Source organism: Cibotium barometz, chromosome 27, assembly GCF_041138505.1.
Source record: "Cibotium barometz isolate CiBa-2024 chromosome 27, ASM4113850v1, whole genome shotgun sequence".
In the NCBI taxonomy this organism is placed as follows: domain Eukaryota; kingdom Viridiplantae; phylum Streptophyta; class Polypodiopsida; order Cyatheales; family Cibotiaceae; genus Cibotium; species Cibotium barometz.
Genome location: NC_141072.1, coordinates 37,744,580 through 37,888,758, shown reverse-complemented (window position 1 = coordinate 37,888,758; position 144,179 = coordinate 37,744,580). Strand labels below are relative to the sequence as shown.

General features: G+C 44.2%; 3 protein-coding genes and 1 pseudogene across 5 annotated transcripts; 3 read left to right on the top strand and 1 right to left on the bottom strand.

Annotated features, from left to right (window-relative positions):
- Positions 1-26,337: 26,337 nt before the first annotated feature.
- On the top strand, positions 26,338-134,625 carry LOC147623360 (uncharacterized). Of its 2 annotated transcripts, XM_086821509.1 has the most exons (16): positions 26,338-26,621; positions 26,988-27,272; positions 27,354-27,451; positions 50,065-50,227; positions 50,324-50,434; positions 50,536-51,531; positions 51,624-51,776; positions 52,363-52,462; positions 52,614-52,708; positions 52,794-52,976; positions 110,410-110,466; positions 110,590-110,661; positions 111,582-111,680; positions 111,789-111,920; positions 133,857-134,030; positions 134,135-134,625. In XM_086821509.1, exons 1-16 carry the CDS (start codon positions 26,478-26,480, stop codon positions 134,315-134,317), a joined length of 3,045 nt encoding a protein of 1,014 aa, XP_086677635.1. In that variant the 5' UTR covers positions 26,338-26,477; the 3' UTR covers positions 134,318-134,625. The 2 variants fall into 2 exon arrangements, with proteins under 2 accessions (XP_086677635.1, XP_086677636.1); XM_086821510.1 differs by lacking the exons at positions 26,338-26,621; positions 26,988-27,272 and having other exon boundaries at positions 27,357-27,451; positions 50,076-50,227.
- LOC147623362 (uncharacterized) lies at positions 87,916-89,228 on the top strand (annotated as a pseudogene).
- Positions 104,256-106,145, top strand: LOC147623361 (uncharacterized). Its single transcript, XM_086820972.1, has one exon. The coding sequence runs from the start codon at positions 104,406-104,408 to the stop codon at positions 106,143-106,145; it is 1,740 nt and encodes a 579-aa protein (XP_086677098.1). The 5' UTR covers positions 104,256-104,405.
- Positions 134,626-135,697: 1,072 nt separating the features above from the next.
- On the bottom strand, positions 135,698-137,652 carry LOC147623359 (microtubule-associated protein RP/EB family member 1A-like). Of its 2 annotated transcripts, none has more exons than XM_086821505.1 (7): positions 137,462-137,652; positions 137,302-137,370; positions 137,129-137,215; positions 136,917-137,023; positions 136,692-136,816; positions 136,387-136,589; positions 135,698-136,193 (listed from the first exon to the last, which is right to left on the bottom strand). In XM_086821505.1, the coding sequence occupies exons 1-7, from the start codon at positions 137,576-137,578 to the stop codon at positions 135,810-135,812; spliced, it is 1,092 nt and encodes a 363-aa protein (XP_086677631.1). In that variant the 5' UTR covers positions 137,579-137,652; the 3' UTR covers positions 135,698-135,809. The 2 variants fall into 2 exon arrangements, with proteins under 2 accessions (XP_086677631.1, XP_086677632.1); XM_086821506.1 differs by having other exon boundaries at positions 136,692-136,792.
- Positions 137,653-144,179: the final 6,527 nt, after the last annotated feature.

The following is a 144,179-nucleotide window of genomic DNA, read 5'->3' as shown; positions in this document are numbered from 1 at the left end:
CATCACCTAGAATTTTCCTTTAAATTAAAAACCTCTCCAAATGATGCTACCATCTTCACAAATCAATGATCTTCAATCTTTACTGAAGATATCTATATTATCCTCACAAGTTGACATAATTATTTCAATCCTCACCAACAAGTGGCTACTTTAACACATAGTAGTTCAATAAGAGTCTATATAACTCACTTCTTGTACTTCATGTATATCTGGTTCATAAGAGTACTTAAATATACATAAAAACATAAAAAGCACATGGGAAGAAGCATGCAAGAAAAGGTCCTACTCAACAACATTTGACAAGAATCCTGCCACAAAAAGGGACATCATCGAAGGCCATTTCTTAAAATGATGAATGTCGCTTCAATGAATCAAATGAGGAACTGAGAATCACCATCTTGTTCATATAATTATGTATGTTCCTCTAGATCCTTCCCTCTCTTCTCTCCCATTATTAACATCTCTTAGCGTCCCCACTAACACAAATCACATGTAACCTTGCTTAGGATTGCCAAAAACAAAGTGAGCAAAAAACCCCCAAAAAAAACAACATGCTCACACAAATATAAAAATGCAATCATTTGCAAAAAAAACCCACCCCCCAACCCATTAGGAATTCCCAATATACAACTATCCTTTTCCTTTACTAACTGACCTTTCTCATTCCTTTCGGAGGAATAACGACCATTGAACACCATTCAACATCAAAGCCATCGACAAAACTTGTCCATTCTCCCTACACAAAGGTCTTCAAAAACGCGATCACGAGGACGCGATTGCCATCAGGAAGGGGGGAATGTTAACCCATTCCTAGGGTTAGCAAGAGCTACTGCCATTATCTTACATCAAGGAGTCAAGGTAGATACACCAAAAGGTCATACATTCAAGATATGAAGCAATTGTGTCCAAATCTACAATTTGGACGGGTGTCCGTAATGGTGTGACGGAGTATTTATGGCAATTCTCGCTTCAAGAGCATGTGGTAGCATGTAGGATGAAGTCCCAAAGTGATGGACTTCATCCATTTTACCATTGCTTCTCCTAACTATTCCCCTTCACCCTTGAAGGGACCAAGTTGGGATCGATGCAGGGCTTTACGAACGTCCGGATCACTTAACTTTGTCATCAGATTTATGACTATTTAATTTTTGAGATTTATTTCTTAAACAAATAAATATTCCATCATAATTCTTGAAAACAAGATTCACTCTGATAATTTTATTAACCAATATTCACAACCATGAAAACAATTTGGAATCTTTTGCAAAACATCATTTATCACATCAAAAGTTTTTGATATATACATAGAGCATCTCGGCTCCAAAAGTCACCGCCTCAATCGCATACGCATAAAAAGGCGATACTGTGATGGAGACATGCTATGATATACACGATTCATTACTGATAATGGTGCTGTAATTCTTCTCGTAGGAATAAAGCGGCTAAGAAGTCTAAAAATATGGCAAGAAATCCTAAAATTTCGGGGTGAATGATTATAGAGTTGTACATAATGAACAACTCCTAGCCTTATCAAGATCATGGCTAGCGAGATATTTTGTCTGAGTCTCTGTCGTTGATTGCTATTGATGCGAATACTTCGCCCTCTAGAGAACCACATATGCTCATGTCGCTCTATTGGATCAGAACCCTCCAGGATCCTCCTTAGGTGTCCTGGCACTTCACTCAGGGACTGCTTCGTCAGCCCTTGCCCATCGTATCGAAAGCGCATTATTTTTCAACCATACCAAGGCTAGTCAAGACACCTGGGCAGGCTTTGTCGCGTGAGCCATCCTTTGAACACTCCCCGCCAGCTATTGTAACCGAGCTTCCCTTAGAAAAACATATACTAAATGTTCCTTCCAGCATTATGGCGCGTAAGACAGTCCTTTAAGAAAACAAGGTTTCTCTACAAGTTTTCAGTTTGATTTTCTTTTGAATATAAGGAGTATTTCTTGAATCAGTATCCCCAAAACTTCCTGATCGGAATTCTAAATTTCATACCAGAATCCCTCGAATTCTATAACCTTGATCCACAAATCAATTCGAAGGGTCTCAAACTTAGTTTCAAATTTGGCGGGAGTTTTGAGTGTATTTTTGTAAACTGGTCACACCTTCTTTCCTCGAAGCTGACAAAAGAGTTTGGTCTTGGTCATAGTCTGATTCAAGGTTCGAGTCGGATAAGATTTTTCCTAAAATCTATCTAACTGGAAAAGGTTTGATAATTCAGTTACTATTTTACCGAATTTCTTTCTTTAAATATACACTTAATTGATTTCTAAATTAGTTACGAATTTCAATGAGGAATAAATTAATCATTTATCTGAATATTTTGATCTCGATAGATTTCCTGAATTTTCTATTTACAAACCGAGTGAATATAAAACGATAGAAATTTCTCTCTTAGAGTATTTAATTATTCATTTATCAATTACTCATAGAATTTAAACATATAATTTAAGAGAATTCTAATTTTGATATAAAAATTCTTTATGCATAAAAATCAACTTCAATGGGAATAACACTTTTATAAAAAAAAATCATTTTATGCATCTACTTATGCATAAAATCAATTTTAATAGAAAACACTTTTTTAAAAAAAGAGAATTTCTTTATGCATCTTTCTATGCATAAAAATCAAATTTATTGAGAATAACACTTTTATAATAAAAAAAATTCCATTATGCATCTTTCTATGCATAGAAATTAAATTTAATAAGAATAACACTTTTATAATAAAAAAAATTTATATTATACATCTTTCTATGCATAGAAATTAAATTTAATAAGAGTAACACTTTTATAATAAAAAAATTCCTTTATGCATCTTCCTATGCATAAAAATCAATTTTAATAAGAATAACACTTTTGTAATTAAAAAAAATCCTTTATGCATCTTTCTATGCATAAAAATCAAATTTAATGAGAATAACACTTTTATAATAAAAAAATTTCATTATGCATCTTTCTATGCATAGAAATTAAATTTAATAAGAGACACTTTTATAATAAAAAAATTTCCATTATGCATCTTTCTATGCATAAAAGTCAAATTTAATGAGAATAACACTTTTATAATAAAAACAATTTTCATTATGCATCTTTCTATGCATAGAAATTAAATTTAATAAGAATAACACTTTTATAATAAAAAAATTTCCATTATGCACCTTTCTATGCATAAAAATCAATTTTAATGAGGATAACACTATTATAATTAAAAAAAATCTATTATGCATCTTTCTATGGATAGAAATCAAATTTAATAAGAATAACACTTTTATAAGAAAAAAAATTTCTTTATGCATCTTTCTATGCATAGAAATCAAATTCAATAAGAATAACACTTTTATAATAATAAAAAATTTCTTTATGCATCTTTTTATGCATAGTAATCAAATTAAATAATTAATATCAGTGATATCTATGCATATTCATAGGTGAATATGTACATAGAGTAATTAGAATATTTCTTTTAGATGCAAAAATGGTGGGAATTACTCTTTTAGAATAACATAAAAACAAACTTTCTTTTTCACAAAATTCTAGAAAATTTTGCCATAATCTCCTTTGTATGGTTGACCATTTCTCATTTTTATCTTTCTTTATTTAACTTAATTAACCCAATTTAGAATTATAGAACTCTAATCTACATAATTTTCTAAATTCAAGAGAGTAAACAATAAGAAGAGTTTAATTAATCATTTAGGTAATCTTTCTAGGATTAAGAAAGGTTGGAATGTACAGAAGAGAAGGGGGTGGCCTTTTCATCAAAGGCATAGCGTTTGAATTTAATTCAATCACTTACAAAACATAAAAATTAAGAAAACCATAGATTTTTCATTAAAATTTGTAAACAAAGTAAGAAAATTAGCTTACATGGAGCTTGTAAGCTCTCCTTTGGCTTGAGGGATTGAGGGTTCTACTATTGTTTAAAGCAATAGTGGCCACCAATTCACTTTGGAGAGAATTAGGCCAGAAACGATTGAAATATTAAAAAAATTCAATATAGATGGCTCAGGACAGGAGTAGAGTAGCAGTGCATAAACACCATTAAGCTTTTACAAAGGGGGAGGCTTCTATTTATAGGAAAAAGTGAGCCTCAAACCAAGCAAACTGATTCTAGAATTTTCTAGATCAGTTTGGTCAATTTTTGACCATTTTTGGATCAGTTTAGCTTACTTTTTGGATCTAGTTTTGAAACAGGAGAGAGGAGAGATGAAAATATCTCATTTTATTGATTAAGAATTGGGGGTAATGATGAGAAAAAGGCGCCTACTTCATGAGGGGAGATCCTCACTTTGAGGTGTCAAAATTCAGTTTTTTAATTCTTTTCTTTGGTCCTTAGTCCACTCTTAATCTTATGTGAGCAATTATTCATTTTTTTTAGGAGGGTTCTTTTTATTCTTCAATTTATCTCCTCCCTACATTGGATTAATCTTATTGGTCCATAGGAACCTTAATTGGACCATAATCCAAAATTTTTAAAAAATCTTGACCCTGAGGCTAAGGTCTTTTGTGCACATTATAATTTATTTCTAATGCACCTTAGGAATTTCTTTTTAAACTTCTATTTCGCGGGAATTTATTTTAATAAGAAGGGATATTTTTCCATCCAAAGATATCTAAAAGCTGAATTATATCTCTCTAGAATATTTTCTCTCTCTAGGCCAAAACAGGTAGAAACAAGATCTTTTATTGTTATGAAAAGGGGATTGATTACAGGGGAAGAAACTGGACATCTTGAGGGGGTGGGGAGGAATCTTACATTCTCTCCCACTTGAAAAACGCGAGATGTCCTCATCTCAGGGACAAGATCCTAAAGTGAAGGTTAAGAAAGGCTTTATATAGCCTTAAGTAGGGTTCTAGAGCATGGTATGAGAAGATAAATGCATGCTTGGCTGCAAATGGTTTTTGTAGACAATGATGGTGGAAAGCCAAAGAAAAAGGACAAATGCAACTATTGTAGGAAACCTAGTCACTCCATTAATGAGTGCAGGAAGTGGCTGGAGAAGGAGAAAAAGAAAGACTCATGTATGGCTGTAATACTATTGTAGGAAACCTAGCTACTCCATTAATGAGTGCAGGAAGTGGCTGGAGAAGGAGAAAAAGAAAGACTCATGTATGGCTGTAATAGCTGATGCGTCAGCATCTAATGCAAAAAATGATAAATCTACAAACTATGCACATGATAATTAGGCTTTCATTGTGCAATGTAGTTTTGACCCTTCGCATAAGGATGTATGTATGGTTGTTGTACATGTATGGTATTTTGACAGTGGTGTTACTAAGCACATTACTTCTAATAATCACAATTTGTTCTCATCACTTGAATGTGCTCCACAAGGAAACACTGTTACATGTGCAAAGAACTTCTCATATCATGCAAAAGGAGTTAGTAAAATTTTTCTCACTATTGCAAATGGTGGAACAGTCATGATCTCAAATGTATTATATGTACCAGGGATCAAGAAAAACTTGTTATCTATCTCTGTCATTACTAAGGTTTGCTTAGTGGTGTATGGCTGTTGTACATGTATGGTATTTTGACAGTGGTGTTAGTAAGCATATTACTTCTAATAATCACAATTTGTTCTCATCACTTGAATGTGCTCCACAAGGAAACACTGTTACATGTGCAAAGAACTTCTCATATCATGCAAAAGGAGTTAGTAAAATTTTTCTCACTATTGCAAATGGTGGAACAATCATGATCTCAAATGTATTATATGTACCAGGGATCAAGAAAAACTTGTTATCTATCTCTGTCATTACTAAGGTTTGCTTAGTGGTTCAATTTACAGATGGCAAATGTATTATTCATGATCGTACGCGATGGAAATACAATTGTTGTTTATGGTACTTTGTCTTAGACAAAAGCATGTTGTATGTATAGTTTTTGCCACATAAGGTAATGCTAAGTTGTGGCATGCATGCTTTGACATTGATAACCAGCCTAGTTCATAGCTCCTTCACTTATGTCACTGACAGGGTTGGTAAGATTATGTGAGATATGCCGCCACCAGTGGTTTAGAGAAGTTGTGTGGTGATAGCCACTTTGGTGTAGTTATAATGCTCATGTAGTTGGATTCACACTATAGAGTAACCTTTATATGTTATATTAGGAGAGTAGTTTTCTTGATATTATTTACTCTTATCTCTTTATATTATGATTGTAAAGGAAGAGAAGTAAATAGAAGATAATTCAACCATCCATCTCTCTTATGTACTTGTCTACTCGTGTGTGTGTGTGTGTGTGTGTGTGTGTGTGTGTCTGTGTGTGTGTTTGGTTACAAGGAGCTCAAGCTCGTCCTCTCCTCCACATTCTTCTCAAAAGTCATCTAAGCCATGCACACTCCATAATCATTGTAAAAGTTGTCATATACTCAACATCACAACTTGAAGTGGCCACTATCTTGCTAAGCCATGATATACATGAGTCACCAAGATCAAAGCAAAATCCACTAATGGACACATGTGTCATAACATTCACGCTAATCGGAATTACTAAAAGCATGTGGCTGAATATCACCCCCCTTAGCATAGAACATGCCAAGGGATTGTAAGTATCAAAATACTCAGTTTTGACAGCCTACCAATGCCTACTTACGAGACTTTGCATAAATCTACTCAACTGGGAGACCCCAAACTGAATGTGTGGCCTCATATTACATAAATAGATGAGGCACCTGATAAAGTGATGCATCAAATGGTTCACCTACATCTTGGAGGATTGAATATAGCAACTATCCCTATACTGGTGTGTGTAGCACAACGAGATTATAGTCTTTAAGACCAAATCATGTAAGCAATCTTTGTATGTACGTTGACTGTAACATCACAATACCATCATCATGCTGCATAAAATGTATGCCCAAATAATCATGCAATGAGTCCAAATCTGCCATCTCAAATGAGACTTAATTCAGCCTTGAAGACTAAAATTTTCTCCTGATTAGGGCCTATAAGAGTAGCATGTTATCAACGTATAAAACGACGACCAAAGAATAATCTTTACTCTTCTTTACATAGAGGGAACTCTCATTTGGACTGTTGCAAAAACTATTTGCAACCAAGTATGCATTTATCTTCTCATATAGGAGCCTACTTAAGGCCATATAAAGCCTTTCTTACCTGCATACTTTAGACTCATGTCCCTTCTCAACAAAACCACGAGGCTAAAATACATAAACCTCATCACGTAAATCATCATTCAAGATTGCACATTCAAGAAGGTGTCTTGATATCCAATTGATGCTTGATTGTAGTTATAAGAGATGTGGACATAAAGGTCTCATCAATATATGCCCTTCTCTTTAGCATAATCCTTTGTTGTAACAAGCCTTGCCTTGTAGCGGTCATGCTACCATCAGCTCTACACTTAAGCTTATATATCATAAGGCCAATCTCCTAAATACCAAATGTAATTTTTGAGGCTCGTCTTGCATGGCTTGCATCCTTTTTACCATAAGGCAAATCTACCAAATACTAATGTAATTTTTGAGAATTTAGTTGTACTCATCCTATGGCTTGCATGTTGTTGGATGGTGGTTTCGAAGTGAACATCATCTCAAAATAGATAGCTAGGTAGCTAGAAATAATGAAAAAGGTAGTGGGATGCGGGTTCCCTCTGACATTTGTAGAACTAAGGATGAAGTCCATATTTTTCTCTTATCCAATGTTATTGGGAAGGCCTAATTGCTGCATGGCAAAATCAAGAAGAATTGGGAGAAGGATACAATCTCCATCACACGAGGAAAGAAGAAGACTAAGCTGTCAGTTTAAAGAGACACACCAGTCAAGTAGAGTGTTTGATCTCCATTGCATGTGGAAGGATTAAACTTAATGGATACAATAGATGAAGATGATGATGATGAAGAAAAACAGATCCTCAGGAAGAATGTAAACCTTATATCATTGTTTATGGTGGATATAGGGAAGATAGAATCTTAGTACATTGTTCCCACATTATACATGCAAAATGAATGGACCCATAGAGGATAGTCATTCACAAGAAGTCAACATTGTAGTATCCTCAGTGCAATGGCACAATCCACGGATCAGGTGCTATTGAAAATCCTCAAAAAGATTGTCATAAGAGTCAAACTAATTGGAATTAGTTGGCTGCATCTCGCACTTTAGACGAGTGCTAAAGGATAAATTGCATAATCCACGAATCAAGTTCTATTGAAAATCCTCAAAAAGATTATCAATAAGAATTGAATTGATTGGGGGATCAATGGTGGCTACATCTCACACTTTAGGTGAGTGTGCTAAAGGATGGTGGCCATCAATCTTGAAGGATGCATGCGATTTTGCTAAGCAATGTGATGTGTGTCAACACAAGGGTAGCTAAATGCCAAAAATCGAATGCCACACATATTGGTTCCACTATTAGAAGCATTAACAAAGTGCGGCTTAGACTTCATTGGTTAGATAGATCCTACAGTGTAATGAATTGGCCAAGTATTGGCGGCGGCAACAGATCTACACTTAATGGGTGGAAAAGTCTTTAGGGAAAATTTAACAAGTTAATAGCCAAGTTTTTATATGAGGATACAACGATAAGGTTTGATTGTCCAATAGAGCTAATCATGAACATGGAGGACAATAATGTGTATATCCAAATAGATTGGGATCAGCTGCATCTCGCACGTTAGGCATTTAGAGAACACCATATAGTCAGCACAGGGTAGATATTATTCAACTTGGCTTATCGTTTAGAAGTAGTAATGCCCATGGAATTCCTTGTGCTAGGTATTAAAGGTGCAGGAGAGGATATCACCAAATCAATCCTCCATGCAACACATATTGGAGCAATCGTTGGCACTAGAGGAAAAAAGGCAAAGAGTGCTATATTGGTAGAAGTTGTGTAGAGAAGAAGAAAAGCATGGGTGGATAAAAACTCCAATTACAAATATCTTCTAGGAAGGAGGTTAAGTGCTTTTGTTTAGCTCTGAGTAGGGTTTGCATCCTGGTAAACTAAAGCTTTGATGGGATAATTTCATACAAAATAATGGCTATCCAAGGGCAGGGCAGGGCTCGCTCCCAAAACCTATCACGGATTTCATTTGAAGCCTTATTTTGGCAAAGACAAATTATCAGCAAAAATGAATTAGAAAAATCCATCAAATCCGCCAAGTAACAAGGTGTCTACCCAAAGGAAAATAAAAATGACATTTATGATGCAGTCATGGATAAAATCAATAAAGGGACAAAACAAGAGTTTTGCATGCCAAAAATAGAAAGGGCTCAAAATAGTGATCAGCGAATAAAGATTAATAGTGATCAGTGCATGAAGATTAATAGTGATGAATGCATGAAGATTAATAGTGATCAGTGCATGAAGATTTTAATAGTGATCAATGTATGAAGATTTTAATAGTGAGTATGAAGATTTTAATAGTGATCAGTGCATGAAGATTAATAGTGATCAGTGCATGAAGATTTTAATAGTGATCAATGTATGAAGATTTTAATAGTGAGTATGAAGATTTTAATAGTGATCAGTGCATGAAGATTAATAGTGATCAGTGCGCATGAAGATTAATTGTGATGTGGAAATGATCTTTTTATTCTTGGCATGCATGTTTTGGCATGCACATTTATTACAGACACATCTTGGTGTTTATGTAATCTTGTCAGCATACCTTGTGCACCTCGACTCCATCGAGTGCGGCACATGCAACTATTTTGATCCACTTGCTAGCATAACCCGCCACTCTTGTTACCAATGGTGGATGAACATGCCTTATTGCAAGCTACTCTTGTTACCAATGGATGAACATGCCTTACTGCAAGCTACCACATCCATCATAAAAGGAAACACCATCATCCTAATAAGACAACCAAGAAAAAAGAAAGGGGTAAGTGCCTATGTTGTGCCATTCTTCTCTACACTTGCTCAAACTTGCTAAAAGAATTGCTTTTGCTCTCTTATATCCCAGCACACAATCACTTGCATAATCAACCATGCTTGCTACCAATATTGTAGAGTTTGAGCCCTTTGCTACTCTACTTACCCCCCTCATGATGAATGTCTTGAATAAATTGCTAAAGGACTTCACAAACCTCTACTAGGATGATTTGTAGAGAACAATCTGTATGTAGAAGAGCAAGTGTAAAGTTTGGCTAAAAAGAGAACTAGATAGAGACGTCAAAGAGGAACCAGTGGTGGGCAAATCTTTGAACTTACCAGCAGAGGGCATCACCATGGCATAAACCTCTCATGAAAAAATAGACCAAGATAGCTGTCGAAAGTTGGTAGATAATATTATATCTCAAAATGTGCAAAGATGAGACAAGAAAATAACAGTTTAAGTTCTATGTAGACATGGTATGTCTACTTGCAAAGAACATAACATTGCCAAATTGATATATGCACTTTTAAGAGTTATAAAAAGGGGAACAAAGTCAACTAGACTGTAATTCACAAGCAAACGTGCAAGCCCAAGCACGTAATCTTGCTCACATCGAAGGACGCTCCAAAATGGCACGGCACTTGAAGGTAATAGAAAAACTAGGTGCCCCATAAAATTCCATTAGAAGAGGATGTCGGCATTAGCTCAAACCGATAGTAGTATCAATCAGAACCACTCATAAAGAAAGAAACCCAAAAAGAAGGTTGGCGATGTACCATTGGTGGCACAAGGCACCCTAGTAAACCCCAACAACTATAGTAACATGGAAGCCCACAATCTATATGTGTTGGAATTAAAATGAATTTTGATTGGTTAAAGCATGTGGTACCACATAAACCCAAAAGGATAAAATCTTAGCAAGAGAAGAAACAACAAGAAACAAAACTCATCATCCTCAACAAAGGGCACGCAAAGCAGGTGTGACCCACCACTCCCGACAAAACACTAAAGGAAAAAGGAGGAGCAGAAGAAACAACCTGAGTGTAGCATGTAGAAGAGGAGTAAATGCAGAAGCTCAAAAACCAAGCACGAAGGATCCATCATTAAACAAATACTAGGAGTGTTGAACCCACAATCAATGGACTATTTTCTAGATGCTCAAAGATTGGAAACAACCAGATAACAAGGAACTTAGGACACAACAGTGATGTCGCATTTGGCATCATTAATAATGATGTTAGTGCCTACTTGGAAATGCAAAGAAATTGGAAGAATCCACGAAGCTATATAAAAAAAGAAGTATTACCAGCCATAACCACAGAGCCTACTAGAAAAAAAGGAAGCAGGGTGCATAGCTAAATGCAATGGTTGAGTTGCACAACTAGAATGTGGAATGAGCAGCCGAATGTATGACATAAGGATGGTCACATATGCAAACGCACAATGAATTTGCGGAATAGGCCAACACCATCATCTAGAATGTGGAACATGTTGCTCACAGGTTGCAGAACAAGATATGCAAGTTTACGCTCATCAGGGCAGGCAGCAGGCTTCAGGAGAGCTTTCTCTACCACTGACCATGTATTCACTTTGAGATGTATGATTGATCAGGCCAAAGTGAGGAAGAGAAAGCTCTATTGTTGCTTTGTGGATTTTCGCAAGGCATTTAACACAGTACCACGAGAGAGGCTCTTTCAGTGCCTACAGTCACTTGGCATACCAGAGCAGATATGACATGGGGCATCTATGCATTATATGAGTAGGTTTTTGGGCGAGTCAGATGCCCAAGAGGTATGTCCGAGACTATTGCTAGCACCATTGGTGTGAAGCAAGGATGCCCACTTCCCCCCATGCTATTTGGGTTATACATTGATGAGGTGGCTGACTTCATTACACGGGGAGGCGGAGATGGAGTTGATCTAGCAGATACCTCAATACATATTATGCTTTATGCTGATGATATTGTATTAGTATCTAAGTCTCCAGGAGGTCTACAACAGCATCTACATGCACTCGATGATTTCTGCACACAGAGGGGTCTTACTGTGAACCTTGGGAAAACCAAGGTTATGGTCTTTCATACATCGAGACAGGGTAGGAGTCAGCTGACATTCACTCTCGCAGGACGCCAACTGAGGTGGTGACATCATACGTGTACCTAGGGGCTACCTTCTCTGTAGCAGCCATGTGCACCATGGGTTTAACAGCCAGAGCTAGATTGACACGGAGATATGCAGCATTGGCTATGCTAGAGAGACAGTGCCACCAGGCGCATTTTTAGGAGCCCCGGACGAAGGGGTGGCTATTTGACACATTAGTCACACCGGCACTGATGTATGGAGCAGCGGTATGGGCGCTAGGCCTTGCTACCCATTGGTGGACAATAGATAGAGAGACCACAAGCCCTCATGATGGCATGCATGATACGCAGCAAATCGTGTACCTCATGACATTATCTGAGCAGCAGAGTTTGCTACGCCTCCTATGATGGTAGAGGCCATGTTCCAAACTATATGCATGCTAGATAGATTCAGAGAGATGCCACAGGACAGATTGTCATACAGAGCTTTTGAGGCATCTAGACAGCTGGATGAGGCAGGAGACAGAGGATCATGGTATGCACAGGTCACACATTGGTTCTCACAGCATGGCCTAGACATGGATCATCTACCACCATTCCAGTATGACAGGGATGCACCACATATCTGTCTCTCTCATAGTGAGAGAAACAGAGTATTGAGACAGGACCTATGGCAGCTCTATACACGAGAGACATGGATATCGCCTACACAGCCTCTTCCACCGAAGATGCTATACTATAGAGATCACTTCATGAGTATCACTGATGATGGATTTATAGAGAGGCCTAGATACATGGAGGGCTTTTTACCACACGGCTCTCGAGTAGCTATTGGTCAGCTTAGAGTCTCGTCACATCGATTGGAGATCGAGACTGGCAGAGCACCCCGAGAGGAGAGGGTATGCAGATTGTGCAGAGAGGAGGTGGAGAGTGAGGAGCATTATGTATGCAGATGTAGAGCATATACAGCCATCAGAGAGAGATATCCCATTTTATTCAGAGAGCCACATTCCCTACGCCAGATGTTTGAGGCAGCAGACTAGCGCGCATACTGGGGAGATTCATTCTAGACATACAACATCACAAAGAGACATCATTACAGGCTTAGACAGCTCCAGAGGGGGGACGATAGACACAGATAACTACAATTTTTTCAGAGACCCACCCCACTCCCAGCCCCTACACAGCAGGGAATTACTCTCCAGAGAGCATAGACACTCAGAGCCCGCAAGAGACAGAGGACACCTGGCTTTCGGACACCATGCCTATACCAGAGAGAGATGACAGAGATCAGAGCTCAGTTTCATAGAGAGGGTGCGGAGCGACTAGCTTGCTTCAGAGAGATGACAGAGATCAGAGCTCAATTTCATAGAGAGAGGGTGCGGAGTGACTGGCTTGCTTCAGAGCAAACCCAGGCATGTTCTTCAGGGAACTGTGGACACCCCCTTCATTGATGTATACCATTTTATACCCCTAGTATGGTACAGGAGCTAGGTTGCATATCATGATTATATACTCCATGCATATAGCTTTCCATTCTCCTAGTAGTAGAGCTCCATCCCCTCCCCCACTCATTGTACTTATTGCACACCCAGATTCAGCTTTTTAGTTCAGTACTTTTTCATTTTGTTGGGATGACAGAGGATACCCCACACAGGTACACTGATTTGTCTCATAGGCCGAGTTCGGTCTTTTGGGAAGATGTTAATAAAATCTTTCTCTCTCTCTCTCTCTCTCTCTCTCTCTCTCTCTCTCTCTCTCTCTCTCTCTCTTGTGCTTGGCTACTTTGGCACCTTATGCTACTTTGGCATTATAGCTAATTTGGCTATGAATTTCAACTTGAGTGTATCATATGGCCTCAGAGGCTAATTACATCACACTTTTTATAGAGACAGGAGGGGTGAAAAATACAATGGTTTCTTTCTCTAGAAAAGTACGTCTTTTGCTGGGGAAACTTTGACCTAGATGTAGTTTGCCTGCTTTTTTTTTGTGATAGCGATCTTCTTCTAGGTGACCAATTTTTCCACAGTAGTCACAAACAAGCTTTGGTTTATCTTTATTTGTGACATTCATTCTTGGTATGACCAAGTTTTTCATAGTGATAGCATCTTGGAAGTTGAGATGTTGATTGTCCTTTGAAATGATTCAAATGGTTTTTTATCCTTGAATTTTGACCTCATGTTCAAGTAGAGATGATTCTATATCTTGAATTTTAGTGTTGGGCACATTTTTTAGTGTATTAGCAAGTGATTCATAAGGTTCTTTGTCAACACTTTTCAACAATACAATAATAGATTCATCTTCCTCAATGACTTGTCTTTAATGCACTAAGTTGTTGCTTGATACCTTTGAACTTGTTGATATGTTGTGCCATGGTCTCGATGTCCTTCTTGTCGAGCTTGTAAAACTACATGAGAAGATTGATCTTTGAACTCTTTGAGTCGATGCCAAAAATCTTATTGAGCTCCTGCCATGCCAACTTGGCAACCTTGATGCCAGCAATGTGACTAATCATCACCAAGATTTTGAGCACTAAGGCCCAATACTTTGTTGTTTTTGAAGTGGCTCAACTTCTGCTTGTGCATATTCAATTAGGTGCCAAATCCCCTTACACATGAGCAAGTACATGGTCTTGCTTTGCCCATGCGTAAAACCCATCACCATTAAATCTTGAAACAACTTCTACATGCTCCACGATGAGAAGATATTACTAATGAGCTTTTGTTTTGCTTCATTATTAGTAGTGTCTGATCTCACACAAGAGTTGTAGCCAAAAACCTTTGATTTTTTTACAATGATTTGATGCAAATTGAGAAAATCTAGAAGGTCTTTGCACATGGTAATGACTCATGGGCCAGTGTTTAGTCCCGGTACAAATGAGGAGATGGAAATTATGCTTTGATGTATGTGAACGGCTTTTTATGAAAGCACATTATGAAGAGTTTTACTCAAGATAAGAAATTTCAAAAAAAAAAACTCTTCTAGTTGTAACGTGGTGTTGAAATTAGGGTTAGGGTTGCAACAATGCACATACACAAGATAGAGAAGCTTGAGAGCACACAAACTCACTAGATTAGAATAAACAAATGTATGCCATATACAAAAGATAAGTCCACACCCCAAAATGAGTAGATAAGAGGGTGTACATACGCACGGGGAAAAAAACTCCTAGTGAGGGAAAAAGTGCCCCAACGGTCCTAAGTGTGTTCACACACATCACTACCATATAATGCTACAAATCCCCCCTCGAGTGATGATGTGAACATGTACAGGGTATGGCCGATCAATCTTGATAAGGCAGTAAGCCCAAAGCTTTACGAAAAGCTTTGAACTTTTCACGAGGAAGAGCCTTCATGAATAAATCTACCATGTTGTCATGTGTAGGCACATAGACCAAGCTGATCTCTGCTGCTACATGAGTCTTTCCCTGACATAGTGGTAATGCACCTCAATGTGCTTAGTGCGAGTATGAAACACTGGGTTCCTCGAAACTGCTAATGCGCTCGGCTATCAGTGAAAATTGTAGTGCTAGATGACTATCCAATACCCAAATCAGCCATAGGATGTTTGAGCCACACACACTCAACTGTAGTTGTAAAAGTTGCCCTTTGTACTCAGCTTCAGAGCTGGAAGTGGCCATTGTAGGTTGCTTCTTGGTGAGCCATGATATAGAGGAGTCACCAAGGCGAAAGTAAAACCCACTAGTGGAAACTCGTATGTCATAACATCCAGCCCAATCTGAATCACTGAAAGCATGTAGCTATGACTCACCCCCCTTTGGATAAAATAATCCAAAATACTAAGTGCCCTGTAAATAGCAAAAAACCCGCTTAACGGCCTGCCAATGCTTCGTACTTGGGCTATGCATAAATCTTCTCAACTGTGAGACCGCATACTGTATATCTAGCCTCGTGTTGCACACATAAAGAAGGGATCCAATAGCTTGCTAATATAAACTAACATCAAAAGAGTCTCTTACATCTTGAAGACTAAGTTGAGTACCTGTCTGCATAGGTGTAGCTCCACAGGTTTACAATCTTCAAGATTAAACCTCTTCAATAGCCTCTGTATATATTTAAACTCCAGCATAACAATGCCATCATTGCGCTGCATAAACTGAATCTCCAAATAGTAATGCAAGGGCCCCAAATCTGACATCTCAAACAATGACTGCAAATTTGATCTATATCAAGTTTCATAAGCAGCATGTCATCAACGTATAGAACGATGACAAAAAATGTGTCCTTACGCCTCTTCACATAGAGATTATTCTCTGTTGGACTATTGCAAAAATCATTTGCAACCAAGTATGCATGAATCTTTTCTTACCATGCTTTAGGAGCCTACTTAAGGCCATAAAGAGCCTTTTTCAACCTGCATACTTTCCATTTGCTTTGTGTTTTAACTTGTAAACCCACTTAGTACCAATGGCCTTCTTGCCATGAGGTAGATCTGTTAAATACTGGGTGTCATTCTTGAGTATACAGTTATACTCATCCTGCATAGCATGCATCCAATGATCATCATCCTATGCTTCCTTAAAGGAAATAGGTTCCTCCTCATTACATAAAGTAGAAATAAGAACATGATCCACATGAGAATAATCTGCATGATGAGAACCTGCACGAGTTCTGCTAGGTAAAGGAGCTGGCAACATGCTATCCCTTAATGTCTGCACAAGCCATTTTGGCATATGCTTAGATTCTTCTATGGTTGCTCTCTCCTCATCTACTACATCCTCAATAATTGCCTCATCAAAAGGCTGATTTGCAGGCTAATTTTGCACTTGTAAAAATTGAATTTCAGCACTTGGTTGAGCATTCAATTGCTCTACATATGGCTGCCCTCCATTAAACAAAGGTAGGAGCGAATCAAACATGTCCTATGAGCATACATTATGTTGTTTTTTTGCATGAAAGCATGGGTTGAATTGAGTTTTTGACAAAAACGTCTCTACTTACCAAAATCCGCTTTGAGGCCGGAAGGTAGAGTCTATATCCCTTGCTTTCTAAACTGTATCCCACAAATATGCGTTTAACTGCCTTATCATCAAGCTTACTACATTGTTGCTCAAGCACAAGAGCATAAGCAAGACAACCAAAAACACGCAAATGAGCCATAGAAGGCTTCCTGCCATGCCAAGCTTCATAAGGATTTTTAGACTACAAGGCCTTAGTAGGGCATTTGTTTAACACATAGTTTGCGCACATAGTTGCCTCTAACCAGAAACCATGAGGTAAATCTTGGGCTTTCACCATACATCATGCCATCTCCATGAGAGACCTGCTCTTCCTCTTAGCCACACCATTTTGCTGAGGTGTGTATGGTAATGTACATTGATGCCTTATGCCTTTTTCAGCCATATATGCATGAAATTCCTTGGACATATACTCCCCCCCTCGATTTGAATGAAGGGTGCCAACTTTACATCCACATGCATTTTCAGCCATGGATACAAAGTGCCTAAAGCACATAAAAACCTATGACTTGTGCTTTAATGGATACACCCATCTATATCTAAAGTAATCATCAATAAAGTGACGAAGTAGAGATATCCACCAATAGATGGTGTCCTCATAGGACCACATACATCACTATGTATAAGCTGTAATTTCTTAATAGCTCTCATGAATCCATCCTTTGAAAATGATGCCTGATGCATTTTATCAAGAATACACCCCTCACATACATGTCTAGTAGGGGTTTTAAGAGTTGGCAACTCAGACACCATATCATGCCTTTGAAGGCATACCAAACTGCCATAATTCAGATGGCCAAATCGTGCATGCCATAATTCTACATCACTCATAGCACGAGTCGTAGAGACTGAGCAAGCATCATGCTGCAACTTCTCAAATACATCCATCTTATATAGGCCATGAAACAAGGTACCTGAGGCAATGATAGAATAACCATCATTTCTATCCTGAACTGTACATCTGTTATCTACAAATTTCACCATCAAGCCTGACAAGGCTAAGGTTGAAACTGACAGCAAGTTCTTCTTAATGCATGGCATATATAAAACTTTAGAAAGATTAAATGTGTCCCCATTTGCAATAGTGAGCACAACTCTACCAGCTCATTTGATAGGAAATGAGGAACCATTTGCACATGTGACGGTTTCTGCACTTGGGATAGATTCTAGATATGAGAACAAATTTTTTTGTGAAGTAATGTGCTTACTAGCACCACTGTCAAAGTATCAAACATCCGATTCTGCCGCTGACATGCATACATCATGAGAACATAAGGGTCATAAACTGCAATGTACAGTCCATGCCCAATCATCTTGAGCAAAACTTGCAGATTCCTTCTTCTCTGCACTTGGTGCAGATGTATCAACCCCACATCCATGCTCGATTCTTTCTTTTTCTCCTTCTCTAGCTTTTTCTTGCACTCATTTATGTAGTGCCTTGGTTTCCTGCAAATAATGACACTTGCCCTTCTTTTTAGGCTTATCACCTTCTTTCTCTGCATCCTTACCTGAGGATTCTGATTTTGGGTTATAGCCACCATGCGAAGAAGCTTTACCTTTGCCTTTCTGACTCGCACAACAAAAGCTTGGTCACCAACTCGCATAATAGATTTGTTTTGCCTAGATTGCTCTTCTTGCAAGAGTACTAAAACCAGCTCATCAAATGTAAGGGCATTTGGATTTCCCTTCATCCATGAGTCTAAGGGTAGAGGCAAAACTCTGATAAGAATTCGGCAACGCATTGAGAATTGTGGTCACCAATGTACTATATCAGGATATATCTCATCCACACTAGCGAGCTGCTCCTTAAAATCTTTGATCTTGGTCAAGAAGTTGTCCATTGAGTCTCCCTCATTCATGTGCTCAGACTCCAATTGTTTATACAGGTATGCAACACATGCTTCATTGTGCACCTGGTATGATGCAACAAGTGCATCCCATGCCTATTTTGAAGTCTTACATGATCGAATATGAGGAATAATGCTTCGCTTCACAAAAAGTGCAAGCAATGCATGTGCCTGTGCATCTCTTCCATCCCATCTCGTTTGAGCAGCAGTGGGAGGTACTGGTGGTGCATGTGGAGGAGCCACATCTATATTAGATTCTACTTCAGATGTACCTACAGCACCTGGTTGCACTATGCAACACATGCTTCATTGTGCACCTGGTATGATGCAACAAGTGCATCCTATGCCTATTTTGAAGTCTTACATGATCGAATATGAGGAATAATGCTTCGCTTCACAAAAAGTGCAAGCAATGCATGTGCCTGTGCATCTCTTCCATCCCATCTCGTTTGAGTAGCAGTGGGAGGTACTGGTGGTGTATGTGGAGGAGCCACATCTATATTAGATTCTACTTCAGATGTACCTACAGCACCTGATTGCACTAGTAGTTGTAAAACAGGATGAGTTTCACTACCACTTACCACATGCCAAAAGCCTTTAGCAACCAGTACATGCCTCATCATATAGGACCACAATGGGTAGTTAGTCCCATCAAGTTTATCCTTAGTAGACAACATGTTGAATACATCATTGCCAGCCATGACTGTCTACCCAAATGCAAAATCTTTCAACACACTATAAGTACTCAGTATTCACTGAATGCAACCCCGGATGGCTGCCAACTAACTGAATCACCCTGTAAAGTGTATGAAAAAATAACACAGAGTAGAGAATAGAGTGTTACTGGAAAAGCATGATGGCCGATGTTGTTGAAGACACTGTAGATGTTGCTGCACACCAAATCTTTGCCACTGCACAACCTAAACACCCAAAATCAAGCAGAACCAATCCAAAATGATGCCTCTCCAGAACATGTGTAGAAACCTTGTGGTGCCCAAAACGTGCGCGAATTGCATCGCGGACCTCGAAATATTCTGTATACTTTGTATACAACACACTACAGTATATACCTTCTTCTCCTAAGAGGGTATCTCAATCGGAAACAAAACAACAGGGTCGTAAGAGGAGAGAGACAGACTACTAGATCAAGGGTCAAGGAAGCTAGCTCTGATACCAATTGTTGAAATTAGGGTTAGGGTTGCAAAACAATGCACACACACAAGATAGAGAAGCTTGAGAGCACACAAACTCACTAGATTAGAATAAACAAATGTGTGCCAGATACAAAAGGTAAGTACACACCCCAAAATGAGTAGATAAGAGGGTGTACATATGCACACAGGAAAAAACCTCCTAGCGAGGAAAAACATGCCTCGACGGTCCTAAGTGTGTTCACACACATCACTACCATATAATGCTACACGTGGGAGCCAACTTCCTTATATGTAATTGTGACATTTATGGTGTTTGTGGACTGCGTGTGGAATCTATCACTTCAGTTCGTGGCTTGCAACAAAGTAAATATGATTGTCGCCCATCTATTGAGGATGACTGTCACCTAGTTGTGGCCTAAGCATAGTATGCAACACACACTTTAGGCGATGTGTTGGTGCGCAACTGCTACCAACCCTGTGGTGAAGTTAAAGGTAGCGCAAGTTGCTCTGCAAAAATCAGCTATTGTGGGCAAGCGTAAGCTTTGTAGCTGACGTAGTTATAAGCAAGAGCCATTTTTTGTAGCTAAAGCAGATGTAGGCCCAAAAAAAAAAGGCAGAGTCAAGTGCAAGCTGAGGTCAAGTGCAAGTTGTAGTTGATGTGATTATAAGAAGAAAAAATAGAGAGGTTTTGCCACTGTGAAGGCAAGAGGAACAGAGAGGATGTTGCATATGTTTTTTTTTCCCTTCTTCTTCTTCTTCTTCTTCTTCTTCTTCTTAACAGTAAACTGGCGCTACTAGCGATCTTGTAACAAGTTTTTTTCTTTCTATTCTTCTCTTTCCTCCTTGCTGAAAAGGATTCATCAATTGCTGCAGTGGCTAGAGATCCAAAGTTCTCCTCAAATACCTAAACCTAGATTCACTAGTAATATTAGAAGCAACCTCTAACCATATTTATAATCAATTGCTAATGACCAATCCTAAAGCTAAACCTAAGCTAATGTAGCTATGAGAGAGCTTCAACCCAACTTTGATACCATGTTAAAGCTTGTGGATCCAAGCTCCCATGGAAATAGTGAGATGACAAGGACTTAATCCTATACTAATTAACATGTGATTAGTGCTAAACTAAACTAGGGTAGGTGAAACCTAAGAACAATCATGATGAATGAGCTAAACTAATTAAGCTTTAGAATCAAGCCCAATTAGGTTACAAGATTAAGACTTGTACTCATAAAGAGGCTCAAGAGCTAGCTTGATTCATTGCTTGAAATGGCCCCTTTTTATATGACAAGAGTACAACGAAGCTTTGATAGCTCATTTGGGATAACTTGACTAGGTGACGACACTCTAGCATCACTTATTTTAACAACTAGGTGCACATACAGTCCCAAGAGACGCACAACTCAAGAGAAAATCAGCAAGGAGAGGATTACGCAAAGCTTGTGGATCCAAAACCATAAAGCAAATCTAAACTCTGCATCAGTCACACATAAAGGCTTTTGAATGATTACAATGCACACAATGTAAGGTCGTCAGCAAATCCATAAAAGATAGAGAAATTTATAAACGTATATTTGCCTTGAGATGCAAAACAACAGTGTGAGATGTCAGACCAGACCTATCTTAAATTCAGACCAGACCAGTCACACGTAGAGGCTTTTGAATGATTACAATGCACACAATGTAAGGTCGTCAGCAAATCAAGAAAAGATTGAGAAATTTGTAAATGTATATTTGCCTTGAGATGCAAAACAATAGGCTGAGATGTCAGACCAGACCTATCTTAAATTCAGACCAGTCACAGACCAGTCACACGTAGAGGCTTTTGAATGATTACAATGCACACAATGTGAGCTCGTCAGCAAATCAAGAAAAGATTGAGAAATTTGTAAATGTATATTTGCCTTGAGATGCAAAACAATAGGCTGAGATGTCAGACCAGACCTATCTTAAATTCAGACCAGACCATCCAACAGAGCAATACAATCTAGTAAAACTTCTTGTGACTAGCTTTGAATGTAAATGAAAGGGGTACATGTGCTGTAGACCAAAATCTAGACACGCTGAGACAGACGGAGAAGAACCTGCCGTGAAATCAAGGATCCTTAGGCCGTTGCAAGGAAGAACTCACCAAAGAATATGTTGAGGAACAGAAGCGAAAGGCTAAACAAAATGTTTGGCATCCAAGATATGAAGAAGCACAGTCTGTGCCACTGCATTAGACTTTTTTTTGGGCCGAACAATGTGAAGCAGAACCATTGGGCATGCTAGGTGTCAAACCCTATCGAAATTGCTACTGCCAAACCTCATGAGGGTTGTCAAACCACCGCGAACACGATAGCTGACCCCAATGGCATAGTAGGGCTGGGACCCCAACAACACAATAAGGCCATGTGTCAACTAATTTCTTAGCCTCTTGATGGTAATAATCATAGCATTTTACATGAGCACCCGAGTAGATTATAACAAGGGAGAGACTTCTTGGGAGCAGAGGCATTGAGTTCAGTCACCCTTAAGCACTAGCGTTCTTGAGCAATTAGGCATTCTTATATACAATACATAGTAGTACCTACACCAATGTAGACTAGGAAATATTATAACTTTATCAACATAATATAGTTCGCTTACATCCACCTAGCTATGTGTTTAAGCCCTCTCGCACTCTATTCTCTCCTCCTCCCTTACTATGTGTGTGTGTGTGTGTGTGTGTGTGTGTGTGTGTGTGAGAGAGAGAGAGAGAGAGAGAGAGAGAGAGAGAGAGAGAGAGAGAGAGAGAGAGAGAGAGAGAGAGAGAGAGAGAGAGAGAGTCCATGTCTAATTGGCAATCCTATATATTCGCTTTAGATGTTGACGAATCTGTTTGGTCTGACATCAGTGTGCCGCCGAGACCGTCTTGCCGTGTTGGTATAATCAGCTAACACCAAACCTTGTCCTAATGAACCTTACCCATAAAAAAATAAACACCAACTTTGTCCTAATGAACCTTACTCATTAAACAATAATACAAAGCATGGTCTCTCTTAACTACATAAAGTCTATGGCCATTGTTCACATGTCCGTGATATTATAACCAATGGATCTATTTACCAATCTACCCTCAATCTGAAAGTTGCAGTGTTGAGTACTCACCCATTGCACTTCCTTTGATGAGGAATAATACTTGAGCCTAAAGAATTCAATGGATCTAAAGGACTATCTGTGGTGGCAAAGGAGGAGGTTTTCCATATAGCATGCTCTTGGCTCACACCAATGAGGGATATAGGTTGGTCCATTCTTGGCCCACACCAATGAGGGATATAGATTGGTCCGTTTGTCAGACCACGGCAAACACCTTAACGGATCCCAATGGCATAGTAGGGCTCGACCCCAACAACATACTAGGGCCATGTGTTAGCTAATTACTTAGCCTCTTGATGGTAATAATCAAAGCGCTGTACATGAGAATCCAAGTAGATTATAATAAGGGAGATATTTTTTGGGAGCAGAGACACTGAGTTCAGTCACCCTTAAGCACTAGCATTCTTGAGCAATTAGGCATTCTTGTATACAACACATAGTAGTACCTGCACCGATGTAGACTAGGAAATATTATAACTTTATCAACATATTATAGTTCACTTACATCCACCTAGCTACATGTTTAAACCCTCTCGCACTCTATTCTCCTCCTCCCTTTGGGCTCTAACTCAGTGTGTGTGTGTGTGTGTGTGTGCATGTCGGACTCCACATCTGACTGACGATCATATATGTCTGCTTTAGATGTTAACGAATCTGTCTAGTTCAACATCTGTGCCTAGATCGTCTTGCCATGTTGGTATAATCTACCAACACCAAACCTTGTCCTAATGAACTTTACCTGTAAAACAATAAACCTTACCCATAAACACCAACCTTGTCCCAATGATCCTTACCCATAAAACAATAATACAAAGCATGGTCTCCCTTAACTACATAAAGTCTATCACCATAGGTCACATGTCCGTGATGTTATAACCAATGGATCTATTTACCACTCTACCCTCAATTTGGAGTCGTAGTGTTGAGTACTCACCCATTGCACTTCCTTTGATAAGGAAGAATACTTGAGCCTGAAGAAGTCAAGGGGTCTAAAGGACTATCCGTCAAAGGAGGAGGTTTTGCACACAACATGCTCTTGGCTCACACCAGTGAGGGATATAGGTTGGTCCATGGGCAAAGGAGGAGTCTTGCACATAGCATGCTCTTGGCTCACACACCAATGAGGGATATAGGTTGGTCCGTGACACTTACAAACACTTGGCTATAAATTGAGTATCCTCTTGAAAATATCCTCATCCTTTACTATCGAGTGCAAGCAGATCGAGTCCTAATTGATGAGTCCACCTAGTGTACAACTTTAAAAATGAGCATGTCCAAAGTGAAAGAGCTCAAGGAGGCTTGATGTTTGGCAAATGGGTGGAGAAGATGATGGCAAGGATTCACCATAAAATTAAGGAGCTTGTGGGCAGTGAAGAAGCACCCAGGGATACAAAGCGATGCCATTGAAGGACCACTTGACTAGACTCCCTCACTCCATAAAAGCCTCCCCCATCCTTTGCTCCACTAAGTGGAGGCCATTAGCTAATATCTTTAGGGAGGTTTTCCATTCTTCATTTTTTCCCTTCCTTATGGATGATCACCACCTTATCAACCTCAAGTTGAGCTTAACTTTCCATGATCCCCCACCCCCGTTTCCATGCCACCTCGCCCTCGAGTTCCACATCTCACATTGGAGCTGCCAAATATAAGCATACCCTCAATGTTTGCCTTGTTGCTAGGATCCTCCTTATGAGCTTCATCACCATACAATCCTTTCCTCACAACCATTATTGTAAACACCATAATCTAATGTAACACATTGCCCCCTAAACATTGGCCATACAAATGAGAATAGCATGAGATGATAACAATCATAACTTGTGCACGCTAAAATAATGAAAAGAATGCAATTTTGCTGATAAGTTGTGATGGATGGTCGATTCTTTGTAGCTTGATTCTTTCAAGGTTTTTCCAAAGGTTAACACCTTAGAGCCTTCACCTAGGTCTTCACACCTAGCCACCATACCCAACACAAGAGGGGTTTCACTCGCATCACAGAGTTAGCTGATGTTAGTTAACTTGATCCTCTAGGGTCGAGACATCCACCTTTATGATACTTATGCATCCTAGTGTGGCATCATTGATCATATACATTTGGTTGCTTATTGAAAGGCCTTTTATGTTGTTCTTGTGTTTGTTGAACATCTACCTATGTCCATTGGGACAATTGTATCGATAATTGTCCATTGTATAGAAGACAAACTATGACCTTGGAATGAGGCTTTCTCCTTATAACTCCTAACTACCACTAAAAAGAAGTACGCTTCGAACTAGTGTTGTCACATGCACACCCCATAGGGGTTTTGCAAGAAACTCTAAAATAGGTGTTACGATGTAGAAGTGCATGAACACTGGTCTTGTTGAAGTCAGGCCTACTGCAGAAGAACCTGATGCTCTAATGCTAGTGTTACAAAGTGGAAATGCACAAACATTGGTCTTGTAGTGATCTGATATGCCTAAGAAAGGGCATGATGCTCTGATACCAATGCTACATGCACAATGCATGAATGCGAGACTTAATATCTTGCTCAGAACCCACCCAACTACAAGTTGTAAGACCGGTCAGTGGATTGGCGTTCCTACAGAGTCAGTCTTGATACCTCCCTATACATGTCTTTCCCATCAAGTAGAATGAGGCTAGTTGTTAAATATTTTTTGTGTTATTTACGCCACTCTAAAAGCTTTAGGCCTCACATTTGAAAGGGTTTCTTCATTGGAGATGATATCATACCAAAAGGACAACATAATGGCTTGGTTTGTGTGGGAAACATGCTCTACCATATTAAGCAAAGTTAAAATGAAATGTTCTAACATTTGGGTGCATAGATGAGGTCTGGGCTCAAATTCTAACTCTCTTCAAAGAGTCAGTTTTGAAAGTAAGGAGAAGAAACCTAACTCATTCCACTAGTACCATAAACTATTGAAAATTCCCAAAAGGCCAATTTTGTTGTTCCTCCTTATATCAATATAAAAAAATAACAACATTCTGTTGTGTCAAGTGTAGTTTACACGTGGACTATAAATGGAAAGAACCCTTACGTTGCCCTCTAAGAAAAATTTTAACGCTCTCTTAGTCTTGCCTTTTCCAAAAGTAGGCCAAGAGACAAGTTCGGAGTCACAATAACCTACTGAGAGAGAGAGAGAGAGCATTCTTGGAGACATTGCTAGCATCATTACGTTTTGTAAAGAATTTTAAGTCTATAGCTACATTTTGCTGTGTCAAGTGTAGCTTACACATGGATTAAGCAAACTTTTAACGCTCTCCTTAATCTTGCTTTTTACAAAGGCTGGCCAAAAGCCACAAGGGGGAAGGAGGAAACAACATCATTTAAGTTTTGTATAGAATTTGAAGTCTAGCTTTTAGGGGAAACTAAAAAGATCACACATGAAAGTTGATAAAATATTGAACATTTCCAAAGCCAACCCGCCTCTTCTCTGCTTCAAATGGCTAGTGCCGGTGCACTCGATGCAGCTGCAGCACCTTACGAGCAGGGGACTTCTCTGATAGATCTAGTCAGCCAAACCCGCTGCATTGGCGTTCCTTTCGCGGCTCCGAAACTTTTGCTGAGGACAACCGAAGCATCCTTGGTAAGCTTGTGAATTCTTAGGCAGACCGGCGATTTGATCATGTTCAACCTCGATTTGTTCGTGCTTCGCGCGCGCTTTAACCTAATTTCATTTTATCAAGCATAGATTAACGTTCGATTAGATGATCTCCAGCATGAAATCACCTCCGTTTTAGCCTGGATTAATCCTTGCAGGCATGTGATGGGATCATCTTCAGCATGCACTGACCGGTGTTTAATTATGGAGTAACCTGGTGTTGCCATCATTTTTATCATATATGAACTTAATTATACATGGGACAGAACATGGACTAGTTTGAGTGCACATTCAATTTGATCTTGCTTAACATGAGATAACTTGAGTAAAGGGTAGTTCTTGCGTTTGCAGGTGCGAGATGTCTTGCTAATGGTGCAGGGGCACCCTAGTAAATCCTTTCTTTGGGAAGAATCAAGCCAGCTCTTCCATTTTGAGAATGGTGTCCACCTTTCCCATTTGTCTCGATCAAGCCTCACTCGATTGCTGCATCGCTTTGTTAATGCCTCCTCAAGCTTGCAAAGGATTGATGCCTTTGTCAAAAGAGTTGCAAAGGCCTCGTGCAGTACTGGACCTTTACATCTACAGGCATCTCCCACTTTACAAGCTTTTGCAAGCACAGTTTCACTTCGACTCGAGGTAATACAGTTATATGTGGCAGCGTTGTCTCTCTTTTATTGTGCGGTTTCCACCAACTGCTAAAGAAGTTGAGCTCCACAGCATCTACGGAAGGCAGCACTGGAGAAGGAATTGTTGGCCGTTGGAGGTGGCGCTGGAACTTCTATTACTTTGTTAAGCCTTTTAACGAGTTTATCCTGGTAAGAGTGGATCAATAGTGAACCTGCCTACTGTTTTTATTCTGAAAATTGTGCTGGCCATGTCTGAGCCTTAAATGACTGAGGAATGGGTACTACTTTGACCAACATAAACTTGATTCATGGCATAACTGCATGATGTATCAGCTTAAGTTTGGGGCAAGGATGCTTTTGAATTTGACCTGCAGCATTTGCAAGTGCCTCAGATGTGTACCTCGTTGTGTTAATGACAACTCTCTGCACATACACTGATTCTTCTTTGAAATGCGTCTCAAGTATATGCACGACGTGCCCTGCATGCCATATGCACTGGTGTCACCATTCAACTATTCATAGGTTCTGTTTCCTTGGCCATCGAGCTTTCCCGAGAAGTTGAGTTTTGCAGACTCCCATCACAGAGGCCAGATATCCTCTCAGCCATCAAATCTATATTGGCTGAGGATGGTATCATCGTCAGCTGATTGTTGCGAGGCTCCCTTTCACAATGCCATGTGCTTATACCACAGGCATAGGCAGCAGCTGGTCTCATAGACCCTTTGCGGACACTTCGCGTCTTTCGTAGACCTAAATATTGCTCTCTCTCTCTCTCTCTCTCTCTCTCTCTCTCTCTCTCTCGCCGCCCCAGTTCGCCTCTGCCCTCGCCGCCCCAGTTCGCTGTTAATCTCTCTACTGTCGCCGCCCGCAACTGTTCGCCCTCGCCTCTGCCCTCGCCGCCCCTGTTTCGCTGTTCGCTACTGGTCGCCGCCCGCTTTTCGCTGCACTGTTCGCTGCTTGCTTCACTTCACTGTTCCCTGTTCGCTTCGCGCCTCTGTGCGTAGCCGCCCTCTCTGTTCGCCATTGGCGCCCACTACTGTTGGCGCTATGCTGGCCCGCCTGCATGTCCGGTAAGCCCTGCATCCCCCTTTCCCCTCCCACCCTTGCTCAGGCCCCCAAGGCAGCAACATAACTCTCTCTCTCTCTCTCTCTCCTCAATCTCGAGGAATGGACCCGAGTCTCCAAGAGAAACTCGAGGCCCTCGAGACGGCAATGAAGGCACTAATCAAGGAGAATAAGAAGACATCCGATTCCAACCTCAATGAGGTGGAGAACAAACTACACTGGCACATCATGGCGCTTGAAGCACGGGTCACGGACCTTGAACAAGAGAACACACCACTCAAGGAGGAGGTGAGTGCATTGAAAGTGGAACTGGTAGCCGTCGAGAACACCGAGAAGGAAGAAGGGGAGATCAATGAGAACACTCTCACGGCCATCAAAGAAGAGATATTCAAGGAGATCACAAAGGACATGGAGAGAAAACTCGAAGCCAAGCAGTCAGGATGGGTTGAGGTGGTGAAGAAGAACATCCGCAAAGAAGTTAGGGAGGAGACTCAAAGGGAAGAACATCAAATCATTCACACCACCATTGAGGAGGAGAAGATGAGGCATGCCCGCCGCCTCAACATTCGAGTCACAGGTATAGCCGAGACACCCAACTCCACTCTCGAGAAAGATGGACAGCTTCTATATGCATGAAGCTAGGCTACAGGGATGAGGGACCCTCTCCCCTTCACCAAAGCATGGAGAGCCGGGAAAGACTCAACACGCAAGCGAGCCCTCATCCTACAGTTTGCAGGAGAGACGGAGAGGGTCACCTTCATGAGAAATTGGGTCATATTACAAGGCTTAGAGGGAGCTCCTATTTTCTTGGATGATGATCTCACGAGGATGCAGCTAGAGCATAGGAGAGCTTGCATGCCACGAGTCTTACACGCGAGGAGAGAAGGCAAGAAGGCCTTCTATCGAGCGGTTTGGGGCCTATGGGACACAGACCAGGCCACTGACAGAGATACACATGGCAGTATGGAACTGTAATGGTTCACTATGGGTGCAGCCTGGAGGACTGGAGCATGTTATGGTGGGGAGAGACATCATACTTTTGACAGACACATCAGAGCCTAGAGAGAGGGCTACCTTGATTAGAGGGATTCCAATGGGAGTCAGCATATAGGAGGACCACACGCCAGGGTACCTCGAGAGGGTCGGGGGGAGTAGCAGTTCTATTCAGACGGGAGCTACAGTGGAGACTGAGAGTGGTAGCACAAGATCCAGAGGCCAGATACATGTGGATCAGCTTACAGCTCTCATAGGACAGGGTTATATACAGAGCCCTATGTTACTTTCCTCCATCAGGATTCTCCTATGTCATTACAGAGGACATGCCACAAGAGGAGGAGACAGGAGCCTTGCCATACACTTGTCTGTTAGAGGAGATTATGCATTATTCTACACTAGGGGAAGTATTTCTTACGGGTGACTTCAATGCCCACACACAGAGTAGACAGTGTGAGGTGTATGACTATGATGACATGGAGATCCTCCAGCATGTGGATCTAGAGGAGATAGGGGCTAGTCGGGCATCAGAGGACACTGGACTAGACAGAGGACACATTATGGGGACCACTTACTAGAGTTGGGAGCCAGGCATCGTCTCGTTATTTATAACGGGATGCTACATGGTTGGGATCAGGAGGGCTGACATGCTTTCCACATGGGGGTCATACACGGACCGGAGGCACGGTGGTAGACTACATTATGGGGTCTTTGGAGGCATCACAGCTTGTGACCTCATTCTCCATCTTACCTCGTCCTATTGGGACAGATCATACATACTTGGCATTTTCACTAGCTGGATCACTACTATCACCAGCCCCCCACATACCCACGCCACACTACCATCTACTTCACACATGACATGGCAGACATATACACTGGCAGAGTAGAGGATGGGCTCCTACTCATGGATCCCTTGGCACCTATGGATACCATTATAGCCCCCAGCTGGCATCACTCCTACACACGGCTGCATTACACAGAGCTTCCCACATCGTGTCCACTCAGGAGAGCCTGCGAGATCTGGGACTATGCCCCAGAACAGATGGTATGATGACGAGTGCAGAGCCCTATACTCACGGCTCCGCATACAGAGAGCCTTGGGAGCCATCATAGAGCAGGCGTTGAGAAGAGAGATGAGGAGACTTACTCACCGCAAAAGGCGGGCCTTCGCAGAGATACAGGAGCTAGAGATCTTCCATTTCTTCATGAGTTGAGATAGCCCTATCTCATGGCGGCACTTGAGAGAGCCCCGGACACCGACACCCATTGCAGACCCACAGACATGGCATACATATGCAGAGGGCCTATACCACGCCCCACAGCAGCCACCTATACCTCAGCCACAGGAGCCTCGACCTACTACAGCTAGCTTCTTTACCCACTCGATGGTAAAGAAAGCTATCCGCTGGCAGTTGCCTATAGCATGGACGGGCCGCCGACCATATGGGCCTATAGGGTGAGCATCTTATATATGCAGTAGATTCTTTGGCTCCTTTTCTTGCACACCTGTTTAACAAGGCACTAGCAGAGGGTTTGCCTGCGGAGTGGACGATGCACACCATTGTGCCGATCCACAAAATAGGGGATATGCTCGATTCGAGCAACCACAGGACGGTTATGGTTGGCCACGTGTTGGCCAAACTCTATGGTGCAGTGTTGGAGCAAGAGCTTAGCTTATATGTTGAGCGAGTAGGTTTACGCTCATCAGGGCAGGCAGGCTTCAAGAGAGCTTTCTCTACCAGACTACCACTGACCATGTATTCACTTTGAGAGGTATGATTGATCAGGCCAGAGTGAGGAAGAGAAAGCTCTATTGCTGCTTTGTGGCCGCAAGGCATTTGACACAGTACCACGAGAGAGGCTCTTTCAGTGCCTGCAGTCTCTTGGCATACCAGCAGATATGACATGGGGCATCTATGCATTGTATGAGCAGGTTTTTGGGCGAGTCAGATGCCCAGGAGGTATGTCCGAGACTATTGCTAGCACCATTGGTGTGAACCAAGGATGCCCACTTTTCCCCACGCTATTTGGGTTATACATTGATGAGGTGGCTGACTTCATTACACGGGGAGGCGGAGATGGAGTTGATCTAGCAAGTACCTTAGTACATACTATGCTTTATGCTGATGATATTGTATTAGTGTCTGAGTCTCCAAGAGGTCTACAGTAGCATCTACATGAACTCCATGATTTTTGCACACAGAGGGGTCTTACTGTGAACCTTGGAAAAACCAAGGTTATGGTCTTTCATACATCGAGACAGGGCAGGAGTCAGCTGACATTCACTCTCGCAGGATGCCAGGTGGAGGTGGTGACATCATATGTGTACCTAGGGGTTACCTTCTCTGCAGCAAAGCCAACACTTGCTATGGGGCTCTTGGAAGTGGGCCTGAAAGCACTCTCTCCAAGTGTGCAAGGGATGCATAACCCCTTGCCGATCAGGCCTTAGCTATAATGCAAAAGCGTCGTCCACCCTGAGGTACACATATGACCTACCAATCTCCACCTGGGCTCCTCTATAAAGGAAGGATAACCTCAAGAGAGAAAGAAAGAAAGCAAGAAAGAAAGATATATTAAGTGTCTACTAAAGACCCAATGGGCCTGCGAGACCCAAGTGATAGAATAATGTCCATGGCAGATCTCATCATGGAACGGAAAATAAAATAGAAACAAAACAAAACTATCTCACTGGAGTGATACAAAACAGTCCATGGAAATCTCATCATGGAATACCAGGAACATGAAATATGAGAGGAGCATGAACCCCCAATAGATGGTATATCACTCTCCAAAATCTCCAAGATATCCAACATGAGAAATGAAATGATATATTAACGTCCTCAAAAGGCCAAAATGACCTATGAGACCAAAAAGGTTACAACAATTGGTGGATCTGATACAATGTCTGTGTAAGAAAAGCTAAAGCAACTAAACAACTAACTGAAACTGAAACAACAACTATGAGGAAAAGTAACGTACTAGGAGCTCCTAATGGATAACATCTGGGAAGGAAAACTCCAGCAACAAAGGTAAGCATCATCTGAGAGAAAGAGAGAGAGAAAGAAAGAAAGAAAGAAAGATTTTATTAACGTCTTCCAAAAGACCGAACTCGGCCTATGAGACAAATCGGTGTACCTGTATGGGGTATCCTCTGTCATCCCAACAAAATGAAAAAGTATTGAACTAAAAAGTTGAATCTGGGTGTGCAATAAGTACAATGAGTGGTGGAGGGGATGGAGCTCTACTACTAGGAGAATGCAAAACTATATGCATGGAGTATACAATCATGATATGCAACCTAGCTAGCTCCATCCTGTACCATACTGGGGGTATAAAATGGTATACATCAATGAAGGGGGTGTCCACAGCTCCCTGAAGAACATGCCTGGGTGTGCTCTGAAGTGAGCCAGTCGCTCCGCACCCTCTCTGTGAAACTGAGCTCTGATCTCTGTCATCTCTCTCTGGTATAGGCGTGGTGTCCGAAAGCCAGGTGTCCTCTGTCTCCTGCAGGCTCTGAGTGTCTCTGCTCTCTGGAGAGTAATTCGTCTCTGCTCTCTGGAGAGTAATTCCCTGCCGTGTAGGGGCTGGGAGTGGGATGGATCTCTGAAAAAATGTAGTAATCTGTGTCTGTCGTCCCCTCCTCTCTGGAGCTGTCTGAGCCGTAATGATGTCTCTCTGTGGCGCTGTATGTCTAGAATGAATCTCCCCAGTATGCGCTGGTTTGCTGCCTCAAAGATCTGGCGTAGGGAATGTGGTTCTCTAAATAAAATGGGATATCTCTCTCTGATGGCTGTATATGCTCTTCTGCATACATAATGCTCCTCACTCTCCACCTCCTCTCTGCACAATCTGCATACCCTCTCCTCTCGGGGGATCCGTGCTGCTCTACCAGTCTCAATCTCCAATCGGTGTGATGAAACTCTAAGCTGACCAATAGCCACTCGGGAGCCGTGTGGTAAAAAGCCCTCCATGTATCTAGGCCCAAGGCAACCTTGTTACTCAACCTTCTGAGGTTCTTCAGCATTGCATCAGGTTTTATGAAGATTTGCTTGCCCCTCGAGAGGATGTCTCGCCGGCTGTCCTGGCTGCAAGGGAGTCATTGTTTGCTGAAGTCCGATATCAAGTTGACCCTGATGTGGCGGTTCAGCTTGATGCTCCTGTCACTCAAGGGGAAGTGGAAGCTGTTCTCTCCAAACTTCCCATGGGAAAGAGCCCTGGTTGGGATGGTTTGATAAATGAGTTTTTTCGAAAATATGCTGATGAGCTTGTAGAGCCTTTGACGCTTATTTGTCAAAGGGTTTGGGATGAGGGATATATGCCTGCCGATTGGAAGTTGGGCATACTTCGTTTGTTGCCCAAAGTCCCTTCGCTTACTTCTTTGGCTTAATGGCGTCCGATCTCACTTATGGGTATTATGTATAAAATCTTTACAAAGATTTTTGCCAATCGCTTGTAGAAGGTGCTTCCTACTCTTATTCATCCATATCAATATGGATTTGTGCATGGCAGGAATATTTTGCATAATATTCTTAATGTTCAAATTGAAGTGGATTATGCCAAGGCAAAGAAGCAAGAGATTGTGATGGTGCAGCTGGATCTTGAAAAAGCTTTTGATCATGTCAGCTGGTCTTTCCTTTCTCAGTTAATGACAGCCATGGGCTTTGGTTCCAAAATGGCTAATTTGGTGCATTTACTTGGCTTTGGCTCTATCACGCGGATTATGCTCAATGGAGGACTTTCGGATGGTATTTCTCTCACCCGTTCTCTCCGGCAAGGCTGTCCTCTTAGCCCTCTTTTCTTTGCCATTGCCACTCATCCTATGTTCTCTCGCCTAGATGCTATGGCATCGCATGGTGAAGTGGTTGGTTTGCATCTCCCTCATGGCAAGCAATTGGTTGCCCAAGCCCTTGCGGATGACACTTTTATGTTTCTCAGGGCCAAAAAAGCCAATATAGATCGAGCAATGGAAGCTTGGAATAATTTTGCATTGGCTTCTGGGCTGAAAATAAATTCAACAAAATCAGCCCTCATTGTATGCACGGAATTTGATCTTGAGGCATTAGGGTGGCAAGGCCGTGTGGTGCATACAGGAGACATTGTTTGTCATCTTGGGTATCCGGTGGGTGTGGATGTGGACCCCCAAGCGCTTCTTGCTTGGATTTTTGCTCGGATCTCGGATAAATTTGTGTATTGGAAAGCTCAAGGGTGGCATATGCACGTGAGGGTTAAGGTAGCTCAGGTTATTACGCTTAGCATGATTTCCTATTTTTTGCCTTTGCTACCTTGGACGCACAAATCTCTTCTCCGTTTGGTTGCTCCCATTCAGTTTATGCTGTGGAAGAGGCAAGGAAATATTATGGGTCAAACATGGATAGCTTGGAATCACATTACGACACCCAAAAGAATGGGTGGGGCTGCTTTACTGGATGTCCGCTTGCATATGGTGGCGCGTAGGTGGGCGCCTTTTCAGGATATGTGTTTGCAGCAGCAGCCTTGGGTATTCATGGCTCGTGACTTGATTGAGTTGGAGGGATTGTCACATGGACGGACACGTGTGCAGGCTTCATGGTGGGACATTGTGAATGCGGCTCATCCTGTTCGTATTCGCTCATCTCACATTTTATCGCATATTCTCCTTTCTTTGCATGAAGTTCTACTATTGGCTCGGTGGGATCCTGGTCATGAAAGACTACTTTTGAACTCTTTGCAATTCGAAACATCTGTGGAGTCGCGTGTCATTGTTTGGCCAGACAGAGATGCTTCACGCATACGACTCAACCGCATGGTCAGGTTAGGCTTGGTTAGAATCCGAGATGCTGTGATACCTGGTCGTGACAGGCCATATTCGTTTCGTTGTATTCGGCACTTTAGGGTTCCTCGGACATTTCAGCCACTATGGGTTGACATCATGCATGCAGTTGAGCCTTTTACTCCATTGCCTCGGCCATCTGCTGATCAGCCTTGGCTTGATTGGGCACTATGTAAATCTGGTGACTTGATATCACTTTCAGCTAACCAGGTCTATCATAAGCTCGTATCAGAGAAAGATTGGGTTTCAGCCAAGGCCAATAAGGTGTGGGGATTGCACAAGTCTAAATCATGGTGGCAGAAAACTCTTATGCGTGGTTGGCAGTCTAAACTCCCTTACCAAGGTAAGGTTTTCACTTGGAGGATGTTGGTGGGAGGGTTACCTACACGGGATCAGCTCAGCCGTCGTAAAATTACATTGGCCTCTTGCTTCTTCTGCACGACATGCACTGAAACAGTTATGCATCTGTTCATGAGTTGTCCAGTGGCCCGTCAGATTTGGTCTTTTGTCTCTCGCGTTTGGGAGGCAGTAGAGAGGTCTACTGTTTCGGCTCATCAGTGGATATTTGGGATTTGTCCTCAAGTCATTACTTCGGACAGTCACCTTGTGATATTCCATTTCCTTAGATGGACAGGACTTTGACATATTTGGACTACACGGAATGGGTTCATCTTTGATTCCTTGTCTGGAATACATGGACACATTCTACGTATCCGCGGTTTGCTGCTTTGGCAGTTTTCTTCTCTTCTCTCAGCTCAGATCATCAGTTCTTCACGTATTAGCCTCGACCCTGAAAAGGTATAGGCCATTCTTAGTTGGGATGTTCCCACTACAGCCCAAGAAATTCGCTCATTTGTGGGCCTTTGTCACCCCTACATCACACATATGGACAAGTTTTCTGACCTTGCAGCACCTCTTACTGACTTGCTCAAGGGCGTGAAGACTCGTTGTCAGAAAGTGTCCGTTCACGGGCAAGGCTCTAGAGGCATTCGAGGCCATGAAGAAAGTTGCCTCTGAGTCTCCAGTTTTGAAGTTGGCGTGATGGGATGATCCTTTCGAGGTGGTTATCGATGCCAGTAATCTTGCCATTGGAGCTATTTTACAGCAAGATGGTAGGCCAGTGGCTTATTATAGCCGCAAGTTGAATAACGCCGAGAAGAATTATTCGGTGTATGACAAAAAGCTCTTGGGGGTGATGACCGCTCTTAAACATTGGAAGCACTTCGAGGGACTTCACAGTTAAGACAGATCACTAGGCACTTAAATGGTTGCAACTTGCAAACCATGCCTAGTGCTCAATGGAGTGACACATAGGCCCGATGGAGTCAATTGTTCCAACAGTTTGGTGGAATGATTGAATACGTTCCGGGCAAGCATAACCCCGTTGCCGATGCTCTTAGTCGCAAGGGCACTATTCAGACATTGCAGGAGTCCACTGTGCTTGAAATTCAAGGCAAAAACTTAGACGGCATGAAGGTACAATATCCGGATTCGGCAGAGTTTGGGATTCAATATCAGTTGGCCCTCAGCTCCGACCTAGGCCATTAGAATATATAGGATGGTTGGTTGTTTTTCAAGAACCACCTTTGTGTACTCAAAGACAAGCGTGAAGTCCTTCTCGATGATGCCCATGATTCTCTGGTTGGGGGTCATAAGGGTATCAACAATACCTTGGAGAAGTTAGAGAGGTTATTCTATTGGCCTAAGATGCGCCGGGATGTCTACCATCATGTCCAATCATGCCAGATATGTCAAAAAGTGAAAGCACCTCATACCAAACAAGGAGGGTTGCTACAGCCTTTGCCTGTTCCTGAGGAACCCTTTCATGAGATCAATATGGACTTTGTAGGCCCTCTTCTTGCCTCAGCTGGATCTAGAAACACAGAGTGTATGACCATTGTTGATAGATTCAGTAAGTTTTGCATGCTCATTCCATGCAAGCAGACAGCCACAACTAAGGATATAGCTCGCTTGTTCATTCAGTTTTGGTACCCCATTGGTGGTTTGCCACGGACTATCACATCAGATAGGGATCCAAAATTTACATCCCACTTTTGGAGAGCATTGTTTGTCAATTTTGGGACTAAGTTGCAGTTGTCCAGTGCATTCTATCCTCAAACAGATGGCCAAACAGAAATTTACAATCAATTGGCCTTTGACGTTCTCAAATCATACTACCATGACCGGCAGTCGAAATGGGAACAATATCTTCCTTTGGTGCAGGCAATCCTAAATGATACTCACTCATTGAGTATTGGCTGGACGCCGTATGAGGCAGCATTTGGACGCCGGTTCTCATCTCTTTTGACGAGACATGTGTCACCATCTCTTGAGGCCAATAAGACCACCAAGACATTCTCGGAAATCATGGAGTCAGTTAAGGAGCGCCTTGCCAAGGCTCAGAAAGCTTATACCCGGCAAGCCAACAAATCTAGGCGAGATGTCCACTTTAAGGAAGGGGATTGGGTATATCTCTGCATCATGAAACAATGGCTAAAGCAAGTGGGCAAGTGTTGTCCTAAACTCTCATTCCGAAGTTTCGTCCCATTTCCAGTCATTCAGAAGTTAAGTGATGTCTCTTTAAAGTTAAAGTTGCCAGAAAGTTCGACTATGCACAATGTCTTTCATGTTTCTTGGTTGAAGCCATATGTAGGTCTAGCATTGTAGGATCTCTCAAAAGAGCAACAACTAGATATGATTGACGAAGCTGAAGTTATAGCACCAGAACAGATTCTCCTCCACAGATGGAAGATCCGGTTAAAGAATATGACAATTCTATATGAAGTTTAAGGATGAAACCGGCCTTCAGAAATCTGACGGGCGGTGAAACAAACACTCACACACAAAACACTTCATCACCCATGGGGATGGAAAAAGGAAAGAAACAGGGGGAGCTAGAGTGCTCCTGCAAATAGTACAAGGACATCGATTGGCCACAAAACGCAGTGGCGCCCCTTGCGGTATTTCTTTACTTGATCAAAATTTGAGTACAAAGTACAACTTGTAGAATCCTCTACCAATAGGATCCCTCGTAACTTTCACCCAGGACTTCCAAATAAGAACTCTCGTTATTACAGCAAAGCATTCCATAGAGAAGGCACACCTGAACAACACCTCCCTGCTTGAAAAGGTCTTCTCCATTGCTAACATGGATCCTTCAAACCCTTTCCCAAACAGCAGTAGGGCTGAACCAAACCATATGTCCTTCCCTATAGTCATAGCTTGCATGTAACCTCGAGGAAACTAGAACCTGTCCACATGAATCCAGAGACATGTTTTCCACATGAAACCAAAGACCTGTATCTGATAAACCAAAGACTTGTATCCCATAACCATAGGCCTGTTTCCTCGATACCAAAGTCCTGTTTCCTCTCGAAAACCAATGTCCTGTTTCCATGACAGATAAACCATCCAATCACAGTCTCCTCGTCCTTCCGTTGGGCATTCATATCATTTGTATTCAGCATTGTACAACATTTCTCCAAAGAATAATATAAGCAAATACTCTTGCTTGCACGGGGGGGGGGGGGGGGTTTCAGTGGGTATTGGGACCCAATAAGGTATCGTCTTCTACATTCTACAGTCTCTACTCTCTCCCTATTCTCTAAAGTCGATGCTACACATTCTCACCACATAAAGGTATAAAGAAGGCCCTGTTGCGCGTTATCATGATCAACCTCGATGCATGTAACACCATGAAAGGTGTTCAGGGGTGAAAGAAGACTCCCAGAGCTTCCGCATGTGACATTGGCAGGGTTTTCAGTGAAAAGATTGCTAGGAAGGGAAGGATGATAGGTTTGGGAGTCCATGAGGAGACGAAGGGAGATGACAGTCATCCAAGGTCAAATGTTGGAATCCCATCATCAAGTTTAGCAGAGGGGGATGTCATGTGCAAGACATGTGCATGCTCATTCCAGGAGCTAATCTCTGATAGGTAGCAGAAAAAGACAGAAGTCTAGGGCATGAACGAGGCTCTTTGTGTGTGCATGGGAACCTCGGAAAGGAATAGGGGACTGTCGGTTAGAGCTGCTGTTGTTGGCTGACACAGATTACAGGTCGGGTGGATTTATCTGTCGGTTAGGTTCCTTGCATAAGACAAGCCTATAAAAGGCTATGCCAAGATTGTTGATGGATCATTCAGCTCCTTGTGGGTCGAGTCAATTGACTAGGGCTTAGATAGGTGTTTTTTCACCTTTTCAAGGTAGCCTATGGCTAGGAAGAGTTGTTCTTTCTTTTTGTACTATATGAATATACTCAGCGGTGCTAAGATGGTGGCAATTGGCTCTAGGGTGGCGGTAGCTGGCTTTAGAGTGGCGGCGCACGGCGGTAGCTAGCTCGAAGACGGCGGTGGGATTTGTGCGTGAAACTCCATGGGCTATAGTAGCACCGGCTCTGATACCAAATGTTGACTAGTGCCTTAAGTACTAGTGGGGAGAAGAGAGAGAGAGATGATAATCAACAAGATAATTAGCACAAGATTAAAGGGATTGAGGAAGTACAAGATGTAGTGGAAAACATGAATTCATTATAGAAGTAGGTCCTTTTTTTAGGAGAGACCTCATTACATATTCTAAAGATATGCTAGATGTGATGCCACCACATATGCTAAATATGATTTCACTGTATGATGCCACCACATATGCCTTTTAAGAGGTTATTCCCACACAAGAGACTTATACATCCTAGCAGTTGTTCACATACATTGGAACCGCTTTATTTAAGGTCTACATTCAGTGCCAGTTTACTCAACCACCTAGCACTTGTTTATTCCCACAATAATCACTAGTATTTAACATCTCTCCATCTTCTGCTTGCGTTTTGCATCAGGTTGTTCCAGGAAAGGTGTTTAGGCCTGAAAGAAGACTCCCAGAGCTTCCGCATGTGACATTGGTATCCGAGCTTCAGGCTGGTTTTGAGATATTGTTGCTGCCCATGTCCCCCCGACCCTTGTTGCATCACGATGGATGAAACCATTGCCTCTGTCTTGATCTTTTGGTGGTGTGGTGACTAGGCAACATTGTATCAGTATTAGGTTTAGCAAGGCTAAATACTGATTCAGTCCCAGATGAAGGTGCACAGTCCAAGGAAAGTAACACATGATATGGAAGAAGTTCCCAGGAGGTTGGTTGGTGGTGTTGCACAAGACCCAAGGGGAATGACAGTCCTGTGAGTTGGATGCCACTTGGGGCATACCAGGAAAGGCTTTCAAGCAACGGTTCCAAGGGAGGCTGATCCTCCAAGGGGTGGAGTGAGAGTGCCAGACTCAATACTCAAGAAAAGAAGACCAAAGAAAGTGTTAAAGGATAGGGCAAGAAGGAAAGGGGACAAGGTGGAACAGATGCATAAATCTTCATCGGATTTGGGGTGGATTTGGAGATTGGGCAGGGTTTTTAGTGAAAAGGTTGCTAGGAAGGGAAGGATGACAAGCTGGGCAGTCCATGAGAGACAAAGGGATGATGACAGTCACCCAAGGTCAAAGGTTGGAATCCCGTCATCAAGTTTAGCAGAGGGGGATGTCATGTGCATGCACATGGACATGCTCATCCCTGGGCTAATCCCTAAAGGGCAATAGATAAAGACAAGATTCAGGACTTGATTATGGAACTACAACAGCTAGCATAGGCAGGGAAGGCATTGGGAATGGACGAGGAGGCTGTCGGCTAGTAATGTAAAGAGATGAACTGGTGTCGGTTGTAGCAAAGATGTGTTTGTGTCGAGGGAACTGGCCGACAGCAGCAGGTTGGCCAGCTCATAATTCCTTCAAAGGTCTGTAAATAGCTTTGTCTTGGCTCTTTGTTGTTCATTCACTCCTTTAGGGAGTAGGATTAGTAGAATAGGGCTCTTTCGAGTTAGATCACCTTTTATGGGGCAGCCTATGGCTTGCCATTAATTGACCTTTTTGTACTATATAGAATATACCTATGGGACTACACTCAAAGTTGCTACTTGGAATTGTAATGGATCTCTACGCCTTGATGTAGGGGCTTTTGAGGATAGTTTCACTGGGAGGGACATCATCTTCTACTGTGAGACGCATCAGGCTCCTGGACAGTCCATGCCACATGTTAGTGGATACCGATGGGAGACAGCTTGTAGACAGGAGACTCGTTCAGAGCATGGAGGACGGGGCTCAGGAGGAGTGGCAGTATTGTTTAGAGAGGAGCTACAGCCACTGATACATATAGTCCGGAGAGATGAGCAGGCTAGGTACATGTGGGTTAGACTGAGGGCAGAGACGGGCAGATATCTCTACATTGCTATATGCTATTTTGCTCCTAGTACATCAGTGTATGCATCACCTAGCGGGCAGTCTCCCTTTTCTATTTTGGATGATGACATTTGGGAGTTCTCCAGGGATGGTGACATCATTCTCCTAGGGGACTTCAATGCCAGGACCGCCCATAACCAGACAGTATTTTATGATACCTCAGAGGAGATGTTGAGGGAGCTTGATGTCAGGGATATGGGCCTATCTAGACTCTCACAGGATGAGGAACATACAGTGTATGGGCGGTATTTGATAGACATGGGGACTGCACATGGCTTGGCCATCCTAAATGGCTTGCAGAGATTCCCGACATCGGGCGGTTTCACTAGCTTTCCACATCGGCATGGTGCTAGTACAGTGGACTATGTTATGGCTCAGCCCAGTCTCATTCCCTCTTTTCAGGATTTTATGGTAGGCACTAGGCCGGTTGGAATAGCAGTGGATCATGCTATCTTGTCCTTCACTCTCACATTTCAGTTCAGCACCGCTCCATTGGGACAGGTCTCCACACACACTCGTTATACCTTTACGAGGGAGACTGACACCGTGTACACGGATGAGATATACATACACTTATGTGCCGAGGAGCCAAGACGGCCATTAGATGAGCTCACTCAGATATTGATAGAGACGCTTCATGTCGCAGCATCAGAGGCATATCCCCATAGTCAGCCTACACGGAGACGATCTGGGAACATGCCCCAGAACAGTTGGTATGATGAGGAGTGTAGAGAGATGAGGATCAGATTACAGAGAGAGGTGCTCATGGGTGTTACCACTCACAGACAGTCAACTGTCACGGATTACCTTCCGGCACCTAGTGCGACGGAAGAAGAGGGCTTATCTTGCTCAGTTAGAGAGGGATTTGTATCAGTTATTTATGAGTCAGGACTCAAGCGAGGCATGGAGACTATTCCATGAGCATTCACCATCACCAGCCATTACCTCCACAGAGATTTGGGGTGAGTATGCAGCATCCCTGTACACAGCACCAGGACAGCCGCCCCTGCCAGACCCATCGGAGCCATGCCCAGAGACATGTGATTTCTTTACTGCTGAGATGGTAAGGAAAGCTATTGACAGGATGAGGATTGGGAGAGCATATGATCATGATGGTTTGGTAGCAGAGCACTTTATTCATTCCAGAGATATGCTTGCAGAGCTTATTGAGGGTTTTCCTGAGACTTGGAATATGTCCACGATTGTGCCTATCTTCAAGTCAGGGGATCCCATGCTTCCTGGGAATTATCGTACCATCATGATTGGTCACACATTGGCTAGATTATATGCTTCTATTCTTGAGCAGGAGTTGAGTAGATGGGCAGAGAGAGAGGGCATACGTGCATCAGGGCAGGCAGGGTTCAGGAGAGGTTTCTCCACTCTTGATCATATCTTGACACTTAGAGCTATTATTGAGGAGGGCAGATTATATGGCAGGAGGATTTATTGTTGCTTTGTGGATTTCCGCAAAGCTTTTGACACAGTACCGAGAGCCAGATTGATGCGCAGATTACAGGAGATGGGAGTGCCCACAGAGCTGATTTGGGGAATCATGGCTTTATACATGACAGTTGTGGGGCAGGTACGTACTACTGAGGGTATATCTGAGATGGTTCACTCCACTATTGGGGTGAAACAGGGCTGCCCCCTTTCTCCCACTTTATTTGGGATGTATGTGGATGAGGTTTCGGACTATGTAGAGCAGGAGGGTGACAGAGGAGCACAGCTAGCAGGGACATGGATTCCGCTGTTATTGTATGCTGATGATATTGTGCTGATCTCAGATTCTCCAGAGGGGATGCAGCGTCATTTGGATGCATTGCACACGTTTGCACAGGACAGTGGATTGTCTGTTAACCTTGGTAAAACCAAGGTGATGGTGTTTAACACCATCACGTTTGCACAGGACAGTGGATTGTCTGTTAACCTTGGTAAAACCAAGGTGATGGTGTTTAACACCACAGCACAGTGGGTTAGGAGGTCAGTACCCACCTTTACATATGGTCAGGAGACAGTGGAGTACACAAATGCATATACTTACCTTGGTGTGGTTCTTAGTGGCCCACTATTTTCCTTGAGGAGAGCAGCGGAGACTAGATTGACCAGAGCTTATGCAGCATTGGGGAGACTAGAGAGGATGTGTTCGCAGGTTCAGTTTCAGGAACCTCGAACAAAGCTCTGGCTCTTTGACACTTTGGTCACTTCAGCCATGCTGTATGGAGTGGAGATATGGGGACCCTCAGTGGATCACCACAACCGAGCTGGTAGCACTGATGGATGGAGACGTATGGAGAGGCCCTTGGTTTCTATGATTTCCCGGATGATTAGGGCCAAGGCCTCCGTATCACATGATATTATCCGTGCAGAGATGGCTGCCCCCTCATTGGTAGTAGAGGCACTCACTCGATCAGTCTCCTTTATACATAGCACTTGGGCTCTCCCTAGAGACAGATATGCTCGCTTAGCCCTAGAGTCTTCACGACAGTTGGCATCACAGGGAGACGGATCATGTTGGTATGCACAGATGACAGCCTGGTTCCAGCTGCATGGCTTTAGTATGGACATGCTACCTCCATTTTAGTACTCCCTGGATGCACCCTCCCTCTCTCTCACACGGGAGAGATTACCAGACTTATCAGGCAGGACTTGATTCAGCTGGACACTAGGAGGACATGGATACAGCCGACACACGAGCTTGCTACGAAGATGGCTTTCTATAGAGATCATCTTCTCCAGCTCACGCAGGATGGGTTTGTGATTAGACCCAGCTACATGGATACTCATCTTTCTCATGGGGTACGGTGTGCTATTGGTCAGATGCGCACATCCTCACACCAGCTAGAGATTGAGACTGGCAGATTCAGAGGAGTACCAGCTGAGGCCAGGATTTGTCAGCTGTGCCAGATGGAGCCAGAGATAGAGTTACATTACATATGTCACTGTCCAGTATATTATGAGATACGAGGCCGTTTTCACTGCCTGTTTAGAGAGGGTTTCGGACCACTTTCTAGAGTCATGAGATACCAGGATCAGAGATGCCTCGGATTATACTTGCTGGAGCTTCGTAGACATAGAGAGGGTCTCTTGAGAGGGAGGGGATCAGAGAGGGAGAGACACCTACAGAGGCAGATTACAGACTTCTTTCGACCAGAGATTGAGCAGTCAGGCCAGCAGGCATTGCGGATAGCCCCAGAGTATAGCCGCACCAGATGTACACTGATTGATCGGGCTATAGAGCTGGGGCGGTCCAGGCGCCCCAAGATGAGAGGCCCATCTCGACATCGGCGGAGACTACAACAGAGGATCAGGACCATACTAGCACGGCATGGGAGACGTCCAGTCAGAGTACTCACCATGGAGGACATTGAGGATATCCGCCATTTACCGATGAGAGACATCTTTGGATAGTGATGTGTATGATGCTTACCTTTGTTGCTGGAGTGTTCCTCCCAGATGTTATCCATTAGGAGCTCCTAGTACCGTACTTTTCCTCATAGTTGTTTCAGTTTCAGTTAGTTGTTTAGTTGTTTTTAGCTTTTCTTACACAAACATTGTATCAGATCCACCAATTGTTGTAACCTTTTTGGTCTCATAGGTCATTTTGGCCTTCTGAAGACGTTAATATATCATTTCATTTCATTTCTCTCCTCTCCATCTTTTGTTTGCGTTTTGCATGTACATGTTCCAGGAAAGGTGTTTAGGGCTGAAAGAAGACTTCCAGAGCTTCCGCATGTGACAACTAAGCCATGGAAGAACCTAAGGAAATGAAAAAATGGAAAAAACACCAATGTGTGTATACATCACATATTTGTTGCTTGCAATTTTCACATGTTAACAATCTTCTTCTTTAGAGGATGTGCAAGAAATTGGGAGCAAGGTGGTTGCTTCCTTAACAGTTTCATGCATATAGTTGGTGATAACCACATGGCCATCAAAGACATAGAAACCACCTTGCTATGCCAACTTGTTTACCTTTGGCATCTGTAATAGTGCAACCATATTTTAAAAAATGCACATCCACGTCCTGATCACACAATGCAGAGATACTTAGCAAACTATGTTGCAAGCTGGGTACTAACCTCACATCTTTCACAGCCTTATTTCATCGGTTTGGTACCATGGCTCCTAGTTTTTGTCTACCTTACTATTTGCAACCTCGACAGTTCCATTCTTAGATCGGTTTATTGAAGAAAAATTAGTCTTTTCTACAAGTCATGTGCCTACTTGTAGGAGAATCAAGTAACCAATTATCTTTGAAATTCGATACCATACACGATTCATTTGTCGCATGTGAATGCTCTTGTGACCACTCTTCATCATCAAAGGCATGCATTTGTGTATCCATTATACATACAAAAACATCAAGAGAGAACAATAAAGCATGGGCTGCTTGTGGCTCAATTATATATCCTCACACACAGTGTCTGATTGCATAGAAATATGCATAGGAGTCTCATAGTGAGACATAACTTCAAACAAAATTTCAGATACATAGTCATTATCACATGTGGCATTTTTGCTAGTAGATACATCCTCTTTGCCTATATTTCCGTTTTTTGATTAACCCTTTACTTGTGGCACATTCACTCGCATAATGACCATATTTTTCACAATAGTGGCAATGTCTAGGCTTAGATCAACCTCTTCCTGCATTTTAAACACCTCTAGATTGATTGGATTATTACCTCAGCCTTGAGATGATTGACTTTCAAAACCACCTTGAGAATTATCGAGACTTTCCTCGGCTCTAGCATGACCTCTACCATGGCCTCTTGCTCTATCATGAGAGGAGAAGGCATCATTATGGGCATAACCATCTTTATGATGTATTGTAGTTTCTTCCTAGTAGAACATCCAATCATTTCTTTCAAAGTTGGTAACATGAATCTCAGTATCATATTAAAGCTTGTCTGAAACTCAGTATTGTATTAAAGCTTGTATGAAACTCCTTGTACTCCCTTGATAGAGAGTTGAGAATGATGGGTAAGATCTTTGTACTTCCACGACCTGTAGTAGGGCCTCTTCCTCTATCATGAGAGTAGAAGGCATCATATGGGCATAACCATCTCTACAATTGTTTCTAGTCTCTCCTTAGTAGAGCATCTTGACACATTTGCGCGGGACTTGGACAAGGACTACCATGAGTATATAACATGCACATTCCTAAAAGGTGAATTTGGGCATGTTCTTGGATTCATCTAGGTATATAATTCAGCCGTATTAGTGGACATGCAAATTTCACATTGTGAAGTTTTCGTCCGAGTTGCGGCCAATTGATATTGTGCTTATTCTTTCTATCTTTAGCGGTGCATTTGCCCTATCAACTACTTATTTGCTGTACTAATTCTTTCTATTTGCTACTTCCCTTAGTGCTAGGCTTCATTATGGCTGAGTCTGCCCTGCATATCTGGAGGTTTGATAGAAACTCAATACGAAGGGCTGTGTGAATATATGCTCTTATGTGTGTGTGTGTGTGTGTGTGTGGAGTGCGTGTGTGAGAGCATATCTTGATACAGAGTTCTACACCCACTATTGGGCACTGATGACATTAGTGGGGATGTCGTAGTATCTAGTCCATACTATGCATAATGGACTTGATAGTTATATAGTCTTGTGGGTTGACTACCATGAGTATATAACATGCACGTTCCTAAAAGGTGAATTTGGGCATGTTCCTGGATTCATCTAGGTATATATATATATATATAAGGACTTGACACTTGACTTTGCCGTCCAAGACACCCGACCATAGTTTTAATAAGTGTCTAGTAGGCTTGTACAACATTACATCTTATAAAGAGGGTTACTAGACTTGTGCCATGGGCACGACATGACTCCACCCTAGTGACCTAGATGGTGCTTGGTGACAGTGTATTTGGCTACGTAGAACGTCTAGGCGCGGACCTCAACGGTACATCCATGATTCGTGGTGTTCTCGGATGTGTGTCAATGATCCTTCCATAGTTCATCTATGGAAACCTTGTTATTTACGACTTCTCCTTCTTGTAAATGATAAGGCTTAATGAACTTCTCACAATGTCACTGGTGGTGAAGTGCCTTGTCGTTGCGATCCAAAAACTTCGTATTCAATTGGTAGGAGCAAGGAGCAGTGTGTACAAAGGACAAGAATGTAGTCAAAGCTAGCTGATGATTCGTGCTTACTAGGAATTCCTCGTTTGAAGATCAATAATGCAATGATCTATCCCCATTACGATGAAATTTCAAAAGATTATTGGGCCTATTGGCCCAGGTGGTAAACTCGTCGCATTCATTAGTGTAACATCTAAGGGCGTCACATACCTGTTATTGCCCCAAACTTCCATGGCCTAGACGGCCATACAGATTTTCCACAATAGTGGCAATGTCCAGGCTTGGATCAACCTCTTCCTTATAACCACCTCGAGATTGCTTGGAGTATTGCCTTGGCCTTGAGACAATTGACTTTCAAAACCACCTTGAGACCTGCCTCGGCATCTACCATGACGGCTACCATGGCCTTCTCCTCTAGCATGAGAGGAGCAGGCATCATCATGGGCATAACCATCTTTATGATGTATTGTAGTTTCTTTCTAGATCCTTTTTTCCAAAGTTAGTAACATGAATCTTTGTATCATGTTAAAGCTTGTCTGAAACTCTTTGTACTCCCTTGATAGAGAGTTGAGAATGGTAGGATAAGATCTTTGTACTTCCACGACCTCTAACAGGGCCTCTTCCTCTGTCATGAGAGTAGAAGGCATCATATGGGCATAACCATCTCTACAATAGTTTCTAGTCTCTCCTTAGTAGAGCATCGTGACACATTTGCCCGGGACTTGGACAAGAACTTGACACGTGACTTGACCATCCCAGACAACCGACCATAGTTCTAATAAGTGTCTAGTAGGCTTGCATAACATTACATAGACTTGTGCCACAAGCGCGGCATGACTCCACCCTATAACCTAGATGGCGCTTTCACCAAGTCCTTGGACTAGGGCTAACAAAACATGCTCGTGGCTTATCAAAAGGGTGTCCTAAATGTATTGAGTACGCAGAATGTCCACATGGCGCTCTCTATAATATAAATTAATGGCCTTTTTACCAGAGCTTGGTAAATTATGTACACCCAACTCAATCCACATGTTGAGAGCCTTGGAATAAAAGTCAACATCTGTAAGGTAGCGCAAAAAAATAAAATGTCCAGCCTTATTAATATAGAGTTGAATCCCTGTCACGTGCACACCTGCCATACTAGGGTAGCATCAACATCAAGAACAAGGTGCAAAGGTATGGAAAAAAAACACAAAAGCAGGTACAGTTTGTACAGGGCAGCAGTACGGCCATCAGCAGATGTAGAGAACTGTATGGAAAGATAAACCTGAGTGTAAAGGTTGGCAATAAAGAAAAACTGCCTATTCAGTCCGTACAGTACCTGGGGCTACTGCAGCAATGATGATGTCACCTTATGGACCTGTTGGCTGCACTGTTTATGGCTGCTGCTGCTGGGGCTAAATTGAGCTGTACTTGCAGCCACCCTTCCATAACGGCTGTACTACCTATGTACCGGTTGTACCTGCAGCTCTATCTATGGGTATTTGATGCTTTTGCAAATGCTGAATTCATAACAGTCTTAAGTAAAGTTCTCTTGGGTAATTATTCATGTGGACAATATTTTTGGAGAAGATCGATACCCATATAGGCCAGGATTCTATATGTGCATTTGGCTATCGGTGATTATGGTTTTATGATTAAATGATTGGCTTATCATGAAGACCCGTGAGTGGGGAAGGATCAGTACCCACACAGGAAAAGTAGTACTTATATGGACATATATATATGGAGCTATTGGGCATCGGATTATAGCCTGTTGTATTGACTTTTTTAAGTGGTTGTATCTGGATGATTTGGAGTATGCTCTCCAAAGCTTGTACAGATTTGAAATCTCCTTGGAAAGGTCGACCCATTCCTGCCCTAGTGTGGTGTCAAATGTGTAAAATTCATTTTCAGCACTGTGGATATTCATAATTTCAGTTACGTGGAATCATGTGGATTCATATTTTTTCATGGTCATGTTTAACTGTTTAAGATACGTTGATGGTTTACATAAAAAGTGTGTCAAAGGCCCTAGTCCCTCTGCTTAGAAAGTTCCTCACAGACAGAGACAAGATGTTCACGATATGTTGTCTTGATCTTTGAAAACATAATAATATTATCAAAGATGGTGTCAGTGAACTTTCTACTCTTCTTGAAAATCCGTTTCAGCATTCTGTTAAAAATGGCAAGGGCATTGCACTACCAAAAACACAAAGATACCAAAGGATGTACGAAACATGGTTTAATGTGATGGTACCCAGTGCCCACTCTTGAGGTCTATACTACTAAAGCATGCTACTCCCTCAAGTTTGGCCAAAGCATAATCTAATGTGCAATGTGAACATTGCACACATCGCATGTCCCTGCTTTTCTTGCATGGCCTTGATGGAGATGTCTTATCTGTTCTCTTAAAATCACTTGTGGGTACTTCTTTTCTTTGACCTTCGTGAATCATAGTTGTGGGAAACTCCCGAAACTCCGGGTTTTTGGGCTGTTTCAAGGGTCATGAATCAAGGGGTTTTCAAATGTAATTTCCGGTACTCATATGCAGAGGTGAGTTAAGTGTACATTTCAACTCACTCCAAGATTCAGGGTTTGTGCAGGTGCTGAGTTTCTGGAACAAATAGTAAACGAGGCGATTCCTCATAAACATATTCTTCATGAAAATAGAATATCAGCAGGAGAGTTGGGCGCTCACATCCTTTCATTCCTTCACAACAAAATGTCAGAGTTTTGTTTGCTTCAAGATGGAGAAGTAAGTTTATCAAAATGAATTTGTCAACTTGCAGGTGTTGAGTATTGTGGGTGTATTGCTTCACAAGAAGCTTTTCAAATAAGTGTCTCGTTACAGGAAGAGCCATACAGTACTCTACTCATGCTGTTCGCTGGCAGTCTACAACCCTTGACAGAATCACTGAATGCATGGTTACATGAAGGATTTCTTGATGACCCTTTCGGTGAGGTGCATGCTTCAACTCAAGCTGTCTTGATCCTGCTGGATCTTTTGTTTTGATTTTTTTTTTGACCAGTTGTGACTGTTGATGTGTATGATTGCCTGGTCAGCTGTTTTTCTATGCCAATAAATCTGTGGCAATCGAGGATGCAGCATTCTGGCAGCATGGTTTTTACTTGCGCCGTTTTAAGCCTCAAAACAATGTGGGTGACACTCCAGAAAGAAAGTCTGAAGATACTGAAATGTCTTTGATAGCCAGCCCAGATCTGCACAACAAAGATTCTCTAAATGCAGCATTAAACTCATCGCACTTACAAACTGTCAAGCTGGTAGACTTCACTGGTCACAAAGAGAAACTTGCATGTCCGAATTTTCTTCAGCATATTGCCAAAGCAATACTGTCAGCAGGCAAGTCACTTCAGCTTTTGCAGCATGTGCATCGTGAGACTGGAGGTGACAGTAGCAGCAGTGACCTGACATTGAGTGCCTCATCTTTTTTACCTCTAGTGACTGGGTTTCGTTCTTCTTATCATTCATCATCTAAACAGCGAAAGGGATTACAAGGGCAGGAAAGTAACATTTACCCCTGTGTAGAGGCTACAAACAATAGTAATTTCTTTGGCAGTTTATGGCATCAATGGAGTATGCAGGCTCGTCAAGACCGACATTCATTGCAGTCGTTGGTGGGTGAAGTACCTTGTGTACTGGCATCAAAAGACGAAGGCTGTGAGACAGGAATTGCCACATTTGCTGTTTGGAAGCAGTTTTTATCTCCCAAAAATGGTACAGACAGTATGTGTCCGAGTCAATCTTGTGTTCTTCCCCCTCTCAATGATGACGAAATTTACAAGGCTATTTTCACACACTCAAATTCTCCTAGCACTAGTGATCCTTCAAAGGATTCTGTTTCAAGTCTAGCAAGTTACACTCAGAACACCAGCATCGGCAATGGAATGCTGAATAACCAAGAACAGTCGAGTCCTGTAAGAGGCACTGATTATGGTAATGGTTCTGGTTGTGGAAATCTTCTGGTAAGGCATGCAATTATGGACTTTAGATCAATGGAGCGACTCTTCTCACTTCCCACGGTTCTACCATCTTCTAAAGTAACCATCTTCCATCATAGCTATAATTGTCCCCTTCTTGCTTGTCCCTGGTTTCAAAAATAGAACTAAATCTTTTGTTTCACTTTGTGTAGGAAGGGTGGAATTTATTCAGCTTGCGTCCAGCTCAGCAGCAGAATAGATTCGCTGCAATAATGTTCCAGTGTCTACAAAAGATAGAGCTCAAAGTGACACCTCTGCCTCAGATACTGGTTCAAGAATGCCTGATCAACTCCATTCAGAAACAGGTAAAGTTTGAGTCCCATCATTTTAGGCCGCATGGTGTAGTGGTGAGGGGGTTGGAGTCTTGAGCAGGAGGTTGGCCTTGAGTTCAATCCTCGCTCGCTGCAGCTGGGTGTGACATCGCAAGGGGACAGGGGGAGGGCCTCTTCATGGGTGCGTGGGTATGAGTGAATCTCTCAAAAAAGCTTTCTTTTGTGCCTGGGAGATAGAATATGGGCACTCTTTGAGATAACGATTACCTCCATGGTGCAAACATAGCTGGCTGAACTGATGCAAGAATGTAAGCTTGAAGAGAAGACAATGTACACATAATTTGCTGTTTACGTTACTCGTCAGACATTTCTCAAGGACTTTATTTTTCTGTATCTTAAAATCATTGCAAGCTTATTGTTAGTTTACACAGCTTTTAAGTTGCTAACATAACTGTTAACATTTCACAATACACCAATGCATTCAGATCACTTCTCTCTACACATTGCTCTAGTTTATATATGAGTACAAAGCAGAACTCATGAGCGGCAAAGATATCTCAAAATTCTGGAGAAGGTTTTAAGAGTTTTTCTTCTCATTTGCAGTTTTCATTGTCAACAGGTGGAGGCTGTTGGTAGACAGGTGCTTAACAGGCTTATGGGTGAATGGAGGCTGATGGAAGAACTCTCTATACTACGAGCGGTTTATTTGATTGGTTCTGGTATGCTTGTATTTTTCCTTTGGCAAGTTAGTGCATATATGGGATTTGAGTTCTAGCCTGCTCTTGATTATGAACCACTCAAGAGCATACCATTTTTTGTATGGAAAAGTAGACATGGCCCAAGTCATTTTGTTCTCTCTCTTTCATTAAGGTGATCTGCTACAGCAGTTTTCATCTGTGCTTTTCAACAAGCTGGACCGTGGAGAGCCTTGGGATGACTTTTATGAGCTGAACACCATGCTGCAGGTTAGAATCAGGTTTAGAAGCTATGTATATCTTTGTATGAAGGGTTTTAGTGCAGGTACCATAACTGCCGTAATGCCTTGTTCAGGAGTCAGTTCGCAGTTCAGCAGATGGTGTGCTTCTACCTGCACTAGATTCTTTAGTTGTTACAGTGCAGCAGCGGGCCAACTCTGGAACAGATCAAGGATCAGGGCCAGTGCCTCTTCATTTCCCGGGCCGCAACCTGACTTTCGGCATCGACACTTTGGATAGTTTATTTTTTGTCTACAAGGCAAGATTTTCGAGCCATCATCACAAAATTGTAAAGATTCTAGGGGCATAACCAGTCCTGAAATTGTTGCAGAGTTATTGATGTATTTTATTGAAGTCTTGTCTGATGATTTGCTTTGTTGGCCTGCCTTTGGAAGGCCATAGTAGTAAGATGAACTTTGGAGAGGCTAAAAATAAGTTTGAGCATGAGAAAATACACGAATTTCTAATATTAGGTGGAATTTAATACTAGTATTTTAAGGAGTAATTGAAAAACCCATTGACTTTTTTCAATTGCGAATGTTGAGTGCTACATGATAATAAAGACATTCAAAGAATTCAAATGAACAAGCAGGAACATAGTATTTGCCTGAGTTGATCTGAGCAGCGCCCCCCCCCCCCCCCCCAGCCTCGCCTCGTGTGCCTTTGTTCTGCCCTTGCCTCTTTGCCAACATCACCTTTGCCCTCACCCCTGCCATCACCTCTGCCCTTGCTGTGCCCCAGCCCCAGCCTCGTGTAGGACCTTCGTGCTGCCGTTGCCTCTTCGCTGACATCACCCTCACCCTTCTCCCCACCCTCCGCCCCCTCTTCGCTGTATCCTTTGCTCCCCTGCCTGACCCACCCTTTCTCCATCGCTAGGGGGTTCATCTCTCGCTGTCCTTCCTTTTCTTGTGCAGTAGTTTGTGGGTTGTATTTTCTTGGCATCGCTAAGCAGCATCTGGTCCTTTCCCCTCCGGAGGACTCCATGGTAGCCGCTCCGTTATCCCCGACTGATGCAGCCCTCTGGTTCTTACTATCTGATGCCAACTTTCGGCTCCTCGCCTCCTCAGTCATTGAGTTGAAGGCCCATACACTTATCTACAGGCTTGTAGGCAGCCATCCGGCTAGAGGGCAGCTTTGTGACCTCCTGTAGGCAGCCTTGGTAGCGACCAATGCTGGATAAACGATGTCCAGTTCTTGGGCAAAGGGTACATCAGGCCAGAGTTTGACACGCTGCCCTTGCCAAGAGTTTCCTTGTGCGGAGCGTGATTCTTGTTCGGGAGGCGCAGGTTTTCTTGGGGTGTTGGCACCATGCCTTCTGTCTTGAGTCGGACCCCTTGGCTGATTCTTGTTTGGGAGGCATAGGTTTTCTTGGGGTGTTGGCACCACGACTTCTCTCTTGAGTCGGATCCCTTGGCCGGGGTGACAGGTTTCCAGGTCACAGGTTGCTTCCTAGGGCTCCCCAATGTCACATGCACAATGTGTGGACATTCTTAATCCCCAGTTTTAGGCTGTGATTACGCACCTTTTGGGGCATTAAACAACCAGGATTAAAGGTAGGTATTTTACCCAGGGCTCTTAGAAGAGGTTGGAGGACATAACCTGGCAGTCTGGCATTTTACTGGTATTTTGTCCAAGGACCTGGCCGACAGTAGTTGTAGCATAGGGGTATTTTGGAGCCTATAAATAGGCAAGTACAATTCCCCTTGTATTCATCTGATCCCAAGCTTCATGGGACAAGTATTAGGCTTAGGTGTTTTTCTTTTGAAGACCATGTTGGCTAGGATCTATGTACATATTGATACATATATATAGAAAACACTGTTACAGCAACATCTCTCTCTCTCTTCTCTTTGTTTATCTTTGTGTTTTGCACGGTTCTTAATATATGCAGTTCTTCCTCATGTTACATTGGTATCAAAGCCTGGTAGAAGTCCTAGAGGTGCTGAATTGTTGCAGATTTGGAAACGCGCAGTACAAGGGTGGCTGTTTTTTTGGTCCAGACAGGAAAACACAACCAAGTGGTTCTTCAACATCAGGTATTCGGGTGGTGCCAAATGAGGGCAACCATGGAGTATAGAGCCCCCAAGTGGGTATAGCGGAACAAGTGACTGATTGACCGCCAAACGCAAGGACAAAGTGACCAAACGCTGGGCAGAACTGTGCATAAGCATCAGCTGACATCATTGAAAAAACCCAGCGAGCGGAAGCGAGGACCGTGTAGCTCCCCGAACCGCCTGTTTCGCCCCCACCCTTCCTCCGCCTCCCATCCTTCCTCCACTGTGTTCGCCCCTGCCTCTGCCCGCCCTCATTCCTCTGCCTCATCCCTCTGCACAGCGCATCCTTCCTCCACCGCTGTTCGCCCCTGCCTCTGCCTCCCCTCATTCCTCCTACCTCATCTCTCTGCGCAGCGCATCCCTGCCTGTGTGTCCAGTTCCCCTCCCCTTGCTTCCCGTTTTTATTTTTATTTTTATTTTGCTTTTCCCTTTTCCACCCTCCCTTCCTTTCCTCTGCCTCCTTGCCTGCCTCTTCCCCTTGGTTCGGATTGCTCCTCATCCGGGTTCAAGTCGGCCTTCTTCTTCGATTAGCATCATGGCTAATCATTCTCCCTCGGCCGGGCGAACCATTGTTTTTTCCGAAGCCAAGCTCGCGGTACTCTTCGCCGAAATAGAATCTTTGGATCTCACCCTTCCCGTCTCCAGGCTCGGGATTGGGCCCTGGTGGCTCTACCTTCCGACGTCGCTCCACACTTTCGAGATGTCAGGTTGCTTGGAAGAGGTTTCTTCCAAGTGGATTTTGATTATGAGGATGCAGCCTCAGAGGTTTCGAAGGGCAGCCCTTTGCCATTGGGCCCGAGGAAGGTTTTTTTTCTTCCCTACTCTAGCTATTTTGACCCTGTTGAGGAAGACCGGAACCGTTTTCCGATTACTCTCAGATTCCCTGGTCTTCCGCGTGCATATTGGCCTATGCTAGAGGCCATCAGGTCCGCCTTTGCGTTGGTTCTTCAAGTGCCCTCCTGTCACTATTTGGGCATTCTCTGCGCTTCAGGCCTATGGACGAGTTCTGTAGGATGGACTGGCATCTTATGGTTGGGGACTTATGTCTACACCGAGAGCCAGTAGGCTGGATATATGGGTTGGGATTGTGTATCTGCGCCCAAATCCAGAGTGTGGTACCACGGACTACAAGCTAAATGAATAGGGAGACTGTTCAATGCATCCTTGCATAACATGTTTGCAAGTTAAAAATCCTGTCTTTGCATGAACTATTTGATTGCATGCAAGATTTGTTTGTGTAGTTCACATGTAGGGGACGCCCTCTTGTGAACCGTGCGAGTGAAACTGTATTCTGACCTCGTTTGTGGGCTGTAGACAGGTGGTAAGTACACCACTTTACTCTTTTATGAGTTAAAGCAATGTATTCTTTGTTTTGCAGGTCCACACTTTAATAAGTGTGTCCGCCCAAGTTATAAGTGAGATTGGGCGTTCACACTTCATTAAAGCTCGGGCGGACAAACTATAAGTAAGAATAGACTAGAATTCCCTTCCGGTCGGCTAGGCGAGTGTCCAGGCACCCTTCCCACTAAATTTGTGTGGAAAAGGGATGGTTATGGACTGGGTGGCAGTATGAGGACCTGCCACCATGCTATTACTCATTTTGAAAATTACCTCTCTCTACACTCTCTCTCTAGAAATAGGCGCCCCCCTTCAAGAGAGCCTATTTTTTGTTATTCTCTCTAACTTTTTGCTTGGTGAGAGTGCTGATTTTCATTCCCTCTTGCTCCCAGCTCCAATGGAAAGCTTGAAGATTCTTCCTTTCACAGTTAAGCCTCCAGTTGCTCACCTTTTCACTCTATCTCTCTCTTCTAAATGAATATGGAGTCTCCTAACCATTCTACCGCCCCCAAATTCTGCTGAAACCCTAATTTTCAGAAACCCTAATTCTGCAGAAACCCTAATTTCAGAAACCCTAATTTTGGAGGAAACCATACCAAGCTGTGCCCCTTACTCATAGGCATCTAAAGAGCCCAAAATGCCCAATTTTGGACTCATATAACCTGCTTAAAACCCTAAAAATCAGAAACCCTAATTTCAGCCGGAAGTGGAAAACGGTCACATTCAAGCTGTAGTTCGTCCGCACGGAGGTGGAGCTCGACATTGATCGTCCAATACTTGGTAAGAGCATTTTGCAAGCAATTTTCAATTTGAGATTCGAATGCTTTGTCAATATGGTCTCCTATGTCTCGGTCCTGGCACACACATGTGTATGTGTATGGATGCCAGTGGAGCATAGCTGTGTTTGACAAGCTTCAAGGAATCAAGGAACGAAGCTACTCTCAAGTGAAGCTATGGATTCCATCGTCTACGACAAATTTGTTTGCAATGCTGTTTTCATGATCATGGATGCACTTGAACAGTTTGGCATGTGAATGCCCGTGAGGCTTGTAACAGTTTTCCTTGATAATAAAATCTATTACAAGGGGGGTCGGCCCTTTCCGGCCCTAGTGCAGTGTGCAAAAATAAAATTCAGCTTCTTACTCTATTGTGTTGCGCCATTTAAAATTGTTTAATTATGTTAATAGCTTAAGTGTTTGCCAAGATTGTGCTCAACCCCGACCGGGGGAATCTCATTGGTATCAGAGCCTAGGATCTTCCTTCTTTCTGTGTGGAAGACGGTCCTAATCTAGCTTACACTAGCTGTTAGCATTCTTAAGCATTATGGCGAGCCAAACAGGTACTTCACGGGATGTAAATCCAAGGAAGAGTACATATGTGAAGCCAAGAGGAGACAATGTGCATGATGATACTCAAATGCATGAACAATACACTGCTGAAAATGTTTTTCTTGGGTCACATGATGGTATTGCACATGCCGGACAGCCATCTTATGTTAGAAGGGAAGGAAATGCAACTCATGTATATATGGGACAGCCATCCCGAGGTAAGGAGAAGGCTATACAGAGTGATGCACATGATGCTATGCAGGCTGAAATTGCAGACCTCAAAAGGCAATTATGTATGATGCAAAAACAACTCAAGGATATGCATGAAGACTCACAGTCAAGGCATGTATCTCGTGTGTCAAAGCATTCTCCTTTTGTGAATGATGCATTGGAAAATGTTGCCATGGAATTGGGGGTTCAACCAAGAGATATGGCTGTCTCTTACCTCATGGGACAAGGTGATGTAGTTACTCGAAAGGAAGGAGGGCTTAGGTTTAAAAAGCCTCCTCTTATGAATCAACATGCAGCTGAAACATCAAAGCTTAAATCTATTGTGCGACAGGAAAGAGAAGAGGCGTCTGCTACCTCTCATCATGCCTCTACCGCACATGTTTCTCCTCCCCACAGGTCATCTATTAAAGCTCATGAAAGTCTTCTCAAGGAACCGACTCATAAATCAGCCCCTCCTCATGATGGAATTGAGCGATATGTTCCTACTAATGAAGCAAATAAGCAACCAATCGAGAGAGATGAAGAGGAAACGCATCAACATAAGAAGAAGAAGACTAAAGAGTTTACTGCAGGTGACAAAACAGTTAAGTTTGAGTATTTTCATGGAGAATATGATTCTACCAAAGCTCTATCTTTTATCTCCCAATTTGAAATTGCTTTTCATGAGGGAGAATTTTCAGAATCATCAAAACTCAGACATGTGGGCATGTACATGAAAGGCACTGCTGCTCATTGGTGGTTGGCCGAGAAGCTTTCCGGCAACACCATTTCTACATGGGCTGAATTCAAACAAAAGTTTTATGATCAATTTTTGCCTCCAAATTTTACTCAGGATATATGCAGGAAGTGGGACAGGTTGGAGCAAAAAGAAGGGCAATCCATTACCTCTTACGTCTCCAAATTTTGGGAGGTATTAATGGAAGTGTTACCCTTCATGACCGTTACTGAAGAAGAAAAGAAGAGGAAATTTGAGTCAGGATTGCAACCCATCTTCCAAAGAGGACTACAAATCTATCCAAACCAAACTCTTCGTCAACTCATAAACTCGGTCTTGGCTTCCGAAGAGCTTAATGTCAAATGGGTGCAATCTAGAATTGACCAAAGCTTGGGCAAGGGTAAGGAGAAAGCTGGTTTTAATGTGCAAAAGGGTGGACAGCCCTTTAGAAGAGATTTCAAAGCCATGCACAAAGCTGAAAATTCAGATTTGAAGGATGTAAAGCCCCCTCAAAGAGCTGAAAATGCAAAAGAAAAGAAACCGTGGCAGAAAAAGGGTGTTTATGGCTTGACTCCTCAACAAAGGGTACAATACATTCGTGAAGGCAAATGCTTTAGATGTGGTAGTAAAGATCACATCTCTCCACAATGCCCTAACAAGAATAAGAAGCCAGAAGAGCCTAAAGTGCATGTCAACATGGTATATGATGTACAGGGCAACACGGGACATGCAAACATGCATAGAATGGTATGCAAAGCATGGGGACAACTAAAAGACCAGCCAGCTTTATTCATGTTTGATGACTGCTCCACTGACAACTTCATCTCCACTGATATGGCTGCTGCCTTGGGGATTGAAGTAGGTGACATGGGACCCGAAATTCATGCATGTTCAGCTTTTCTGGAAAAAGATGTGAAGGTTACACCCCTTATTGGAAAGCTGCGAATGCATATCCAAGGATACCTCGACCACGAGAACTTTCTCGTTGCCCCTCTTAGTGGATGTGATGTATTACTGGGAAAACCTTGGCATGCACGCCTTGAGCCTACCAAGAATTACAAGACCAACAAAATCACTTTTATGTATAAAGGTAGAGAGCATCATTTAGATGCAGGTGTGTCGGGTGATACTATCCCCGTTGTATCTCATATACAAATCAATAAAGCAATGAAAAAGAGTGTTTCTTCGTACTTGGTTTTTGTACGTGATAATGTGGAACACAGTAATGTACATGTGGACACTCTTACTAAAGAGAGGCTGAAATTTTTAAGCGAATTCGGGGATTGTTTTGCTGACTCTTTACCTAATGTAATGCCTCCTTCACGGCCAGAAGATCACCGCATTGAATTAGTTCCAGGGAATTCACCTCCAAATAGGCCAGCATATCGTGTTAGTGCTTGCCAACAAGAAGAGATTATGAAACAAGTGGGTGAACTACTTGAGAAAGGCTTGGTGCGGCCTAGTTCTTCGCCATTTTGTTCACCCGTTCTTCTTGTACAAAAGAAAGACGGTTCATTCCGTATGTGTGTGGATTACAGGGCATTAAATAAGATTCATAATGCATTCCATGTGAGCCTCTTGCGCAAATATGTGGGACCGGAACCTTTGGAACCGGTTATGGAAGATCCACCAGAGGTGGAAGAGCTGGAAGAGGTATTGCAGCCAGAGCAAATTGTGTTTCATAAGGAGCGAAAGTTTGCAGGTGGCAAACTCCAGAGGCGCTACCTTGTGAAATTCAAGAACTATTCTCCTATGGATGCAAAATGGATGGATGAAACATACTTTCAGGAGTATCCGCAGCTCCTCCAAGCATATTTGGAAGCATTTCAGTTGCGGTCAACTGTTTAGAAGCAGGGGAGGATGTCACTATTTGGGCATTCTCTGCGCTTCAGGCCTATGGACGAGTTCTGTAGGATGGACTGGCATCTTATGGTTGGGGACTTATGTCTACACCGAGAGCCAGTAGGCTGGATATATGGGTTGGGATTGTGTATCTGCGCCCAAATCCAGAGTGTGGTACCACGGACTACAAGCTAAATGAATAGGGAGACTGTTCAATGCATCCTTGCATAACATGTTTGCAAGTTAAAAATCCTGTCTTTGCATGAACTATTTGATTGCATGCAAGATTTGTTTGTGTAGTTCACATGTAGGGGACGCCCTCTTGTGAACCGTGCGAGTGAAACTGTATTCTGACCTCGTTTGTGGGCTGTAGACAGGTGGTAAGTACACCACTTTACTCTTTTATGAGTTAAAGCAATGTATTCTTTGTTTTGCAGGTCCACACTTTAATAAGTGTGTCCGCCCAAGTTATAAGTGAGATTGGGCGTTCACACTTCATTAAAGCTCGGGCGGACAAACTATAAGTAAGAATAGACTAGAATTCCCTTCCGGTCGGCTAGGCGAGTGTCCAGGCACCCTTCCCACTAAATTTGTGTGGAAAAGGGATGGTTATGGACTGGGTGGCAGTATGAGGACCTGCCACCATGCTATTACTCATTTTGAAAATTACCTCTCTCTACACTCTCTCTCTAGAAATAGGCGCCCCCCTTCAAGAGAGCCTATTTTTTGTTATTCTCTCTAACTTTTTGCTTGGTGAGAGTGCTGATTTTCATTCCCTCTTGCTCCCAGCTCCAATGGAAAGCTTGAAGATTTTTCCTTTCACAGTTAAGCCTCCAGTTGCTCACCTTTTCACTCTATCTCTCTCTTCTAAATGAATATGGAGTCTCCTAACCATTCTACCGCCCCCAAATTCTGCTGAAACCCTAATTTTCAGAAACCCTAATTCTGCAGAAACCCTAATTTCAGAAACCCTAATTTTGGAGGAAACCATACCAAGCTGTGCCCCTTACTCATAGGCATCTAAAGAGCCCAAAATGCCCAATTTTGGACTCATATAACCTGCTTAAAACCCTAAAAATCAGAAACCCTAATTTCAGCCGGAAGTGGAAAACGGTCACATTCAAGCTGTAGTTCGTCCGCACGGAGGTGGAGCTCGACATTGATCGTCCAATACTTGGTAAGAGCATTTTGCAAGCAATTTTTAATTTGAGATTCGAATGCTTTGTCAATATGGTCTCCTATGTCTCGGTCCTGGCACACACATGTGTATGTGTATGGATGCCAGTGGAGCATAGCTGCGTTTGACAAGCTTCAAGGAATCAAGGAACGAAGCTACTCTCAAGTGAAGCTATGGATTCCATCGTCTACGACAAATTTGTTTGCAATGCTGTTTTCATGATCATGGATGCACTTGAACAGTTTGGCATGTGAATGCCCGTGAGGCTTGTAACAGTTTTCCTTGATAATAAAATCTATTACAAGGGGGGTCGGCCCTTTCCGGCCCTAGTGCAGTGTGCAAAAATAAAATTCAGCTTCTTACTCTATTGTGTTGCGCCATTTAAAATTGTTTAATTATGTTAATAGCTTAAGTGTTTGCCAAGATTGTGCTCAACCCCGACCGGGGGAATCTCATTGGTATCAGAGCCTAGGATCTTCCTTCTTTCTGTGTGGAAGACGGTCCTAATCTAGCTTACACTAGCTGTTAGCATTCTTAAGCATTATGGCGAGCCAAACAGGTACTTCACGGGATGTAAATCCAAGGAAGAGTACATATGTGAAGCCAAGAGGAGACAATGTGCATGATGATACTCAAATGCATGAACAATACACTGCTGAAAATGTTTTTCTTGGGTCACATGATGGTATTGCACATGCCGGACAGCCATCTTATGTTAGAAGGGAAGGAAATGCAACTCATGTATATATGGGACAGCCATCCCGAGGTAAGGAGAAGGCTATACAGAGTGATGCACATGATGCTATGCAGGCTGAAATTGCAGACCTCAAAAGGCAATTATGTATGATGCAAAAACAACTCAAGGATATGCATGAAGACTCACAGTCAAGGCATGTATCTCGTGTGTCAAAGCATTCTCCTTTTGTGAATGATGCATTGGAAAATGTTGCCATGGAATTGGGGGTTCAACCAAGAGATATGGCTGTCTCTTACCTCATGGGACAAGGTGATGTAGTTACTCGAAAGGAAGGAGGGCTTAGGTTTAAAAAGCCTCCTCTTATGAATCAACATGCAGCTGAAACATCAAAGCTTAAATCTATTGTGCGACAGGAAAGAGAAGAGGCGTCTGCTACCTCTCATCATGCCTCTACCGCACATGTTTCTCCTCCCCACAGGTCATCTATTAAAGCTCATGAAAGTCTTCTCAAGGAACCGACTCATAAATCAGCCCCTCCTCATGATGGAATTGAGCGATATGTTCCTACTAATGAAGCAAATAAGCAACCAATCGAGAGAGATGAAGAGGAAACGCATCAACATAAGAAGAAGAAGACTAAAGAGTTTACTGCAGGTGACAAAACAGTTAAGTTTGAGTATTTTCATGGAGAATATGATTCTACCAAAGCTCTATCTTTTATCTCCCAATTTGAAATTGCTTTTCATGAGGGAGAATTTTCAGAATCATCAAAACTCAGACATGTGGGCATGTACATGAAAGGCACTGCTGCTCATTGGTGGTTGGCCGAGAAGCTTTCCGGCAACACCATTTCTACATGGGCTGAATTCAAACAAAAGTTTTATGATCAATTTTTGCCTCCAAATTTTACTCAGGATATATGCAAGAAGTGGGACAGGTTGGAGCAAAAAGAAGGGCAATCCATTACCTCTTACGTCTCCAAATTTTGGGAGGTATTAATGGAAGTGTTACCCTTCATGACCGTTACTGAAGAAGAAAAGAAGAGGAAATTTGAGTCAGGATTGCAACCCATCTTCCAAAGAGGACTACAAATCTATCCAAACCAAACTCTTCGTCAACTCATAAACTCGGTCTTGGCTTCCGAAGAGCTTAATGTCAAATGGGTGCAATCTAGAATTGACCAAAGCTTGGGCAAGGGTAAGGAGAAAGCTGGTTTTAATGTGCAAAAGGGTGGACAGCCCTTTAGAAGAGATTTCAAAGCCATGCACAAAGCTGAAAATTCAGATTTGAAGGATGTAAAGCCCCCTCAAAGAGCTGAAAATGCAAAAGAAAAGAAACCGTGGCAGAAAAAGGGTGTTTATGGCTTGACTCCTCAACAAAGGGTACAATACATTCGTGAAGGCAAATGCTTTAGATGTGGTAGTAAAGATCACATCTCTCCACAATGCCCTAACAAGAATAAGAAGCCAGAAGAGCCTAAAGTGCATGTCAACATGGTATATGATGTACAGGGCAACACGGGACATGCAAACATGCATAGAATGGTATGCAAAGCATGGGGACAACTAAAAGACCAGCCAGCTTTATTCATGTTTGATGACTGCTCCACTGACAACTTCATCTCCACTGATATGGCTGCTGCCTTGGGGATTGAAGTAGGTGACATGGGACCCGAAATTCATGCATGTTCAGCTTTTCTGGAAAAAGATGTGAAGGTTACACCCCTTATTGGAAAGCTGCGAATGCATATCCAAGGATACCTCGACCACGAGAACTTTCTCGTTGCCCCTCTTAGTGGATGTGATGTATTACTGGGAAAACCTTGGCATGCACGCCTTGAGCCTACCAAGAATTACAAGACCAACAAAATCACTTTTATGTATAAAGGTAGAGAGCATCATTTAGATGCAGGTGTGTCGGGTGATACTATCCCCGTTGTATCTCATATACAAATCAATAAAGCAATGAAAAAGAGTGTTTCTTCGTACTTGGTTTTTGTACGTGATAATGTGGAACACAGTAATGTACATGTGGACACTCTTACTAAAGAGAGGCTGAAATTTTTAAGCGAATTCGGGGATTGTTTTGCTGACTCTTTACCTAATGTAATGCCTCCTTCACGGCCAGAAGATCACCGCATTGAATTAGTTCCAGGGAATTCACCTCCAAATAGGCCAGCATATCGTGTTAGTGCTTGCCAACAAGAAGAGATTATGAAACAAGTGGGTGAACTACTTGAGAAAGGCTTGGTGCGGCCTAGTTCTTCGCCATTTTGTTCACCCGTTCTTCTTGTACAAAAGAAAGACGGTTCATTCCGTATGTGTGTGGATTACAGGGCATTAAATAAGATTCATAATGCATTCCATGTGAGCCTCTTGCGCAAATATGTGGGACCGGAACCTTTGGAACCGGTTATGGAAGATCCACCAGAGGTGGAAGAGCTGGAAGAGGTATTGCAGCCAGAGCAAATTGTGTTTCATAAGGAGCGAAAGTTTGCAGGTGGCAAACTCCAGAGGCGCTACCTTGTGAAATTCAAGAACTATTCTCCTATGGATGCAAAATGGATGGATGAAACATACTTTCAGGAGTATCCGCAGCTCCTCCAAGCATATTTGGAAGCATTTCAGTTGCGGTCAACTGTTTAGAAGCAGGGGAGGATGTCACTATTTGGGCATTCTCTGCGCTTCAGGCCTATGGACGAGTTCTGTAGGATGGACTGGCATCTTATGGTTGGGGACTTATGTCTACACCGAGAGCCAGTAGGCTGGATATATGGGTTGGGATTGTGTATCTGCGCCCAAATCCAGAGTGTGGTACCACGGACTACAAGCTAAATGAATAGGGAGACTGTTCAATGCATCCTTGCATAACATGTTTGCAAGTTAAAAATCCTGTCTTTGCATGAACTATTTGATTGCATGCAAGATTTGTTTGTGTAGTTCACATGTAGGGGACGCCCTCTTGTGAACCGTGCGAGTGAAACTGTATTCTGACCTCGTTTGTGGGCTGTAGACAGGTGGTAAGTACACCACTTTACTCTTTTATGAGTTAAAGCAATGTATTCTTTGTTTTGCAGGTCCACACTTTAATAAGTGTGTCCGCCCAAGTTATAAGTGAGATTGGGCGTTCACACTTCATTAAAGCTCGGGCGGACAAACTATAAGTAAGAATAGACTAGAATTCCCTTCCGGTCGGCTAGGCGAGTGTCCAGGCACCCTTCCCACTAAATTTGTGTGGAAAAGGGATGGTTATGGACTGGGTGGCAGTATGAGGACCTGCCACCATGCTATTACTCATTTTGAAAATTACCTCTCTCTACACTCTCTCTCTAGAAATAGGCGCCCCCCTTCAAGAGAGCCTATTTTTTGTTATTCTCTCTAACTTTTTGCTTGGTGAGAGTGCTGATTTTCATTCCCTCTTGCTCCCAGCTCCAATGGAAAGCTTGAAGATTTTTCCTTTCACAGTTAAGCCTCCAGTTGCTCACCTTTTCACTCTATCTCTCTCTTCTAAATGAATATGGAGTCTCCTAACCATTCTACCGCCCCCAAATTCTGCTGAAACCCTAATTCTGCAGAAACCCTAATTTCAGAAACCCTAATTTTGGAGGAAACCATACCAAGCTGTGCCCCTTACTCATAGGCATCTAAAGAGCCCAAAATGCCCAATTTTGGACTCATATAACCTGCTTAAAACCCTAAAAATCAGAAACCCTAATTTCAGCCGGAAGTGGAAAACGGTCACATTCAAGCTGTAGTTCGTCCGCACGGAGGTGGAGCTCGACATTGATCGTCCAATACTTGGTAAGAGCATTTTGCAAGCAATTTTTAATTTGAGATTCGAATGCTTTGTCAATATGGTCTCCTATGTCTCGGTCCTGGCACACACATGTGTATGTGTATGGATGCCAGTGGAGCATAGCTGCGTTTGACAAGCTTCAAGGAATCAAGGAACGAAGCTACTCTCAAGTGAAGCTATGGATTCCATCGTCTACGACAAATTTGTTTGCAATGCTGTTTTCATGATCATGGATGCACTTGAACAGTTTGGCATGTGAATGCCCGTGAGGCTTGTAACAGTTTTCCTTGATAATAAAATCTATTACAAGGGGGGTCGGCCCTTTCCGGCCCTAGTGCAGTGTGCAAAAATAAAATTCAGCTTCTTACTCTATTGTGTTGCGCCATTTAAAATTGTTTAATTATGTTAATAGCTTAAGTGTTTGCCAAGATTGTGCTCAACCCCGACCGGGGGAATCTCATTGGTATCAGAGCCTAGGATCTTCCTTCTTTCTGTGTGGAAGACGGTCCTAATCTAGCTTACACTAGCTGTTAGCATTCTTAAGCATTATGGCGAGCCAAACAGGTACTTCACGGGATGTAAATCCAAGGAAGAGTACATATGTGAAGCCAAGAGGAGACAATGTGCATGATGATACTCAAATGCATGAACAATACACTGCTGAAAATGTTTTTCTTGGGTCACATGATGGTATTGCACATGCCGGACAGCCATCTTATGTTAGAAGGGAAGGAAATGCAACTCATGTATATATGGGACAGCCATCCCGAGGTAAGGAGAAGGCTATACAGAGTGATGCACATGATGCTATGCAGGCTGAAATTGCAGACCTCAAAAGGCAATTATGTATGATGCAAAAACAACTCAAGGATATGCATGAAGACTCACAGTCAAGGCATGTATCTCGTGTGTCAAAGCATTCTCCTTTTGTGAATGATGCATTGGAAAATGTTGCCATGGAATTGGGGGTTCAACCAAGAGATATGGCTGTCTCTTACCTCATGGGACAAGGTGATGTAGTTACTCGAAAGGAAGGAGGGCTTAGGTTTAAAAAGCCTCCTCTTATGAATCAACATGCAGCTGAAACATCAAAGCTTAAATCTATTGTGCGACAGGAAAGAGAAGAGGCGTCTGCTACCTCTCATCATGCCTCTACCGCACATGTTTCTCCTCCCCACAGGTCATCTATTAAAGCTCATGAAAGTCTTCTCAAGGAACCGACTCATAAATCAGCCCCTCCTCATGATGGAATTGAGCGATATGTTCCTACTAATGAAGCAAATAAGCAACCAATCGAGAGAGATGAAGAGGAAACGCATCAACATAAGAAGAAGAAGACTAAAGAGTTTACTGCAGGTGACAAAACAGTTAAGTTTGAGTATTTTCATGGAGAATATGATTCTACCAAAGCTCTATCTTTTATCTCCCAATTTGAAATTGCTTTTCATGAGGGAGAATTTTCAGAATCATCAAAACTCAGACATGTGGGCATGTACATGAAAGGCACTGCTGCTCATTGGTGGTTGGCCGAGAAGCTTTCCGGCAACACCATTTCTACATGGGCTGAATTCAAACAAAAGTTTTATGATCAATTTTTGCCTCCAAATTTTACTCAGGATATATGCAGGAAGTGGGACAGGTTGGAGCAAAAAGAAGGGCAATCCATTACCTCTTACGTCTCCAAATTTTGGGAGGTATTAATGGAAGTGTTACCCTTCATGACCGTTACTGAAGAAGAAAAGAAGAGGAAATTTGAGTCAGGATTGCAACCCATCTTCCAAAGAGGACTACAAATCTATCCAAACCAAACTCTTCGTCAACTCATAAACTCGGTCTTGGCTTCCGAAGAGCTTAATGTCAAATGGGTGCAATCTAGAATTGACCAAAGCTTGGGCAAGGGTAAGGAGAAAGCTGGTTTTAATGTGCAAAAGGGTGGACAGCCCTTTAGAAGAGATTTCAAAGCCATGCACAAAGCTGAAAATTCAGATTTGAAGGATGTAAAGCCCCCTCAAAGAGCTGAAAATGCAAAAGAAAAGAAACCGTGGCAGAAAAAGGGTGTTTATGGCTTGACTCCTCAACAAAGGGTACAATACATTCGTGAAGGCAAATGCTTTAGATGTGGTAGTAAAGATCACATCTCTCCACAATGCCCTAACAAGAATAAGAAGCCAGAAGAGCCTAAAGTGCATGTCAACATGGTATATGATGTACAGGGCAACACGGGACATGCAAACATGCATAGAATGGTATGCAAAGCATGGGGACAACTAAAAGACCAGCCAGCTTTATTCATGTTTGATGACTGCTCCACTGACAACTTCATCTCCACTGATATGGCTGCTGCCTTGGGGATTGAAGTAGGTGACATGGGACCCGAAATTCATGCATGTTCAGCTTTTCTGGAAAAAGATGTGAAGGTTACACCCCTTATTGGAAAGCTGCGAATGCATATCCAAGGATACCTCGACCACGAGAACTTTCTCGTTGCCCCTCTTAGTGGATGTGATGTATTACTGGGAAAACCTTGGCATGCACGCCTTGAGCCTACCAAGAATTACAAGACCAACAAAATCACTTTTATGTATAAAGGTAGAGAGCATCATTTAGATGCAGGTGTGTCGGGTGATACTATCCCCGTTGTATCTCATATACAAATCAATAAAGCAATGAAAAAGAGTGTTTCTTCGTACTTGGTTTTTGTACGTGATAATGTGGAACACAGTAATGTACATGTGGACACTCTTACTAAAGAGAGGCTGAAATTTTTAAGCGAATTCGGGGATTGTTTTGCTGACTCTTTACCTAATGTAATGCCTCCTTCACGGCCAGAAGATCACCGCATTGAATTAGTTCCAGGGAATTCACCTCCAAATAGGCCAGCATATCGTGTTAGTGCTTGCCAACAAGAAGAGATTATGAAACAAGTGGGTGAACTACTTGAGAAAGGCTTGGTGCGGCCTAGTTCTTCGCCATTTTGTTCACCCGTTCTTCTTGTACAAAAGAAAGACGGTTCATTCCGTATGTGTGTGGATTACAGGGCATTAAATAAGATTCATAATGCATTCCATGTGAGCCTCTTGCGCAAATATGTGGGACCGGAACCTTTGGAACCGGTTATGGAAGATCCACCAGAGGTGGAAGAGCTGGAAGAGGTATTGCAGCCAGAGCAAATTGTGTTTCATAAGGAGCGAAAGTTTGCAGGTGGCAAACTCCAGAGGCGCTACCTTGTGAAATTCAAGAACTATTCTCCTATGGATGCAAAATGGATGGATGAAACATACTTTCAGGAGTATCCGCAGCTCCTCCAAGCATATTTGGAAGCATTTCAGTTGCGGTCAACTGTTTAGAAGCAGGGGAGGATGTCACTATTTGGGCATTCTCTGCGCTTCAGGCCTATGGACGAGTTCTGTAGGATGGACTGGCATCTTATGGTTGGGGACTTATGTCTACACCGAGAGCCAGTAGGCTGGATATATGGGTTGGGATTGTGTATCTGCGCCCAAATCCAGAGTGTGGTACCACGGACTACAAGCTAAATGAATAGGGAGACTGTTCAATGCATCCTTGCATAACATGTTTGCAAGTTAAAAATCCTGTCTTTGCATGAACTATTTGATTGCATGCAAGATTTGTTTGTGTAGTTCACATGTAGGGGACGCCCTCTTGTGAACCGTGCGAGTGAAACTGTATTCTGACCTCGTTTGTGGGCTGTAGACAGGTGGTAAGTACACCACTTTACTCTTTTATGAGTTAAAGCAATGTATTCTTTGTTTTGCAGGTCCACACTTTAATAAGTGTGTCCGCCCAAGTTATAAGTGAGATTGGGCGTTCACACTTCATTAAAGCTCGGGCGGACAAACTATAAGTAAGAATAGACTAGAATTCCCTTCCGGTCGGCTAGGCGAGTGTCCAGGCACCCTTCCCACTAAATTTGTGTGGAAAAGGGATGGTTATGGACTGGGTGGCAGTATGAGGACCTGCCACCATGCTATTACTCATTTTGAAAATTACCTCTCTCTACACTCTCTCTCTAGAAATAGGCGCCCCCCTTCAAGAGAGCCTATTTTTTGTTATTCTCTCTAACTTTTTGCTTGGTGAGAGTGCTGATTTTCATTCCCTCTTGCTCCCAGCTCCAATGGAAAGCTTGAAGATTCTTCCTTTCACAGTTAAGCCTCCAGTTGCTCACCTTTTCACTCTATCTCTCTCTTCTAAATGAATATGGAGTCTCCTAACCATTCTACCGCCCCCAAATTCTGCTGAAACCCTAATTTTCAGAAACCCTAATTTCAGAAACCCTAATTTTGGAGGAAACCATACCAAGCTGTGCCCCTTACTCATAGGCATCTAAAGAGCCCAAAATGCCCAATTTTGGACTCATATAACCTGCTTAAAACCCTAAAAATCAGAAACCCTAATTTCAGCCGGAAGTGGAAAACGGTCACATTCAAGCTGTAGTTCATCCGCACGGAGGTGGAGCTCGACATTGATCGTCCAATACTTGGTAAGAGCATTTTGCAAGCAATTTTTAATTTGAGATTCGAATGCTTTGTCAATATGGTCTCCTATGTCTCGGTCCTGGCACACACATGTGTATGTGTATGGATGCCAGTGGAGCATAGCTGCGTTTGACAAGCTTCAAGGAATCAAGGAACGAAGCTACTCTCAAGTGAAGCTATGGATTCCATCGTCTACGACAAATTTGTTTGCAATGCTGTTTTCATGATCATGGATGCACTTGAACAGTTTGGCATGTGAATGCCCGTGAGGCTTGTAACAGTTTTCCTTGATAATAAAATCTATTACAAGGGGGGTCGGCCCTTTCCGGCCCTAGTGCAGTGTGCAAAAATAAAATTCAGCTTCTTACTCTATTGTGTTGCGCCATTTAAAATTGTTTAATTATGTTAATAGCTTAAGTGTTTGCCAAGATTGTGCTCAACCCCGACCGGGGGAATCTCATTGGTATCAGAGCCTAGGATCTTCCTTCTTTCTGTGTGGAAGACGGTCCTAATCTAGCTTACACTAGCTGTTAGCATTCTTAAGCATTATGGCGAGCCAAACAGGTACTTCACGGGATGTAAATCCAAGGAAGAGTACATATGTGAAGCCAAGAGGAGACAATGTGCATGATGATACTCAAATGCATGAACAATACACTGCTGAAAATGTTTTTCTTGGGTCACATGATGGTATTGCACATGCCGGACAGCCATCTTATGTTAGAAGGGAAGGAAATGCAACTCATGTATATATGGGACAGCCATCCCGAGGTAAGGAGAAGGCTATACAGAGTGATGCACATGATGCTATGCAGGCTGAAATTGCAGACCTCAAAAGGCAATTATGTATGATGCAAAAACAACTCAAGGATATGCATGAAGACTCACAGTCAAGGCATGTATCTCGTGTGTCAAAGCATTCTCCTTTTGTGAATGATGCATTGGAAAATGTTGCCATGGAATTGGGGGTTCAACCAAGAGATATGGCTGTCTCTTACCTCATGGGACAAGGTGATGTAGTTACTCGAAAGGAAGGAGGGCTTAGGTTTAAAAAGCCTCCTCTTATGAATCAACATGCAGCTGAAACATCAAAGCTTAAATCTATTGTGCGACAGGAAAGAGAAGAGGCGTCTGCTACCTCTCATCATGCCTCTACCGCACATGTTTCTCCTCCCCACAGGTCATCTATTAAAGCTCATGAAAGTCTTCTCAAGGAACCGACTCATAAATCAGCCCCTCCTCATGATGGAATTGAGCGATATGTTCCTACTAATGAAGCAAATAAGCAACCAATCGAGAGAGATGAAGAGGAAACGCATCAACATAAGAAGAAGAAGACTAAAGAGTTTACTGCAGGTGACAAAACAGTTAAGTTTGAGTATTTTCATGGAGAATATGATTCTACCAAAGCTCTATCTTTTATCTCCCAATTTGAAATTGCTTTTCATGAGGGAGAATTTTCAGAATCATCAAAACTCAGACATGTGGGCATGTACATGAAAGGCACTGCTGCTCATTGGTGGTTGGCCGAGAAGCTTTCCGGCAACACCATTTCTACATGGGCTGAATTCAAACAAAAGTTTTATGATCAATTTTTGCCTCCAAATTTTACTCAGGATATATGCAGGAAGTGGGACAGGTTGGAGCAAAAAGAAGGGCAATCCATTACCTCTTACGTCTCCAAATTTTGGGAGGTATTAATGGAAGTGTTACCCTTCATGACCGTTACTGAAGAAGAAAAGAAGAGGAAATTTGAGTCAGGATTGCAACCCATCTTCCAAAGAGGACTACAAATCTATCCAAACCAAACTCTTCGTCAACTCATAAACTCGGTCTTGGCTTCCGAAGAGCTTAATGTCAAATGGGTGCAATCTAGAATTGACCAAAGCTTGGGCAAGGGTAAGGAGAAAGCTGGTTTTAATGTGCAAAAGGGTGGACAGCCCTTTAGAAGAGATTTCAAAGCCATGCACAAAGCTGAAAATTCAGATTTGAAGGATGTAAAGCCCCCTCAAAGAGCTGAAAATGCAAAAGAAAAGAAACCGTGGCAGAAAAAGGGTGTTTATGGCTTGACTCCTCAACAAAGGGTACAATACATTCGTGAAGGCAAATGCTTTAGATGTGGTAGTAAAGATCACATCTCTCCACAATGCCCTAACAAGAATAAGAAGCCAGAAGAGCCTAAAGTGCATGTCAACATGGTATATGATGTACAGGGCAACACGGGACATGCAAACATGCATAGAATGGTATGCAAAGCATGGGGACAACTAAAAGACCAGCCAGCTTTATTCATGTTTGATGACTGCTCCACTGACAACTTCATCTCCACTGATATGGCTGCTGCCTTGGGGATTGAAGTAGGTGACATGGGACCCGAAATTCATGCATGTTCAGCTTTTCTGGAAAAAGATGTGAAGGTTACACCCCTTATTGGAAAGCTGCGAATGCATATCCAAGGATACCTCGACCACGAGAACTTTCTCGTTGCCCCTCTTAGTGGATGTGATGTATTACTGGGAAAACCTTGGCATGCACGCCTTGAGCCTACCAAGAATTACAAGACCAACAAAATCACTTTTATGTATAAAGGTAGAGAGCATCATTTAGATGCAGGTGTGTCGGGTGATACTATCCCCGTTGTATCTCATATACAAATCAATAAAGCAATGAAAAAGAGTGTTTCTTCGTACTTGGTTTTTGTACGTGATAATGTGGAACACAGTAATGTACATGTGGACACTCTTACTAAAGAGAGGCTGAAATTTTTAAGCGAATTCGGGGATTGTTTTGCTGACTCTTTACCTAATGTAATGCCTCCTTCACGGCCAGAAGATCACCGCATTGAATTAGTTCCAGGGAATTCACCTCCAAATAGGCCAGCATATCGTGTTAGTGCTTGCCAACAAGAAGAGATTATGAAACAAGTGGGTGAACTACTTGAGAAAGGCTTGGTGCGGCCTAGTTCTTCGCCATTTTGTTCACCCGTTCTTCTTGTACAAAAGAAAGACGGTTCATTCCGTATGTGTGTGGATTACAGGGCATTAAATAAGATTCATAATGCATTCCATGTGAGCCTCTTGCGCAAATATGTGGGACCGGAACCTTTGGAACCGGTTATGGAAGATCCACCAGAGGTGGAAGAGCTGGAAGAGGTATTGCAGCCAGAGCAAATTGTGTTTCATAAGGAGCGAAAGTTTGCAGGTGGCAAACTCCAGAGGCGCTACCTTGTGAAATTCAAGAACTATTCTCCTATGGATGCAAAATGGATGGATGAAACATACTTTCAGGAGTATCCGCAGCTCCTCCAAGCATATTTGGAAGCATTTCAGTTGCGGTCAACTGTTTAGAAGCAGGGGAGGATGTCACTATTTGGGCATTCTCTGCGCTTCAGGCCTATGGACGAGTTCTGTAGGATGGACTGGCATCTTATGGTTGGGGACTTATGTCTACACCGAGAGCCAGTAGGCTGGATATATGGGTTGGGATTGTGTATCTGCGCCCAAATCCAGAGTGTGGTACCACGGACTACAAGCTAAATGAATAGGGAGACTGTTCAATGCATCCTTGCATAACATGTTTGCAAGTTAAAAATCCTGTCTTTGCATGAACTATTTGATTGCATGCAAGATTTGTTTGTGTAGTTCACATGTAGGGGACGCCCTCTTGTGAACCGTGCGAGTGAAACTGTATTCTGACCTCGTTTGTGGGCTGTAGACAGGTGGTAAGTACACCACTTTACTCTTTTATGAGTTAAAGCAATGTATTCTTTGTTTTGCAGGTCCACACTTTAATAAGTGTGTCCGCTCAAGTTATAAGTGAGATTGGGCGTTCACACTTCATTAAAGCTCGGGCGGACAAACTATAAGTAAGAATAGACTAGAATTCCCTTCCGGTCGGCTAGGCGAGTGTCCAGGCACCCTTCCCACTAAATTTGTGTGGAAAAGGGATGGTTATGGACTGGGTGGCAGTATGAGGACCTGCCACCATGCTATTACTCATTTTGAAAATTACCTCTCTCTACACTCTCTCTCTAGAAATAGGCGCCCCCCTTCAAGAGAGCCTATTTTTTGTTATTCTCTCTAACTTTTTGCTTGGTGAGAGTGCTGATTTTCATTCCCTCTTGCTCCCAGCTCCAATGGAAAGCTTGAAGATTCTTCCTTTCACAGTTAAGCCTCCAGTTGCTCACCTTTTCACTCTATCTCTCTCTTCTAAATGAATATGGAGTCTCCTAACCATTCTACCGCCCCCAAATTCTGCTGAAACCCTAATTTTCAGAAACCCTAATTCTGCAGAAACCCTAATTTCAGAAACCCTAATTTTGGAGGAAACCATACCAAGCTGTGCCCCTTACTCATAGGCATCTAAAGAGCCCAAAATGCCCAATTTTGGACTCATATAACCTGCTTAAAACCCTAAAAATCAGAAACCCTAATTTCAGCCGGAAGTGGAAAACGGCCACATTCAAGCTGTAGTTCGTCCGCACGGAGGTGGAGCTCGACATTGATCGTCCAATACTTGGTAAGAGCATTTTGCAAGCAATTTTCAATTTGAGATTCGAATGCTTTGTCAATATGGTCTCCTATGTCTCGGTCCTGGCACACACATGTGTATGTGTATGGATGCCAGTGGAGCATAGCTGCGTTTGACAAGCTTCAAGGAATCAAGGAACGAAGCTACTCTCAAGTGAAGCTATGGATTCCATCGTCTACGACAAATTTGTTTGCAATGCTGTTTTCATGATCATGGATGCACTTGAACAGTTTGGCATGTGAATGCCCGTGAGGCTTGTAACAGTTTTCCTTGATAATAAAATCTATTACAAGGGGGGTCGGCCCTTTCCGGCCCTAGTGCAGTGTGCAAAAATAAAATTCAGCTTCTTACTCTATTGTGTTGCGCCATTTAAAATTGTTTAATTATGTTAATAGCTTAAGTGTTTGCCAAGATTGTGCTCAACCCCGACCGGGGGAATCTCACCTCCCTCCACGCTTTGCCGACATCGTCTGCCCAAGTGGTCACTGCCTCGGCGGATGCTATCCCCAGGGTCATGGTTCTTGCCTGTGACTGTGAGCTCTTTGAGGACTATGTTTTGCTTCCGGGCCCTTGTGGTCCTTTGAAGCAACGTCTGGAGATTGCAGGTAAACCCGATCAATGCCGGGTTTGTCACCAACAGGGTCACTTTGCTCGAGATTGCCCTCGGGTTTGGGGTCACAAGAGGCCTCGCAAGCGTGCTTCTCAGGTGCCACCTCACTTGGATTCTTCCCGTCCTACAGTCCGCCAGGTGTGGTGAGCTGTCTCTCACGCCCGCCCCCCTGGTGCGATTGATGGGAAGACCTCCTCGGATCTTGTAGATGATGTTTCTGGGCAGAGGGATGTATCAGCTCATGCATCTTTGCAGGGAGATGATATATCAGATCAGGATGATTTTGTTGAGTCCTCTCTACTTGGAGGGGGCGATACGCAGGATGTTCAGCGCAATGGGGATCATGTATTGCAGGATTTTCAGCATGATGCCATTGCCTTTGATGCCCCGCAGGGTGCACAGGTTTCTCGTACATATGTAGGTACTGTGCAGGGCCTCGGACAAGGGCATGTCAGTGGACTTTGCCCGTGGATTATCCCGTCCTCCATCATTATGAGAGGCGTCCTTAGGCTTCCCATCGTCTTCTTAGATCGGGGGTCAAACCCTCTTCTCTTCCATGAGAATCATCTCATGGAATGTTTAGGGCTTTGGAGGGCTTCCCACCTGTGGTAGGTAGCGCCTTCTGAAGGACCAGCTTCACCCTATTGTTACAGGAGCGTCTATGGATTTACTTTTGTTGGAGGAATACAAATTGGATAGATCTCAGTGTGGCAAAACTGTTAAGATGCTTTTTGGCCACACCGTCTGGTCCTCGGCTATTGGGACTAGAGGGGGTGTTTGCATTTCAGTGGTAGCATCTGTTATGCCTCATGTTATTGGGCACGGTGTTATCATCCCTGCTAGAGCGCAGTGGATCTTGATCATGCATGAGGGTTAGAAATTGGGAATCTTGAATATCTATGCACCTAATGTGAGAGGTGAAAGGGTGGCCTTTTGGGACACCATTACAAATGTTATTCCCCATGTTGATAATTGGATAGTGGGAGGAGACTTCAATATGGTTGAGCAACCTTCTGACAAGAAGGGTGGATGCGAGGAGCGAACCTCATGGGAGAGGTTCACGCTCTCTTTTTTTTGGCAGGGATTGCTGGACTAAGGATGACTTCCAGAGAAGGCCCAATTCCTTATCTTTCTCTTGGCATAACCGCCGCAGGAGCGGGGATGAGAGCATCTTTGCACGTTTGGACAGATTTTATGTGGATGATTGGTCCTTGGACAGAGGAGGCACCATTGCTATTATGCCTGGTACCACCAAATCCGATCATTGCCCTGTCGTTTTGTGTCTCAGGGAGCCTGGGGCTCGCTCAGCCTCTCCTCGTGTCCGTATCCCTGACTCTCTTTATCTAGATGCTGACATCTCCCTTGAGATTAGAGAGATATGGAGATCTTGTGATGGTCCTGATCCTCGTCATAATATTGCGCTCGCTCTTGAGAGGACCAGCCATCATTATCATAGCGCTGCCTTGTCCAAGAAGAAGGAGGCTCTGGACAAGGAGAGAGCTATTAGGCATAGGATTTCTGCTCTTCAGAGGGAACATGAAAAGCATCCACATGCGTCTTGGATTACAGATCTCTTGACCACAGTTAGAGTAGAGCTGTAGTTGGCCATGGACAGGAGGGCTGAGTTCTCGTTTCATGCGAACGAGGCTTTTTGGACTCAATGGGCGGTAGATGCAACAAAGAGTTTTTTTCAGCACACATGCCTTCCCATAGCAGGGATTCTGTGAGGTATTTGTAGGATTCACAGGGTGAGGTTCAGATTAAGCCTGATAAGGTAAGGGGTAATGCTTCAAATTTTTATCGGTCTTTGTTGACTGGAGAGGTGCCCTCTCCTCCGAGAGATGTGGCACAGCAGAAAGTTTGGGAGTGCATGCCCAGGCTCATTACAGATGCTATGTGTTCTTCCCTAGATGCCCCTTTCTCAAAGGATGAATTCATTCATGCACTGCATGCTCTTTCCAGTGGTTCATGCCCAGGAGATGATGGTCTTTCTTCCGCCTTCTTTATTCTTTTTTGGGATCATATTGGAGATGCTATCACTGTTGCCCTTCAAGAAATGTGGTTGTCGGGTATGATGCCGCCATACCTCATGGAGGGGCTGATTCACCTTATCCCCAAGAGTGAGGACAAGACTGACATCAAGCAATTGAGGCCCATCACTCTCCTTTTTTTTTTTTTTTCCGAGAAAAGATCCTTTCATTAGTTATAAAAAAAACCCACTGGGCTACAAAACCCCTCTCCTGCTCATAAGAAGGCAGAGCAGAGATCCAATCAAGTAGCTAGGGAGACTCTCCCTAGGTGCAAAAAAGTACAAATATATCATACAATAGGAGGGGGAAAAATCCAAACAGGTGGTCTGTAGTGCCAGCGGGGGTTACCCGTGTGTAGAGTATAGAAAGGGCCGCTGCGCCAAGTGGTGTGGAAGGCCTGGCGCGCCGCAAGATCGCTCGATCCGAGTCGCCCCGGATGCGGTCATACTGTCCTTGCAGGGTGTGAATCAACTCCTGCGAGATAGCCCGAACAGTCTCTGCTGGTGGTGGCTCCAGTCTCCCCTCAAAGGCCCTGAAACAACGGGCTCTCCAGGTGAACCATATGGTGAGGCTGCTGAGGAGCTCCCATCGTATATCCCTCCCCTGTGTCCAACCGGCTGTCGAGAAATCCGGTGAAGGAACAAGGCGAGGCTGGCCCCCAATGAATCTGATGGCCTGGCTGTCCTGCTCCGTCTCGCATCCCAGAGCTGGCCCTGATGAAGTCGACCAAGCAGCGGCTCCCCACGTATACATGCCCTCTGGAGAGAGAGAGGGGGGCCAAAATGCGCAGCATCCTCAGCCAAATCTGTTGCGCCTGTGTGTAGTCCCATAGGCAATGTCTCTGTGTCTCCAATGGGTGGCCGCATCGGACGCATGCCGGTGGAAGGCCACTGTAGACAAGCCAGGTGCCAACTGCAGAGCCCCTGTGGGCAACCAACCACTAGAAAGATCCTGCGTGCCTATCTGCTAGCCCAGAGCCTGCTGGTCCAAAAATCCTCCAGGAACTCCTGTGAGAGTCCCTGAAGCCGCCAGTGCTCCGATGCAGCTAGAAAGACCGTCCTCCTCGCAGTCAAAATATGCCTCCCCAAACGAACAGTGTACTAGAAAAAGGCGATCTCTGTGGCCTCGGGGGATCATGCCACTCGTACTCGCCAGGGTCCCAATGGAGCCGGGCCAAGGGGCGCGCAGCATATGCCCATATGCGCCAAATCAGAGTCCACATCTGCAGGGTCTGGATCAATATGCCACTTTCGAGAAGCGGCGGCCACTACCCGTACTTTGAAAGATGCACTCTGCAACCAAAGGCGACTCCACCTCCACTCTCTGAAGTCTGCCCTCATCCTGTATCTCATAGTAGAGGCATCTACCATCCTCAGTGCAAGCTCTGACAGCAACCAGGATCTCCAATTGTGTAAAGGCTCCCATCCACCGTGGGGCCGCAGGCTCGAAAGGCGTGAACCACTCCTCAGTGAGTGCCTCCTGAATGTCATCCCTCATAATCAGCCCCCCTCTGACGTGACTTAGCCCCTCCGCCTGGATCTCCTCCGGGAGACTGCAAAAGGCCTACCAATCTCCAAAACTGTGCGCTGGGCCTGCCGCCAATGGTCCCCAGGCTAGACGAGGCCGAGAACCCAGCATATGACCCTAATTTGTGCGTACCGCGGGGCTCCAGATGAGCGGCTGTCTGGCCGGCTCCTCATCACAAGTGGGAGGTCTCTGAGAAAGCCCCGGTCTCAGCAGCTCCCAAGCTCGCAGGATACTCAAGGAAAATCTGTCCTCCCATCCTCTAGTGAGGCGTGTCCTCCTCATCTCTGTGAAGATCTACCGAATCTCTGGTGCCCAAGTGCCCCCTGCTGGGGGAGCTCTAGCCTGCAGCAGACAGCCGCTGAAAAAGAAGCTCCTTCCAAGGCTTATCGCCTGGAAGCAGCCCCCGAACAATAAGCTTCCCCAACAAGGCTCTACTCTGATCAGCTGGATCTATAATGCCCAAGCCCCCCTGGGCCAACGGAAGAGTAATAACTGCCCAAGCAACCTTAGCCTGGGCCGGCTGACCATCCCGCCCAGACCAAAGAAAGTTCGTGATCAGCCTCTGTACCTGGCTGATGCAAGAAAAGAAAAAGGAACGGGGCGAGAGGGCATCCCTGACACACTGATCTGGTCAACTCAAAACTCGGGACCCGTCCTCCTGCCATCAACACCTGGCTACGAGCTGTGGAATATAGAGCCGCCGCTCCTCGAATCTAGTCTGGCTCAAAACCGAGGCGAAGCATAGTGCCCTCTAGAAAACCCCAATCGACTCTATCGTATGCCTTCTCAAAATCGAGAAGCATAACGACCAAGTCCTCATCGAGAAATCTAGCTCGGGCCGTCGCCTCCCAGAAGGTGAAAATGTTGTCAAGGATACTGCGCTCCTTGATGAATCCTGTCTGAGTAGCATGAATCAAATCCCCAAGGAAGGGCTGGATCCTCAAACTCAAGGCCTTTGCTAGGACCTTGTAGACAGTATTGAGGATCGTAATAGGCCTCCAATGCCGAATATCATTTGACACTCCCTCCCCCTTCGGGATAAGAAAGATCAAGCCCTCTGAAAAACTCTGTGGCATCACCCCAGTGTCCAAAACATACTGAAAGCCCCTGCGGAGGCCTGGCCCCAAAAGGTCCCAATAGCGCATAAAAAAGGCAGGCGTCAATCCGTCCTCCCAGGGCAACTATGACGCGGAAGGACCAGTGGCTGTGTCCCATAGCGACTGCCTTTCGCTCGGAGAGAGAAACCTCATGTATGCATACATAGCCAGGGTCTCGCGCTAGGTCTGCCACTATGCGAACCACCAAGTGTCGATTCCTGGAGGCATCCGCACTCCCGGTATCAAAGAAATGTGCCAACTCCCAGAGTTGGCCTATCACGTCTGTCATCTCCAAATCGCTCACATGGTGAGAAAACGCAACTGCCTGTGTCCTCAAAATACTAAGAGCGAGATCCAGAGTCCACTCCCGGTCGCTAGTGCCGCAAAGAGGGAAGGAGAAGGCCACCGCTGAATCAAGTGCCTCCTCCTCTCGGGCCGGAGGAATCACCACATGAACTTTGATGGGTGCTGGCTCATGGGGGGGCCCATCACTCTCCTTGGATCTGCATATAAGATCTTAGCTTAAGCCTTGAGTATAAGGTTGTAGCTGATTCTCCAAAGGAGTATCCATGATACACAAAATGGGTTCCTCCAAGGAAGGAGTATATTTGATAACATCTTTTCTTTCTGGGAAGCTATGGAGTGGGCAAAGTCTAGTGAGCAGCCTCTTGCCATTCTTTTGCTTGATTTTGAAAAAGCTTATGACAGAGTGGATTGGGATTTTTTGGAGGGCACTATGGCACATATGGGGTTTTCCCAAAACTGGATCAGAGGGGTGTCCTGCCTATATAGGGAGGCTCATAGCACTGTTTTAGCTTGTGGGGGGTGCGGCGAGTGTTTTCAGATTTCCCGTTCGGTGAGGTAGGGCTGTCCCCTCGCCCCTTTACTGTACCTCATTGTAGCTGAGGCTATGAGCAGGTTTCTTCGGGCTGCCCCTGGTGTTGTGGGTCTCAGGCTGCCTTTATGCACGGAGGAAGAGTTTTTGGACTTTGAGTTAGCAGATGATATGGCGTTTTTCCTTGAGGCTTCACATGCTTGTTTATGTGCTTTCTGGACAGCCTTGGAGGCCTTTTGTTTGGTAGCAAGAGCTACTATCAATTGGCATAAATCAGTTGGTTTTTGGATCAATGATTCTCCTCTTGCAGATTGGGGTACAGATGTTGGTTTTACTTGGATTGAGAGAGGATGCTCTGCCAGATACCTTTGGTTTTGTTAGGTGGGCGTTGACATCTCCTCTCCACAATAGTTTGCTCCAGTGCTCTTAAGCATTAAAAGAAAACTTCATCACTGGAGTAGGTGGAAGCTTGACTTGGCCTCTAGAGCTTTGGTGGTTAACCAAGTTTTGCTAGCCACGACTTGGTTTATTGCTTCGTGCTGGATTTTTCATAAGGGCTGCATTGGCCAGCTTCGTCGCCTTATTCGGAACTTTCTTTGGTCAGGGCTTGATGGAAATTCACACACCAGGGCCAGAGTTGCTTGGGAAACCATTATCAGGCCTAAGCAGGAAGGGGGATTGAATATCATTGACCCTGAGGTGCAATGTAAGGCCTTGCTCTGGAAGCTTGTTGTTAGGGGCTTTCTTCCAGGCACTGAGCCGTGGAAGGACTTTCTCATGTAGTAGATCATGAAGTGTGTCCCTGTTCGCGGAGGTGACTGGACTCTCAGCTCACGCTTTATTTTTTCGGATGCAGTTCACTGCTCCCCTTCGTCCCCCTTGGTTAGGTCCCTCCTACGGGCCTGGGACTGCCTGATGAGTTTTTTGGTACACATCCTCCCGCGTTTAGCGGAGGAAGCTAACCGGCAGCCCATTCTATGGAATGATTTGATCTTAGATATGCATGGTAGGCCTCTTGGGACATATTCTTTGGGCTGGCTGGGAGACCCTATGCCCCACAGTGCTAGCTTGGAAGAGGTTTCAAATCCTTACCGAGGTGCAGAGATTGGATTTCACGCAGCATTTGAGAGGCTCTAGCCGGAGGATTGCACAGATTGATGCAGCCATTCCCAACCACTGGATTACTGGATCTTTTTTGGAAGGTCGTCATCATTCTTGGTTTGGGGTTTTCTCTGGGACATGTGTTCCTCTTTAGGTTATGGGTATCTCCTTGCCTAGGGAGGATGATGTACCGGTCTTTTTTTTTTGTACAGGATGGATGGCAGTTGGAGAGATGTGATGTGCAGGACCTTATTGAGGGCCCCCAGATTCGTCTTGTGAGAGTTATTGGCAGGTTAGGGAAGCACGTCTTTGTTGACCCCCCCCCCCCCAAGGGATGATCACAGAGAGTGTTAGCCTTTGGTTGTATGGTGGCTGCCCTATCAGACATTTGCATTGGGACTCCGGTGAGTGGGAGTGGAAGGATGCTTGTAACCCTTTGAAAAGCATGCCTTTTTTCAGTTGTATGGTGCGGAATGCCAGACATCTTATCTTGGGACACATTCATAGTGTCCCTAGTCTTAGACCCCATTGGGAGTCTAACGGCATTTCGATTGACATTCAGAGGGTATTTTGGCGGAGATTGTGGCATTCTTATAGGAAGCGACAAATTTCCTCCTTTATCTGGGTTTCCCTTCATGGTGGTCTGGCCACCAATCAGTGGAGGTTTGTTACTGGTGCTTGCCCAGCATGCCCTAGATGTGCAGGAGTTTCGGAGTCAGTTTACCATTGTTTATGGGAATGCAATGAAGCACAGAGGGTTTGGTCTGCGATTGCACACCTCTTTGGTAGGATTAAGAGGGATGCTATCATTTCTTTTGGTTCTATCATTTGGTTGACACAGTCTGGGCCTCGGCTTAGATTCGAGGGGACTGACAGGAGCTTGGCCATTCTGGTTAGGCAAGGAGTTGCTTGGCAGTGTTGTCTTCAGGATTTGCCACTTTCACACTTTGTCCCTCCGGCACAGAGGTTAGACAGTTCTCGCTAGCATCTCAGCCTGTAATATCTGGAAGGCTAGATGCACCGAGGCCATTGAGGGTACTCCCGTTCTTGTTTCTCAGTGTCTTTGCAGGATTTGGAGTGATATTATTCACACCATTATGCCTACCTGGGCCAGAATCTAGGGATCTTCGAGGGCCGCGGAGAGGAAGCGCAACTAGTTTTTGAGAGAGTGGGACATTGGTATCTTTTTCACATCCTCTCATTCGGGACCCCATTGGCAGCACAGGGCTCCTGATTGGTTGAGATCTCCACCTTGCTTGGTGTGAAATCTCCAATTTGTAAAATTTTTCATACTTAATAGAAGTCTCCTTTTTGAAAAAAAAAAGAACTATGCATAAGCTGTAGGTGACTGTGAAGCTATCTTCATAGAGAATACACCGGCATGAGACTGAGGGTTGGTGTGCTGAGATTTTTGGAAGAGATTGAGCTCTTGATTGCTTTTGGCTTGAGAGCACAAAGAATGCTGAAAGTATGCAAAGGATGAAGGCCTAAGCACACGTGCTTGATTGTTTGCTTGAGAACTTGATTTGTATATGATGATTTATGGAATGAGGCTTGCTCACCTTTTTATATGTCCATTGGGAGCTGGCCGGCTGGTCTGTCGGCTTGTTTTAATATCTGCCACGACTAAATAATTAGCATTAAATGCCGCTTTAAATCGTGGGCTTTTCCTGGCTGCTGGCCAATTGCACTACTGCCTAGGCCCAAACTAGGGCTGCTGACTGGGCCTACTGATGGTGGCTAAAGGGTTTTAACACCCCTTGCAAGGCTGTCCCTCCTTGGGCTGGCCCTACATCTACCATGCTCTAATGCAAATAACCTAAGGTTGACATCTACATGAAGACTACTTGTTGAATTCTCCAAAGTGGGTTAAGAGGATTGACGTGACATTGACCTGACACACCTCTATGGGTGGGAGACTGACCTACATAGCTCGTGCGTGACATGTTCCAAACTAGGCTTACAAAGGGGTCACGGCATACGACAAAATATCCTAAAAAGGTACTACTTCTGTACATGTTTCTTGTGTTAGACATCATCTCCTTGTTGCTGGCTTCATGTTTGGTGTCCTATTTTAGCCTCTAGGGCTGACCATGTTAGCTATATGGGCTTGTCACCCCTCACATATATGTTTTCCCATATTATTCCTCATTTGATGGAGTCTTGGGATTTTTTCCCTAGTCGTGGAGGATCTTTTCCCTAGTCGGCTGCCTTCATGTCGGCATATATATAACTGGCTTGCCTCGCTCATTATTCACTGCCTGCTTAGCATTGCTTGCTGCAGTCCCTCACATATTCCTTTGGATGATGATATTGAGAGCAGGTTCTCACCTGTGTTTTCTCTCCATCTCTCTGTCTCTCTCACTCTCTTTCCTGTGTTTCCACTCTCCCTTCTTCCGCTGCACATTCTATCATGGTATCAGAGCGCTCGTGATCTACAGTGTTGGATGCTCCCTCCTCTTCCTCCTGGCTGCGTTTTTTCTGCAGATGGACAGATCTGCGTTTTTTTTCTCAGAGTTGCTGCTGGTCGCTTGCCTCTTCCAGGTGTCTTCTCCATTGCAGCTATTGGTCATCCTTTACAGGTTTTGATCCTTGAGATTCACCTATTTTCTGCTCTGTTTTCAGGGCAGCAGCACCTAGAGTGTTGCGTTTTTCTACAGGTGGTTTTCTACAGCAGTTTTGCAGCAGTTTTCAGATTCATCTTCCCCTGTAGTGCAGGCGGCCTGTTCTGTGCAGGACAGCAACCACACATGTGCTGCATTTTCTCCTCCTACAGGTTTTCTGATGCTGTTTACTGATTTGAGGCTTGGTGGTACTATATCTCTTCTGCTTTTCCAGATTCAGCCCATTCTACAGCCCCTTTTACCTCTGCATTTTCAGAATTCCAGCCCTTGTTGCTGTCTTTTTTTCTGAACAGATCTTGTTGGTAGCTCTACCTTCGTCTGGGCTTCATCTGTTGGACCTGAAGGTACCTTCTCTTCAGTGTTTTTCCTCATAGGAGGTGTGGACACTGGTTGGCCTGAATTTTCAGGTTTGTAGGCCTTGTTTGGCTGCGTTTTCTTCTCTAGTCGACACAGATCACTTGCAGAGGGGGTTTCTTGTTTGGATTGTGGCTTTGGAGGCAGTTTGGTACTTGAGGAGGATACTGAATTTCTGATTTCAGTCATTGTTTTGATTTTTGAGCATCTATACCTGTGTTTTGTTCTTGGCCTTCACAGTTACCCGGTTTCTTCATGTTCCTTGCCTTTTGTTGGCGGTGGAGTGCTGTTTTTTTTGCTAGACAACAATGTTTTGGTTGCGTTTTGCTTCCCATAGGGGTTTTCTACACTCAAAAGGGGCCCATCCCCAGCTACTTCACTTGAGGATGAGTTTCGGGAGCTGTTTTATTTTTGTGGAGACTTTCTTCTGTTGACAGGAGTTTACAGATTTTGGAGTAGAGCAGTGATCTTTTCAGAGATCCTGAGCATAGTTTATTTTGTCTGAGCCTGTGTTCTTTGTAGTGTTTGCAGAACAAGGAGGGTGTTTTGCTTCCCATAGGGGTTTTCTACACTCAAAGGGGGCCCATCCCCAGCTACTTCACTTGAGGATGAGTTTCGAGAGCTGTTTTATTTTTGTGGAGACTTTCTTCTGTGACAGGAGTTTACAGATTTTGGAGGAGAGCAGTGATCTTTTCAGAGATCCAGAGCATACTTTATTTTGTCCGCCTGTGTTCTTTGCAGTGTTTGCAGAACAAGGAGGGTGTTTTGCCTATGAGGTGTGATCCTTTCACATGGATCACTTATTTGTTGCTGATTCTTGGGATTTGATTCTACTTATGGAACAGTCTTCTGCTTTCAGTGATGCTCGTGAGGACTTTGTTACCATTACAGTTTATATTCCTGCTTCCCTTCCTCATTGTGAGGAGTTTGCCTCTGCCTCTCTTTGTGATGCTTTTGAGGATGCCCCTCCCCCTGCCAGTTCTGCAGGTTTGTTGTTTTGGAGGATGGTGTCTTGGACCCAGTGGGATGTTTTGGATGTGTGGTTGCTAACCGTGCCTGGGACACAGTGGTAGTTCCAGAGTTTTTTGGATTTGGATCAGAATCAGGTTAGGCTTGTATCAGTCCGACGACATCTTTTTTAAGAGGGGGATGTGGAGTCCTTTCATCTGTCGATGCCCACCTCAGTGGAGTGTGCTTATGTACAGCATCGGGCAACTCATGGTACGGAGTTTGAGCAGATGGGGTCTCGGGCAACTCATGGTACGGAGTTTGAGCAGATGGACCCCATCTTTTCTACACAGTCTTTACATCTTGCGATGTCGACCTTTTCAACATTTGGCTACTCTTGGTATAGAGTTGGAGTAGATTGACTCTATTTCTTTTGAGGGTTCCAGTGAGGAGCAACCTGCTTCTCCCAGGATTGATTATCTATAGGATCTGATCTTGGTTGGTTATGAGGTTTTTCATACCTTCTCCCGGGATTGATTATCTATAGGATCTGATCTTGGTTGGTTATGAGGTTTTTCATACCTTCTCCAGGTTGGATACACGACATTCGTCTTCAGGGAGTGTTCTTACACTTGGGTTTGGAACCATTATTTTGAGCAGCATGTCGTTGTCTACATGGTTGTTTTCTTCCAGAGGAGCGGTGTACTTGGCAGCTTGTTCTGTTGCTTTTGTAGGTGAGTTGCTGAGGAGATTGCTTGTGGAGCTTTCTAGGTATCTGTTTCTGGAGTCTCATCTTTGATGTGGCATCTCTGGCTTCTTGGAATTCACTCAGTATTCGGTGTAGAGCGGGGGTGTTAGATATCATCTGCTTGCTACTGGCTTCCTGTTTGGTGTCCTATTTTAGCCTTTAGGGCTGACCATGTTAGCTAGAGGGACTGGTCACCCCTCACATATGTTTTCCCATATTATTCCCCATTTTATGGAGTCTTGGGCTTTTTCCATAGTCGTGGAGGATCTTTTCCCTGGTTGGCTGCCTTCATGTTGGCATATATATAGCTGGCTTGCCTCCCTCATTATTCATTGCTTGCTTAGCATTGTTTGCTGCAGTCCCTCACATACGAGGTTTTCTCCCCTCTTGCTCGGGACATGTATTCCTTTGGATGATGATATTGAGAGCAGGTTCTCACTTGTGTTTTCTCTCCATACTAGCACGGCATGGGAGATGTCTAGTCAGAGTACTCACCATGGAAGACATTGAGGATATCCGCCATCGACCGATGAGAGACATCTTTGGATACTGATGTATATGATGCTTACCTTTGTTGTTGGAATTTTCCTTCCCAGATGCTATCCATTAGGAGCTCCTAGTACCTTACTTTTCCTCATAGTTGTTGTTTTAGTTTCAGTTAGTTGTTTAGTTGTTTTAGCTTTTCTTACACAGACATTGTATCAGATCCACTAATTGTTGTAACCTTTTTGGTCTCATAGGTCATTTTGGCCTTTTGAGGACATTAATATATTATTTCATTTCTCTTTTGCGCTTGAAAATACAGAACTGGCCGTACAGCGCATCAGTTCTCTTTCTCTCTCTCTTCCTCCAATGATGGCTGTACACACACACACTCTCTCTCTCTCTCTCTCTCTCTCTCTCTACTTTGGATCATATCTTTACCCTCAGGGCTATCATTGAGGAGGGCAGAGCACATGGGAGGAGGATCTACTGTGGCTTTGTGGATTTCCGCAAGGCCTTTGACACAGTGCCTAGAGCTAGACTGATGTGCAGGCTGCAAGACTTTGGGGTTCCATGTGAGCTCATTTGGGGTATTATGGCACTTTATGAGACAGTAGTTGGGCAACTTCGGGCTTCAGAGGGTCTCTCCCAGCCAGTACACTCCACTATAGGGGTGAAACAGGGCTGCCCGCTCTCTCCGACTCTATTTGGACTATACATTGATGAGATCTCTGATTATATTGGGACACGAGGGGACAGAGGAGCCTAGTTGGCTGGCACTTGGATACCTCTGCTCTTATATGCTGATGATATTGTGCTTATAGCAGACTCACCAGAGGGTATGCAGAGGCACTTGGATACTTTACATGCTTATGCACAGGACAGTGGGCTCTCAGTTAACCTTAGTAAGACCAAGGTTATGGTGTTTAATACTACAGCTCAGTGGGTCTGGAGATCAGCGTCTATTTTCACATATGGGCAGGAGACAGTGGAGTATGTTGACTCATACACATATCTTGGAGTGGTGTTCACTGGTCCCACATTTTCCATGAGGGGGGCAGCAGAGGCTAGATTGACTAGAGGATATGCAGCACTAGGAGGTCTAGAGAGGATGTGCTCACAGGTACAGTTTCAGGAGCCACGCACTAAGCTGTGGCTTTTTGACACGCTGGTCACATCGGCGATGCTATATGGAGTACAAATCTGGGGGCCTAGCCTAGATGGTCATAGTCGATCAGGACGCACATACGATGGATGGAGATCGATGGAGAGACCACTTGTGTCCATGATCTCTAGGATGATTCGGGCTAAGGCCTCGATACCCCATGAGATTATCAGAGCCGAGATGGGAGCACCATCGATCGTAGTCGAGGCTCTTGCCAGATCAGTGTCCTTCATTCATAGCACCTAGGAGCTTCCCTGACACCGGTATGCACGACTTGCTTTAGAGTCCTCTCATCAGCTAGCCATGGAGGGAGACACTTCATGTTGGTATGCGCAGATAGCATCCTGGTTTGAGCTCCATGGGTTCAGTTTAGATAGACTTCCACCCTTCTAGTACTCTCTGGAGGTACCCTCTCTCATCTTGACACATTTTGAGATTAAAGGAGTCATCAAATAGGACCTTATTCAGTTGGACACTAGGAGGACATCGCTAGAGCCCTCACAGGAGTTGGGGACGAAGATGGCTTTCTATAGAGACCATCTTCTCCACACCACTGAGGATGGCTTTATACTTAGACCGAGCTACATGGATACCCATCTGTCTCATGGATTGAGGTGCGCCATTGGGTAGATCTGCACCTCTTCACATCAGTTAGAGATAGGGACAGGCAGATTTAGAGGCACACCTCCAGGGGACAGGATATGTCAGATTTGTTGGATAGAGCCAGAGACGGAGGAGCACTACATCTGTCGCTGCACAGCATATTATGAGATTCGAGGGCGCTAGCATTGCCTTTTCAGAGAGGGATTTGGACCATTGGCTAGAGTCATGGACTATTGTGATCAGCTCTCTCTCTCTCACAGGTACACTGATTTGTCTCATAGGTCGAGTTCGGTCTTTTGGAAGACGTTAATAAATCTCTCTCTCTCTCTCTCTCTCTCTCTCTCTCTCTCTCTCTCTCTCTCTCTCTCTCTCTCTCTCTCTCTCTCTTCGCTGTTCGCCACCCTCTGTTCGCTTCGCTGTTCTCTGCCTCCCTCTTCCCACCCACCCTTCCTCAGGCCCCCAAGGCAGCCACATAACTCTCTCTCTCTCCTCCCTGATTGTGGGAAGTGCTGCAGAGTAAGCTCGAGGAATGGCTCCGAGAGAAGCTCGAGGCCTTCGAGACGGCAATGAAGGCACTAATCAAGGAGAACAAGAAGACATCCGATTCCAACCTCAATGAGGTGGAGAACAAACTACACCGGCACATCATGGCCCTCGAAGCATGGGTCACGGACCTTGAACAAGAGAACACAGCACTCAAGGAGGAGTTGAGTGCATGGAATTGGTAGCCGTCAAGAACACCGAGAAGGAAAAAGGGGAGATCAATGATAACACTCTCACGGCCATCAAAGAAGAGATCTCCAAGGAGATCACAAAGGACATGGAGGGAAAACTCGAAGCCAAGCAGTCAGGATGGGTTGAGGTGGTGAAGAAGAACATCCGTAAAGAAGTGAGGGAGGAGACTCAAAGGGAAGAACACCAAATCATTCACACCACCATTGAGGAGGAGAAGATGAGGCATGCCCTCCGCCTCAACATTCGAGTCACAGGTATAGCCGAGACACCCGACTCCACTCTCGAGAAAGATGAACAGCTTCTATGCATGAAGCTCAGCTATAGGGAAGAGGACCCTCTCCCCTTCACCAAAGCATGGAGAGCTGGGAAAGACTCAACACGCAAGCGAGCCCTCATCCTACAGTTTGCAGGAGAGACGGAGAGGGTCACCTTCATGAGAAAGAGGATGATTCTACGAGGATTACAGGGAGATCCCATCTATTTGGATGAGGACCTTACAAGGATGCAGATAGAACACAGGAAAACATGCATGCCGAGAGTCCTACAGGCCCAGAAAGAGGGCAAGAGAGCATTCTATCGCGATGGCCGTGTCATCATCGATGGCAAGGCCACCGATTAGCGCCAGGCGGCCTATGGGACATCAACTATGGAGGGATCCAGATTCATAGATACACACAGCAGTTTGGAACTGCAATGGAGCACTTTGGACACATCCTGGGAGGATGGAGGAGGTCATGGAGGGACGGGACATCATACTACTTACAGAGACGCACGAGAGCCCAGAGAGGGGGCTACCCAAAGTAGAGGGCTATCAGTGGGAGTTTACATAGAGGGGGACCACACGGCAGAGCACATCGAGAGGATCTGGAGGTATAGCGGTACTCTTCAAGCGAGAGCTACAGGAGCGCCTACAGGTGGTAGCACTTGACGAGGAGGCTAGATACATGTGGATTAGACTGCAGCTCTTAGCAGACACGGTGTTATACATTGCTCTATGCTACTTCTCTCCTAGAGGATCGAGATATGCCATGATAGTAGAGGATGAGAGTAGAGGCGAGGAGGAGGACACATGGCCATTGGGAGAGTCACCATATGCAGCCCTTTCAAATGAGATCATACACTACTCCAACCTGGGGGAAGTCCTCCTTATGGGGGACTTCAATGCACGGACACAGAGCCGATAGTGCGACATTTATGATTTCGAGCACCCCGAGGTGATGCACACACTAGAGGTGGAGGACACGGGAGCCTGCAGGGTGTCAGAGGACATGGGGCCGGATAACACCAGATATGGTCATCACTTACTTGAGCTGGGAGCGCGACACCAACTCGTTATTTATAACGGGATGAGAAAGTGGTAGGATTCAGGAGCACTAACATGCTTTCCACGATCAGGGGGGGGTAGCACAGTGGACTACATCATGGGGTCCATGGAGACCACACAGGCAGTGACATCTTTCACCATCCCCCCTTGTCCTATTGGTGCGGATCACACGTACCTCTTACTGTCATTGGCGAGCTCCACACCAGCACCCACACAACCCACATAGGCATTGCATACAACCTTCTACTTCACCCATGACTTGGCAGACATATATGAGCATCATGTATACGACGGGCTATTCCAAATGGATCCCTTGTCACCTCTAGACACACTCACCACCCAACTGTCATCTCTACTACATACGGCCGCCACCCGCAGCTTCCCCCATCATACACACATTGCACACACCGATAGATCTGGGAGCATGCCCCAGAATCGGTGGTATGATGATGAGTGTAGAGAGCTATATAGACACCTCCGGGCCCAGAGAGCAATGGGGACCATTACACAGAGACAGGTGAGCTGACAGATGAGGATCCTCACACGCTGTAAGAGGCGTGCATATGAGGAGGCACAGTATTGGGATATATACCATCCACTGCATGGCGCAGGATGAGAGAGCCTCGCCCTCGTACCCCGATTGAGGATCCACACACACGGCACACATATGCAAAGAGCCTCTACCATATCCCTCAGCAACCGCCCATACCACAGCCACAGGAATCCCGCCCTACCACCTCTACTTTCTTTACCGCCTCGATGTTAGAGAGAGCTATCCGCCGGTTACAGCATGGGAGATCGGCTGACCACACAGGTATACAGAGTGAGCATCTTATTTATGCAGCTGGCACACTGGGACCGTTTGTTGAGCTTTCTCCACTATTGACCATATATTCACTCTGAGATGTCTAATTGACCAGGCTAGGGCGCGGGAGAAGAGATTATACTGCTGCTTTGTGGATTTCCGCAAAGCATTTGACACGGTGCCACGAGAGAGACTCTTCCAGCGCCTACAGTCATTGGGGATCCCATCAGAGGGGGACGGGGTAGACATCTCAGGTACCATAGTCCACATTATGCTATATGCAGATGATATTATTCTGGTCTCTGAGTCGCAGATGGGACTACAACACCATCTCCATGCACTCGATGACTTCTGCACACAGAGGGGGCTTACAGTGAACCTTGGGAAAACCAAGGCCATGATTTTCCACACCTCAGGGCCGGTTCGACGACAGGCCATCTTCACACTAGCAGGAGGACAGGTAGAGGTGGTAGACTCATATGTGTACCTGGGGATTACATTTACGACTTTGCCAGGAAGATTTACTATGGCACAGGCAGCCAGGGATAGACTCACACGAGGGTATGCAGCTCTGGCCATGCTAGAGAAACAGTGCTCCAGGCACACTTCCAGGAGCCCCGCACGAAGGGGTGGTTGTTTGACACACTAGTCACCCCTGCTTTGATGTATGCTGCAGCAGTATGGGCACCTGGGCTCGCCACCTCCACATGGTCTCAGATTCTCATGCTCTCACGGATGATCCGCAGCAAACCCTCCGTCCCACATGACATTGTCCGGACGGAGTTTGCTGCACCTCCTATGCTAGTAGAGGCCCTCTTCAAGACGATCTGCTTCATACAGAGGATCAGAGATATGCCATCAGATCGACTCTCACATAGAGCTTTTGAGAAATCCAGGCAGCTCGCAGAGAGTGGAGATAGGAGATCATGGTATTCACAGATGATACAGTGGCTCACTCAGCATGGACTTGTCTCTTGTTGGGCCAAGGTTGCCTGTAATTCTACTAGTTTTTTTTTTCATTTGGACTCTTTCAAGTTGTATATGGAGTTGCCTTATCTGCTCCTTTAACTTGTGGTTGTCTCCGTCTTCTTTTTGTGGGAGCGTTTCTTCGAATGGTTCTTCTTCTTCAGTAGTGTCTTTGCAACTTGATGCCATGGTGGATGGACGAGTGGTTTTTCCTGATCTCAGCTTTACCATCCACGTGATGCTCTCACCCTAGGTTGCCGAGTTGAATCACGTCCCAAGCTTTAATACCAATGTAGCATATGCCAAGCTAGCACCGTGTGAAACAACAATTCCTTCTTTAAACTTGAGTTTAGTGACTCTTAAGCAATCCTTTAAACAACATACATGAATCTGAAAGATGTAGTTGAGATGACACTAGTTGGGGTCCCAAATTACCCACTGAAGGCCCCCCTTGCAAGCAAGAGTATTTGCTTTATTTCTTCTGGAGAATTGAATACAAGCTGAACTGTGCCCACAAGACTGAGTGGAACAATTGATTGGCTGACCGTCAAACGCAAGGCCAAAGTGACCAAACACTGGTTAGATTTGTGCATAAGCTATAGGCGATTGTGAAGCTATCTTTGGAGAGAATACACTGGCCCGAGATTGAGGGTTGGTGTGCTGAGAACACTGGAAGAGACTGAGCTTCCGATTGCCTCTGGCTTGAGAGCACAAAGAATGCTGAAAGTATGCAAAGGCTGAAGGCCTAAGCACACATGCTTGAGTGTTTGCTTGAGAACTTGATTTGTATCTGATGATTTATGGAATGAGGCTTGCTCACCTTTTTATATGTCCATTGGGAGCTGGTCGGCTGGTCTGTCGGCTTGTTTTAATATCTACCACGATTGAATAATTAGCATTAAATGTTGCTTTAATTCGTGGGCTTTTCTTGGCTCTTGGCCGACTGCTGCCCTGGCCCAAACTAGGGCTGCCGACTGGGCCTACTGAAGGTGGCTAAGGGTATTAACACCCCTTGCAAGGTTGTCCCTCCTTGGGCTGGCCCCTGCTCTACCATGCTCTAATGCAACTAACCTAAGACTGACATCTACATGAAGACTACTTGCTGAATTCTCCAAAGTGGGTTAAGAGGATTGACCTGACAGACCTCTATGGCTGGGAGACTGACCTACGTAGCTCGTGCCTGACATGTCCCGAATTGGGCTCACAAAGGGGTCACGGCATACGGTAAAATATCCTAAAAATGTACTACTTTTGTACATGTTTCTTGCAGTGTTGATGAGCCAGTTTGGCATTGTGTACCACAGTGGTAGGATACCAAGGATGGAGTCCACATGTAGTAAAGGGATGATGTCAGTCATCCAAGATTAGTTGGATTCCCATCATCAAGCTTAGCAGTAGGGGATGTCACATGGACAACATGTGGACATGCGCTTAATCCCCTTGCCCTCACACTCCTTCATTGTGTATGCTGGGATTTTATTGGTGTATATAGCAGAGTTACACAAGCTTCTCTTTCTCTTTCATCTATGTATTGCTCTCTACAGTAGTTGTCTTCATTTTCGCTGTGCATTCTGACATGGTATTAGAGCTCCAGGTGGCTTGAAGCTTGGAGACAGTGGGACGTCGAGGGTTTACTGATTGAGGTGCTGATTGGAGACTGTTTGGGCTGTACGGGACTTGGAGATCGGGTAGCAGGCGGCCGTCACTGTTGGACAGCCATCTTGCATTCTAGTTGCAACCTCTTTTTCTTCTTTTTTCCCACCCACCGTCCCTTCACAAGACCTTGTGAACCCTTGAGATGGCAGATTTGCTTGAGATGGCTGAGAAGCATGTGAAGATCCCGACACTCCCCACGTTCTCGGTGGACTGACAGTTGGACGGGAACAACTACGGCATATGGAAGGTAATGATGGAATCTGTTTTGGAGTCTTATGACTTGGCTGATTTCATTGTTGTTCGGGTTCCACGGCCGGAGTTGGAAGATGGGGAGTTACCCTCTATTCGGATGGAACGAGAGGCACAGGCACAGTTATGGGATTGTGTTAATGCCCGAGTCTGTTCTTTTATCTTCCTCAATTGCATACCATATGTGATCAATCACATAAAGCATATGACGTTGGGCAGAGGGATTTGGCAGCATTTGGCTCCTCTCTACAACAGGGTATCTTCCATAAAGAGGATCTCCTTGGAAGTTCAGATGCAGATGATGAATCTTGCAAAGTCGTCGATGATGCGGGAGCACATCAACAAGCTGTAGACTCTTCAGTAGGAGGTTCTCCAAGCCGAGAAAGAGATATCGACAGAGGATATGGCCATAACGTTGTTGTCACACATGCCCTCTTAATACTCAGCCTTTTACTCCTCTTTGATCACCAGTGGCAAGCTCAGCACCATCACATGGGAGGAGCTTGTGCCCATGGTCTTGGACCAGGAAGAGCGATTCACGAATCCTCCACAGGGCAGAGGTTCTGAGGCCTTGACTGGCCAATGGTCGAAGGGCCGTAACAACAACAACAAGGAAGAGCGATTCACGAATCCTCCACAGGGCAGAGGTTCTGAGGCCTTGACTGGCCAATGGTCGAAGGGCCGTAACAACAACAACAAGGACAAAGGGAAGTCTTCATCGGGGAAGTCTTCTGAGAAGAAGCCCGATTCAAACCGAGAGAAATTAATGGCCGAGAGGACTTGTAATGATTGTGGCGAGAAAGGCCACCATTGGAGGAAGTGTCCCAAGTGGACTGGGAAGAGTGCTGATTCTTCAGCTTTAGCTGCAAAGACTCCTGCCTTTGTGCACTTGGAGATGTTGGGCACCGATGCTTCATCTTCTACAAGCGAGGAGGTAGTTGGCTTCACCGCCAAGGATACTCGCGAATGGATTCTTGATAGTGGTGCTTCTAGGCACATGACTCCTTCTCGTGACTTCTTTCAGGATCTGAAATAGTAGTGAGGTCGCATTTTCATTGGCAACAATTCCACCATACCGATTCACATTGAGGGCCGGATGGAGATCATTCCTGATGGCAGAGGGGGGAAGCATTCCTCTAGTGTTCTTTACATCCCCGCACTTGGTTTTCATTTGTTGTTAGTGCATGAGGTGTGCAAGACTAGCTTCCGGGTGGAGTTTGAGGAGCATTCTATTGCTCTACGAGACCGCGAGACTGGCCAGGTTGTTTGGGAAGGTGGCATGGAGAATGGTATATACAAACTCTCCGCACTCTCCTCTTTGACAGGTTCTCAGATTGGTGATTTGTGGCACTTTCGGTTTGGCCACTTGAATGTTGATGCGTTGCGGCGAGCTTTCTGGGACCAGATGGTGGTTGGCTTACCAGATGTTGGCAACAGACAAGGATGCTATAGTTCTTGCATTCATGGTAAGCAGCACAGGGAATCTTTTCCGAAGCAAGCTTCCAGGCGGGCTTCGAAACCTTTGGAGTTGGTACACACTGACTTGTGTGGACCTATGTAGACAACATCCTTGGGAGGTTCTTTGTACTTTATGCTGCTTGTTGATGATTGTAGTAGATTCACATGGGTTTATTTTCTCTCACAGAAGGACCAAGCTTTTGCTCGGTTCAAAGAGTGGCATGTGATGGTGGAGAAAGAGTTTGGCTTGCAAATAAAGACTCTTAGGACTGACAAAGGAGGAGAGTTTTCTTCCAATGCATTTGTGCAGTTTTGTGCGGAACATGGCATCAAGCAGGAGCTGGCCAATACAGGTTCGCCATCAGAGAATGGAGTAGTTGAGCGTAAGAACAGGACTGTGGTGGAGATAGCGAGGACGATGTTGGAGCATCGTGATTTTCCTCGTCCACTTTGGGGAGAGGCTGTGGCTATGGCTGTCCATATCCTCAACTGTTCTTCGATGACTTCACTACCAAAAATGACTCCCTTTGAGGGGTATTTTGGCAGGAAACCAGATGTCTCTCATTTCCGTGTGTTTGGGAGTGATGCATATGTTCACATTCCAAAGAAGCAGAGGGGGAAGCTCGACTCAAAGTCCCAAAAGCTTGTCTTTATGGAATATAACACTCTTTCCAAGGGATACAGGTTGTATGATCCAGAGAAGAACGAGGTCGTTGTCAGGGTTGTGGTTTTTGATGAACATGTTCTGGTTTTCACTATTGATGAGCTGCCACTTCTTGGAGACCCAGATGATTCTGATAATGATTCCCAGTCGATTGTTCCAGTTGGAAAGCCTCAGCCAGTTGAGGAGGTTGAGCCTGCAGCTGGAGATGAGCCCCCGCAGCAGTAGGAGGCTCCGCGTATGGTTCGAGTACCGAGGTGGTTGGTAGACACCCTTTGCGAGTCAGGTGTAACGGAGCTTCCCTCCGAATGGACCACAGACGACGGACCTTGAAGATCGTAGAGAGTTCGTGATGAAAGTCATTCAGCGGAGCTTTTACAGGTAAACTATGCTTTGATGTCTCGTATCATGCGGGACAGAGAGCCCACTTCCGTCAAGGAAGCCCTTGCACATGATACTTGGAGGAAAGCCATGTAGGTGGAACTGGATGCCATTGAGAAGAATAACACTTGGGAGTTGGTTCCGAGAATGTCGAAACGGTCTGTCATTGGTGTCAAGTGGGTCTTTAAGACCAAGTATATGTTAGATGGGTCGGTGGACAAACACAAAGCCAGGCTTGTGGCTAAGGGTTATGCTTAGCGGCCTGGCATCGACTATGAGGATACCTTTGCACGGACAGCGAGGATGACCACGATTCAGACCGTTCTTGCCCTTGCTTCTTCTCGGCGGTGGCCCGTATTTCAAATGGATGTTAAATCTGCGTTCCTTAATGGTGACTTGCAGGAGGAGGTGTATGTTGAGCAGCCTCCAGGTTTTGAGGTTCTAGGATCAAAGGGGATGGTTTACAGGTTGTGGAAGGCCTTGTATGGTCTTAAGCAGGCTCCTAGGGCTTGGAATCAGAAGATTGATTCCTTCTTTCTGCGGACTGAATTTCAAAGATCGGTTGTAGATCCCAACCTATATCTCTTTCGAGAACGCGGTATGGTCACGTTGATCATCCTTTATGTGGATAACCTCATTCTCACCGGCGGTCATATGGAGCACATTGTAGTAACGAAGGCTGCCTTGTCAAGGGAGTTTGAGATGAGTGATTTAGGCTTACTCCACTTCTTCTTGGGATTGGAGATCTGGCAGACCCAGAGGGGGTTCTTTGTCTCTCAGCAGCGGTATGTTCATGAGTTGCTTGAGGCCTTTGGGATGGAGAACTGCAAGCCTATCACGTCACCGATGGACCTGAACACAAAACTTACAGTGAATGATCCTTGTGAGCTAGTTGATGCCTCTCTGTAGCGGAAGCTGGTTGGTTCATTGATCTGGTTGCTGAACACTAGATTGGACTTGAGCTTTTCTGTGGGGCTGTTGAGCTCATTTTTGCAGATGCCGTTTTATGCGGATCTTGCGGTATCTGTAGGGTGCAAAGGATCTTGGAATCTTCTACACCATTGGAGGTGAAACGAAGGAACGAGTTCGACTCCAAGGTTAGAGTGACTTAGATTGGGGAGGAGATCCAGACATGAGGAGATCTACATCAGGCTACAGTTTTACCCTCGGTCAGGAGTTGTTTCATGGAGCAGCAAGAGGCAACCAACTATTGCCTTGTCGTCTACACAGGCAGAGTACCGGGTTGCTTGTGGTGCTGCTTGCGAGGTTGTGTGGCTGCGGAGGTTGCTTGGCGAGATTGGGTTTCCACAGAAGGAGCCCACGGTTATCCAGTGTGATAACCAGAGCTGTATCGCTATTGCTCGGAACATGGTCTTCCATGCCCGGACCAAGCACATAGAGATACAATATCACTTTGTTCGTGAGAAGATCTTGGCTGGTGACATCTTGCTTCTTTATTGTTCGACAGAGGACAATGCGGCGGACCTCTTCATGTAGTCTCTACCTCAGGCTATGCTCCGGCGGCACTCTGGCCCACTGGGGTTGGTTCCACATCCAGGAGCTGAGAAGGGGTGTTAGCAGTCATCTCCTGTCTGTACACTATGTCAGGGCCTTTGTTGTGGGTGTGCCTGCCCGTATTTGGTGTCTTCCCATTTTTCCTCACTCTGCGTATTTTTTTCCTATTTTTTCTGGAGGTATGTGGGCTGTCGGCTGCCCCCAGGTGTCTGGCCAACTGAGTTTGTGCTGCCTGTGTGATATGGTGCTGGCCGACTGTACCATACTGCTGGCCGACTACAGAACTGCTGGCTGACTGGGTATTTCTACAGGTCGTGGTGGGCACTAGGGCAGTAGTCGGCTCACTTTGGGCTGGCCGACTAGCAGCCAGGGGCCATATAAAATGCCCCCTTGCCCTCACACTCCTTCATTGTGTATTCCGGGATTTTGTTGGTGTATATAGCAGAGTTACACAAGCTTCTCTCTCTCTTTCATCTGTATATTGCTCTCTACAGCAGTTGTCTTCATTTCCGCTATGCATTCTGACAATAACTTGGTAGTTTGGCATTTTACATGTATTTTGGCATTTATTTGTCCTCCAAGGACCTTGCCAACTGGGTATTTTGGAGCCTATAAATTGGCAAGCAGAGTTCCTTTTGCATTCATTCGATCCCACACTTTGTGGGACAAGTCTTAGGCCTAGGAGTTTTCCTTTTGAAGGCCATGTTGGCTAGGATCTATGTACATATATACAGAAAACACTGTTACAACATCTCTCTCTCCTCTCTCATTCATCTTTGCGTTTTGCACTGTTCTTAATATAGGCAGTTCTTCGGCATGCTACAGCCAAGGAGTACCTTCTGATTCTTCTAGGGCTCGGTAGTACCCTTGGATAGGTGATAAGATTCCCCACTCTTAGTGGCGTCCATTGTTGCCCAAGCTGCAAGTCGTCCAATGCTTCATATTCTTGTTTGGGAGGTGTAGGTTTGATTGGTGCGTTGGCACCACGGCTTCTCTGTTGAGTCAGACCCCTTGGCCGAGGTGGCAGGTTTCCCCGTCATAAATTGCTTCCGTCTGGGGCTCCCCAAGAAGTACTATCTGATTCTTCCAGAGCTTGGCAGCACCCTTGTATAGGTGATAGAGTCCCCATCCTAAGTGGCTTCCGTTGTCGCCCCCGAGATGCAGGCCTTTTGAAGCTTCGCATTCTCGTGTGGCGGCTATATTCCCTCCCCTAGGAGGTGGTCAACCCCTGCTTGGATCACTCCTCCTTATCTCAACGTGTGGAGTATTCTAGCCTTCCTTGGAAGTGCTTCATATGCTGACGGATGGGCCACATTGCCAGAGCGTGTCCCCGATGCTGACCATCCCCCTCCCGAGTAGGCATTTGCAACCCTTGGCGGGGAGCCCCGTTTGATCCTTGCCGTCGATAGCCACCTGGCCATCGTGCAGCTCCCTCGGCAGACCATGTCTGTCAGCAGGACTCCCAACCAATGGAGGAGGACACCCCGTTACAGCCAGGTGGTACCCACAGCCAGTTGCAGAGGTAGTGGTATCGTGAGCACCAGATCCGGCAGTGGCGCCGTTGTCGTTAGTGAGAGCGCAAGATGTCCCGAGTCGCCGACCCCACCGAGGGGCACCCGCAACCCAAGGAAACAGTTCCTACTGAGAACTGTTAGGAGCCTTTACTCTCAAATTCTTCCGATGATCTTCCTCAGACTTCGCTCCACCCGACTCCCTCAGATTCAGTTCCTCCCTTGAGGCCATCCCAGGTCCACCTTTCCCCCGAGGAAGTCGTGCCATAGGTCCCAATGCCTGACCCTCTTTATGAGCAATAGTTTCACGCTGAGGCTCTCCTTGCTGCTTCTCCATCTTCATCTCTGCCCACGCTGCCTCTTGCCCCTTGTAACTTCAGACCCCATCTAACCTTTGCCCTGCCTAGACCCAGGGGCCTCCTTGGCTCCTAGCCCAAGCCCCCTTTTGCTTCCCAGAAGACTCACAAGTTGGTGTTCCTTCCAGAGCTTCTCCAACCTTGCGGAGACCCCAATCTACTTTGCACCAATGACAGCTTGTTTCCTATGGAGGCTTCTCCCTCATGATGGGCTATCCAGTGAGCTATTGCAGTGTCTCCTCGTTGAGAGTGTATCCACCTTCGAGGAACGAGCATCGCTCCACTTTTGTGTGGTATTGTTTGCTGATGCCTTTGGATGTGGGCGTGGTTGCCTTCTCATTCCCCATGAGCATAGAAACATGGGACGGGGAACGGGGCAAAAGGCCGTCCCGAGGACGGTGGAAAAAACGGCAATCTGAAAACGATTGTTTTTTTGCAATTTTTTTTAACACACGTGATTTACACTTAGAAACCAAGACATTAAGCACAAAATTGCACCAAAAAGAGGAGAAATGCATAGTCGTATTAGCAAAAAACTATAATGGGGCGCTGATGGCATGATAAACAAAAGTGAGTGTACAATCTAAACAAAAATGCCAAATGGCATAATGAAAGGCCCAAGGAGGGTGTACACTCAAGGCAAAATGACTAAGTACCAAGATACAAGATTGCTAGCAAAAAAGTGGGGCAAGAGTCGAGACTCGAGACTCTAGACTCAAGAGACTAGGCAAGAGGCTGAAAAGGGTGAAGATCAATCGTGACCTCCTTAGTGAAGTCCTCCATAGGCTGGTCCTCAAGTGGGAGGGGAGGGGGAGGTGGGGGGGACAATGCCTCGGGCACAACCTCAAGCTCCTCTAAAATCTCGGCCCTCTGCTGATCAGAGAGATGTGGGTCTTGCTGTGCCTGCTCCCATTCGGTGAAAGGATCTGCCTTCTTTGTCAAGCCCTTGCAAAGCATTCGCAAGTTGGCACTGACAAATACCAAATCATTTGCATTCTGTACACCAAGGCGGTTCCTCTTCTTAGAGGCAACGTGGCTATAAACTGACCAGAGTTGCTCTAGGCAACTGCTACTGCAAGCCTGTGAGAGTACGCGCAGAGCAAATTCCTGCAACTTTGGAGTTTCCGCACCATAATCCTCCCACCAAAGTGCAGACCCTACCTTGAAGCGGTCCGCCTGTGCATCTGCCAAACCAAAAGCCTTCTCTCTATAAATCTGCAATTGGTCCTTGATTGTGCGGCGATCCTCCTCACTAGTGTAAAGGCGATCCAAGGTTTGTCGAAGGCCTTTGCTCACCTCTTTGTCCTTGTGTTGCCCTTTGCCTTGAAACTCAGGATCAACAATGTAGGCAGCAGCATGGAGGGGAGAGTGGTAGGCTTGCCACCTTTTCAAACATAGGGATTTGACCTGTTTATAGTGAGGCTTGACTTTGAACATTGCTTTTAGCTTCTCTGTCATGCGATCCATTGCCTCGTACACTTTGCCAATGCATGGTTGAGTGGAATCCACTACCCTAAGGAGATCAATAATCGGTTGCACCATCTCCACAAGCGCCTTGGCCTCCTCCCACCATGCCGCATCGTCCGCCCTTTCCCTGCAAAATTTGCCGACCGTCGTGGAAGCCTCTAAAGTGCGTGCAAACTCATCACTGAGGAAGAGTCCCCTCAATTGTACACAAGCGGCCTAGCATGAGAAAGTTGAATGCAAACCTCGTCTCGGAATACTTAAGAAGAGAGAGGCTTGACTTCTTGGAAAACTCGTGCTGCACCCTTTGATGGTTGAGGACAAAGGTCACTATTTTGTTGGCACCCTCAATGACAGGTGCAACCCAATCCAAGGCCCCTATGTCTTTGATAAGGTTGTTGAGGCAATGGGCCATGCAAAAGCACATGGTGATGCGAGGATAAGTTGCTTGGAGAATTGTCCCCGCCGCCCTATTTGCCTGTTCTCCATCCGCACATATGGCAATGACATTCTCCGCCCCCACCGTCTCTCGTGTTGTTGCCCACTCCGCAGCAAGTATCTCGGCACTCTTCCCCGTCCCGGAAGCATCATGGGAGTCGACAAAGTATGTCTCCCCTCGTGAGTAGGCAACAACTCCATGGATGGAGCGCTTTCTAGTGTCACTCCACCCATCAACGACGAGGGTAACACCATTTTCAGCCCATTGCTCTTTCATGTGGTTGGCCGCCACCTCCACGCTTGCCTTCTCCTTCTCAAGGAGAGGTGCGGATGGTCTCCGAAGAGGGGGGAACATAAGAGGGTCCATACTCCGCTATCAATTTGCACATGGCCCGAAAGTATGGAGATCTATCCAAAACACCATATGCAAAACACAAACAAAATTCAGATTTTTACCGTCATTTAGTCTTTTAAGTTTTAGTCTTTAGAGCATGATATTTGAATAGTACATGAGCATAGTGCCAAGGACTTACCGTGCCGCCCGAAATGCTATGTGGTCATGAAAGAAGAATCGTGTCACCGCCATGTCCACCTCCTCTTTCAATTGAGGGTACCAATTCTCATCAAGAGTACTTTGGCCGCTGGCGTCCCCGAGAAGCGGATGCCTCTCTTGATGAACGAGGTACATGCGGCGTTGATGTCCTCACAAAGGATATGGGGTCGACGGCCACTTGAGGATTGCGTTTTGCCAACTCGGCCGCCTCATAAACCACAAGCTTTTCAAGGAGCTCCTTCTTCTTCTCGGCCGAAACCTCCTTGCAAAATTGCACTTCAGTGCCGGGCTCATGCAAGAAGTGAGCACGCACTTTGTGGCATAGTCACATGGGAACGCCGTTCCACTGTTGTGGAACGGGGGAACGTGGAGGAGGCCACCTTGGGAACGGTGGAACGTGGAGATACGTGGCTTATAATTTTTTTTTCCCTCATGCGCGAAACGGCGACGTTTTTCTCCACGGGCAGCGTAATAGCGTCGCATGTTTTCTTTTTTTTGGGTTACGGGTGCCCAACGTTGTGGGCACCCGTAACCCTTAAAAAAAAAGTAAAGACGATACTTGCTTCGAGCGCCGCCGCCGACCCCTCAAAAAAACGATTCGAAAAACGAAATCAACGAATAGAAGCTGCAACGTTCAAAAAAAACGACGACCTGCAGGCTGCCAGGCTGCCCTCCAACGTTCATAAAAAAAAAAACGTCAATATCAACGTTTAAAAAAAAAACGTACCTCTCTGGAGTCTGAGAACTTATAAAATCCAGTGCAGCTGCAAGTACAGTGTGCAATGTGCATAGCCAAGTACAAACTCTCTCTCTCATAGCCAAGTACAATCTCTCTCTCTCTCTCTCTCTCTCTCTCTCATAAGGGAACCAAGTTCCAACTTCCAAGACAGCTTTCTCTCTCTCATAGCCAACTTCCAAGTACAATCTCTCTCTCAATTTTCAAAGCCAACTTCCAAGTACAATCTCTCTCTCTCTCTCTCTCTCTCTCTCTCTCTCTCTCTCTCATATAATGCCTCCTAAGGGAACCAAGAGAGCCAAGAAGAACGAAGCATGGTCATGGTGGGATGAGGTGGATATTCTTGAGGCCAATCAAGGCGGAGGAGCTAGGAAGTGGAAATGTCGCTATTGTGGGAGCACCAAACATGGGGGAGTCAACCGAGTTCGAGGTCACCTAATCCATGAGCCGGGACAAGAAATCCAACCATGCTTGTCAATCTCAGCTGAGAAAAAGAGAGAGCTAGAAGCTAGGCATAATGAAGTGATTTTTCGTGCTCCTCCTCCAAGAGCTATGGCTGCGAACCCATCATTCTTTACAACTCCTTCAAGCAACTTCTCCACATCCGTAGGCTCTTCTTCCGTGCATCAACCGCCACCCCCCAAAGGCACGCAAAGAACTCTTGCGGGTTCTTGGAATCCACGCAAACGAGAAGCCGTGGATGCAGCTATTGCAAGGTTCTTCTACCATGACCACATCGCTTTCAATGTGGCAAGGTCCCCTTATTTTCGGGAAATGGTTCGTCTCATTGCTGAATTTGGACCAACCTACACTCCCCCTTCTTCGGAGAGCCTTCGAACCACGCTTTTGGCAAAGGAAAAGGAAGCTGTTGAGCAAGCCATGCAAAACGTCAAGGAAGGGTGGCAACGCAACGGTGTCTCCATCATTAGTGATGGATGGAGTGATAGCCAATCTCGCTCCATCCATGGCATCATCGCATACTCTCGAGGGAACACATTTTTTGTGTCTTCCCATGATGCCTCCCCAACGGGCAAGTATGCCGACGTCATCGTGGAGGAGTGGGCAGAGGCAATTGAGCAAGTGGGTCCTCAAGATGTGATCCAGGTCATTGGTGATGGGGAGGCCTCAAATCGAGCTGCAGGCGACCTTCTTTTGGCAAGGTATCCACACATCACATTCACTCCATGCATTGCACATGGCTTGAATAATCTTCTGAAAGACATTGATGGTCTTTCATGGGTAGCACCATGCATAGCAAAGGGAAAAGACATAGTTTCATTCATCACTCGGCACACATTTAGCCTCTCCGAGTTTAGAAAAAGATCCCCAAACTTGGATCTTAAAAAATATTCGGAAACTCGTTTTGCATATAATTTTATTATGCTAGAGAGGCTAGTTGCACTCCATAACATTCTCAAGCAGCTTGTAGTGAGTGATGAGTGGAGCACGTGGCCCACTGCCCGTAGCACACAAGGAACAACTTGTTACACCCACATCATGGATGCTCCTTTGTGGGTGAAGATTGAGCATGTTGTCAACATTACGAAGCCCATTATCTACATGCTGCGTATGGTGGATGGGAAAAAACCTTGCATTGGCAAAGTTTATGAGGGCATGGACAAGATGGTGGAGCGTATCCTTTCTTTGGAGCCCGACACAACAAAGAAGGCAGAACTTCAAAGTTTGTGTCAAGCAAGGTGGGACCGATATCACTCACCAATGCATGCAGCTGCATTTGTGATTGATCCAGAGTTTCAAGGCAAAGGCCAGGAATCGGATGAAGAAGTCACAAATGGCTGGGACAAAATCCTTGCCAGATTGGTGCCTGACGCTACGATGAGAAGCAAGATTAGAATTGATTTGGGAAAGTACAGAGCAAAGACAGGTAATTTTGGTTCAGCAGATGCCCAGCAAGATAGAACACTTATGGGAGGTGCTCTTTGGTGGGAGAACTACGGATCGGGTACTCCAGAGCTACAACGGCTTGCAATGCGCATTCTCAGTCAGAATGCAAGTTCTTCTCCAATTGAGCAACTATGGAGTGTTTTTAGCCATGTTGCCTCGAAGAAGAGAAATCGGCTACTCACTACCAGAACAAATGACCTTGTGTATGTGTCAGCCAACTTGCGACTATTAGCCCAGGTTGCTAGTGGTGACTTTGACCATGAGAGCTTCATAGATATGGAGCCACAGTCTGAGTCGGATGATGACGACCCTCCACCTCCACCTCCACCTGCATCGATGCATGATGCATCTATGGATGATCTAGCTGACATCTTTGCACCTATTTGATATCACCTAGGAGTCAGGACTTTAGGTTTCTTTGTTCTTAGCTATCTAGCTTTCACTATGTGGCTGTACATTGTACAAGCTATTGTACTTCTGGTTTTCTAAATATGAACAAGGTCATTGAGTTTGCTATCAAATTCTTGTCTCTTTTTGTCTACTTTCAATTGTATATTTGTCTCCTTTTGCCTGCTTTTAATTGTATATTTGTCTACTCATGTGTATTGAAATATGATAACGTGTCGTTCCGGATCCCGTTCCGGATTGCAAGGGGTCCCGTTCCCGTTCTCGATTGGCCCCTCGTTCCCATATCCGTTCCCGTTCCCTGGTGACTATGCTTTGTGGGCACCGCCGGTTCGCTTGTAGCCGCAAAGCTTACATACCCATGGTCTTGAACCACCCCCTTGATCGTATTGCGAGCACTCTACCTCATCCCACCAACTCCATCGATGTACGGCGGGCCTCCTTCTTCATGATGGAGCGGGTGTTGAAGTGGTGGAGGCGGCGGCGGACCCGGGTTGAGGAGAGGAAGGGGTTTGAGAAGAGGATGCCGTAGTGATAGAGTAGAGCTTGAGATGGATGGTAGAGCTTGAGAAAGAGTCAAGACGGAGAATCGGGATGGAGATGTTGGAGAAGGAGAGCTTGGACAATGGAGAGGGTGAGCTTGGAGAGGGAGAGCTTGGATGTTGGAGAAGGAGAGCTTGAAGAGGGTGAGCTTGGAGAGGGAGAGCTTGGATGTTGGAGAAGGAGAGCTTGGAGAGGGTGAGCTTGGAGAGGTTGGAGAGGGTGAGCTTGGAGAGGGAGAGCTTGAGCCTTGGGTCTTGGAGAGGGAGAGCTTGGAGAGGAGAGGGCTTGAGGAGAGCATGGAGGTAGAGGTCTCTTATATAGAAGAAGAGGGGAGCCATGTGGGAGAGACAGACTCAAGGAAGAAGCCTTGGAGCCTTGGAGGAGTTGCGCAAGGGAAACGGCCAGGACAGATAGCCGTTGGCGCCCCCCAACGGTCAAAAACTGCCTCCAACGGTCAGTTTGGCCGTCCCTGTACGGACAGGGAACGCCGTTCTCGGAACGTTCCCGGCGTCCCCGTCCTGCCGTCAGGAAGCCGTCCCCGTCCCTCCGTCCCGCGGACGTCCCGCCCCCGTCCCTCGCGTTCCCCGTCCCTAGGGTCTGTTCCCCCCGTCCCATGTCACTATGCCCATGAGTGCGCAATGTGTGACACTGTAGACGGATGAGACCGTGGACTCCATCCTCAGGGAGCAGGCTATCTACCACTTAGAGGTGTGCGATCAGAGAGTCTCCATGGCCATCAAAGAAGCTTGGTTGATTGCGAGGATGGGGCTTCTTCGCCTCATCCTGAGGAAGAAGGGGCTCCATCTCTTCATCTACTTTCACCTCAGCTAGGGTAACCTCCGTTGTTTTGTGGCAGCAGCAGAGGAGCTTTGCCTCGCCTCTCTACCCCTGAGGGGTTTAACTGGCACAAGTTGTGGGGTTTCTAGATCAGTAGCGCACCCAACTGGATTTGGCGTTCAGTTGACGAGTTCTGATGGATTCTACCAGGTGCAACAGTATGTTATTTGGGCTGCCAAGTGGGCTTTGATATTTCCACACAGGAGCAGTTCGCCTCTCTCCTTTTGAGCACCACTGGAAGCTCATTTTGTCACGTGCACAGACTTGGACATGGATAACCTCATCATTAGTGCCGGATTTGGCAATGTTTTAGGGGAGATTTAGGGGCAGAATAGAGCCGATTTTGCAGCCCAATAGGCTTCCCAAGTGCCCAAGACGTACACCCATATATTGGGCACGTTTGGGCCCAGTTTGGACACAAAAGATGACTTTTTGAATGAAGTTTTGTGGGCTGAAAAGATGCAACCGACCAAATTTTCCTCTTCTCCCTATAAATAGCCAAGCTCTCATTTGCACATATCATCTAATCCCCCTTTGGGATCAGGTCATAGGCAGTTAGTAGAAGGTCTAAAGTCAACCTTTTGGTCAGGCCAAAGGCCTCAGAAGTTGTACAGGCATCATCATCTTTTTGTACCATATGATACATTGAACACACAGCTCTATCTATCTCTCTCTTCTCTCTCTGTCTAATAAAGTTTGCATCATTGTTCTTTATTAGGCTTAGGGTCGCTTCCGTGCATGCAACACATTTGCTGGAGCACAGCTAGACTAATCATTGGTAGGGAGGGTGGTGGCGGTCAACCAGGTGTTGGCCACCATGTGGTGCATTACCTCTTGTTGGGCTTTTCACCGATCATGCATTGGACAGATCCAGAGACTGATCTGGAACTTACTATGGTCAGGCGATAACTGGCACGGGCGAAGATGGCTTGGCAAGTGCTCAAAGAACCATGAGCCTAGGGGAGGCTTGATTTCATTGATCCTGCAGTACAGAGTGGAGCCCTCTTGGGCTAGTTGATTGTGCATGGTCTCCAGCTAGGCAATGAGCCTTGGAAGGATTTCTTGATTAGCCGTCTCTTCGCTCGCGGCTTCCCACCCGCGGGGGGTCTTGGACGCCCAACATCCAATGGATCTGCCGAGGAGAGCCAGGGGCACTGCCTTTGTGATTTCCCCAAGGCCCAGCAGGTATGGCAGCACAGCCTCCAACTCTTCACATCTGATCTGCATAGTCACATCAGGTGTAGTCTCTTGGGTAGCAGAGGCAGCCATGCCCTATTTTATTAGGATGACATGAGTGGTTTAACGCTGGTTCTCACCCATCTCCGTATCTCTGCATCTCCGTGGTTACAATGGCCACTGCCCCGGTTTGACCATGGGAGCCGAGGATGGGCACCAGCCAGCAATGGGAGCTCGCGGTTTAGCAGCTTGGCACATCTGGCATGCTCACTGGGTGGCAGCGAGACTGTTGATGGAGTGACTACCCCACCTGTGGAGACCATCCAAGCCATATGGGTGGATCTCATTCACACCCTGAGTGGCTGCTTTGAGGGTTTGACTGGCAGGTCAGAGTGCATGATGCAGTAGAGGCGAGAGGTGTTCCTTTGCACTGGGACCGTCGGACCCTTCCTTTCGCGGAAAGACGGAGGAGTTTCCTGCCATTATAGGCCCCCATTGTAGCTTTTGCCCCTTTGCCCTCTGATGTAACCTCCCTCTGAGAGTGGCCAGCCATGGAGGGAGCTCCCCCTTTCATGTATTTTGTATATTTTGACTGCAGTTTTGAAGTGTTTGTACTCTGCTACTAAGGCAGGCTTTTTCTTTAACTAATGAAAGGATCTTCTCTTGAAAAAAAGAGTCATTCAAAAAATTCCTTGAAAGATCGCTCCCTTCAATCGATGTAAGATGTAAGACTTTCCTTACAATGATGGCAGTTAGATCGCAATTCTTATTTCTCATTTGTATAAATGTTAGCTAAAGTGGAGACTGTGTGTGTGTTAGTAATTGTGGTGATGGACGTTGTGTAATTGAGGGGGAGCATAGTCCTTGTGTTTGATGCATGTGTCTAAAGGTGTAAAAGGCCCAAAGCTGGTTGGTTGGCGAATGTAAGTTGCTGAGCAGATGTGAAAAATGGTTGATTCTCAATGATGTCATGGATGATTTATCTTAAGTGATGTTATGAGTCACATAGGCTAGACACATGTTGTGTGCTAGTCACATGGAAAGTGCTACTCACGTGAGTGCTGCTAGGCACATGGGATGTGTGCAATTAATGCCTATTGATATATTTAGGCTCTCACTTTAAGTGAGAGATTTTAATGAATAGGTTGATTTGATAGCTTAATTGCTCTTCTCATTTTTGTGTCAATCATTATTTAATTAGCATAATTTGGGAGTTAGTTATTTTCTCCTTGGACTAGTCATGCATATGCTTTATTTCATTGAGGTACCCAGTTCACCTTCAATTTCTATGTTGTTATAGCTTTTAGAGATGCTCTATTATCAGACACATTGTACCTTCTTGGTCTTATAGGACATTTTAACTCTTCTCACTCTCTTTCTCTCATGCACGCATGCATGCATGTAAGCATTAACACATCTTTCCACAATATGTAACTCATGCTGATACTTATCCTACTTGTTTATTATCAAATATGCAGACGATAATAATTGATTACAACACCTTTATAAGTGAAAGAAAGCTGTTTTGAATAAAACTCAATTTCAAAGTAAAAGTTTTTCTTTCAAACCCGAAAGGCAAGCCCATGGTGAACCCTTCACTAGTTTTTGGGTAGTTAACTAATCACATTCTTGCTGAAGATTTGATGACACATACACGAGCAAAATTCAAATCTTTATGCTGGTGGTGCAGGTAGCTTGGCCATTAGAGCTCATCATTGACAGAAATGCAATCAAGAAATACAACCAGGTGCATGTTTTTCGTGATAATTCATAATTCAACCTTTTGACAGTAGATTTGTTATGTTGTGAGAATATAGATTTGTAATGTTGTGAGAATGCTGTGCATGAATATGCTTACCCCGCCTTGTAGGTGATGGCATTTTTGTTCAAAGTTAAGCGTGCCAAATTTGCTCTTGACAAAGCTTGCAGGTGGATGTGGAAGGTATTTATCTTTTCAAATGCTTGGTATAGAAAAGCTGATCGATAGTTGTTAAAAATTACATTCTTTCTTAAACCCTTAGATTCCATCAGAATGCAGTAGAAGAAAAGTAACCTTGAATCAAGTCTGGGAGAAGTCTCTACAAGTAGCTTAGGAACATTTATAAAAGAACCCGGCTTCGTGCAAGTGGAAAGTGAGGAACCTTGGACTGACAAAGCTTTAGCAGCGTCACAATGATGAGGAGAACACGATTGCAACATCTGGGCTGCCCCACCATGGCTATTATGCTATAGGGGGCCTTACACACATGAACTAGCCGGTGGCTTGGTTCTTAATGCATCTTCTCATATGGAATTCAATAACCACCATTATATTTAGTACTAGGCATGATTACTGTATTTTGCATACGCTTTCTAAGGAACTCAAAAGAGCCTGAGATCAATTATTGTATTAAGCTCAATATTAATTATCATTGCATGTAATTAAAATAAGAGGGTACTAGGGACTAGCATGACCAAGATCTTAAAAGCAGGCGTGAGCTGCCATAACAGCAATTCAGTAGTCAAGATGTCTTGTATGGAGGTGATTCATCTCTCAAAGGAAACCTTCGTGGAGTTCGATTTCAGGAGGGGGCACAATAGATTTAATTCTTCTTCACTCTGTCATTTACATCTGGTATGAATGCCTTTCTTCTCTCTGTGGTCTGTGGACTTTGTGCCTGCATTTGTTCTTATTCTCGTCCATCATTCCCAAAATTTTATGCTTCTGTGTCTCTTTAAAGTAAAGTTTCTCTTCCTGCTCACCCGCTTTGCCCATGTCCCAATTTAAGTCCTGAGAGTGCAGATATTTTTCTTTTTTTATAGTAAACGTTTTGCTCTGTATACAGTAGGCATTTCATGTGTATGGCATCAAAATGGCTGCAGGATGGAGGAGGGGATGCTACAAACTTAAAGCAGCAGCTGCTGCTTCAACAAAAGCTCATGCATTTTGTTAACACGTTGCATCAGTATATTATGGACCGTGTAAGTAAGATCAGATCTTTCTTGAAAGCATTTTTAAGTTGGAAGCCTATTCTGGGTATCATGTAGTAAGGTATCTGATGGTTGTGCTTATTGGCATGATGTACCCAGGTTTTATACAGTGCCTGGGTGGAGCTTTGTGAAGGGATGACATCTGCATGCTCACTGGATGAAGTTATAGCTTGCCATGATGCATATCTTGTTTCCATTCAAAGGCAATGCTTAGTTGCCCCTGATAAACTGGTATGGTACATGGCAGCCAGTTTATTTTATTTCGATGGCATCACAAGGATGTGTCTGTTGCATCATGTTTCTGCAATCATCATTCGTGCAATGACATGACTCATGCATATTATGAAAAACAACGGGCGTCAATATAGTGATATTTTAATCTGAGATTGACCAGTTATTAGAGGCTGTTGTTGGAGCATCACTGCTGGATGTGGGTTTATGCGGTAGGTAGGCATGCATGCACGACCATCATACAGACTCCCCTATCAGTGTTAGAACAGCTTTAGGCTGTTCTTAACCACTTTTGATGAAATTTTAGCCGTTTTGATCATTGTGACTGCACTGACCAACGTTGAGGGGTCGCTTTTTCCATCACAAGGCAGAGCACTTGTTTCTATTGGAGGGATGCCAGGTGTTACGTGTCTTGTATTGACAGGATTCCCCGAGGGTGGGGTGTAAATAGGGAGTCTAGGATGCATGTGTGGGGATGAGTTGATCTAGCTTGAGCTAGAGCCCAATTCGAACCCCATCCCTAAATCCAGCTTAAATGGCAAAAATTCCCCCATAATCCATCATCACAATACAAAAAAAGGGGAGTCTAGAGGGCTAAAGCAGCAATTGAAGTGGCCAATATGAAGAGGACATGCCTAGGGGATGCTTAAAGGCATTGACTGAAGTGTTAAGGTGAAAGGACCAAAAGGGGTTAAGCCTTAGAGGACTTATTATTTCCAGCCATGTTCTTTTGTTTTTATACATCTATTCGGAGGTACTCAGTTACAAAGTGCAGAGTGTACACTATGAGAGAGTATTTGTTTGCCACAGTCTTGAGACACTTGCAATCAATGTTTTTTTCCCCCCGGGAAAGAGATCCTTCTCTTAGTTACCAAGAAAAACAGCCATAATGGCTAAGTACAAACTTGGCTCCACATGGGGAGCGAGAGTCAAGAAACATAAAAAGGGGGAGGATGCTCTTCTCATCCGGCTGGCCGCTTTAGGAGGAGAAGGCTCTCTCATACAATGGAGGGAGGGGGAAACAACCACACAGGTGGTCTATAGTGCCAAGTGGGCTCACCACCACTTTAGTGAGAAAGGACCGTGATGCCAGATCCTCAAGAAGGCCTCCAGGTGCTTCCGCATGCGGCTTGAGCATAGTCACAGGAAACGGAGGTGGGAAACGTGGAAATACGTTTCCCACCCCCTTCACACCTGGAAACGGCCGGAAACGTCCATGCCATATCTTGTTATAGGAAACGGGTGTGGAAATATGCGTGGAACGGGGGGAGCGGTTGCAAAAAACGTACACCAACATGTTTATTTAATAAACATTACCCACGTTTTAGCATATCGTTGCCCAATGAATAAAAATAACAACGTTGAGAAAAAGCGTCTCAATCAGAATTTAACGAGTGCATTTTCCCCCCTTTAAAAACAGCCAGATGCGCACACACACATAGAGATGCACACAAGGTGAGAGGAGGAGCTTGTGGCAATCCTCCATGTGCGATGTGGCAGCGGCCGAGGTTTCGGGTTGGCCAGCTGAGACGTCGGCAAAGTGGCTGAGGTGGAAGTGTGGGGTTGGCCAGCCGACCTACTGACAAGTCTATGTGCCATTTCCTACACGTTTCCATTCCTGATTTTGAGGGGTGTTGGTTTCGTTCCCACTTCCCGTTTCTGGTGACTATGGGTCTGAGCCACCTTGGAGCTTTCCCCATTGTCCATGTAGGGTATGAATGATATCGAGCTAGATGCTCTGGATGGACTCCGTTGGCAGGGTGAGGGTGCCTTTGATGGCTTCGCTGCATCGAGCTCTCCAGATGTGCCACGCAGTGATACTGCTGCAAATCTTCCATCTTTGGCTAGAACCTGGAGCCTAGTGACTAGTAGATGGAGCTTGGACTGGCATTGTAGAAATACGAAGGTGAGAGACTTGAAGGGCTAGTCCCCCACCCTCCTCATATGGCATGATGGCCTTGGCCTCAGTGGTCCAAGCAACTGTGCCCGACGTAACTGTGCGGGAGGGGGTCCTATCCATAGTGAAGATGTAGAGAATCCGTTGCCATCCTGTGAGCCTTTGGGAAATCCCAAAGGCAATGATGCTGGGACTCCTAGGGATGGCCACACCTCGAACAGACTGTTGGCCTACCTCTAATGGCCAGCCAAGTGCCAACCCGCCAAGCTCCGATGTGCGGGCTGCCCAAAAAGAGAGTGATCTTTCATGGCCGAAAACTATCCCATAGCCTCTTCCAGAAATCTAAGAGAAACTAAAGAGCTCCGGAGGCCTTGAGACTGCCACTGTCTTGTTGTTGCTACTGGAGTGCCCTCAACCTCTGGCATTTGAATCCTATGGCCCAGCCATGCAATGTAGGCAAAGAAGGGGGTACCTGGAGTCTCCTCCTTGGCATCTGGATCGTGCCACGTCCACTCCCTTGAGTCCCACTAGAGGCGCATGAGAGGATAACCCTCTCAAATCCACAAACGCTCGAATCTCTCTTTGGCCACCTTGGCTGGTGGAGGGTCTATGTGTCACTCGTGCAAAACCAATCACCCTCACCCTCTGCAAGGTGCATCCCTTGAAATCCTCCATAGGGGGCTCTGCTCTCTCAAGTCTGCCATGAGGTCCAATAGAGAAGATGAGCGGAGATCTCATCCGCACCATGAACTGTCAAAGGTATCTTGCGAGGGGGGAGGGTTCGAGATCGGGGCCAGCCACTGAGGATGGATGGAAGAGTCGATGTCCGAGGCTAAGTCTGTCCCTACCGCGTATCCTAGTGAGGCTCCTCTCCTGGGCCTTTGGGGGTAGCTGCGTGAATGTAAGTCAATCTCCAAGTGACCAAGGGGAACCCATGCTCAAAGCTCCCCATGATATGTGCGGCGAGCCCCCAACGCTCGGCCACTCAATCTGCCCATAAGCTGGGCTACAGAATCCCAAATCTGCTGTGCAGTGCTGCATCCCCATAAACAATGTTGTACAGTCTTAGAATCTGCTGCACACCTAGGACAGGAAGATGCTACACCGAAAACCTATTTCCACTGATTGGTGGGGAGACCACCATGTAAGAATAACCAAAAGAAATGAGAGATCTGGCTCCTTCTGTATGAGTGCCAAAGTCTATGTCAATATCTGCGCTGTATCATTAGAGAAATATCATAGCTCTCCCAATGAGGTCTGAGAGTAGGGACCCTATGCATTTGTCGAGTGAGGAGAAGCCTGGCATTCCGGACAGTGAAACTGAAAAAAGAAAGGCTTTTCAAAGGATCGAAGGCATCAATCCACTCCCACTCTCTTGGATCCCACTGAAGATATCTGATAGGACTGCCACCATATAACCACAAACACCAAGAGCCACGTATTTCTTGGAATAATATAAAAGTGCTTAACTCCTTGAAATTGAGTAGATGGGGTGAAGTGACCTCCTTTTTTTCATCGCTCAGTTGCTTCGGAGGTTTTCATCTCCTCAATCTCCCTCTAGGCATTATAGAATAAATGATGCAATCTGTAGCCTCCTGGCTTGGGAGAGCAATGACCTGCAGAGGTATGCCTATCCTCGAAAAAACTCCCAACCAACTCGGATGATAGTCTACGTGAAAGGTCCCAGAAAGCCACTCATGCAAAATAGCTGCATCAATCTGATCAATACAAATGCAAGAGCCCCTAAGATGTTGAATGGATGCAGCTCTCCGATCCTCCTTCTCATAATTGAGAAGGGATCAAATCTACCTCAACTTCAGTTTTAGATAGTTGCCTTCTCATCTCCTTGCCTTTTCTCAACATGGTATCTAGAAGATTAGGTCTCATCTTGTGTGGTGTAGACTAGGTCATCTTCTATCCCATTTTTTGTGGATCTGAACCCCGTGCCAATGGAGGAGCTCTAGCATCTTGTGGAGGCAAGAACTCCGCGTGTTTCCAACTGGGAAAGTGTAGAGGAGGTCTAGGCGCTGAAGTTCGTACCACTAATGGTTAATGTCGGGGTACTGAGGCCGCGACGCTGAGCTCTGAGCAGGCCGGCACATGCTTTTTGCTGCATCATGGTCGTACGCCTAATTCACCTCCTGCGTGCAAGACCAAGTTACAAAACCCTAGGGCAATTGAAGCCCACCTAAAGGAGCTCCTACTACCAAATTCTCAACCCTATTGGTGACCCATAGCGTGCGCACAGATCATTTTTCTGGTCGAGGGTCAGAGCAAACCTCTACCTCCATTAAAGCTTCTTATGAACCTTAGGGTTTTTAAGCCCTAATTAGCCCTTGATTACCTAAGAGTGATTTTAATCACTTATACATCTTGGGTGGATGTTGAATCAGGTCCGGGGCCTTCACTTGAGGGGCCACATCATCTCAGAGGACAACATTAGCCTCGACATCGAGCAAGTCTTAAGCTTCCTTCTCCCCACAAGCATTATGAGCTTGCTCAAGTGTGCCTGTTATCACAAATGGTGTTGCTAAACACCTTAAGCCACTTCATCAGCGAGCAATGGGGTCTTTTGGCACTGATATTAAGCTCCTTCTTTACCTTTATGGCCTTGGCACACATCATACGTGTCTCTCCTCATCATATTTGCACCAACATCACCTCCACCGTCAACAGTGAATCGGAATGGCATGTGAACATGGTTGTATTGCTCAAGAATGGTGTCCGATCTCCACCAATGAGCCATGGAGGGACACTAAGGTGCTGGTCTACATCATATCTTAACATGAAGGTTAAGGGTGATCATAGTGTCACTAAGTGCTCATTTTTAATGTTTTTGTGTATCACCCTTGAGGCTCTTGTTTGTAAGAGGCATAGACATGTCATAAGCCATATGCTCTCATTTCCCAAGCCCAAGGCATGTTATTCCGCTGCATACTCAGCATTTTCATCTTCTAAGATGAGTTTTAAGGTTGAGCATAGCATTTCTAAGTGCTCTACCTTGTTGATTGTCATGTTTTTGATAAACATTTCTTGGCATTGTCTTTGTAAGAGGCATAGGCAACATTATGAGCCATGCCCTCACCTTCTTGAGCCAAGAATAATGTACCTTGTTGGTTTGAGCATTTACCTCAGTCACTTACTCACTTTCATTAAGCTTGTACTTTCAAACCCTAATGGGTATCATGTAACCAACATGCACAAAAGCTCTTGTTGTAATTATGGAGGAGTAGACACTGCCCTTGACCAATCTATAAGGCAAGTGGTAAGACCCTCCCTTTCCCTTTCCCATATAAATCTACCTCATAACCATTACTTGTAAGGAAGGTCCTCATTGCCCATGGAGGAGGTATGGTATGCAGAGAAGCATCAAGCATGTTGAAGGAACATCTATGTGCAAACCACTTAAGCAAGGTTGGCAGCCTTGTTTTGATCATTGTGTGAGAATGGTCAAGGTGGAAAGCATGTGGAAACAATGGCATGTATGTCCAAAGCATGTCAACTACAAGAGATCAAGCAAGTACAAAGAGGGGGGTGCACCATCATTAAGGTGTACATCTTCATCGACATCACATAAAGACTTGGATGGCATCATTGTATTAGCCTCTAAGGCTCTGGGAACGTAGTTGTAAGTCCTAGATAACCCCACCACCATGAACATTCTTGTAAGCCTAATGTTATAAAGGCACATTTTTTTTTTCCATATGTCCAATACCACCCATTCCAAGCACATTTTTTCATGGCTGGTATTGAGGGGGGGTTATTAAGATATAGGCCTTGGAGCCTTAGTGAACAAGGGTGTAGAAGGTGTGTGGGTGTGAATGGTCCTAAGGGAGCCACCTAACCCTAGGCCTCTAGCAAGCCTATTTAAAGGCACATGCTAAAGGCATTTGTATGAAGCATGAAGCTTAGTTGTATTTTGAGCAACTTAATAAGCAAGAGTCATTCTTGTATTTTGTGTCTCTCTCCTCCACTCATTTTGAATCTAGCATAAGCACCACGTTTTCTCAACACATAATACGTTGTCCCTCAGCCTCATCCAAAGACCTAGGAAGCTTTTGTCGCAAAAAAGATCTCATGCTTCTCCATGCTCTGACAATGGTTGCAATAAGAGGGGAAGATGGTGCCCTGATATCAGCCTCTGTGAACAAAAAAAGTGTGCTGGGCATCCAATCTTTCCTGACCCTGGGTGTACATCCGGAAATCTGAGACGAGAAAAAATCCTTCCAAGGCTCAGTGCCTGGTAGGAAACCTCTGACCACAAGTTTGCAAAGCAACGCCGTGCACTGAACATCCGGATCGATAATATTCAAGCCCCCCTCTCGTTTGGGCTGAATAACTGTGAGCCAAGCTACCCTGGCACGAGTGTCTGAGGTGCCATCCAAACCCGACTAGAGAAAATTGCGGATCAATCTCCGCAATTGGCCAATGCACGCACGAGAGAAGCACCAACAAGAGGCAATAAACCAAGCTGAGGCAAGCAATACCTGATTAGCCACCAAAGCTCTGGAAGCTAAATCTAATCTCTTGGAGCTCCAATGGAGGAGCTTCTTCCGGATACTCATAAGTACCGGAGCAAATTGCTGTGCGGAAGAAATATCAATCCCAACTTGGCATCCCAAATATCTAGCAGTGCATCCTCTGCTGATCCAAGTAAAACCAAGCTCTGCATCCCAATTAACTCTTGGTGAATCACTAATCCAAAAACCAACAGATTTGTGCCAATTAATGAGTGCCCCTACTGCCAAACAGAACTCCTCTAGTGCTACGCGGAAGTGGAGGGCTCTTTTTGATAACATGGGCACTAATTCGTCTGCTTATCATCCCCAAACGGAATACTTTTATAGTATTTACGCATAATTATTTAAATAAAGAAAATATGAATTTTCTACCACTTGTAGAGTTTGCCTATAACAACACGGTGCATGCATCCACAAGAAAGGCCCCGTTTAAGCTTGTGTATGGCAAAGTGGTCTTGCCACCTATCCTTCACACCAAAGATGAGATATTTGCTGTTGATGAGTATGTAAGAGATCTTGATGTTGCCTTTGCATAGATGTGAACAACCATTCCTAGGTCTCAAGATAAGCATAATAAGGCTGGCGGCAAGCATAGAAGTTAGATGGACATCAAAGAGAGTGATTGGGTATTGTTGAAATTTGAGAAAGCAAGACTTCGTAGGAGGCCATGCAAAGAGGGAGCGTGTCCTAAGGTCTCTACCAGGTATTATGGGCCTTTAAAAGTGATCAAGCAGAACAATGAAGTTGCTTTCAGGTTGGTATCGCCTGGTCATTGGAAGATTCACAATGCTTTTCATGTGAATCTGTTTCGGAAGTACGTGGGACTAGACCCGTAGGAGCCTAACACGGAAGAGCCACCAGAAGTAGAAGAGCTTAAAGAGATACTTCAATCAGAGCAGATAGTATTCCACAAGGACAGAAAGCTAGCCGGTGGCAAGCTTTCCAGGCGATAGATACCTTGTGAAGTTAAAAAATTATCTTCCTATTGATGCCAAGTGGGTTGATGAAGAGTACTTCACCGATTATCCATAGCTTCTTCAGACATACCTCGACGTTTTTCAGTTGAGGACAACTGCTTAGAAATTGGGGAGGATGTCACCATTTGGCCAGCCCGCCATCTAAATGGTCCTCTCCAATTTATCGTGTCCATATGTGGCCAGTGCGTAGATCCGAGTGTCTGGGATCCCACATGTGGGGTGCAGCATAAGTGTGAGCATGGTGGTCGGTGAGCAAGAAATATGTTTAAGGTTCATACTTGGGGACAAAAGGGAATTAATGTTGATAACCCCATGTGTGGACAACCCCAAGTGTGGAGGGGACAAAAAGGAATTAAAGTTTAAAGGTTTATAATATTTGTAAATCTCTTTTTTAAAGGATGGTGGTGCCTAGGCTAATTTTGGAGGCCTACACCACTTTTGGAGAGTGGGGGCTAGCACGCCTCTCTCTCTCTCTCTCTCTCTCTCTCATGCTTTTGAAGACGTTAATATAACATTTCATTCCATTTCATTTCATTTCTCTCTCTCTCTCTCATGGTTTTTGGAAAAAGGCTGCTGGCGGGGCTGCGCATCTCTCTCTCATGCTTTTTGGAAGGGACTGCTGGCGGGCAGTGCTATAGAGAATACAGGTGCTGCTAATTACCACGTCAAAGTCTGCTTTTTGGAGAGAAAAAGACTAGTTGGCTGCTGTACTACAGAACAGTATTTACAGGCGCAGACTGCAGTCTCTTTGGCTTTTGGAGGACAGGCTGGCTGCTGCGCAACAGTACATACAGGCGCCTGTAGAATCTTCTTTTCTCATCTGCTTTTGGCAAGAAGCTGGCTGTCGAGCTGCACTGCTGTTCAAACATGCCGTGTTGGACACAAAAGTGTGGACTGTAAGAGGGAGCGCAGGGCTGGACAGCAGGTTCACCCACAGGTGTTCTCTCTCGGCTGCAAGACAAGAGGGCAGGACAGAACGGGGCTTTTCCTCACGTCTTCTCTCTCTTGTGAAAAGCGACACAAGGATTGTAAGTTTCTCTCTCTTTGTGAGCAGGTGGGACTGCAGGGGGTGTCACACTAAGTCTCTCTTTTCACTAGCTCGTGACTGTTCCGGAGTTGTTCTCTCTGGCCCTTTGTGAGAGGAAGGGTTTGGCAGTTCAGAGGGTGGAAACAGGGCAAGTTTGTGGACTGATTTGGAAGAGTTTATGGACTGTTTTCATGGCTAAGTTTGTGGCTATGTGCATGATTCAGTCAGATGCATATTCAAGGCCTCATGGAAGCACTGTCTTAGCAGATTAGAGGAGATAACAGTGTGGTGTTTTTGGGACACAAAGCTGTGTGTAACCTCTATGCCAAGAGGTCCAGAGGATTGGCAGATTGGACATGCAGACATACAAGCCATGAATGGCCATGTTGTACTTGTTTAAACAATAAAGAAATACCGAAAGGGACACCAAGCTTTGGGACCAACAGGTGTCGTTCTTTTTCATGTGTTGGAGCACTCTAGCTTCCATGTATTCGTTTTATTGGCTGGACTACAATTGGTTTGGGTGACTGCTAGTCTACCGCACTTTGGTTTCTACCAGAGGCCGGTTTCAAGGTTCCATTGCCGGGATCATCACCAACTTTCTTAAGGGGTGAGCTCGTGGTTGTCTCGAGGAAAGTCATTGCTGAAAATTTCAGCAAGATGTCAGACTCTGAAGATGATTATGATGATGATGATGAGGAAGAGCAGGAGAGCACTCCTGAGAGGATTGAATCTGAGGATGTACTTGCAGGAGAACAGGCTCTAGAAGATGCACGTTATGAGGATGTAACGTAGCCAAAAGACATGCCAAGTAAAGAGGAAGACGATGCCCAGTTTAAAGCCCATTTGGTAGGGGCAGTGGATGTGCTTATACAGCTCACGCAAAGTAAGAAGTTTGCTGAATTTATGAGGGCTCCTTCTGAGCCTAAGAAGAAGAAGAAGAAGAAGAAGGTGCGTTCTAGGAACCCACCTCAGGGCAATATTGGTGTCTTCCCACAGGATCTTGCTTTTGGACAGTTTTCTAACATGCAGAACACTTATGGTGCAAACCCAGAGAGTTCCTTTTTCGGACAGCCACCTATTCCACAGCAATCTATGCATCCATGCTATTTTGGTGGTGGTTCCGTGTTCCAATCTATGACTGGGGGTTACCCTCAGGGAGGCATGGAAATGCAAGGGAATTTTGGAGCTAATTTTCAGCCTGGTATGCAAGGCAATATGTGTGGTGGTATGCAGTCCAGATTGCAAGGGAATATGTATGGGGGCATGCAGCCCGGAATGCAAGGAAACATGTATGGGGGCATGCAGCCCGGTATGCATAGTGGTATGTTTGGAAACATGGGAGGATCAGCATGATTGCATGGTATGCAAGGTGTGGGAACTGGCAATGTTGACCCTATGATGGGCATGAATGCAGGGGGTAGCAATCTTGTGAGGCTACTTCCTTACGATAATCTAACGCCTATGGGTAAGGCGAAGGATTATAAGAAAGGGGGAGCTGTAGGAAAATTTGACACATTCAGTGGGACCAAAGACGGGCCAAAGACAGGCTCAAGGCACTTACCTTTCTACAGCAGTTTGATGCTACTTTTTCTGGTGGAAATTACACGGAATCCTCGAAAGTGAGAAAAGCTGTGACTTTTCTCAAGGGCAATGCATTGCAGTGGTGGTCCGCTCTTCTTTTGCAGGGTATAGCACCATCTACTTGGATACAATTTAAACAGGTGTTCTCTTCCGTGTGGCTCACATCTACATTTGAGGTGGATGTAATGACAACATGGCATAAGTTGGATGCATTGAAATGTGAGAATCTTGAGGATTACTACAAGAAGTTTTGGGAAGCTTTACTCCTAGTTACTTCTTATTGTGCCGTGCCATTGTCAAAGCAGGTTGAGAAGTATTGTTGTGGGTTGCCCAAGGAAGTGCGTGACTATTGCATTAAGACTCGAGTAACAAATATGTCGCAGATGATAGAGAATGCCATGACGGCAAATGCGTTACTCATTGGAGTTTCAACTGGATTTAAGGGCAGCAAAAGCACTGGCAAGAAAACTGAGAAGTTAGGGTATGCATCGCGTGATGCAACAATGCTTGCAGAGAAGCGACGTAAGAAGTTACCAATGCCCAAGAGAATTCCCGAGGAGAAACATGCTTTGATGGATGCCAAGAAATGTTTTTTCTGTACCGAAGAGGGAGTTGCACAAAGGCTCTAACACAAAAGGGGAGCCCAAGTCTAAGAAAGCAAAGCCTTCTGCAGGGTTAGTTCCTGATCTTGTTGGGGAATAGCCAGGTGGTGAGGAGATTGAGTTGTGCATGGCATGGGGCAAAGTTAGAGATCAGAATGCTTTGATTTTCTTTGACACAGGTGCTAGAGCCAACTTTATCTCACCAGATTTGGCTGGCAGATAGGGGATCTATGCAGAGGCGATGGGCCTTTGTATGAGGCTAATATGACTTGTCCTGGGTATGCAGAACCCGTTCCCCCTATTATTGGGAAGCTGAGGCTTCATGTGCAAGGTTATGTGGACAGTGAGGAATTCTATGTCATGCCACTTGATGGGTGTGATGTTTTGTTGGGTATGCCGTGGTGTCATAGAGTACATGCGGTGGTGGATACGTACAACAGGAAGATTATTATTTTGACTCATAGAGGGAAAGAGCATATTTTGGACGTAAAGCTTAAAGGGAAATTTGTTCCTATTGTATCGGCTTCGGCCATTTCATCAGTAATGAAAAAGCATCTTTCCGCGTACTTGGTTTTTGTAAAAGATGCAAAAGATGATGAATCTCAATCTAATTTGTCTATGTTAGATAAAGACAGGATTGATTTCCTACGTGAGTACCAAGATTGCTTTTCCGAGTTATTGCCAGGAGAACTTCCTCCGGAAAGGCCAGAAGATCATGCTATTGATCTTATTCCGGGAAGTACCCCACCAAATAGACCGTCATACTGTGTTAGTGCTCATCACCCTTTTGCTCACCTGTGCTCTTAGTGCAAAAGAAAGATAGTTCTTGGCGCATGTGTATAGATTATAGGTGCAGAACTCCAGAAGCATAGGTTGGTCATAAATGGCAAGAAGAGTGAGTTCTTCTTGGAAGAAATACTCTTCTTGGGGCACATCGTGTCTAAGGATGGAGTCCGTATGGATCCTTCAAAAGTGGAGCAATTCTCAATTGGCCAGGTTTGAGGACCATGCATGATGTACGCAGCTTTTTGGGATTGTGTTCCTATTATAGGCGGTACATATAGTATTTTGCTGAGATTGCTTTGCTCCTTCATGCTTTAACAAAGAAGGGAACTCCGTTTCGATGGGATGATCGGGAAATTGCAGCCTTTAAAAAGCTTAAAGAAAAGCTTACCTCGGATCCTGTATTGGTACTACCGGATCTCCGAAAAGCTTTTGTTGTCCAATGTGATTCATGTGGGAACAGCATTGGGGTAGTTCTCATGCAGGAAGGACATGTGATAGCCTATGAGAGTCGTATATTACAGAATGCCGAGAAGCATTTACAGGTCTATGAGAAAGAGATGTTGGCTGTAATTCACGCTCTTTCTACATGGAAACACTATTTGCTTGGGGCTAATTTCACTGTGCAGACAGATCATCAGACCTTCCGTTATTTCCTTATGCAAACTAAACTTTCTGAGAAGCATATGAGATGGGCCAAGTTTTTGTCTATGTTCCACTTTTAGATTGTACATGTGGAAGGCAAAAAGAATGTTGTGGCAGATGCTTTGTCACGCAAGCCACAGGTCTCAGGAGTTTCACTTGCTTATCATCATGAGCTTGATGGGGATGAAAGAGCAGTATGCCTAGGATGAGGATTTTGCCAGGATCTATGATCAAATGTCTGAGGGTCAACGGCATGATCATTATACTCTCAGGGATGGCTTCTTGTTGATGCATGGTAGACAGTGTTACCAGGTAGTTACAACTCAAGGTTATGATTGAAAGTCATGCTCCACCGTATGCAGGTCATAGAGGCATTGACACCACAATAAAGGCAGTTGAGTCTTTCTTTTATTGGCCGACCTTGAGAAGAGATGTTGATGCTTTTGTTAGGCAATGCATCATATGTCAGAAGGTGAAGTTTGACCGTTAGAAGACACCAAGGCTACTTCAGCCTTTACCTATTTCAGATAGACCATGGGAGAGCATTGCCCTGGATTTTATATTTGATCTTCCGAGGACACAAACGGGGAATGATGGCATTTGGACTATCATATGTAGGTTAAGTAAGCAGGCTCATTTCATTCCTGTGCGTAAGAAGATCAAAGTTGATCACATGGCGAACATCTTCAAGTATCATGGCATGCCTTCGTCTATCATTAGTGACCGTGATCCACGGATGACGAGTTTATTTTGGAGAGGGTTGTTTGACAACATGGATATAACTCTCAAGTTTTCATCATCATTTCATCCATAGACAGATGGGCATTCGAAGAGGCTAATTCCACAGTGTTAGATCTTCTCAAGTGTTATGTGTCAAAGCACAAGCAACAATGGGAAAAGTGTCTTCCTTTGGTGGAGTTCACTTATACAACACCATCCATACCTCGACGGGCAAGGCGCCTTTTGAGATTGTGGAAGGAGGGAAGAAGGTACTACCCATTTTGCACACAAAGGAAAAGATCTTTGAGGCAGACCAGTATGTGGAGAACATGGATGAAGCTTATAGGAGAGTTAAGTTGGCACTCCAAAAAACTCAGCAAAAGCAAAAGAAGGCAGCAGACCATCATAGGCGTGCATTAGAGTTTGCATTGGGTAGCTGGGTTCTTTTGCGATTTGAGAAAACTAGGCTCAAAAAGATGAAGGGTAAAGTGCGCTTATTCCCTAAGTTGAGCATGCGCTATTATGGACCTTTTCAGGTATTGGAAAAGATCGGTGAGATGGCCTATCGTTTGAAGCTACCAGATCACTGGAGGATTCACAATGCATTTCATGTGAGTCTACTTAGACCTTTCCGTGGGGATGTGCCTGAGGATGTATCAGATGAGGCTCAGTCGGAAGTGGAGGAACTTGATCAAGTTCTTACTCCCGAGCAGACACTGGCACATAAGGAAAAAAAGGTACGAGGTAAAGTTTCCCGTCGCTATCTTGTGAAGTTCAAGAACTATTCACCAATGGATGCGAAGTGGATGGAGGAGGGTGACTTAGCAGATTCACCTTAGGTATTGCAGCTTTATCTTGATGGAGCCTTTGAGTTGGAGCCGACTCTTGCTACGGCTCATTTAGGTTCAGCAGAGCATAGGTCTAGAGCATTGCCTGATGCTCAAGAGGGGGGTAGCACCTCCGCTCCCTTGAAACAAACAGGCTCCGATGTCATCTAGAAGTCGCTTGGTGTAGCTTTTGTCTCACCCGAAGGTACTGACAGCTGACAATACATCTACTTATGGGACTTCTATGATATATGTGTACTAGTCACATTGGATGTTGTGGTTGTGTTCACAGTATACAACTTGGACTATTACTTCACCATTGGTTTGCAGTGAATGTTGTTACATATACATGGCTCAGAGAGATTGGGACGCTGATCTTGCCATATTGTCCTTTTCACTTTTAGTTGGATCACATGGCTGATATCTTACTGTATTGGGAAGCCTTCGTTATCATTGTGGTTCCGCTTTGGATGTCTTGCTGTATCACCAGAATGCAATCGAGGACGCTTGCCATTTTTCAAGAGGGGGGTATGTCATGACCTTGTGAAATTGGTGGAGCATAAGTGTGAGCATGGTGGTCGGTGAGCAAGAAACATGTTTAAGGTTCATACTCGGAGACAAAAGGGAATTAATGTTGATAACCCCATGTGTGGACAACCCCAAGTGTGGAGGGGACAAAAAGGAATTAAAGTTTAAAGGTTTATAACCTTTGTAAAACTCTTTTTTAAAGGATGGTGGCCCCTAGACTAATTTTGGAGGCCTACACCACTTTTGGAGAGTGGGGGCTAGCACGCCTCTCTCTCTCTCATGCTTTTTGGAAAAAGGCTGCTGGCGGGTTGTAAGGGACTGCTGGCGGGCAACGCTACGGAGAATACAGGTGCTACTGATTACCACGTTAGAGTCTGCTTTTTGGAGAGTAAAAGACTAGTTGGCTGCTGTACTACAGAACAGTATTTACAGGCGAACACTGCAGTCTCTTTGGCACATGTGCTCTCTCTGTCGGCTGCAAGACAAGAGGGCAGGACAAAACGGGGCTTTTCCTCACGTCTTCTCTCTCTTGTGAAAAGAGACACAAGGACTGTAAGTTTCTCTCGCTCTTTGTGAGCAAGTGGGACTACAGGAGGTGTCACACTAAGTCTCTCTTTTCACTGGCTCGTGACTGTGCCGGAGTTGTTCTCTTTGGCCCTTTGTGAGAGGAAGGGTTTGGCAGTTCAAAGCGTGGAAACAGGGCAAGTTTGTGGACTGGTTTGGAAGAGTTTGTGGACTGTTTTCATGGCTGAGTTTGTGGCTATGTGCATGGTTCAGTCAGATGCATATTCAAGGCCTCATGGAAGCACTGTCTTAGCAGATTAGAGGAGATAACAATGTGGTGTTTTTGTGGGACAAAGCTGTGTGTAACCTCTATGCTAAGAGGTCCAGAGGATTGGCAGATTGGACATGTAGACATACAAGCCATGAATGGCCATGTTGTACTTGTTTAAACTTTTCCATTGAATTTGAATAAAGAAATACCAAAAGGGGTGCCAAGCTTTGGGGCCAACAGGTGTCGTTCTTTGTCATGTGTTGGAGCACTCTAGCTCCCATATATTTGTTTTATTGGTTGGACTACAATTGGTTTGGGTGACTGCTAGTCTACCGCACTTTGGTTTCTACCAGAGGCCGGTTTCACTCTGCACACACACCACCCTCTTCATCATTTTGCTCATAGCAAGAGCTACACTGACCCGATTTCAATTCCGTTTGCACCATCGTGTTCCCCTTTCTGAGAGCACCCCTCACCATACCTCAATTTTTGCCAATGATCATTTCTGCCAGCCCTAGCTGAATTTCGTCTTTTCTTATGGAGGGCCGCATTTTTGTCAGAATTCGATTCTGAGCGTGCGGTTGTGTTCGCTTAGCTTATTTCATCTACTTGGTGAGTCAATTCTGAATTTTTGGCAAGATTTCTACCAGGTGCCCGTGGGCAGCGCTCGTGACTAGCCGATGTGTTCTATGCGTTCCAACTTCATCAACAACACCGTTGCTGCCTGGTTTCGCGCCCGGGAGTGTCCTCTGGTGCCAGAACTTCATTTTCAGCCTTCCGTTCACCGTGAGGTTGCAACCCAACGCTAGTACGGGCACACCAATGTCGTGCGTGGACCGGGAACACCAGGTTCGTGGTTGCTTCACTCCAGTGAGAGGTAAGGATGTTGAAATTCATCTACATCAATGGAATCTTACTCCAACTACTTGTTTGGTGATTGTACTCATTTCTTGTTTATGGCAAATATGGCTATCATAACCCGTGGAACATTGTACCAATAAAATACTCCAATAATATACTCAGTATTGAGGGGGGGGGGGGGGTGGAATGTGTTCCCAAGGAGCAATTTTCATTTTCAGCATTGTCTTAGTCTTGTGTTGTTTCTATTTCATTATGTGTTTTAGTGATTGTTATTTACGAGATAGTGCCCAATATGTGCTCACATCTAACGAGGTGAATTACATCCTAGATTGGGACTTACATAGGACCAGTTTCCACTCCAGGCCTGCACTTGCCATATAGATTTGTCCACGTTGCATCCAAGTGCGGGATGCACATGACATCCCCTTTTACTTAACTTGACGGAACTTGCATAGCCTCGAGATAGTCTATCAATAAAGCTAGATAGTCGTCAAAAAAGTCGTCGTCAAGCCAAACCGCTTCGTGTGTCCCTTGGTCTTGAAACTTGGTGAGGAACTGTCTTTGTCTTCGGCTGGAACCATGCTTGAAGCGGTGTAGAAGGATCTGCTTGGGAATATCACTTCAGCTTCTTCAACAATGTCTCGTTCCGCTTCATCTTTAATCTCTGAAGGGATTGGGCTTGCGTATGGTTTTAGTCAACTGACATGAAACACATGGTGCATAGTTAAGCTCAGAGGTAACTTCAACTTTATCGACACCTCGTTGATCTTTCTTTGGATAGGAAATGGACCGAAGCTTTTGAACAATCACTTTGGGCATCACTTGACTGCTTGTTTCAGCCGGGTGCTTCATAACTCGAAGATATGCCCAATCTCCTTCTGAGAACTTCACATCCCTTCGATCTTTATTGACCTGTTGAGTGTAGGCCTCTTGCGCTTTAGCCAGCCTATTTTTGACTGATTTCAAGATCTCTCGGTAAGACTCCGTTAATCTATTCGCTTTATGTACTGAAGACATGGTTTTGGTCAATAGCAATTGGAATGTTCTTCCAAACGTTGCTTCGTAAGGACTCCGCACTCATTATGTATCCAAGATAGTGAACCTAGAGCTCGTTGCTTTCTAACAACTTCAAAACCTTCTCCACATCAATGTCATGTTGCTCTACCGTAGTTGAAAAAACAGGGGCGTTCGTCAAGCCAAAAGGCATGACCACAAATTCATAGCGGGCTCATTTTGTACAGAAGGCTGCCTTAGGGATGTTCCCCTCCACAATATGAACATGGTGGTACCCACTTTTCAAATCTAATTTCGAGAACACGTTGGCTCCATTGAGCCTCTCTAAAATGTAATGTATCCGAGGCATCGGGAACTTGCTTTTTATAGTTAGCTTATTGAGTGCACGATAATCTACACACAACCGGAAAGAACCATCCTTTTTCTTGACAAACAGGATTGGGGATGCAAATGGCAACACACTAGCGCGTATGAAGCAACAACTCTTGGAGTTGGCGGTCTAAGTCCGATTCCATTGCCTCGGACAGGCAGTATGGAAACTTGCTCGGGGGATCCGAGCCTTGAAGTAGGTCTATCTTGTAGTAAATCCCTCTACCTTCTTGTCTACTGAAGTCAATGGTTCTTGTGTGGAGATGAATCCATTGAGTCCAGCATGGGATGACCTTGCCTTCTTAATACCAACTAGCCAAGATCACTCTGTTAGTGTCATTTTTCTTAACAGTAGTAATATAAGCTTTAAATTGATGCAACCAGGAATAAAGAATCGTGGGGTCAAGTTTACCATTATACTTATTGAAGTTCATCCTCTTCGGGAGATGACTCGAGCAAGAAGCTAGTGTCGCTCTTGCACCTAAAGCCACAAAAAATCTTTCGTGCTCCACGCGCCACGTGGCGTCTTCTTGTGTGGCATCACGGGATGTTGCCGCACGGTCTTCCATCAATCGAATCTCCAATGTTCGCATCTGCAACTCGAGCGGCGAACTCGGTTGCGGTAGTAACCCTTAAAGAGGGTTACGCGGTCGAGGATCTGCTATCGGGTTTTGGGAAAGAGCAAGAGAGAGAGGAGGAGACGGAGAAAAAGGGGCTAGAGTACGGGTTTTGTCTTCCAAGGCCAAGATCTACGCCTTTTACTCTTCCAACTTGGTGTTTTGGTTTGCGAGTGCTTGCATCATCGTCTGGAACATCTCATGCACACTCATGTCTGCGGTCTCTGAAGGACTGCGTGGTGCTTCTTGTTCCGGATGTCTTTGTTCTCTCTTTGTCAAAGCTTGCCATAGTGGGAATATGCACTTCCTTTCCGGAGCACAACAAAACCATCCACTATGCGTGTGGGACACTTTCGAGAGGCTAAAAACCAAATGTCCTTAAAGGGACAAGAGTCACACCGAAAGGGGTGGTACTCTAGAGTCTAGAAACCAACCACACAAGCGAAAATTTTTTCCCTTCTTTTTTTTTTTCTGGTTTGCTGGCTGAATCAAGAATGCTTTGATACCAATGTAACATGCAGAATCTTGATGAGTTGAATCGGTACTTCAATGGACAGGATTATGCAATCTTTCGTGATGAAGATAATGTACAAGATAGAGAGATTTGTGCAGAGAGAGAGAGAGAGAGAGAGAGAGAGAGAGAGAGAGAGAGAGAGAGAGAGAGAGAGAGAGAGAAAGATTTTATTAACGTCTTCCAAAAGACCGAACTCGGCCTATGAGACAAATCGGAGTACCTGTATGGGGTATCCTCTGTCATCCCAACAAAATGAAAAAGTACTGAACAAAAAAGATGAATCTGGGTGTGCAGGGGATGGAGCTCTACTACTAGGAGAATGCAAAGCTATATGCATGGAGTATACAATCATGATATGCAACCTAGCTAGCTCCATCCTGTACCATACTGGAGGTATAAAATGGTATACATCAGTGAAGGGGGTGTCCACAGCTCCCTGAAGAACATGCCTGGGTGTGCTCTGAAGCGAGCCAGTCGCTCCGCACCCTCTCTGTGAAACTGAGCTCTGATCTCTGTCATCTCTCTCTGGTATAGGCGTGGTGTCTGAAAGCCAGTTGTCCTCTGTCTCCTGCGGGCTCTAAGTGTCTCTGCTCTCTGGAGAGTAATTCCCTGCCGTGTAGGGGCTGGGAGGGGGATGGATCTCTGAAAAAATGTAGTAATCTGTGTCTGTCGCCCCCCCTCTGGAGCTGTCTGAGCCTGTAATGATGTCTCTCTGTAGCGCTGTATGTCTAGAATGTATCTCCCCAGTATGCGCTGGTCTGCTGCCTCAAAGATCTGGCGTAGGGAATGTGGCTCTCTGAATAAAATGGGATATCTCTCTCTGATGGCTGTATATGCTCTGCATCTGCATACATAATGCTCCTCACTCTCCACCTCCTCTCTGCACAATCTGCATACCCTCTGCTCTCGGGGGATCCGTGCTGCTCTGCCAGTCTCAATCTCCAATCGGTGTGATGAAACTCTGAGCTGACCAATAGCCACTCGGGAGCCGTGTGGTAAAAAGCCCTCCATGTATCTAGGCCTCTCTATAAATCTATCATCAGTGATACTCATGAAGTGATCTCTGTAGTATAGCATCTTCGGTGGAAGAGGCTGTGTAGGCGATATCCATGTCTCTCGTGTATAGAGCTGCCATAGATCCTGTCTCAATACTCTGTTCCTCTCACTATGAGAGAGACGGATATGTGGTGCATCCCTGTCATACTGGAATGGCGGTAGATGATCCATGTCTAGGCCATGCTGTGAGAACCAATGTGTGACCTGTGCATACCATGATCCTGTGTCTCCTGCCTTAGCCAACTGTCTAGATGCCTCAAAAGCTCTGTATGACAATCTGTCCTGTGGCATCTCTCTGAATCTGTCTAGCAGGCATATAATCTGAAATATGGCCTCTACCATCATAGGAGGCGCAGCAAACTCTGCTCGGATAATGTCATGAGGTACTGACGGTTTGCGCGTATCATGCGTGCCATCATGAGGGCCTGTGGTCTCTCTATCTGTGTCCACCAATGGGTAGCAAGTCCTGGCGCCCATACCGTTGCTCCATACATCAATGCCGGTGTGACTAATGTGTCAAATAGCCACCCCTTCGTCCGGGGCTCCTAAAAATGCGCCTGGTGGCACTGTCTCTCTAGCATAGCCAATGCTGCATATCCCCATGTCAATCTAGCTCTGGCTGCTGAACCCATGGTGAAGCGTGTGGCTGCTGCAGAGAAGGTAACCCCTAGGTACACGTATGATGTCACCACCTCCACCTGGCCTCCTGCGAGAGTGAATGTCAGCTGACTCTTGCCTTGTCTCGATGTATGAAAGACCATAACCTTGGTTTTCCCAAGGTTCACAGTAAGACCCCTCTGTGTGCAGAAATCATCGAGTGCATGTAGATGTTGCTGTAGACCACCTGGAAACTCAGACACTAATACAATATCATCAGCATAGAGCATAATATGTACTGAGGTACCTGCTAAATCAACTCCATCTCCGCCTCCCATGTAATGAAGTCAGCCACCTCATCAATGTATAACCCAAATAGCGTGGGGGAAAGTGGGCATCCTTGCTTCACACCAATGGTGCTAGCAATAGTCTCGGACATACCTCCTGGACATCTGACTCGCCCAAAAACCTGCTCATATAATGCATAGATGCCCCATGTCATATCTGCTGGTATGCCAAGAGACTGCAGGCACTGAAAGAGCCTCTCTCGTGGTACTGTGTCAAATGCCTTGCGGAAATCCACAAAGCAGCAATAGAGCTTTCTCTTCCTCACTCTGGCCTGATCAATCATACATCTCAAAGTGAATACATGGTCAGTGGTAGAGAAAGCTCTCCTGAAGCCTGCCTGCCCTGATGAGCGTAAACCTGCTCGCTCAGCATATAAGCTAAGCTCTTGCTCCAGCACTGCACCATAGAGTTTGGCCAGCACGTGGCCAACCATAACCGTCCTGTGAATCGGCACAATGGTGTGCATCATCCACTCCGCAGGCAAACCCTCTGCTAGTGCCCTGTTATGAGAAGATGCATGCATTTCTGAGCAGCCAGGGGTTTCAAAGTAGTCAAGCTAAGAGCACTCTACATTTGGAAGGAAAAATCAGATTTGGTAATCATCTTGATTTATGTACATGATGTGATTATGATAGGGAATAATGCATGAAAATTTTCAGCAAACTGAAGTAGTGACAGCTTTTGAGATGTCAGATCTTGGTCTTTTCCGTTATATTTGGGCATTGAGTATGTGCAGAAAGAGGATGGCATAATAATGTCTCAGACAAAGTATACCAATGGGATTTTGAAGTGGTTTGATATGGCAATTGCAAGCCAATTGCAACTCCTGTTGAGACAGGCCTCAAGCTTGTTAGCTTTGGTGCCGGAGATTTCTTGGATGCCACTCTCTACTCTCTATAGTCAAGTTGTTGAATGCCTTATTTATCTATGCAACACCACAACATACACATCTTATGGTGCTTCCTTGCTAAGCAACATTATGCACAACCCATGCACTTCACATTGGAAAGCTGTGAAGAGGATCTTCAGGTTCCTCTAGGGCACACAGACACTTGGATTATTTTATGCCAGAGGAGGTGACATTCACTTGTATGGCTACAATGATTCAGATTTATGCTACACGGCAATCCACAAGCGGAAACTGTTTTTCTTTGGGCAACTCACCGATTTCTTGGCTTAGCAAGAAACAACACCTCCTCATGTGAAGCTGAGTATAGAGCAATCTCACAGCCTCGGTAGAATGCATATGGTTGAGGACATAGTAGGTGGACGTTTCAAAATACGGGTTTCATAAACGTTTCGTTATTTTAGAGTAATACTGGCATGGTCTAGTTCACAGATGAGAATAAAAAAGAATAAAGGTCTATTTATAGGTGAGGGAGGTGATCTGCCTCAGCTGCTGCAGTGGTACTGGCACCCACTAGCAATGCCAGTGCTCATGTGACACGAGCAAGTGTCATCAACTCCTCATACAACATGGCATATATGTCGTGCTCCTTCTAAGGTACGAGAGGGTTACAGAGAAGCCATCTTTTAATGTTCTGTAGAGCATCTCGATTATTGCCTTTCTATGGGGGAGGTGTTAGAAGATTGCATCAGATAAAGATTGTTTGCATCCCCATATACGAAATTTAGGAGTGATTGTGATTTCTAAAACAGTCTTTTTGTGCTGCAGTGGGCCCTTATTTCAAGTCGGGTGAAAACAATTCTTAGCTTAGCCTTAGATTTTTACTCCATTCAGCGTACCTTATGTGGTGGAGGGGCTGCTCCAGCTATTAAAGCAAGATGTCAACTGGAAATTGAGCGAGTGGGCCGACAATTTGATGAGTGCATTGTCTTTTTATTGCGGGTAAAATGTCTCAGCAATCATGAGGGTTTTTCAGTTCCTTGGTTGTAGAATACTTTTGTTTACCAAAACCTTAGTGTACTTCAACATGTTGTATGCCTTTTTAGGTACTTTCATTCAAATTGAACGTGGGGCACTTTCCACATTTAGCTGAACTGGTCACCAGAATAAATTACAACTTCTACTATGTATCAGAAAGTGGCCACCTGTTGACTCCTCTTCCTGAGGTTACCAGTAGAAGAGGAATACAACAAGCAAAGATTTCTGGGCTTAGTAATGGCGGACATTAAGAATTAGAGGAGGTCCTGGTTTGCAGTTTTACTTGTACTAGCCTTCCAAAAGGTACTGCATTCCCTATATTTTTATACCTTGTGTGATTGAGGGGCTGCTCGATCCCATGTTCGCCTCAGGAAGGTAAGGGCCATTCATAGCATGTATAAAATTATAAATAGTCAATCATTGTAGCGTGTTTTGTATATTGTAACATGTATAAAAAGTTAGTCATGATAAACAGTCTAAATGCTTTTAGATGATATACTGCAATTGAAAGGTGATCTACCGGCTTTTAAGGTCATGGAATTGAATGTTTTTGGGTAAAGCAGTTTAGTATGGTGTGATGTTTTGGTCTTGCTAAAGGTGTGGACATCAATTTGTCAGGAAGGAAATACATCCTACATTTCCTTTATATCACAATCTATAGGATCCACAATACTGTTATGCGATAGTTCTTTTCATACAGTCTACATTTCGTTATTCTTAATGCAATGACTAAGTTTGTATATCTAGATTGATTAGTGTTACTAAGGATGTGGAGGTATCTTGATCACTTAATGTTCAATTTTATTAACTTCGAAATTATTGCCAGCTTATTAACATCATGCAATCATTTGATTGAAACAGCCATTTGTTATGGCCATCAACAGAAGTTTAATTGGAATTTATATTAACGCAGATTAAATCAACACTGGTTTATAGTCTCTCTGATGCAACTGATGTTGGTCAGAGTGAGGTTGAGATACAAAAAGCACATAGAAGCAACACAGCAAAACAGTTTTGCTACGTCTAAATGGGCAATAACTGTAAAGCGGGAAAGATTTTGGATAGTCTTTATTATTTCCGCTTAAAGTTAAACTTGCGACCTCAGGCGCTAATCTTGAACACAAATGAACACAAATGAGCTTTCCACTACAAGGAACCAAGACTTAAAAACATCATAAAGAAGGGTGGGGGGACTAGCCCAATGGTTTAAATGCCTCCTAGCAGTACAGAAAACATCAAAGTGCGTGATATTCTAAAGCATTGGGTTACATATATTTGAATGTGCCATGGCAAATTTAAAACGTGGTTGGTGCATCCTCCTTAGAAGGCAGGCAACATAAGAAAGAGTTGTAGCCAATGAGGTGATAGTTCAAGTGGTGAAGGGGTTCGTTTAGGACCAATTAGTCTTGGGTTCTTGGTGCTTTTCCGATGGCATTGTCTACGAGCGGATAATTAAGCACTTACTAATCGTTCAAGTACACTTATGAACAGTGGAAAATCAGTAACTACAGGAGGATATTGGGCGTCCTTAGGAATGGTGGAAAATCAGTAACTACAGGAGGATATTAGGCCTAAATCCAAAGGGGGAAAATTTTTTTGTATAAAAACAACGATCGAGCATGCAATGTTGGTTTGTGTAATGTCTTGTATAATATCAAGGCTTAATCTCTCGTTTCTCAATTAATCAAATCACAAAGCAAAGCGTGCCATGGACAAGGGTAGGCAGCAAGCAAGCAAGCAAAGCTAAGCTAAGCACGTGAAGTTATTGTTGCTTTGATTTGCTTTTAGGGGAGAGCATTGGAACGTGTTGTTATTAAGATGGAGGAGGCCGCAGCCGCCGGAACTTCTTCGTCGCCTTGGTGAGAGCGCAGCTGCGATCATCAATTCCTCCTCGTCTATTGCACTTCTGTTGTCCTCCGCGAACACCATATTCATCTTCCTCTTCACTATCTTCGCCTGGATGTACCTCCTGGCTTCGCAATCGCTTCCACCTAACTCCCCTTGCTCGTCTTCAACCTGTCCCCCCTTCTTTGTACCATCATCACATGCATCCGCACGTTCCTCCTCCATCACACACGTTTCCTCGCCTACCGTATCCAATAATATCCTCTGAATCCCTGTGATCATCTGAAAAATAACCGCACAGGCAGCACTAACAATAAGATTAGAGAGGATTAATTTACATCTTAATAGCTAGGTGTGTACTCGGAACCCCGACTAATCAATCTCATACATGCGATTAACATAAATAATGCTTGTGGAGAGACTAGCTGTCTAGATTATTTAATCTCATACAGGCGATTAATGAAGTTTAACCTACCTGTGAGGGCTGTAGGTCCCGGTTTTGACAAAGGATTTCAATGTCCTTCAGTTTGGTGAAGTAAAATTCACGCTCATTCTCTAAGCTGACCACAGAGAGTTTCAGATCTGTGTTTTCTTCTGCCAGCCGCTCCATTTGTGAATTCGCATTGATGTGGGTATTCACGTTTTCTGTTATTGTTGATGGTTTGGAAGTTTTACGGACTACATCAATGGCAAAGAATTCATTACATAGACTTAATCAAAGTTGCTAGTAAAATTGTACTCAGAATGCCAAGCTTAATGCTACAATGAGATTTTCTTTACCAGAGCCCATTGCAGATGTATTTGGTGATGCAGATGCTATTATTGCAGGAGGAGGAGGATTCTTCTTGTGATTAGCCTCCTTCTTTCCTTTGGAAGCTTCCCTTCTCTCGGATGGATTGTAACAGCTAAATCAGAGGGTCAAATCAAAAAACTTAACTTTGAAAAGATATCCTGCTTTCCTTCTGAAGATGTGTGAAAGCATAAAAAGTGATGAAAAGCTTTTACTTGTTGATGATTCCTCCCTTGATGGAGTCAGAATATCTTTTCAACCACTGCATGAACTCCAAGTTGTCCAAAGGCCGCCCTTTCACAAGCTTGTTCACTTCGATATGCTATATTGTGAAGATTAGAGAAGGCTGATCAGTAACCATGAAAATTATTATGTTTAAACCATTCTCTCTACAGAAATATATATGCAGGAATTGAACCAGTCTTACCTTTTCTATCTGGAGCTTGTTAAACACGTCTTGAAGTACTTTGTAGTTCTGAAGCTTTTCATACTCCGTCTTTGCATCAAAGTTAACCTGCAACGCATATGCTTTTGGTTATTTGATTATTTGTTGATGAATCATTAAGCTTTTAAATCACATTCATTTATGACTGTTGTTACCTTGTGCATGGGTACTATCCCAGGGTGGGTGGCATCGAGAAGCTGGCAATAAACTGCTCCGGAAGAAGCCTGCCATTTTGCAGAAATAAAAAGCTTTAATCAGCACGTTATTTGAGTGACTAATTAAGTTGATTAACGCTTTGGTAATATGTATTGAGACCTCTTCCACTTTGGTGAGGGCGAGATGAAGGGAGGAGTTGATCCATTGGAGGATCTCGTTCCTGCCCACGAAGTAGGCACCGTCCATCATGCCGATGTTTGAAGCTGCAGCAGCCATGTGTTAATCTGTTGGCCCTGTATGCGCAGGCGTGTGTGTGTGTGTGTGTGAGAGAGAGAGAGAGAGAGAGAGACCAATCGATCTGCAGGATTTAACAAGCTGAATCAATAGAGGCAGATGCTGCTGTTTCAAATTTCGAGCCGTTATGCAGTTGCGGCGTTGTCTTGCCTTCTTAATTTCTCTTCACGTGCAGTGTCAGAATTAATTAATTAAATAAATAAATAACCAGTCAAAATAAGGAGATTTTTTTCATTTTTCTTTCAAAAATCTCCCCAACACAATTTTTTTCTAAATTCAAATTTCAATCGTGAAAAATACACTATAGATAAATAGGATGGTTTTATGACCTGTTGGGATATCTATTTCTACTCTTTATTAAACACAACTTACTCTCTCTCCACCTGGCCATACACCATACTAGAGAAGAAATTGGGCAAGAGAAAAATGAGAATTTTTGGATGAAGGTACATTTTTTCAAGCTGATATATCTATTCCTACTCTTTATTAAACACGACTTACTCTCTCTTCACCTGGCCAAACTACAGAGACAAACAGGGCGTGAGAAATGATAATTTTTGGATGAGGGTATATCATTCTTGGGTTCACGCTTGAGAAAGTATTTTTGTTGTATAGCTTGGTAGCAGTAACGCGTGGGTCACCTACTTCTTCATATTATAAAAAAACGAGTAACAAACCGAATAGAACTATGCACAATCTTACGCTTTTTTCTAAATTCAATCGTGAAAAGTAAACTATTGGATAGTTCTATGGCATGTTGATATATTCGTATTATAATTAAATGAGTAACAAACTAAATAGAGCTATGTGCTTGATTTTTTATGGGTTGCTTTGGTCGTCTCTAAAAAAAGAAAAATATATATTAAATTCCATTTTTAGTATATTATTTGATGTTTATATAAAGGTATACATTTAAAATGTGCAAAAATAAGCATGGTGTCCATTGTTCAAGAGCAGAGAAGTTAAATAGGGTAAGCTTGACCGTGATAAATAAAGCATTGTGTCTGGACATCACAAAAGAGCATTCAGATTATTTCAGTGTTCAATAAAAAAATGAGACATGGTAGATTGCTACTTTCGAAGTCCCAAAAGAAGACTATACTTGACAAATATACTAAATGTGGTTAAACATTAGACATGGGGAGAAGTCCTAAAAGTAGATGAATTGGTGAATACATTGTACAATGGCATCTTGTAGGAGATTTGAAAACTCTAAAGTGCATGTTTGGTGTGTTGTGTGGATTTGATATAGGATTTCTATGTAGATATTGCATGAAATCTAGAAAAAAGTCAATGGATGGAAATAAATGCATGACCTCACAGTGGGATCCATCTGTGTTTCTCTTAATTTTGAAAACCCACTTAGTACAAATAGCTTTCTTGCCACGTGGTAGATGCACTAAATCCCAAGTACCATTTTTTCTAAATGGCATGAATTTTATCCTTTTCACCCAATTTGGATCTTCTTGAGCCTCTTTAAAATATTTTCTTGAGCCTCTTTAAAATATTGAGGTTCATCTAAATCATGTAGAGAACTAAGAAATTCAAACTTATCAATATTTGAAGAATTGGTTCGAGTATTGGATTTGGTTCTACATCATGTAGAGAACTAAGAAATTCAAACTCAGTAATGTTTGAAGAATTGGTTTGAGTATCAAATCTGGGTCTCTACTCTGCAAAGGAACATATAATTTTCTATCCTATAAGGTACTTCTAACGCATATACATATAAGCCTAGATTAACCCTAAATTGAGGATGAGGTTGCTTATATACTAGCAAACCCTAAGGTTCCCGTTCACACCTGGATGACCATGGAAAAAAAACGAGTGGAACAAAAGCGCCCATGGCATAAGTGCATGACCTCACATGTAGCACTACCAAATATCTAACAATCCCCCTTGTAGTACAAATGTGAGGTTTACAGAGAAGGTGCAGATTAGTCGTTGAAATGGAAGAGGCCCAAAGCTTTGTGGAAGGCCTTAAACTTTTAGTAAAAAAACATGTGGCATTATCATATGTACTATAATAGATCAGATTGATCTCTCCAACATGGAGTCTCTCTCTGACATAGTGATAATGCACTTCAATGTGCTTGGTCCTCGCATGAAAGACAAGATTCTTGGCAAGTGCTACCATTGTACTTTGACTAGCGAGAACAAGGAGTAGGGGTGTCCGAAGAGACACAAAGACCCTCAACCTTGAGTACATAGTGTAGAGAAAACTAGAAACCTAGCTATGAAAAACTCTGCTATGATACGACTACTAGCTTACATAGAATAGAGAGCTGAACTCACACACACACAATGCTCAAAGATAAGAACACAAGGGTGTAAAGTGTAAGGAAAGAGATGAAGCTCTCAACTAGTACAAAGAGAAAGTATAAAAATAAGCAAGCAACCCTAAATTGTGAATGAGGTTGCTTATATACTAGCTAACCCTAAGGTGCCCATTCACACGTGCATGGGCATGGAAAAAAATGAGAGAGAAACGGGCCAAGAGAAATGATAATTTTGGGATGAGGGTATATTTTTTCAAGCTTGGGTCATTCTTGGGTTCACGCTTGAGAAAGTATTTTTTGTTGTATGGCCTTCTCAAGCATTTTTTGTTGTATGGCCTGGTAGTAGTAACCCAGCATTAGATCAGTAAGTTTGTTTTGAAATACAAACAAATTCCTATGAATCCAAATAGAACATACTCATCATTAGATCAATAAGTTTGTTTTGAAATACAAACAAATTCCTATGAATCCAAATAGAACATAAGTAGGCTGGTCTGTTTGCATTCCAGAGACTAGTAGAACATCCTCTTGCTTCCCCTAACATAATCTCCTTCCATGTTAATAAATCCACATTGGATTTTCATTATTCTCAACCATTCATAAAGTTATACTTGGTGCACATGAAGAGACACAAATTGTGAGAGGATATTGAGGAGATTCACTTTGAATTTATGTATATTTTCTTATGATAAGGGAGCGATTTACTTTTTCTAAAGTGGGTTATTGACTACACTAAAACTTTTGGCATGATCTTTAGAAAAAAGTCAATGGATGGAAATAAGTGCATGACCTCACAGTGGGATCCATTTGCGTTTCTCTTAATTTTGAAAACCCACTTAGTACTAATAGCTTTCTTGTGCCAAGTGGTAGATGTACTAAATCCCAAGTACCATTTTTTCTCAATGGCATGAATTTTATCCCTTTCACCCAATTTGGATCTTCTTGAGCCTCTTCGAAAGATTAGGGTTCATCTACATCATGTAGAGAACTAAGAAATTCAAACTTAGCAATATTTGAAGAAGCAATATTTCGTTCTACATCATGTAGAGAACTAAGAAATTCAAACTTAGCAATATTTGAAGAAGCAATATTTCGTTCTACATCACGTAGAAATTCAAACTTAGTAATGTTTGAAGAACTGGTTCGAGTATCGGATCTAGGTCTCAAAAGATTTGTTTTGCATTGTCATGTGTACTATAATAGATCAGATATATCTCTCCAGTATAGAGTCTCTATCTGACATAGTGAAAACGCACTTCAATGTGCTCGGTCCTCACATGAAAGCAAGGATTGTTGGCAAGTGCTACCCATTGTACTCTGACTAGCGAGAACATGGAGTAGGGGTGTCTGAAGAGACACAAAGACCCTCAACCTCGAGTGATAAAGATTTTGCAACCACTTGATAAAAACCAAGTAAAACAAGCTATGGGGAGCTTGATGTAACCTATGTAAAGCTTAAACACAATGTAGAGAAAACCAAAAACCAGGTTATGAAAAACTCTGCTATGATCCCACTATTAGCTTACATAGAATAGAGAGCTGAACTCACATACACACAATGCTCAAAGATAAGAACACAAGGGTGTAAAGTTTAAGGAAAGAGATGAAGCTCTCAACTAGAACAAAGATAATGTAAAGAAAATAACTTCTCCTCGTCGAAAGTTTCTTCTTCAATTAACTCCTCAACAGCCTCTCATTGCATCATGTGAAGCAACGCAATAAACCTACTTTTAAACAAATGTGATATATATTGTTAGTATCTCTTAGTTGAAGGAGGTATCTCATTGTCCAAAAAGAAGAATTTCAAGGAACCCATGGCCCTTCTCTTTGCATGGTAGAGTACACATATTATCTTTAGGACTAGATAACTCACCATACGATGACTCCAAGGTTCTCGACAGCATTCTCTTTGCATGATAAAGTGCATAAAACACACAGATTAAAGTACCCCATAGGCAAAAAAGAATTTAGAATTTAAAAAAAGGAAAATCTTATCCACAACAACGAGCGAAATGAGTATTTACGATTTGTTTTCCTGAACATAGTTTTGAATGTCCATAGTTTGAGATTTCGTGATGTGAAGTTTAGTGAAGTTTGGCCAACACTCTTAAAAGGCTAGAGCATGTACTATAAATAAAATCCATATTCTCAAATTGGCACAAGTTTTTAAAAACTCGCGCGAGTATAAAAAGTGAAAATTTATGCCTAGTAAACCCTTGCTTGTTAAAAAAAAGGGGTGACACGAGTATAAAGCATGACACATTTTATGCCTAGTAAACCTTTGCTCATTAAAAAAAAAGGTGCCACAAGTTTAAAATGGCTTCTTTGATCATTTTCCAAAAATGCAAACCCTATTTAAATAACAACGAAGCTTTTTTTCTTTCTTGAAAAGTTTTGTTTTGAGATAGATTTTCTTTAAATAGCAACAAAGCTCTTTTTTAAAAAAAAACACGTGGGCTCTTTTTTCAAAATATGTGTTTTAGATTTAAAAAATTTTAAAATATGATGGCTCTTTTCCCAAGGACATTGATTAGCATTAAATTTTCTCAATTTTAAAGCTCTTTTTAAGACAAGGCAACTTTTTTCAAGGAAAAATACTTATCCCTTAGTTTTGGATAGGTGAACCTATTTAAACTCTCCTTGATTTAGCTTTATGTTTTCCTTTTGCATTCTCTAGATTCCCAACACAACGGTACCATCAGCAAAAAAAAAACATCATCTTCGGTATTATCAGCTATAACTAAGAGCAACAACAATATCTCTGCATATGAACGCTGCATTAAGTATTTTATTTTTACCTTTTTCCACATCTACAACATAAATCTTGTGTTACGGTTTTAGGGCACTGGGAGCTCTTGAGAGCTTTTTTTTTTGCTGAATTTCCACAAACTGCTCATGATACTTCATCGTTTGATTTCATCGTTTGATATGAGGGGCTATAGAGGCCCCAAGTGTATTCTCATCTCATGGTGGGGCACCCACTTTCTAGTTTTTTTTATATTCTTTGTTTTGTTTCTCAGATGGTAAGAACAAAGAATATAGAATGAAAAGTATGGGTAAGAATAGGTCTTGCTAGCAAGGCAGCAACTATAAAGGTATAACGTTTACCTATAAATAAAAAAATCTATCGGTCAACCCGAGGAACCATGGAAGGACGAGATGGTTCTCACAAAAAGTGTGAGTTCTTAGAGATTTAAAAAAACATAAAAGGCACTTACAAATGTTATCCCAAATCTACTTGTCCTTCCCCCTTAGAGAAATCAAGATGTCCTCATCTCGATATTAGGTGGGGAAAATCTTGATATAATTTGTTTTCATCTTCCCAAGTAGTGTCTTCTATTGGGATGTCTTTCCATTGAACCAGGTGTTCTCTAATGACTATGTTTTTGAGGATTCTCTCTCTAGAACTAAGGATCCGATATATGGTTGAATTTCTAAAGTTCCTTGGGAGGGAATTACAATTTTCTAATCGTTTAACATAAGATCAAAGCTCACTACATAGGCCTTCAAAAGGCTTATGTGAAATACATTATGGATTTTTAGATAAGGGGGTAGTACTAGCTCATAAGCTTGGTCATTGATTCTTTTAGTGATAACATAAGGTCCATAATAAGAGGACTCAACTTCTTGTACTTCCCCAAGGGTATAGAGCTTCTTTTAGGACATACCCTTAGAAATACCATATCTCCTTCTTGGAAGATTCTCTCTTAGCATCAATGTAGTGATTTTGTCTATCCTAAGCAGCCTTAATCTCACTCCATATCATCTAAAAATTGTTTAGATGCTTCAACTCTATTCATTGGGTCAGAAAAATTTAAAGGTGTTACACAATCTTTACCATTCAGTGCTTTTAATGGGGGGACACATCATACTTCTGTGATAAGCTGCATTGTAAGAAAATTCTACCAATGGTAGATAATGCAAACATAGCTTTGGTTCACGACTACATTAAGCCCTGAGGATGTCTTCAATGACTTGATTCACCCTTTCCATTTGTCCGTCCGATTTTGGGTGATAAGCAGTGTTGAAGTTTACCTAAGTTCCAATTCCCTAAAAAAAGAGCTATGTAAAATCATGAAGTAAACTTTGTATCTCTATAACTAACAATCCTTTTAAGCAGCCCGTATGTCTTTGACAAAGTTTCTTGCAATGTCCATTGTCTTGAAGGTATTTTTGTTGATAGGGATTAATTGAGCTACTTTGGTCAACATGTCTACCACTACGATGATAGAGTCGTAACCTCCCTAGATTGAAGGAAGACTAGTAGTGACAAAATCCATACCAATGCATTCCCATTTCATGTG

Coding starts and splice junctions, on each gene's coding strand:
- LOC147623360 (XM_086821509.1), top strand. CDS start 26,478: ATGGCTAGTGCCGGTGCACTCGATGCAGCTGCAGCACCTTACGAGCAG. Junction 51,532..51,623: donor CGGTTCTACCATCTTCTAAA/GTAACCATCTTC, acceptor CACTTTGTGTAG/GAAGGGTGGAATTTATTCAG. Junction 52,709..52,793: donor AGCTGAACACCATGCTGCAG/GTTAGAATCAGG, acceptor TGCCTTGTTCAG/GAGTCAGTTCGCAGTTCAGC.
- LOC147623361 (XM_086820972.1), top strand. CDS start 104,406: ATGGCTGCGAACCCATCATTCTTTACAACTCCTTCAAGCAACTTCTCC.
- LOC147623359 (XM_086821505.1), bottom strand. CDS start 137,578: ATGGCTGCTGCAGCTTCAAACATCGGCATGATGGACGGTGCCTACTTC. Junction 136,817..136,916: donor AAGGGAGGAATCATCAACAA/GTAAAAGCTTTT, acceptor CCTCTGATTTAG/CTGTTACAATCCATCCGAGA. Junction 136,194..136,386: donor GGGACCTACAGCCCTCACAG/GTAGGTTAAACT, acceptor GTTATTTTTCAG/ATGATCACAGGGATTCAGAG.